Raw genomic sequence first — 137,898 nt, forward strand, 5'->3', positions numbered from 1 at the left:
CACAGGCATACCCTGTTCAAGAAAGGATTGTCCAGATAGATCTCATTTAATCATTTCCCTACCACTGTGGTGGCCTCGGGCATTGGTGCACCTCAGTCCCTCCTGTTCTCTGCCTGTGGCCCATAACAGTCCAGTCTCCAGTGGGCTGTAATACTTGGTCTAATTTCAGTTGTTGGGTTTAGTGTGCAGGTGCTGAGTGATATTAGTGGCCTGTGATATATAGGTCAGACTAGATGAGCTTGTGATTTCTTCTGGCTTTAAACTTCACGACTCTAGGACTGTATTCCTTCAGCTTTCAGGAAAGAACAAAAATAGGGCTTGCCTACCTGGTGTGGTAGTGCATATCAGTGGGGCGTGAACTCTAATGTGCACCAAAGTGTCGCATACTCATGGCCTGCGTAGACCCTGCTGCGGTGCACTAAAAGTTCCCTCGTGCACGTTAACTTAGTCCTGGCTGATGATGTTGGTTAGCATTAGAATTCACACCCCACTGATGTGCACCACTGCACTGTGCAGACAGCAGTTTGTTAAAAATGCTAACTCACGGATAAATACTATGGACTAGATTGTCTCCAAGACCACCGCAAATTCTCTGCTCAGCCATACCAGGGTTACTCAGATTACAGCTCCATCTGCAGGGTGGGAAGCAGGGGCTGCTTCTCTAATATTTCACCCTGTGAGCAAGGAGGCAGAGAGGAGTAGCAGCCTTGGCTCTGCTCACTCACTGCCAGCTTGAGTAGCTGGCTGGGTGCACGGGGGGAGTTAGCTGGAGTCTGAAAAAGGATGAAGTAAATTACTCTCCACCTTCAAGAGCAATGGGAGAACTGGGGAATACGTTTGCCTCTCTGAGATCAAAGGACTCAAACTAGCCCTATATAATCCTCAGGTCAGATCATGTATTGGTCAGAAAGAAATGTTACATCATGACAATTTTTGCAAGTGTTAAACTATACTCGACAAATCACTGACAGTTTCCAAGGCGTGTCTCTTGTCTCTTTTTATGGTCTCCATTATTGCTTCACTTTACAAGGAATCAATTAAAAACATCAACAACAACAAAAGCCCTGTTCTGCTGGGTTTTAACAGAGATAATGTGCCGTAGTAAAAGTGCATTTTATTTTCTGTATGATTCTCCTCCAAGTCTCCAGGCTTGTAAGCGTCCATTGCGCCTGTAAAAAGTTACAAATCGCTCTGCGGCAGTGAGATCTCCTACAACACCCACAAGGGGCACTGGAGGCGTGGGGGTAGGTGCGGTAGGGGAGAGACATCATCAGAAGCAGAGGCTGATGCTCTCTAAATGGGGGGGAGGCAGTTCTGCTTCACAGTTGAGCCTCAAGCAATGGGATCTTCTGACTGGGCCCTGCCACGCCCTAGTTCATCATCGTTCGTGTTTAATGTGTGAGTCACTGCGTTCCACGGTCACCCCGTTTCCATTTCGGGTCACCTCTTTTCTGTTCCAGTCCTTTTCCATGTAAAATTCAGCTAATACAGGGCAGTGTTCTGAAGCCACTCCTCCCCAGGACCAGTTATCAGGGATCCATATATTTGTAAGGCCTTCTCTCACAACAGCCCAGTGACCTGTATGAAGAACAATTGCAGAGACAAAGATTAGTACGGAAAGGGGCCAGAGGAAAGAAGTTTAATCCATATAAGACCAAGGGCCCAATTCTGCAAACATTTATGCACATGAGGAATCTCACTCCGACTGATATCAATGGGACTGATGATGAGATAATACTATCCACGGGTGAGTCAAGATGCCAGCCTAGAAGGGGTCATATAAAGAATGTGTTTTCAAACATTGTTCCCGCTGGTAGAGAAATTTTACCTGTGAAGACCTTTTTCAAGCTTCGACTGATCCAGATGTTATCCAGCGACTTAGATCCCTGAGGATTCTTTGTGCTGATGTTTGTAAATGTATTTGCAGGGACTAGGTGATGGAACTTTTCTTTTCTCAAAAGATCGAGGTCACTGCTGTCTGGGGCTTGGTTAAAATCGCCTAAGATGATCAAATCTTTTTCTCCTAGAAAAATTAAAAGGACAAGAAAAGAATGGAGGAAAAAAATCAGTGATTAAATATGGGATGTGGGAAAAGAAATACAACCACTGAGTAGCGATACTGAATTTACTTTGCATAGGGCTGTTTGTTTTTTGAACATGACATGATATGGTTAAAAATCTTCTATTGTGAACAAACACATTAGCTTACCTATCTTACTAATAGCCACTCAGATTACTACAATTGTAACCAAAAAAAGAATCTGGAAATCCAATATACATTGCACAATTTATGCTGCTTGTTTCCTTTTTGAATTTCCCTCATCACAACTATGTCTGGGGAACTATCCATTTGTATACGACAGACTGACCCTACCACCAAGTGGTGGTAAGTCTGGTCTTCTATATCTTAGGAATCTTAGGCGTTGTAAAAGGTGGGAGGGTTTTGTTTGCTTGTTTGCTTGTTTTGTTTTAAACAAGATCTACATTTTGGGCCAAATATGCTCTGCTGCTGTCCTTTTACAGTTTTGCTACTAAGACATTCTTGTGAAAATACTAAGAAGGGTGTGTCTTCCTCAAGGATGGATTAGTGCCAGAAAAACACAAGAATGCAGGACACTCATTCTAAAATTGAAGATTTAGGAAATTTAAAAAAACCATCAGGTCTAGCAGCCTGTGAACCTGACGGCAGAAGCAGCAGTCATGGCCCCTTGCAATTCACAATCCAGGACTCTATACATCTATAGAAGAAATGAAACTTGTATTTATTTGCCTATGTGATTAAATTGATTTTGTGGAACTTTGAGATGCCTCAGAGTTTGTCTAAGGTTGAGACTTTGAAAGGAACTAAGGATGTTACGCACTCAACTTCTTTAGGCTTCTTTAAAAATCTCACCTTAAATATATGTGGAAAATTGTCTAGATTCCAAATATTTTATTTTTAAACCTCATCCCCATTCCTGAAATATTCTGCTGCTTTGACACCAGTGTAGCTCCAAGGCTACCAATGAAGATATCCTTGATGTATGCTAGTGTAAGAAGAGAACCAGTCTTTAGATATTTGTGTCTCTTTCACCCCTTGATAAAAGACTCTTCTGGTACCTAACTCAGACCACTCCCAGGGTTGTGGTGATGACCTCAATGATGCTGGTATCCAACCAAAGAAGTCATTGCATTATGACCTGATAAATTACTATGAATAAACTGCTAAAAAAGGACACAGATGTGCTAAAATAGCCTAAAATTTGGACCTCAGAAAATCTGATGGAGAATATCGTATGGATTATAAGTATCTGGGTGTTTGTTAAAATTTACCACTCTTTGAGAATGAGTTTATTTCAAATATCTGCTGTTGATGTACCATCCTACAGTTACTGTCACAGACCAGATCAGCTAGGTCCAGATACTGGCCTGCTCCCTGACTAACTTCACAGCTAGGCAACCAGTGAGCCCATTGTACTGCCTTGGGATTGACAGAGTGTCCACAGCCCCGACTGGCTGCTGGTTTAGCAACCTTGCTTATAAGCCTGGTTCCCACAGCAGATCAGCAGCTGCTCAATGTGCACCATGTCTGCAGCTGTGCTTGACCTTGTTCCAGCCCCTGCTGCCCTCTAGCTTACTGCTCTGATTGATCCTCTGGTTCTGGATTCGGCTTCAGTCTCTCTGGTACTGGTCCTTGGCTTGCCTCTGGCTTACAAACTGTGGTTTACCCTCAGGCTCTGGCATTTGGCTTCTGTCCCTCCAGTACTCACCCTTGGCTTGTTTCCTGGACTGTGCCCACCCTAGATCCAGCTCTAACCAGTAGGCTGAACTCTCCCCTAGGTCGGAAGGTCCTGGTCTAACTGGTTACAATTATGTTCTGTTGCTGTAGAGGCAGTCAGCCAGCAGAGGGAGCTTAAGTTAAACAACAAACACTGTTCATCTCTTCCCTGCTATCTTTTTACTTACTGGACCAACTTCTGTTGGTGAGACAAGAATTTGACAAGCTCTCTCACCAACAGATGTTGGTCCAGTATAAGATACTGCCTCCCCGACCTTGTCTCTCTAATATCCTGGGACTGACACAGCTACAACTACACTGCATTCATCTTTTTGCTTATGCTTTAGAAGGGGAAAAAATACCCCACTGCAAAACCGAGCTGCCCCATAAGAAGCAAAGGGTGGCAGGACCAACCTTTACCTGATTAAAAATAATGAAACAGAGAAACCACCATTATTTTCAGTCTTCTAAGAGTATGTACAAACCACATGATATTTAGTAATTACTCTGCAGAGTGTTTGTGACAGTGGCTCCCCCTTTTAAAAGAAACAATCATGCTATTTTCAGCTCCATTAGAATTACGAGGAAAATCAATGCCTGCCTGACGGATAAGGTCAGAATCACTCTGGAAGTAATTGGTTTATTTGCGTGCTTCTAACGCATTACTACAAATAGAAAACACCGTTTTAACAGCTTATAAACAAATTCTTGAAGGCGTCCTTTTAAAAGGTATTATTCCCACCTTGCAGCCTATATCCAATCTGGTCGGGTACCACTTTTCATGCACTAAGTTGCACAGGATGGTATCCATCAGTCCTGAGTTTTGCATGTTCATCTCACAACCAACTAAGATCCCAGTCTTGGTAAGAGCAGGGAAATGAATCAGATCACATTGGGTCATGATGTTACAATGTTGCAGTGAAGTGGGTGGCAGAGCACGGTAATTACCTCTAATCGCTGGACCATCCTTCCCCTTTTAGAAAGGAAGAACCGAGCCACCAAAAGCATCTCTCTCCAGCCCCATATTAGGTCTACAATTGCTCTTGGACAAGGATATCAAAAATTGCTGAAATAGCTAAAAGAATCCACGTGGAGATGCAGCCTTTGGCCAAAGTCACTGGCCAAGAAAACTAATGCAATCACAACATCCCTGCTGGAAACTAGACTGAAAAGGAGCACAAGGATCCCAGAGGCACCTTGCTGCAACTTTCCTAACCACTCTCTTCAAGAAAAGAAGTTTTGAGACTAAGCTGTAATTTGCAAGATTGCTAATGTCAAGTGATGGCTTCCTGAGCAAAAGCAGCTGAGAGAACCTAGTACATTTTTTTCTACCCAAAAGGAGGTATTAGTAATCTTCATAAAAAATTGACTCCAAACAGCCCCTCACTGGCCCAGTTTTCACCATTTGTGAGTAACAAAGGTCTCTCTCACAAGTCAGAGCTTTGCGCTTCCAGAATCTCAGCTGGCAAGATCAGGTGGCACTCAGCTTTGAGATGATGGCATGCTTGTCCAGTCTTGTGGGTTCTCATGTTACCATAGCCAGAATCATTCAGATCAAAGTGATCTTAATTAAATAGATGGAAAAATCTTCAGAGTGAGAAAGATTCCACTATGTTCTATTTCCAAACAGAGACAAAGCATATTCACTAAGTCAGAGGTGGGCAAACTACGGCCCGCAGGCCATATCCGGCCCGTGAGTCCGTCCTTGCCTGGCCCTTGAGCTCCTGGCCGTGGAAGCTAGCCCCCAGCCCCTCCCCCGCAGCCTAAGCTCGCCCTGCAGACAGCGCAGCTGGCTCCATCTGGGCAGCGGGGCTGCAAGGTCCTGCTGCTCTGAGCGGCATGGTAAGGGGGCAGGGGCAGCCGGGGGGGTGTTGGATAAGGGGTAGGGAGTTGCGGGGGGGGGGGCAGTCAGGAGACAGGGATCGGGGGCGGATGGATGGGGCACAGGTTCGAGGGGGAGCGGTCAGGGGTCGGGGAACAGGGGGCATTGGATAGGGCCTGGGAGTCCCAGGAGGGCCTATCAGGGGGCGGAGGTGTGGCTACGTGTCGGGAGGGCAGTCAGGGGACAGGGAGCAGGGGGGTTGGATAGCGGGTGGGGTCCCGGGGAGGGGGCGGATTGGGGCAGGAGGTCCTGGGAGCGGTCAGTCAAGGAGTGGGGGTGGTTGGATGGGTCGGGGGTTCTGAGGGAAGCAGTCAGGGGGCGGGAAGAAGGAGGGGGCGATAGGGGGCGGGGGCCAGGCTGTTTGGGGGGCACAGCCTTCCCTACCCGACCCTCCATACAGTTTCGCACCCCGATGTAGCCCTTGGGCCAAAAAGCGTGCCCACCCCTGCTCTAAGTTGTACACTACTCGGAACAGTTTCTCTGATCTATACTTGGTTGACTTTATGGCAGTGGAGAACAATACTTTCTTAGCCTACCCAACAGCCACCGTACTGAAATGCAAAAAACCTCTGTATGTTGCAGATTCGGGGCAAGACGACGCTTACCAATGCTCTACTCCCCTCCTCAATCTCTTTATTTGATCATCTGTATACCAAAGTGATTAGTGAAGGCATGTCTAGATCCCTTGGAACGATAGTCAAAGAAAGGTAAATCACCATCTCCTACTAGGTAATGAGCAGTGTTGAACACTGTTTTCTCTCAGAGAATTGTGAAGCCCTCATTTCCTTCCAGCAGTCTCACAGGGCCTGATCCAAAGTCCACGTAACTCAATTGTAAGCTTACCATTGACCTCAATGGGCTTTGGATCAGTCCCATAGCAATGAAATGGAATTTCCATCATGTGCTGCGGTAAGACCTGACCTACTCTTGAAGGAAGTGATGGCCTAATCATGAGAAGGGCATGACACAGAGCAGGGAACCTATGAGAAGGTTCCAGAAAGAAGGACCCTCCCAGAACCTCAAAGATCTGTCTAAACTGGGCACTCAATACATGGACAGCCTGTGGGGGCTTGGCCAGCCAGGGGGAGGAGGAGTTATTGGGCCTGGAGCCTGACTGACATATTAGGACAATCAGCTGCTGGCCCAGGATGGCTTGAATATGGGTGGGACCACACAGACTTGTGCATTGAACCCAGACAGGCACAATGTTTGAGAGGAAAAAAAGGGAGTTGGCTGCATGGGGTCAGCTCCTAGCAGCTGTAGGAGAGACAGCCTCTCAATCGCTTCCGGAGGGAAGAGCATTAAGAATCCAGGGCTCACTGGCCTCAGACCACAGGGCCACTGATGAGGGAGGAACAAGGAGACTCTATTGCTCTTGAGGACCCAGGGTGCTCCATGAGGGAGCTATGCTTAATAACTAGTTTCCTCCAATGTACAGGTGCCACTTCCCATGTGTGCAAGACAATAAACCTGCCATTTGTTCACAAAAGGAGTCTGAAAGCAGAAAAGTTTTCCTTAAAGTTCCACTTTACTTCATTTTAACTCATAAACTAAGTGACACACTTGAGTATCCTGGTGAAATTCTGTCTTTACTATCCACATATTATGGCCTAATTAAGGAAGAAAATTGAGCACATGCATAACTTTAAGTACGAATCATCTCATTGACTTCAGTGGGACTGAACACATCTTCGTTTGGAGAAGATACATGGTAGTCTTCACACAAGACGAAGAGTCTGAATTCCTGCTTTAGGTGAAAAACTGAACACAACCCAACAGTACCATGCCTCTGTAAAGTTCCAAACCACAAGGACCATTGGTCTGACACAGCATGGCCATTTTTATATTAAAGCCTGGTTAAAATAAATGAAAACAGAACTAAAATGAAACTCTAAAGAAGTAAACCTAAATTCAGACCCAGAGTAAGTGGGTGCAACTCTATTGGCTTCTATAAACCTGCATCTCCTTATGCCAGGTCTGAATTTGGCCCATATGGGTTACATAAACGATCCATTTTTTAAAAGAATCCTTTCAAATTTCAAGTTATGTGAACAAATACTTAACACAGTACGACTTAAAAACAGCCTTGACTGACATCTTGCAGCTCAAAGGAAAACAAGAGAGTGTGCATAAAAACTGCCCACACCTCTCCTGGAATAGGAGATTGGTATAGATTCTGAACTTTTCAAGCGGCTGACCTTGACAAACTGGGCCAAACTGAAAATCATCACATACCTAACTTTGACAGGTTTCAGAGTAGCAGCTGTGTTAGTCTGTATTCGCAAAAAGAAAAGGAGTACTTGTGGCACCTTAGAGACTAACCAATTTATTTGAGCATAAGCTTTCGTGAGCTTCAGCTCACTTCATCGGATGCATCCGATGAAGTGAGCTGTAGCTCACGGAAGGTTATGCTCAAATAAATTGGTTAGTCTCTAAGGTGCCACAAGTATTCCATACCTAACTTTGTAACTGTTTGGTCTTTGTTAAACAGCAAACAACATGCTCACTTTTCCTATCCCTATGAAGAGCCCTAATATCAAAAATGATAAGTACTGGAAAATCACTGCTTAGCCTCATAAGAAACTGTTTGAGCCCAACCTACAAGTACCTGGACAGGAAGCAGGCAGGTTGTCAGAAGTGGGACAGAGTCAAGCTTCCCTTTATTAAATTACATATTCAGTGCCAAAGTCTACTCTGATTTACATGCTGTCAGTTGAATTACTCTGAATTTACAACAATTTATAACGAAGTAGGATTTGGCTTTCTTCTTCTTTTTAAATGTGCATCAAATGATTTCAAAGATGCACTGTTTTTTTTCCAAATTAGTTACAAAAATACTCTGAAGTTAATGCATACAAACAATTTCTGCATGAAAAATCACTAGTCCTGATTCTGATCTCACATAAGCCCCATTTCAGCAAAGCACATAAGCATGTGTTTAACTTTAAGCATGTGAGTATTCCATTGACATCAGTAGTGCTTTGCTGAACTGGGATTTTACACTGGTGTACAATCAGGAGTAATTCTATATAAATCAGTGGCAAACCAGTGCAAAGTGAATCAGGCCCCATGTTAATTGTTCAGGATCAACAATGTGCCCAGCACAGTAAGATAGACCTGGTACCAAGGAGCTTATGCCTTAAAAGTCAGACAAAAAACAGAGAAAAACACACTGAGAAACTCCTGGGATGGAAATAGCTTAGAACTTTTAAACTGAAATAGGGATGGTGAGAATATAAAGTTGTTGTGGGTGTTTGTGGACCTTAGTTTTAGATTAGTTATATTAAACAAGCTGACCTATGCCCATATCTTTGGAGAAAAATAATGTCATAGTCATACCTTTCAGTGTTTCTTGCAGAGTCTGTGCAAAGGTTGCTAATTTGTGGCTATCATGATTCTTCTCTGTATTCTCTCCTGCTGAGGGTGCCAGGGCCAGATGAAGGTTAACCAGTGTTAGATCATTCATTCCAACCTAAAAAGGAGCAAAAAACATAATAAAGACAGGTTCAGGATAGTTCACAAAGGCATAAGCTTTTCATGCTGTCACTCACACCTAGAGCACACGTATTTAGCATTTGGGACTGGTCACCAGGATGAGGGTGTGATTTATTTTTTTGTTTTCTTTGAAAAGTCCAGGGCAGACATTCTGCAGCTCTAGCTGCAATATAGTTCTATCCTTTCAGGCCTGGGGAAGCAAGCAGCTTTTCATAAGCAATAAGCTCCTTTACTTTGTGTACCAACACAACACACGTTACTACTGAAAATACACATAACGCCAACTTTGTTCAGTTATTACACATATTAATTATCCCATATTGTGACCAGTACTAAAATGTCACAGAGACCAAACAGGGAACACAACTCCTTCATGAAAACCGTTCACTGGTCTCTTTGCCCAGCGCACACATACTTAGCAGCTGGTACTTAGATCACCATCTGGTGTGTGTAAAAAGCAAGCAGCAGTATCCCTAACTTTGACCTTTTTTGTACATACTAGAAATCAATTCAAATATTATCAAAGGCATCATAGTCACAAACCATGATCCCTCTGTAGCCCAGTTTATTTTATGCGAAGGCAGGTGCATCAAGTTGACACTTGGTCTCCTATGTTCACACACATACAGGCACACAGGAAAGTACCCCATTTCAGACAGACAACGTTTCTAGAGTTTGTTGACATGCCTAAAGGGGCTGTCCCAGTGAAAGAGCTTAGAAACTTTGTGAGGTCTCACTGGTGGAACTGAGTTTACATTTCTCAACCAAGGGAAAGATTTGAGCCTGTCCCGCCCCCTGAAGGCATCGGGGAGCTCAGCCGGCAGATCTCAAGGCTACTGGAGCCCCTGTGCTTCCGCATTGCTTCCCATCCTCCTCCCAGAGTTTATGGCATAATTGTACTGGTCCTGTGGTCATTTCTATTGGACCTGCCCCACGCTCAAAGGGGTTCATTTGGTGAAGGTGGAACAAGATTAGCATGGATTTATATCAACAGTTCCCATGGAGTTTAAAGGGGACAATGACACATATAGAGGCCCCCCCCCCATACCTTCCCTTCCTACCATGCATAGCCTGTGGAGTGGGAGTGGAGGTGCTCCCCCTGGGTTGATAAAGAAGTGGAGCATAGCAGAGAGTCAGCATGCCCTATTCTACACCATCGTCCATGCTGCTGAGATCTGCTGATTGTTATTTATCCCCTGTCCATGAGAGCAGAAGGGCCTTCACTCTCACTTCTTCAGTACAGAGGGATAAAGCCTGCTAATGCCTTATCGCAGTCAGAGTATAGCCAAGCTGCTTTGCTTATGATATAACAGGTCAATGTATTGGCCTCCATTAAAGGCCAGGCAACTTTTAGTCATTAGAAAGGAAATGTTGCTCCTTTAGATTTTCTATCTAAAACGTTTTTACAGAAGCATAATTAAAAAGGCAAACTCAACACGATGCCACCACCTTGAAATGTGCAAGGTAAGGGGGAGGGTAGGCGTGTTTCCCATTGCCATTAGTGTGGGCGCTCTCCTGGGAGGACGCATCCTTCAGCTCGATGCCAGCCGTCGTGTCCCAGAGGAAGCCAGAATATTCGACACCCTACAATTAAAAAGGGAAAAAGCTGGTAACAAAAGCTGAAACGTGACACAGTTCCCATCATCATTCCACAACTCATACAAAGGGCTACACTCAGCCCAACGCAGCCTGGAGCATATCACTCCCACCAGCGTCTGGGGTCCAAGGTCAGTAGTATCATCAACGGTGGCGTAAGCTGTTCAGAAAACATGAGACACATGGCAATGTGGGGCAACTTGTGCTGATTTAGCATCCAGTGGAGGCACAGAATGAGTTTAATTTACCACACATGCCAGGCGAGGAGGAGGAGGAGGAAGAGCAAAGCTACAAACAGTAGAATGTGAGAGTAAAACAGCTCCTCTACCCATTCACTTGAATTTATGCCCACAACACCCTAAAAAGAATGCTCCATGGCCAAATTTAGCCCAGATGTGGCAAGGCACTTCAGCCACAACTTCCACTGACCTCAACGAAAACTGCTTGCACCAAGGGCTCAATTTACACAGCTTTGCACTACTTACAGCCACTTATATCTGTCTTCTGGACAACTGAGGCCTATGTAACTTACAGCACTGCTAAATTTAGTCAACAGTCTCTGAATTTAATAAACCTCCTCAACTATTCCACTGGTAAAATGGCTGCATGCGGTATGGGCTGGTGCAGTGTAAGATGCATCCTTTCAAAGGGTATAGTATGGGCTGCTCTGAGATCGGTTCTCTCTGTATCCTAGGAAATCACTCTGATCTAGATATAATATCTCCAGGAGCTCTTGCTGGGGTCACTACTGTCTGTCTGTCTTTCTCGCTCTTGCTCTCTCACACACACATACCCTTCTGCCTCTACTTGACCTTTTTTAAACACCTCCCTCCAAATGAATCATAGCTAAAACCAGTAGTAGAAATGGCTTTCCATTCCCTGCTGCAATAAAAAAGCAGCATCCACTGTGCTGTATTTCCATAGGCTTTGTAAGATGACATTAGGATGAACTCAAATTCTTTGCTAGCTCAGTTAAAGACTGCATAAAACTTTAAAACAGTACCACAACTATTTCATCTGGCACAAAACTATTGTTCCATATTAACAAGTAATATGAGGATGGAAAAAACAGCTCTCCCCTGTTCTCTCCATTCCCTGGCTCCAGACTACCTCATTACACTCACAGCCAGAAATCAACATTTGGAGGGGCTGAGAAACCAAATGCAAGGGACGGTGCCTCTGTCAAATGAAAGGGTTGTGTGGGAGCATGGGTCTCCCCATCCACCATCTTGTATTATTAATCACTGTAAAATGTCTTGGGATGCAGTTTGTGCTAAAGATACCACACAACGTATGGCTAGGCTATGGTATTGTATTGTGTGTGCTGACTGCTCAAATCTGACTATGCTCCTGAGCCACTAAATAAGCTAAGACGTAGGCTGTATGTCTTGGCATAGCTAGTGGCTCAGCAGCATAGTCAGATTTGCTTCTTGATAAAGCACATCACAGCAGAAGTCAGCGGATACAGTTTTTACTCCTAGTTTGGGCACAGACTTCCCCTGTGATTTGTGCAGGTCATTTAACTTCTCTGTACCTGTGAAACAGGCTTCTTCATGGTTATTCATCAGTCACTCAGTTAAAACTTCAGTATGAGTTTGACACAAGTAAAAGCAGAGACAAGATTTCTGGACTGGGCCCAGGAATACAGAAAGACAGTGAATATGTAATTTTTTGGAAGTGTAACGGGGGGAACTTTACACCACTTCTATATTTCGTATTCAATTGGTCTAATTTTTAAGATGTTACAATAGACCCCAATGCCGCAAAGGGGATCAGCATCCCATCATAGGGATGGGAGTCCCATCAAAGCTAATGGGATTCTGTGCAGGAGCAAGGACCCTGCTTGTAGGTCCCTTAGCAGGATGGAGGCTCTCGAGTATAATTCTTAGAAATCGTAAATGATCTAACTAATCCACTCTGAGCTAGATTTTAATGGTTCATAACACCAGTAAAAGTCAGAGACCTCCTTGACTCAATCACCAACTGCACTTTATCCTACACATTATTAATTATAATTATTATAATTAGTGCCAGGAGTTCAGGGTTCTATTGTGCTAGATCCACAGACACATAGTCAGAGGCTGGGGAGAAAGAGTAATTATTCCTTCCCCCGCCGCCCCATTTTACAGAAAGGGAGCTGAGGCACATAGAGTAAGTCGCCTTCACCTGGCTAAGGTCACAAAGGAAGTCTCACAAAACTGGGAAATGAACCCAGTTGTCCTGAGTCACAGCAGAGTGTATTAACAAGACCATGCTTTCTCTCAGGTGCATCTAAATGGTGTTCTTAAAACAAGCAAACGAATGCTTGCATAACTCTGGTTTCCTATACCCCAGCCATCAAATGCTGTGGTGAATCTAGTAACAGAGAGTAGAAATGGCATTTTCCAACCAAGGATTAAAAATGCCTTGAAATAGATTAGCTCATTGTGCACCCAATGAGGTACTGTCACATATTCACATTAAAACTTAAACAGTAAGGCTGTCAATTTATTGCAATTTATTAATTAATCGCAGTTTGAATTGTGGTGTTAAACAATAGATTACGAATTGAAATTTATTAAATATTTTTGGATGTTCTTCTACATTTTCAAATATATTGATTTCAGTTACAACACAAAACAAAGTGTACACTGCTCACTTTATATTATTTTGATTACAAATATTTCACTGTAAAAATGATAAACAAAAGAAATAGTATTTTTAATTCACCTCAGACAAGCACTGAAGTGCAATCTCTTTATTGTGAAAGTGCAATTTACAAATCTAGATTTTTTTTGGTTACATAACTGCACTCAAAAACAAAACAATGTAAAACTTTACAGCCTACAAGTCCACTCAGTCCTACTTCTTCTTCAGCCAATCTCTAAGACAAACAAGTTTGTTTACACTTACAGGAGATAATGCTGCCCGCCTCTTATTTATGTCAACTCAAAATGAGAACAGGCATTCACATGGTACTTTTATAGCCGGCATTGCAAGTTATTTACGTGCCAGATATGCTTAACAGACATATGCCCCTTCATGCTTCAGCCACCATTCCAGAGGACATGCTTCTATACTGATGATACTCGTTAAAAAAATAATGCGTTAATTAAATTCGTAACTGAACTCCTTGGAGGAGAATTGTATGTCTCCTGCTCTGTTTTACCTGCATTCTGCCATATATTTCATGTTATAGCAGTCTCGGATGATGACCCAGCGCACGTTCGTTTTAAGAACACTTTCGCTGCAGATTTGACAAAACACAAAGAAGGTACCGATGTGAGATTTCTAAGGATAGCTACAGCACTCGACCCCAGTCTGAGAGGGATGAAGTGCGGAGCATGCTTTCAGAAGTCTTAGAAGAGCACACTACGAAGTGGAAACTACAGACCCCGAACCACCAAAAAAGAAAATCAACTTTCTGCTGGTGGCATCTGACTCAGATGATGAAAATGAACATGCGTCGGTCCGCACTATTTGAATCGTTATTGAGCAGAACCCATCATCAGCACGGTCAAGTCCTCTGGAATGGTGGTTGAAGCATGAAGGGACATTGTATCTTGTGACATTGGCTACAACAGTGCCATGCAGAGGCCTGGTCTCACTTTCAGGTGACATTGTAAACAAGAAGCAGGCAGCATTATCGCCTGAAAATGTAAACAAACTTGCTTGTCTGAGCAATTGGCTGAACAAGAAGTAGGACTGAGTGGACTTGTAGGCTCTAAAGTTTAACATTGTTTTATTTTTGAATGCAGGGTTTTTTTGTACATAATTCTACATTTGTAAGTTCAACTTTCATCCTAGAGATTTCACTACAGTACTTGTATGAGGTGATTTGAAAAATACAATTTCTTTTGTTTTTACAGTGCAAATATTTGTAATAAAAAATAAATGTAAAGTGAGCACTTTACAGTTTGTATTCTACGTTGTAACTGAAATCAATATATTTGAAAATACAGAAAACATCCAAATATATTTAAATAAATAGTATTCTATTATTAACAGTGTGATTAATCACGCTTAATTTTGAAATTGCTTGACAGCCCTACTAAAAAGTATTCAAATCATCAATGTGTTTCCAGTGATTGCTAGAATACATTTCTTATGATGCTTGTGTGGCTTTTCGATTAGTCCCAGTAGCTGTACCTAATTTGTAAAGGAAATGCTTTTTTTCCTTTAGCTTCCACTTCAAAACCATGACAGCACCCAACAACTGTCACAACAAGCCATGAACAAACTTGAATAGTAACATGATTCATATGTGCAGGAGAAAAATGAAGCTGTGGGTTCTTTTTTCAGTACTGTGATGAGGTATTTAATGGGACACAACCGTTACCATCTGTTTCATAAAAACAATACCCAGAATAGACTGAAAATAATCCCCTTGCACAACCACAAACAATTCATTTCCTTCCATGGGGACATGTCTCATCTTCATGACATGAGGTGTGCAGAATACCCAACTATACAATTATAAGTGCCATGCAAATTACCATATTTAATAACAACAGACCAAATCCTGGCATGATGAAGAGTACTTTACTCCTCAGGTAGTCTCACTGGAATAAATAAGACAGCTACTCGAAGAGTAAGGCACTACTTATCCTCTGGAAGGCTGGCAGAATCTAGCTCAGTGTAAATATATTTTGTATATTGTCAACAGCGGTGGGTGCCAATAAATAATTGTTATTACATTACAGGATAAATACTTTGCTGCAATATACACTCTTAATATAGGAAGTGCTGCAGTAAAAGTAACACTGCAGTACTGTGTTTATTTTTTAATAGTGCCCACAGTGTACTTTAAATATATGCAAGATACAGTTGATGGGACATAGAAGGTAAGCTACTTTTCCAGATGACAAAAGAGCACTGAAGAGAGTCCCTGTGAGATCTTAATTTGCAAACTAAGAAAACTGGAAACATTACCAACTTCCAGCCAACATTTTATCATGGAACAAGGTTAGCTGACTAGCAGACTAGTACTTGGGAAGTACGTCAGTGTGTCAGCATGCAGAATGCAGGACTATTTTCTTATCCTATTGTGTGGCCTTTGCCACACACTCTTCTTTTTTAAATATATACTTTTTCCTTGCTTCCTGGCTACACAGAAAGAAAAAAATCACTCTTTGAAAAATCAGTAACAAAAGTAAAATCAAATACCACAAGAAGAGTCAGCTCAAAATAGAAGAGAATTGCAAACCTTGCCTCCCACCCCCGCCAAAAAAAAACTGCTGAATGCTTTGGCCCAAATTAAAAATATGTCCTTGGCTAGAGCAAAAGAAAATGAAGTAAAAGGTCAAGCTTTGGGGATTAATGTACCTTATGTAGCTTGCCTGAAGGTTTCTCGGAAACAACACCCTTCCAGCATCCTCTAGGGCCCTTCCATTTGCGGATATTTGGCAGAGTCGGCTGGTTCAACTCCATACAAAACTGCAAAGGAAAAGAAAAAGCTTTGTAGAGAGTTTTTTTTCCCTCATACAAGAGTAAAGCAGTATTAATAATAGACATAGTGGAGATGACAGATTATAACCTCTACTGAAATATTAAACACACACCACCTATGGATGTGAGGCCAGCTCCTCAGCTGGTGTAAAACTACCTTGACTTAAATGGAGTGATGTCAATTTATACCAACTCTGGATCTGGCCCCTGGATTTTGATACAGCAACAGCTTGAACAAGACGTGGAAAGGAAGGCTTGTTAACATAGAGAGAACAAGCGCACGTCACTAGTACATAAACTCTGAAACGTTAACCTCGGTGACAGTTTGCATAAAAGGAACACCGAGCCAAATTCTGCACTAACTTGCACCAAGGATGAATTTGCACCAAGGATGAATTTATCTAAATGATTTTTTCAATAATTTAAATCATAAAACAAAAACACTGTTGGCGATAAGAGTTCTTATTATAAATCTAAACAAGGAATTCATCTATCTTTATGCTGCAAGGGTCTGGAACAGCAGGTCAGAATCTGACAATATCAATTAAAAAATAAAATATCCATTATTCAAAAGAGCACTTGCATTCAACTAGTACAAAGATTTTGGTTCCACTAAATTGATCTGACAATGCTACGATTTAAGTGTGCTCAGATGAAGTGGATGGAGCAAAAGATCACCCAGTTCTTCCTCGAAAGGACCAATACATTTGGGACGTAATCAGAGGGATTTGAAAACTTGCTCTGAATCAGCTGATCTTGACTGGTGCTCCTTTTCCAGCAGAGGAGGCACACAAACTCTGAAATTCTCTCAGCTTGCTTGCTTTAGGTCATCTTTGTGCTCATGTGAGAAGGGGATTTCTCAATTCATACTGTCCTGCCCACAAAATCCAATATCAAAGTACATTAGGCTTCACTTTTTACAATATGAATATACAGATAAGTGCTTGGTCTACATGAAAAAGCCCCTCATCCCTTATCCATTCTCTAATTTAAATTAGATCTGTGATAAATACATTTTGAGAGAGTCCTTTAGATGGGCAAGAAACATTAATACACAACTCTTGATCAAAAGGATGCCTTGGGCTCATAAAAATAAATTCCTCATAAAAACAAATTCCTTATAAAAAGAGCAATAGGACAGAATTTGTTTTTCTTCTATAGCACCTTTCAGAATCCAGATTTCCCAAAGTTATAGTAAACCAGGATTATTAAATTTGGAAGGGAAGTCAAGGGGGTCAGCAGTGGAATACTCCATCCACCACACTATACTAGGATGTGTTTTATTTTCTGAACCCATGGATGCATATTGAGCATAACCTTGAATGTACTCAGTAATAGTGATTGTGCAACTACCCTTGACAGCTTGCTCCTTTGCAAGTTTTCCTAATATTTAACCTAAGCTGTCATTATTGCAGATGCAAATATTCAATTTTTGTTCCTGTTGACCAACAAGAATAACCGATCCGTATAAAGAGCTAAAAGTGACAACATGGTAATTATGTTTATTAATACAGCACCGTTATTCACACTTTGGTGACTCATACACAGGCCTCAGAACCTGTCTCACAGGATGCCAGGGTTAACTTCCATTCTTATCAGAAACAGACAGAGAGGGACTTTGGTTTATCTTCTCCAAAGAACCGCATCTCTAATGCCGTACAACCTGCCTAAAACGGCACTGCAGTATCAGCACGGGGAACGAGTCTGAGCCCACGGCTTGTTTGAGGTGAAGAAAGACCTTCGGTCTCAGAAAAGGGTGTGCTACTCACCAAGCCATATGGAAACCACAAATGACCAAGAAAAAAAAGCTTGGGGTTTTTATAAAGTAGTGTGCAGATTATGTTATCTGTTGTTAGCACGTGCTTCCACTTTGGAAGGATCCTTAAATTTCAGACACAAAATCATAATGCAGGTTGAAAAGGAAAAAAAAATATTTCAAGAGACTTCTGCTGGAAGCCCATTAACATAGCACAACACACTTCCAGGTAGTATTTAGTGTGAACTTTAAAAAGGTGCTCGAAGCAATTAACTGTCCAGTTTGCTAAATTCCCATAGAGGCTTTGGAACCAAAAGGGCACTACAGTAAATGTAAACAGCAACATACTTTACTAAAGCAATGCTGACCTTGCTTCCACTTTAAAAAAAAAAAAAAGGTAGGGAATAAATATTTTTTTTAAAGATGCCTTTGCATATGCATTTTTCTATAGATTTTTTTAAATTTGCTTGATGGATAATAGTTTTAATAGTTTTATTTTTTGCGGGGAGGAAAGCAGGGCAGTGAGGGGGAAACAGGTGGCTAATCTCTAGAGATGTGTTTTCTGAAGTGTAGAGATAATTGTAAAATGGTAGCAAATCAATACATTTAGAAGGAGGGGCACAGGAAATACAAATTAAACCTATATCATCAAGTGCCAGTGATTCCAGATATTTTAAGAAGACCACATTAGCAGAGGCAGAGCTGATTTTATTTCTGCGGGGTTGAGAGATATGGGGAGAGACACTTGAAGTCCATGAAGTCCGAGGGCTGTGAAGCCTTGTTGTGGTTCTGGTATCTGAAAAGGAGAGCTTGACCAATCAATTAAATGTTTTACCATGTTAGGCAAGGACACAGGATGTGCTATGCATGAACAAACCATCAAATTCGATATCCTGCCTCCTGCAGCAGCCAGTACTGTGCTGTGTGCTTCAGAGGAAGGTAAACAAGAGAGACCTAAAATATGCTTTGTTAATTGTGCAATTCTGTCTATGGAAAATAATTCTCTTCCTGATGCTTCTGGCAATCAGCTTCCACCCTGAAACACGAGATTTTTATTTCAGATAGGCTTAAAGATTTAGAAGATACAACAAAAAGGAAGGATGAACATAGTTTCATAAAGCCACCCAGAGATAACTCTCTCCTAATTCAGTCTCTAATTTATCCTTCCCCAGGTTTCTTCCTCCATTTCCCCTTCCCTGCCTCTCCTTCTGTTGCTACATTTCCTGTTGCCCCTGGAGCCACTATCAAGCTAAACTTAATAGCGACTCCAGCTTAAACTTTGTGTTCAAATCCTATTCACTTCTCAACTGTTCCCATTCAGGAGTGGAGTTTAAATCTGCTCCCAACAAGAATATCTAATCAGAGCAAGACATTTGTAGTTCTCATCTGAGCTATATTGGAATCCAAGAAAAAAGAATGATGTGAAGGATACAGGTAGGGCTAGTGTGCCACAACTGAGCCTGTGATCTAGACAATTGGGAGGAGAGAAGGTGGTTTAAGGTTCTCCCTTTCTTGAAATATTTTTTTTCACACCTTCAGTTACGAGTGTCCTGATTTGACATTGATTCTCCAGGGGAATAGAACATGAGGTTGCTAGAAAACTTTTGTGATGAGGAAAAAAGAGGTAGGGTTTTCTTTTGCTTTTTTGTCCAACTGGTCAGCTAGATAAATGGCCAAACACTATGGGCCTCAGTGATTCTCCATTGCCCTACACCTTGTGCAGTCATTTACACTAGTGCAAAGTAAGTATAAAGTGGATGTAAAATGCAACCAAATCAGAATTCTCCATTCCCGTATGCAGACTGACAGCATTTTACATTCATTTTGCCTAGGCACAAGACACTGTACAAGATGCGGGCACAGGAGCAGCATACCTTTGAATGTCATCTTGCTTATTCTATAACCAAACCGTACACCTGCTGGATGAAAGGAATGGGCCTCGTGGCTAAACTACTGATGGGGACTCAACACATCTGGATTAAATTTCTCTCTACATATTGAAACCTGGGCAAGTTACTTTCTCCCTATGCATATCAATTTCCGCTCCGTAAAACGGGATTAATATCACAGTGTTTGGGTGGATAAATACATGAGTGTTTGGGAGGTACTCACATATGGCATTGATGGGAACCATACAAACATGGATATAATTAGGAATCATTTGCTGAAGTATTGTGTTTTATAAATGGCTATTCAATTAGTCCTTTTCAGGAAGACTTTATTAATGATCATTTAATGGTTTTTAACTAATATTTAAATATTGATATTGCATAAAGGAAGATAAAACTTGGAGACATTCTTTGGGCCTAACTAACAACTAATTATTAGCTATTTACAAAAGAGAGCGGAAAACCACATGAAATCAGTTTCTAATCACAGACACATGAATAGGTATGTTTTGGAAAAAAGCTTTCTACCTTTCATTCTTGATTTAGTTGTATAATGAGATTAAAGTGAAATACCAACAGCCTTGTGGGCTACAGGAGCTGAGTTATACAAGTTCAGAGAAAAATGCAAGAATGAAAGAAAGTTTAAAGAACAAATATGATGAAAGCGAGATCACCACCAAAAACAAAACAAAACAAAACCTTATGTGAACTTTGACTCTGCCTCATTTTGCCTTTCTACCTGCTTTGCCATGTCAGTTTGACCCTCCTATTCTCTGCTCTTTAGTTTGAATTGGGTCTGTAGCTTTGGATAGGCTTCTTATGTCTGCTTCTTTCTTTCTTTCTCCTAATACTAAATAACTAATAATACTTAGCCCTTAAATAGCTCTTTTCATCTTCAAAGTACTTCATAAACATTAACTAATTCATGCACCAAAGAACCCTTTCACAGACTGTGGAACTGAGACAGAGCAGTTCCGCACTAGACATTCAGCTGGGCCTCTAACCAGTCTTGTATTGTGAATTTCCAGACTTCACCCACTCCACACACCCATCCTCACTTTGCACCTGTGAATACCTGCGAGCGCACTTTAACAACTATAACAACTGTGACCACATAAGTGTTAAGAATTTGCATCTGCAAAACCCACTTGTCTTGGATGCAAATTGTAATATTAGCAGGTACACAGCTATTTGAATTGTTCAAGTGAGCATGCATGTGTTTGGGGAGAAGTGGAAGCCAGGGCCTAAAATTAGGTCCCGAGGCGCAGCTCCACAAAGGTACATAAGCGCCTCACCCCCAGACCTAGACGCACTATGAGTCACACAATTCCCACTTGGATGTTGCCTAACCCTGTAGGTCCCTAAACTCACTTGGGACCTAGGTATTTACAGTAACAGTTCTCCAGGTGCCTAAGTTTTTGCCTCTGGGCATGTGTACTGCTACCTCCCCCTAGGTGTCCAGAAGCATATCTCCTGCCTAAGCCCCAAGGTGATCCATGAACCAGGGGAAAATAGGTATTCGGCTGCCTTTCTTGCCCGCAGGGCCCACCCAGTAGGTGAGCTCAGAGGCAGCCTACCAGATTGGGTCTCATTCAAAACCTGGCAGGAGGAGGAGGTGATGGCACCCACCTTAAAACTTTTAGTCCAGTGGCTAGAGTGCTCACCTGGGATGTGGGAGACCCAGGTTCAATTCCGCACTCTTCCTAGTGGGGAGCAAGGATTAGAATAGGGGTCTCCCACCTCTCAGGAGAGTGCCACAAACACTGAACTATGAGATATTCTTACATGGGGCTCCCTCAGTCTCTACCTGCTGAAGCTGCTCTACTGTGGATAAATAATGAAAGAATCATTGGAGTTGGGGGACTGGACCCTGAGACTCCCATCTTCCAGGTGGGTGCCTTCACCACTGGGCTGCAGTGTCAGTCTTACTCTCTTTCTCTCTGCCTCAGTGACTCTCATCATCTACCCAGGGTGGAACAGCTTCAACAGCAGAGATTGAGGGAGCCCTCAGCAGAACATCCCATAGTTTGGTGGCTTGAGTACTCTCCTGAGAGATAAGAAACCCTCTGTTCAAATCCTTTCTCCCTGCCGGCCAGAGGAGGGAAAAATCGAACATGGCTCTTTCCCATCCCAAGTGAGTGCTCTAACGTTATATGGTCATCACTGCCTCCTCCTCTGGCCATTTGGTGTGGTGTGAGGCAGATGCCTACCTCATTCTCACAAAAAATGACCTATGCACCTCAGCCACTGGACTCCAGGTGCGGGGTTCCCATCTGTGGATCGCTAACAGAGAAAGGCGATTATCTCTGTGAGAAGGGTGGGGCTTAAGACACAACCCTCTCGTTGGCATCTCCAACTGGCTAGCTTAGGCAGCTCCCCACCTAGTGTGCCGGCTTTTGTGGATCACATTCTTAGGCATCTCTCTCTCCCCATTCGTTGTATGTATTCGTTGAGTCTAAGGAACTAACTTAGGCTCTGTGGATCGCAGTGTTGTTCCGGAGAGTTTCTAGGTGCTGAGCACTGGTTAAAATGAACCAGATCAGAATGTGAAGCACTCTTGCAGCTGCTGCAATACTCATTTAGGGTGCTTGCATGAATTCTAAAATCACTGTGTTCACTGATGAAGCAACATATAGTACACCTTTGTTATTTTACTGTACAATCCTTATTTACTGTACAGTAGCCTATTTCCACTTATGAACTGAGCGTTCTTGACCCTGATCAACTTTAAAGATCTGAGGGTTTTTAAATCCCAAATTATTTGCTTTTCTTCCTTCAGTTGATGTTTTGGAAAACTGAATAGTGAGTTTTAATTGGTATGGGAACACAGAGCAAAAACTCACCACAATTACTCCACAGAAGCCTCCTTTGTAATATCTGACAGGAAATTACACATTTTATCTTTGAAGATTTGATTAAAAAGAGATTACAGTCTACAAAAATAGTCTGGTGTCCATCCTTTAAACATGGGAGTCTTGGGATAGCAGTTCAGACCTTTCATTTGTGTTTTCCTAGCTTCATTCTAAACAAAATTATTATTTATGTAAAGAAGATCTTCTTATAGATCTTCAAAAAAAAGACAGAGAAGTGCAATGTCTTTGGTGCAGGGCAGTGATATGCAGCAATGAAGAGAAAACATAATACAATCATGCCCTGTAAGCATTATGTGCCAGTGCCAAAGGAACTACAGAACTATCAACCATCTGTGGTGAAAATGGACTGAATAGTATTTCTCAACCAGTTTGTGATTTGGTGCAAAATTCTCCTCTCCTGTGTGCATGCTGGAGATCTACACCGCTGTTCTGCTCCCTGATGGGAGAGCCACATATATATACACAGGGAGAATATATATGAATTTTGCTCTAAATTAGTTTGATGCTGCACCCACTGAAGTCCATGGTGAAGCTCCCATTGATTTAAATTATGCAGGATCAGGTCCAATATGAGAAGCATATTGGGGGGGAGGGATAGCTCAGTGGTTTGAGCATTGGCCTGCTAAACCCAGGGTTGTGAGTTCAATCCTTGAGGGGGCCATTTAGGGATCTGGGGCAAAAATTGGGGATTGGTCCTGCTTTGAGCAGGGGGTTGGACTAGATGACCTCCTGAGGTCCCTTCCAACCCTGATATTCTATGATTCTATGAGGAAAGAGGTCTGAACAAATTCCTTTAGAATTCAAGGGTTGGGCAGTAATCAGCTACAAAAGGACAACAATGCAAGATTACTGCCAGAGTGAAGTCACCCATCTACCACGGCTGTAGGGGAGTTGCAGTGAAATCTTCCTCTCCCGAACAGAAAATCACAGAGAATTCTGGAGTTTTAATAGGAGGAGTGGGAGAAAAGGAAAGGCATGGTTCCCGTACATATTTATATGCTCTTATTTATAGTATTGCCAACCCCAAGCATTCAAAAAACATGAATCACTCCCCTGTTCCCCTCCAAATCATGAGAAAAATGTGTTGTTTTATGTGCTGCCTTCTGCTTTGGGGGCCTTTAGGACTCACATTTTCATGCTTTCTTCCACAACCATGAGGGCTAGAAGCTTACTTTTCTTTTCTTTTTTAAATAAAAGCTGACATACCTATGTAATTACATGACTCCAGAAGCTGGAACTATAAGAAAAACCACCTAATAAAACTCATGATAAAAATGACTTCACTGTTCATAATTTCATGTTTCCAATAAATGCAGACAGTTTTGTTTGCTCATAGAGGCTCTGAAGGTTAGTTACTAAATATTGCAAGTCATTTTTGAAGTACTTTCAAATAAATCAATGTTTTGATCTAATTTATGCATAAAAGAATCAGTATAATCATAAATAACAAGATTACTTAAATATCTAGTTACAGCAGAAAAAAAGGAAAGTCCTCATGATCATAATGCGATCTTTTAATCACAGAGTTCTTATAAAGAAATGAATCCTTGAATTCAGTCACCTTTTCCATATAGTTATAAAACGGTCCACTCATTTAGTTGGCTGTAGCAAGAACATGATGACCTCAAAATTAAATAGTTTGTAGTTTCTGGAGAGGGAAGAAAAGTTTTAATCTGCTACCATTTTAGCCTTCAGAGAAACTATAGTACAATATCTCTCTTTGTATTTCTTTGTGCATATTCTTCCAGAGAATACATGAATGCTTGGGGGATCCGATTAGCAATATTGTTAGAGCAATAAAACCACAGCAGAATATTCAGAAAACTTATTACAAATGTGCCAACCTGGACATAGCTTCAAATATAAAGAAGAAATTCAAACCTGCTACAAAGCAAACTACTGTATGTTTAGCAAAGGTATATATACACTCCATTTCCCACTATTATTCTGAAACTGCTCAATGAAACCACGTAGTATGCAATAGATGTTAAAGGGAACTTAAAGTTCAGGGATATTCCTTTGAGGCTTGTTTCTACAATGTAATGAGCAACTGAAGTCAATGGGAGTGGAAGACACTCAACCTCTCACGCGTGTGCACTTATAGCTTGTTCTTGCTGCCACTGAAATGAATTGCAAAACTCCCATTGACTTCAATGGAGCGGAATCAAGACCTTAATGCTAGATTCTGATACTCTTACTCACCTCCAGTAGTACTTTAATCATTGAGGAATCAATAGGACTACTCAAGGTCAACCACATTATCAGAATCTGGCCCCTAATTTGCAAGCCAAATGGAGTAATTCCCTCTGAAGTACAAGATGAAAAAAGAACTAGTTTCCAGTTCAATGGTGAGGGGAAAAATAATATAGCTATACCGATTTGCCATGATCTGGTCTCCCCTGAATCTATTTACCTTCCCACTGCCATGAGCACTTCACTGAGCAAGCCGAAAGGAAAAAGAAGCTGTAAAAAGAAACTTATCTGAAGAAGGATTTTTTAAAATTGTACTGATGTGTTTCTAGGGCTGGGATAAATTTATACTGCCACATAAAATGTTACAGTAACCAAGACACAAGAAAAAAGCTTAAAGGGAAGAGGGAAACCATTTTGATCTGATTTTAGCAAATTTCAGGAAAGTTGCTCTAAAAAGGAAAAATATACAAATCAACAGTTTTCTCCCACATCACAAATGTTTACCCTTTTCTGCATTCCTCCACAGATTTCTCAATTTACAATACATTGTGTTACACTTCATAATGTCATGGAAACAGATTTCATCACATTTCATTATTTCTTTTGGGGTGCTTATTATCAGGAGAATATATTCTAATCTATTACCTTCAAAAGACTTCACTACACATGAAGAAAACCAGTTTCCTCACAAATTTCATATTATTATCCCCTCCTTTCTGATTATATATATTTTTCACATCTTTAATTCTCAGGCAGAGAATCCTGATTTGACAATGATTCTTTGCTGGCACAGAAGACAGTTGCTAGTATATTTTTATGAGGAGGAAAAGAAAAGGGCAGGGTTATTTGTCTTCTCCCTCTGTTGCCTTCCCCAACACTGATTACATTTAAAGAACTGACCTTCTGTACTTTAATCGCACAAAATACTGTTTGAACAGTCCTAATGGTCACTGGCTCCCCATACAGAGTGAATACATTACTAATCCATTTAGACAGCTAAATACTGATTTAGCTTGATATTATGGGGCTCCTGCTGCTATGTAAATTAAAAAAAAAAACTGACTAAATAACAATCTAAAACTAGGCATAGAGCTGTTGGCCTTCGCCTCTTTTCCCACTATCTTTTCCAATAAGGTCAGCCAAAAAGGACAGAATAAGGGCTCCATATACTATTTCTACCACCTCTGAAGAAAAACTATATGGTCAACAGCAAGTATGTGTTTACTGTTTCTTGTTCTTCCTTGACCTGGAATTTTGTGGGCTTATTTTACCTGTGGCACGCTTGGCTCAAATCCAGACTACAGTCACAATAGGCTTGGTCATGCATTTAGCACAAACACCAGAGAAAGGTGTGGCATGGAGATGCACCACCCGATGGGGAGCACCCATACGCACAGTGCCTCTCGGACCATCCCATCTGTGCTGCGGGAGAGGGGAAATTTGCAACAGCTTTTTAAAGGAAGCAATTATAATAGAATGTTAGGGGACTGTCAGTCACTTTATCTGAACTGCCCATACTAGCTTATCTGCCTACTTCTCTGCAATGGAGCACAGAGATGCCTACACAAGATGCACAGCATTGCTTCCCCCTGTTGCTAACTACATATCAGCTGTTCTAACTGGGGGTGAAAGAGATAACCACTCCCACTGAGAAGCCCTGAAAGACATGAGGCAGCATAAGGACCTCTGCCAGGAGCAGCAGCTCTGAACTCTGGGCTGGCCAGGCCCCATAAAGTCTTCTGATAGAAGCAGGCCCCCTATGGTTCCCAGGTAGCTTTAAATCACCCTGCACCCTGAAGAGTGCTGGAGAGGGAAGGGAAAAGATATGGCAGTGGGAGAAATGGTGGAGGAAGGAGAGAAGAGTGAGAGGTTGCGCTGTGATCCTGTCAGCTTTCCGAAGTGGTGCTGGTGATTCAAAAGCAAGCATTCTCACTTCCGTATGAGTACTGGACCAATGATTCACGGAACTATGGGCCCGCAAAGGTGCCAATTCTGAATGCAAGAGTAAGGCTGCTGTGAATCTGTGCCCTGGTCAAATTACCAAGAACATAAGAGTGGTCATACTGGGTCAGACGGGGGACAGTGCCTGCAGTTGAGGGCAGCACACGGAGCCCTCTGCGCCCTCCTTTCCCAGGGACCACAGGGATGTGATGACAGCCACTTCTGGGAGCGGCGCAGGGACAGGGCAGGCACGGAGCCTGCCTTAGCTCCGCTGTGTCATGGGGCTGGCAATCCCGCAGGCCAGACAGGCCGTATCCGGCATGCAGGCCGTAGTTTGCCCTCCCCAGAACTAAATCCACCCACACAATCAAAACACTCCACTCTACCGAATTACTTAATCCACTGCACATGCTTCACCCTCTGGGAAGAGGATGAGAGGGAAAAACAACACATGTAGGGGTAATACTGAGGAGCTGCCTATTCTCTCCTTGCCCGTTCCTTCTCCTTCAGCAAAAACAAAACAAACCTATACATAAGTTGAATTTGGGCAGGGTGAACCTTTGACAATTGCCTCTGGCAACAAGTTTTATCCAAAGCAAACTCTCTCTCAGTGCAAAGGCTGGCAAGACCGCCGAAGTATGGCGCCATTCAGAAATGCCTTCACCACTCTCCAGCACTTTGGATTTACACTTCTCTTCTGCACTGACTCAGAGCTGTTGCATTTTACTTATATAAGAAGTAATATATTTACGTATGAAACTCAGGAAATTGTCTGCAACTTTGTCACAGGCCATTTTTGATAATGTAGATCATAATTTCTCATGTTCTTGTCCCCAGGCCTAAACTGACAATGAGAAAGTAAGATGTGAAAGATACTTAAAGGTCAGATTATGATTTCTTTACTCACACTGAATAGCATCTTACTCCATGAGAGAAAATGATTCAAGTATAAATTTAATATGTGCGTAGAAGCTTTGGGTCTTTTAAAGAACACTGTTACATAGTCTCATCTGGAATTGTTACTTAAAGTTTTTAAAGTTATATATGTGTAAGAATTTTTGCTAAATTTTAGCATTATTCTAAAAGATCGATTCTCCCCTTGATGTGTGGGGAATACACTCTCCGGGGTCAGCTTGACTCCTGTGGGAGAAAAAATCAGGTCCTCGACACAAAATAGCAGCACACTTTATCTAGCAAACATTTCTTCAATACTTTTTAACTGTGGTATAAAGGGCAATGGGTATTAATGTGCTAGTATAAATAAATAATACATCTCAATTATATAGTGCCCTCCAGCTAATGATCTAAAAGCATTTCAGCAACACTGAGTGATTATGCCTCTGGTGAAATAGGCTCATTAAATATTATTCTCCCTACATTACAGAATGGGAAGCAGCCAGAGAGGTAAAATGATCTGTTAAAGGTTACATTGTAAGTCAGAGTCAGAGTCAGAATTAAGCTCCCAAGTCTTTTAGCACCTCCTCCTGTTTTCAAACCACTAGAGCATGCTGCCTCCCTGTATCACTATAGAGAGCACAAATACTCAGATGTTAAAACAGATTAACAAAAAAAAAAAGAAAAAAAAAAAAAAGAAAAAAAGTTTTAAGCACAGTCAATATTTACAACTACTTAACTAACCCGGGGCTCATCCCTTGATTTGTGTTAATTGAAATACTATTATTTATCAGTTATAGAGTTGGGGGACAAACACATCAGTCCTGTGGCCCTTATTAGTCAGGACTCCCATTAACAGTTCATAAAAATATGCACAGGAGGATGCTGTACTGGCCTAAATTCAGTCCTAGTCTAAGCAGGGGCGCCTCCTGCTGGAGTCAATAAAGCTTACGTCCATGAGGGAAAAAATTGTTTTTAAAACACTGGACTGGACTCAGGAGACCTGGATTCAATTCCTGACCCAGCCAGACTTCTAGGGTGACCTTTTGCAAGTCATTTAATCTCTGTGCATCTCCATTCCTCATCTATAAAATTAGGATAATAATTCTTCCCTACCCCATGGGATGCTGTAAGGATAAATTCATTAATAATTGTGAGGTGACCAGATACTATCATGATGAGGGCAGTAGATAGATTATACCAGGTTCTGTTTGTCCCAACATATATACGCACACAGCACATAAACACGCATACACAGACTCCTACACATTGGAGTGTAAGCAGAGTCAGGATGAGCTCTACCCTGACTTCTGGTGGTGAATTGTGGCAAGTTGTGGAAAAGAACTTCAGGGGCTGATCTTGTTTGCATAGGCACACCCACCCCGCCTAGCATGAGCCCACAGCCGCCCAAATGGTCACTTCGGCTGCTGCGGTATCCCCAGTTTCTCTATTATTGGGGCAGGAAGAATAAAGTGTTGTTACCCTGATTATGTGAATCAAGGACAGTGGAACTGTTTTATGACGGAGGAACTCACCATCAACTAAGCAACACTCGCTAGACAAGGGACATGGGTTCCAAAACCCAGTGAATTGAGGGGGGGGGGGGGGAGACAGGCACTTGTACCAGGTGGTGTGGGCCTGAAACACCAATTGCACCTCCTCCTCTCTCCACTATAGAATATAAGAGCTAATTTTGAGTCCATTAGGACTCTAATTACAGGCTGCTGAGCTGAATTCACTTTTGGCCAATAATACACCAGCACTGAGGCTCCCCTACTACAAGCTGAAATCACTAAAGAGCTGAAATTACTAAGAGCTGAAATCACTGAGTGCTGTGTTAAGTAGTGGGGGGGCCTGAAGATATATTGCAGAGCAGAGCAGTTCACAGGACGGCTGGTGGAGCAGAGCGGCTTGTGGTGAAGGCTGCAGCAGAACCCCATGGAGAGGCAGGGCAGTCGGCCTTGGACCACGTAAAGTGCCGCTTAACACGCCCCCATTTCCACCCAGGCTGGGAGGTAAAACTCTGCAGATAAACTTTTGAACTCTGGGCCTGCCCTGACCAGGGACAGAAACTTTTGGGTTGTTGGACTTTCGGGACTTTGGGTGATTTTTGGGTTGCTGGACTCAAGAACCAAAGGGAAAGGACATGGCTGAATTTGCTGGGGTGGGTCTTTGCTCATGGTTTGGTTTATGAACCCTAGTTGTGGTGTTTTCCCAATTTAATGCTGATGTTGTTTACCTCATGTTATTAAAGATTTTCTGCTACACCAAGACTCTGTGCTTGCGAGAGGGGAAGTAGTGCCTCTTTGAGGCGCCCAGGGGTGTGTGTAAGATTTTCCCAGGTCACTGGGTGGGGGCTCGAGCTGGTTTTGCATTGCGTTGTTGAGAGGGAACCCTATGTACCAAATCCGGCCCTTGCTGGATTGTAAGCCCTTGGGTTACAGGAGTATTCATGTACACAAGAACTGACATGCCTGTATTTAAACATGCAAATAGGAAACATGAGCTGTATTTCAAACCTGAACAACTCTTTTCTGCTTAACAGTCCATTCACACACACACACAAATCTGCTTTACTCTGAAAGGGATTTAGAAAGCACAGTGATTACAATGTGTTTAATCATGATCTGTCTCAATCTACTCAAAAGTAGACTAGCCCCCCCCCCCGCTGACATTCTAATAACTCAACAGAGGTTGTCAAAGTAAGTGCAGATAATGTCAGCACAAAATACTGTATTGAATCAAGAACACTGAAAATAGTTTTTTGTTAAACATCTCTGCCTATCAATACATTTTGCAGACCACAGAAACAGCAGCGACAGCGCTTCACAACTCAGTATTTTAAAAATATGTTAGAAGCGCCTGAAATCCCCTCCAAACAGCAATAATAATTGTACAGCTAGAAAGGGGAATGCAACAGAGTTGCCTCTTTTCTCCCATCCTTTGGATCTCTCCCTGGAACACCCGGCAATGCTAATAATGCAGCACTCAATACCTAAAGGCATCTCTACCAAGCAAACAGAATTTAATGTCAGTTGCTATGCAGTTGACATTTGTCTTATAGTAAATAAACCAGCCTGCTCAACACCACACCCACTGTATTTCACTGATGCCTCTGTGGTTCTATATCAGGTTTCTGCATCAACAGGAATGGTCACACCTACGGGGCAGGTCCAAAATATTGATCCCAACATCTACTGTTTCACATCACAATAAAAATAGAGGTGCACAAAGGTGACCCGAAATAGTCTTCTTACTGCTGAGTAGGGTGAAAATAGGTAAAAATGAACATCTATCCTATGAATTGCTTGCATTTTGGGATTGTCATCAATGCAGATAAATGCTACATGTTTTAAAACAAGATAATTATGTTCTTTTTATGGGAATGGAAACGGCCCTATCACATTCATATGATCTGGGGGGGCGAGCGGGGAGGGAAGAGACCTACCAGATTAATATCTCTATCATTTCACTTTCAATGCACATCCCAGCACAAAATGTCAGATTAAAAAGGATGCTGACATTTAGAGAACAACAGACACATACCTACTTAACCCAGCTATCAAGTCCATTGGATATTAAGTCTAGTAAGAACTTCACTGTACATTAACCCAGTTCTCACTCCAGCCTGGGTCAGCCCCTCAAGAACATCACTCATTCCAGGCCAGACAATTCATTTCTAACTCATCCATACATTCCAGTTGACTGTAACACTTTCAAAAGATTACCGAACAAAAAATACTATCTTAAGAAGTAAAACTCTTAATAGTTGACAAGAAACTGGCAACCCTGACATATCTGCAGTGTAAATATCAGAGTCCTTTATCACACAATCCAGTGTATCAGCAGATAGGCAAGCATACTAATACACAAATAGGGAAGGAATGGCCTACAGTAAGTATGGTATTCTACAGTACAGGATTACAAAATCTCAATGAAAAATGGGATCAAGGCCCACAACATCATTAACATCTCAGACCCAACTGGGAAAACATTTGGCAAAATATCAGGAATAAGGAACTGGTAATAATCTTATGATTTTACCAAAATAAAAGGATCAAAATTGATATTACTGGACTCCAGAGAGGCTGTTTAAGATTTTTTTAAAAAAACAGAACACATAGCAATTACCAGCAATGACGACAACCACATGCCAATGTCATCTAATTTAAATCCTGATCCGAAGTCCACTGAAATTAATGGGAGTTCTATTGACTTCAGTTGACTGACAGTTTAGATCAGTCCCATAACGTACACATGCCCTAAACTATGTTCTTATTGGGGGAAAATAAATTAAAAAACTATGCAAGGGCTTCTGTATGGCCTTGGAACTACCATACAATCCACATAACTGTGTCTGCTGCAGGATTTGAATGTTCCAGTCAACCGCATAAAGTGGATGTGCATTGCAGTGAGTGTGGCAAAACATGTCTTACTGGGAAAATGGAGTTCTGAACCATCTTTAACACACAGAGTACACCAGCATTTCACTGTTAACACACAGAGGGCCAGAGTGTCAGCTGATGTGCAGAGCTGAGCTAATTTATACCAACTGAGGATCTGGCCCAGATTTTTTTTTATTTTTTTTTTTACAAGTGGCATCTTTGTTTTTGGAGGGGTAGGTTAGTCTTTTCACCATCATGAGAACGTGTGTGTTAAGTTTGTTTGCTTTATGTAGCGATAGAAAAGTTCCACAGAGATTTCTTCCTGCACGTTCTGTTGGCTTCAAAGCACCAATGAGCAGAGCACAATAATTTTGGCATATTTGCTGTGCATAGCTAAACACTCATGGACATATGAACATAAAAACAGGAGCTGAGCTGGAATGTCACCTGGCTGGCTGTGCAGTTCTATTTTCTGACTACCTAAACAGACTTCTTCTTAAACTACAAGGAGTAGATTTCCCTTGAGGGGATATTTTTTCTCCCTATATTTATTTAATGTGAACTGGCCAAGAGTTTCTCATCTTTAATTAGGGACTCTATACAATTACTTTTGTAATGTTTAAAATTTAGATAAGGTAAATAGTACACACCCCCACACCACGCCTATGTGGTGGTGATATCCATGGGATACACTGCAGAGCTATGTGATACATTGGATTTATAACATACCTTTAAACAACTCTGCCAGCTAACCAATCTCCTCCAGGGTTGCATCTGAAGTTCAAATCCTCTGAGAATCTTTGCATATTATGAGCAATGCAGCCATCACAAATTCATGCTGCTAAATCCTTTCTACCACACCCAATCATCGCATGCTTTCCCTATATGTCACTGCCTAGGACAAAAGATAGCCGTGCTTTTCAAACAAAGGACTGTGAGTTCTACACTTTAAACTGCCAAATAAGCCGCACTGTTGTGACAGATGAGGTAAGCTGAGGCCGAGTAAGGGAAAAACAGACAGATTTGGAGGTTTACAATATGACAAAATGCTTCTTATAGCTACAACTTACTAAGGATCCAGTAAAGCACTTAAGCACATGCTTAACTTTAAGCATGTGAATTCTACTTAAGTCAATGAGACTACTTACATGCTTAAAGTTAGAATGAGCTGAAGTGTTCTGATGGACTGGAGCCAAAAGGAAAACAAATGGGCTTACCTTAGGAGTCTTTCTCTGTCTGGATTTGAGTTGTAATACGGGCTCACTGGGGGAAATTCTTGGTTAAGGACTCACTCTTCTTACATGACCCAATCCTGTTCCATTGAAAAGGACAAGAATTCTTCTACTGACTTCAGTGGGAGCAGGCTACGGCCCATATTCCTCCTAGAGTCCTATTTTACAACTCTCACATTCAGTAGCACTTACTTGTGTCAACACTCTGTTCCGCGAGGGAACCCTTTGCACCCCAATGTTCATCCTTATAATATGATTGTGTGGTATCCAATGCAAAGTTTGTCACGTTGGGTGTCTTCAGAAGGCTCATGATGTACTGAGCATTGTTGTTGTAGTAATGTTATAGGTTGTAATTTCACGTATATAGTTATGAGGCTGAAAATGTGTCCTCATGGCTTTAAGCAAGCCCAGGCAAAACTCTCCAGAAGCAGAGGGACAGTTCACACCTCATCAGGACATGTATGGGACAAACCCATTCCAGCCTCACAGGAACAAAGGACACTGGCCTAGGCAACAACAAAGGATCTGTTGGACTCTCGAGTGAGTCATCTCCCCCCTTCCTTTGGTCAGTTTGGGACTGAGATGAGGTAATGCTCACCTGATTCTGATGGAGGAGGGCAAAGCCAAGAGGGAAGAAAGGACATGATAAAAGGGAGATATGTTTGCCATGCTCTTCCTCTCTCTTCCACCTACATCTACAGACATCACCACCAAGTGACTGAAGCGCTGATCAAAGGGGAAAGCCTGGCTGAAGGGCAACCAGCCAGCCTGTGGTGAGAAGCATCTAAGTTTGTACGGCCGTTGAAAGTGTTAAGGTCAGCTTTGAATGTGTTTTGCTTTATTTCATTTGATGAAACCCAACTTTTATGCTCTGACTTATAATCACTTAAAATCTATCTTTGTAGTTAATAAATCTGTTTGTTTATTCTACCTGAAGCAGTACGTTTGGTTTGAAGTGTGTCAGAGACTCCCCTTGGGATAACGTGCCTGGTACATATCAATTTCCTTGTTAAATTGACGAACGAATATAAGCTTGCAGCGTCCAGCGGGCATGGACACTGCAAGACAGAGGTTCCTAGGATTGTGTCTGGGACTGGAGATATTGGCTAGTGTCATTCGGCTGCACAATCCAAGGAGCAGCTTACATGCCAGAGGCTGTGCGTGAACAGCCCAGGAGTGGGGGTTCTCACAGCAGAGCAGGGTAAGGCTGGCTCCCAGAGTCAAGGATTGGAGTGACCTAGTAGATCACCGGTCCAGATAACACCAGAGGGGAACATCACACAGTTCCACTGAAGTCAAGTGAAATAACTGCTACCTAGCATGAGTAAGGGTTGCAATACTTAGCCTAGAGCAATTTGTTCTAGCTAAATCCAGACAATTTCACCTCCTGGCCGGGTTCCCAAGTAATCCTTAAAATTCGGGCAGTCCCTTGTGGCAGATTTTTTTGGCTTCAGGGCAAATTTGGCCAGAAGGTTAGATTTTTCTAAAATTAAACTTCTACAAAACCTCAGAACAATGTAATGTTTCATTATTATTATTTAATTCTAATGATAACAAATTTGTTTGTTTTTTAACAAAAAACAAATATTTCTTTACACTGTATGAAGCCCCATATGTTGCAGCATTGTTCTAGTCTGTGAGTACTTGAAAGTAAAACTGACCAATCTATTTATTGTCCAAGCTGGGAAAAATGCAAAAAGTAAACAAACATAAGTAGTTAAAGATGAGATTTCAAAAAACAAAACAACCAACTTTTGCTTTAGAAAAATCAAAGTATAAAGGTAAATAATTTAAATATACAGTTAGATCTTTATCTTGCTCTTTTTCTTGTGTTTAAGGTGTGTGTGTCAAAAACTGACATACTGAATCAGGCTATCACAGGCTGTTTTCATTCTACTACCATCAAGGAGGTGCTATGTTCATAGCCTGAGAAACTGCTAACTCTTACCCCAGCTCTGTGAGTCAAGGCAGTGCTGCCAGTCCCTCACTTTCATGAGCATCTCCCCAAAATCCAGATAATCTTTTAAAAAAGACACAAAAACCTGTTAATAGTTATTGCCTAATCATTATTTTCCCATATCTAGGCCCTGATTCTGCAAAGATCTATGCACATGTTTAACATTACACACTTCCATGGGACTTTGCCTTCAATGGGACTACTCCACAGTGTGCAAACTTAAGCATGTACACAGATCTCTGTAGGATGGAGGGGGAGCTCTTTCTTCTCCTCCTCCACAGATGTTCACATAAAACCTTCGTAAGTATATTATATCTCACCCTTCTAAGGAAACTTTTAAACATCAACACAGGATTCTGTATCAAGAAATGAAAAATTAGGCTACTGAAGTTAAAGAAAATATAATATTAATGAATACCCAGTAAGATGATGTGACAAAGGCCAGAAAACGTATTAAAGGAAAAAACACCTTTGTTCTTAAGATCTCAGCTAGTTTAAAAAAACCCATCCAAGAAATCTAGATTAAAGAAATCTAAGGTATATGGATTAGTAAAAGATATTTAGTATTTTGTTTTCTTTCTACAACACTATAAGATTAAATAGCAATTTAAAAGACAACATGAGTTGCATATGCCACAGATGAACTCTAAGTAGATAGCACAGAGATCACTGTTCTAGTCCCATGTGCTTAAAAAAAAAATAAAATTAAAAAGAGAAGGATGGGGAGTGCAGAATGTTCTGTATGTATATAATACAACACTGTTATTTTCCAGGGGGGATAAATTGGCCTTTTTAATTCTTTAAGCCTGGCATAGTATCAAAGCAGATATAAAATAGTCACAGAGCTCAATTTAGAAACATCATTTTTCTTATGTTAAGCTTTTATGAAGAGCTTCCTGCAAAGCTACAAACAATGGTCTGTCCGGCAGCCAGACCACACTGAGATCACCCTTTCTTGCAAGGCCTTGTTTAAGGAGGCATTTTGCCAAAAGGTAAACAGAGGTCTGCCAAATACATGTGGAATTAAAAGTCCACTGACCCTCAAAGAGGAACCCTATTAGATCCACCACCAGAAACAAAACCACCACCACAACAACAAATGCTTGTTATATATATATATATATATATATATATATATATATATATATATATATATATATAATGGGTGGGTGAGTGTATAAAAAGAAAGAAGGATCAGATATTTGATGCCCTTAACCAAAAATCTTGCTCTTAGTCTACTGAAGCCAATGAAACAACTCCCACTGACTTAAAGAGGTGTGGATAAGTCCCTTTGTGAAACTCACCCAAAAACAAAGCACAAGACACAAACACAACTTGTGCTGGCCCTCTGCACACAATACCAAGGGTTGTTCTTGTTGTTCAGGACTGAGGTAGTTCTCTACACATGTTCATTCTATATCTCCTAGTATTTCTAGAATATTGATCATACAAAATGAATGCAGGGCAGGCTATAGCAGCTGCAAATGGAGTGGACAACAAATAGGATGTCTGGTTCTCCATGGAATAGATAAGTATTTTTGAAAGATCTGAAGCTGGAGTGATTATAAATACATGATTTTTATGATTTACATGAAAAGCCTGGCTCTGGTGCGTAGGGCTCCTTAAATCTGCTTACTCAGATCTCAATGGCCTGTTTGCGATACATTCTTGGCCTTGTTTCAATAGGAAATGTATGCTAAACATTTTCCTTCATTGCAACCAGTACAGCTTCATTGTTGGGATCACTAGTGTAGACTGGATGCCAGCAACTGCCATTGTCTTAAACACCATGTTGTGTTGACTTGTTCTGAGTATTCAAATTGCTGGATCTCTCTCTACATCAGTGCTCCTACCACTGCATAAAGCCACTTTTCCCCTGGCCACGCCCCTCAGGTTCCAAAGGGAGACAGCACAGAATTAGGGCCTTCCTGACCTCTTTGGACATTCCTCACTCTTCTTGCAAACCATGTACTTCACCTAGCTACTAGGAAAGTTGCTTTGGAAATGCTCCTACAAACAGATTAGAGAGAGATTTCTTTTCAAATCCTGCTATAAAGTACAAAAGCCTCCAGGGAATAAAATCAGTCCAGAACAAATGTTGTCCCTCTGTCACGATGTATTGTGAAGCTGAAAAGAAGTCCTACTTGTTTATGTTTTATGCTATTTGATTTCACATGAAGTTTGGAAACCCTGCTGACATTAAAAGATTTGAGCTTGAATACATTTTACTGTTGTTGTATAAAAGGTTAAAAAAATACCTTTCCCAAAGCATCTCTATCGACCAGCTCCTGCACTGCCAAGAGCTTGATGCTGTAAGAGAGAAACACACAAAATGAATAATTTAATGGCAAACATTTCCAAAGCACCAGTTATACTAGGATTGAAATCTTGCCCCTATTTTTTTTCTTTCAGAAGGTTTAAAATGCCTGTTGCGTGACGCAGCATGCAGGAGTCTACAATAAATTAAGGACAGGCACTGTTACGTGCTTTGCTTGATCTGATCTAGCTGTCCTACATAGACTTTTTGGTTCCTAAATTAGTAAGCATATTCAAATTCGCCCTATAAGAGTAGTCCACTGATCATCCCATTTGCACAGTTTAAAACACTGAAAGATCTTTTGAAAACAAACACTGAAGAAGCATTTAACAGAACGGTCGTTTTTCTGTCCAAATGCTTACATCTCTGCAGTTGCTCTTTAACCAGTTTTGTTCTTAGATATCAACAATTTACCAGTTTTCCATGGTATCCATCACTGGATATTTGGGACACTCTACAAAAGTTACAATATTTAAAACAGAACTGGGCTCAAGACATTAAGGGGGGTGGGGGGGAAACAAATTACACACACACAAGCCTAAAGAAAACTGCCTGGAAAGAAGTATATGATTTACCCCTTTTCTATTCAAAGCCTTATTCCCTCACCATTACAAAAATCTCTTCTTGGCCCACAAAGGGCTAAATCTTGCTCACCCTATGCCAATGACTTCAATGGGACTATATGTAAAACGATTTGGACTCATCCACAATGACTAGTAACTTAGCTCAACATCAGTCTAGCAGGAAATGGAGCTGGAACAGTGTGTTAAAATCCAGGTCTCTCTGTATTTTCCCACTCCAACCCCCTGCCCTGGGTCGGAATCCCCTCCCGCACCCAAGCTCCCTCCCGTACCCCACCCCCGGCCCCACCCCAGAGCCCACACCCCAGCCAGAGCTCACACCCCAGACCCCTGCCCCAACCGGAGCTCCCTCCTGCACTCCAAACCCCTCAGTCCCAGCCCACACCCCCTCTAGCACTCCAACCCCCTGTTCAAGCCCTGAGTCCCTCCTGCACCCCAAACCCCTCATTCCCGGCCCCACCCAAGCCTGCACCCCCAGCCAAAGCCAACACCCCCTCCAGCACCCCAACCCTCTGCCCCAGCCTGGAGCCCCCTGCTGCACCCTGAAACCCTCATTTCTGGCCCCACCCCAGAGCCTGCACCTCCAGCCAGAGCCCTCACCTTCTCCCACACCCCAACCCCCGTCCCAGCCTGGTGAAAATAAGCAAGTGAGTGGGGGTGGGGAAGAGCGAGAGACAGAGGGAGGGGGAATGGAGTGGATGGGGGCAGGGTCGGGGCCAGGCAAGGGTGTTTGGTTTTGTGCAATTAGAAAGCTGGCAACCCTAACGTAGGGACATTATCCTACCTGTAGCGAAGTAGAAATCTTGGCCACTCTAGGGCCTGTCTACACTAGAGATTTTTCGGAAAAAAAATCGTACGCATAGTACCCTTAGTTCAGCTGCATTTCTAATCAAACTGGTAGGAACTCGGGTGCAGCTAAGGCTCTGTGGTTTCCCGTGTCTTTCCAAGTGAAAAAATGAGCATAATAGTGAGGAATCAGGTATCGTTTCCCCCTCCTTTTTTTGCAAGCTTCAAGTCCAAAAACCCATTTTATACCAAACTCACTTCCGAAGGAACCCTAAGTACTGTTTTATACACATTACTTATAAAGCGCGCTGGCCATTTCACATTTTGGACTCGATTCAAACCTGTTTGGGTAGCAGGTGCAAACTTTGCACCCACTGTACCAGCAAGGTCATTGGAGAAGTCAAAAGCACTGTTTGCCCTTTTTCCTGCTCATGGGGCTTCACCAGTAGACATCGGGTATAACGTACAGTCAAGGCTCCATGGACTGAAGGCTAGCCAGAGTACGGAATAAATCAGTAGCTTCAGCCATGCCACCTAGCAGAAATGTGTGTCTCCTGGCAGAACAAAAATATTCTCCACCACCAGCGTTCTGCATTATGCTGATATTGCCACTCCGATTACCATGCTTCCTTTCCAGTCTTACAGCCAGCCACTGACCAGGTTGTCCATGTGACCCTGAGGAAGCTCCACTTTTCCCCAGTATACCCATGTATTTGCATCGCAGCAGGGAATGTTGCTCACAGTCACTGCTGAAATGACTCTGATTCTGGACAGCCACAACAGTGTATTTAAGGCGTAAAAACTGATTTACTTCTGAGACCATGCTAGGAACTGATGCACAAAGCTGCCAGAGGAAGCCATTTGCAGTGTACAACAAGAAGTTTTATTGTCCTACAAACCCCTGGAACTATGCTGCATATTCTTGACTGGCATCTTATTTATTAACTATGTATAATTATATATATATATATATATATATATATATATATATACACACACACACACAGATATAAAGCACTCCTATAACAGAAGCTCGAATGACACAAGGTTAAATCAAGCCCTTTTTACTAGATTTCCATTCCTTCCACTAAGAACTGTCATGTTCTAAACCAGGGGTGAGCAAACTTTTTGGCCCAAGTGCAACATCAGGGTGTGAAACTGTATGGAGGGCCAGGTAGGGAAGGCTGTGCCTCCCCAAGCAGCCTGGCCCTCACCCCTATCCGCCCCCTCCCACTTCCCGCCCCCTGACTGCCCCCCCCTCAGAACCTCTGACCCATCCAACCCTCCCCCCCGCTCCTTGTCCCCTGACTGTCCCCTCCCAGGACCCTCCACCCCTAACCACCACCTCAGGACCCCACTCCCTATCTAATCCCCCTCCCGCTCCCTGACTGCCCCCCCCACCTTTGCCCTATCCAACCGCCCCCTGTTCCCCTTCCCCTGACTGCCCCCCCCCCGGGTCCCCAACCCCTATCCAACCACCCCCCTGCTCCCTGTCCCCTGACTGCCCCCCAGAACCCCCTTCCCCTTATCCAACCCCCTGGTCCCGGCCCCCTTACCATGCCGCTCAGAGCAGCATGTTTGGGAGCTGCGCTGCCAGGCCGGAGCCAGAGATGCTGCCGCGCTGCCCTGCATGAGCGTTTCCCGTGTGGTGGCGTGGTTGCAGGGGAGGGGGAACAGCAGGGGAGGGGCCGGGGACTAGCCTCTCCAGCCAGGAGCTTGGGAGCCAGATGTGGCTCGCGGGCTGTAGTTTGCCCACCTCTGTTCTAAACCCTAAATATAACTGTGCCCTCACTTTCATGTATTTCAAGCTTTCATACCTCTCCAAATTTCATAATGACCAGGTACATTGAAGTATAAAACAGTTCCAGGCAATGCTTTTTAGGTCTGCCAGGTCTATTGCTATCAGTACAGACAGGGCTAGCATCCTGATAAAGACAGTTCACACATTAACATGCTTCTATCAAAGGAGTACATGAGAGAAAATGTATAGCTCTAATGCACTGCTGCTGTAAGAGTAGGAGGAATCTGGATATCTGCTATGATTTACTGAGTATTCTGTACAATAATATTCTAGTAGAACAGACAGAGGTACTTAAGGAAAATACAATGCTGAAATTAGAGAACCTTTCAATCTACTTATCAGAAAGCTCGTAGTTGAGCAAATAAGCACTGAGCAAAGAATGCATTTCAAGAAAAAATACTTTTAAACCAGTGCAGTCCCACTGCCTCTTGTTTTTCTTATTTTTTGTCCCTAATTCTATTTATTTATTTATTTAATTTTTAAATTGTGCTTGTGAATTGCAAGGTTGTGAAAGAAGTTGGTACTGACATCCCGGCTCTTTATTTATTCACAGAACAAGTACAACACGGGCAATGGCAGGACAACACTCCCCACCCAGCACCATGAATACATCTTAATACTGGAGAAGCCACCTCTCTGGACAGGCAGTGTGAACTCCGTATCCACTGAACTCTTGGCCTCTCAGAGGTGACTGTCATCCAGGGCAATAATTAGATAGTGATTTTTCTCCAGTGATGTGTACATTCATCACTGGGTGATGGATTGAGACCCATCAACTTGCATCTAGGCCTCTAGGCAGTTGTCATAGTACAGTAATAACTGTGTCACAATATATCTGTTCTGGATTTGAACTCCATGCTTAGTGGCTAGTTAAAGGTTCCCTATCCAGTTACTCACCCTGCACCACTGAGCGACCAAACACTAACATTCTAAGCTTGCACAGGAAGAACATGAGACAGTTCATATGGAGAAATGCCTGTACATAAGTTCATTAGAAGTTCAGTGTGATCAGGAAGACAAACAAAGTGGTTCAGTAAAAAGATCAGACTCAGATCCATGCTGCAGATAATGCAAACAGGGATTTGCCTTTCCCTGGCTTATACTGCAGCACAAGATACTTAATATGTAAATTACTTTCATTATTTCTCTAGCGGCTTGTAACCTTCATAAAGCATTTAATTTCTGATCAGTGGCAACACGAATACTTAAGATGGCTGCTGATTCTACCTATTTACAGGTTCGTTTGTAAAAATGCTATTTGTAGAGTTCAGTGGATAATTTGACCTTCCATGGCTAGAAGTGAGAGATGATGAGCCTAACTATCATTACAACTGCCACTCTCATTACTGGTCCCTCTGTTATTGCTAACTCTCCTACAGCGCTATTCTCGTTCCTTGCTATACTAAAGCCCATTAGAATTCCTCCCACCTGCCATGTGTTCTTATTTAAAACGGAATGTACTCAGTTAGACCAAAAAAGTGTTTACATGACGAGAGGGATCAGTTTCCTTCATCCAACTGATTTACAGGGCTGCAGTCGTTCTATTCAGCAGCCCAGGACCAACACGAAGCATCTTTATTATAGAATTAAATAGACCACAGTTTTCTAGTCTTTTCCACAGCACCTCACTGTTTTCCGCTAAGGCTATGTCTACACTGCAATAAAAGACCCGCACTACGGCTGCGGCTCACCCAGGTCAGCTGACTCGAGCTCGGATTATGGGGCTAAAAATTGAAGTGTTGATGTAAGCTCTGAGACCCCAAGGTGGGGTGGGTCTCAGAACCCAGACTCCAACCCAGGCTTGAACATCTACACTGCAATTTTTGGCCCCACAGCCCAAGCTAGAGTCAAATGACCTAGGCTCTGAGACTCAGTGCTGAGGGTTTTTTATTGTAGTGTAGATGTACCCTAATATTGTCTCACTGGGTGGGCTACAATCCATTAGCTGGGAAGTTCTTTAATAAGCCATTTCCTTCTATTCCTTCCAAGTTAAAAAAAGGAATCCAGAACAACATTTACCTCTGGCTCTTTGTCCACCTTCAGCTTGGAAATGTGGTGTCTCACTGGGAGCTCAGTGCTTTTGAAAATCAGGTCACTTATTCAGGCACCTACATGTGGACTTAGGAGCCCAATTTTAGGCACTTAATTCAAAAATTCTTGGCCTAAAGCACCAATCCTGCAAACACTTAAGTGCCTTCACAACTCTACTCATCTAAAGTTATTCACGTGGTTATGTACTTGCAGGACTGGGGCCTAGTTCAGGAAAGGGAACATAGCTCCTTGGTAAGTAGGAGTAGAGCTGGGAGGTATGACTGTAGATACATAGTTCTGGGAAATGAGGTTTGAGGCACACTGTCAAGGCAGCATGAAGAAGCTTGTGTTTCTGCTACCTGTGCCATAGCTATTTGCACCACCCTAGTTCTGTGAATACACAGAGCATGATCAATCCCCAGGGATGTCAATCCAGCCATCACTGAACATATCACACTTTTTATTCCTCTAAAGCAGCGAACCTCAGTGTAACCTTGGAACAGTGTAACTTATTGGACAGCCAATAATGACTACTTCTTACTACTGCACTGATTGCAGAGCAAGTCTGGTAAAGAGCAATGATTCTGTCCAATCATTTCTGCTTTCTACACCAGGCTATTTATTGGTCCCAGTTTGCTATCCAGCAGCTAGATAAACTGATCTCAATTCACTCTGCAGTGCTATAAATCCTGGTTCAGGGATTAAGCTTCTCTGCAAGTGTTATACTTTCCACTAGTCAGCACACAAGCCTGACTAAAGTTAACAGACAGAAATGCCACTTGATTTCTCTTCTCTCTGGCACATTTTGCAGTATACAGCTATACTCAGTCACCCTCACCTAAACAGCATGGGCATAATATAAAGCCATTCATCCACAAATAAGCTACATTAAGTAGTAGTAAAGCATCCACCTTGAACCCACAAACTTCTCCCCCTCACACACAAAACCCCGACAAACTACTCTTGAGGTAAGGCCCTGTAACTGTGTTTCAGCCCAGGGTCTGTTATGGGATATATGGGAGTGGAGTGCAGCAACTGTACACACTGACGTGACACACCAAGGACTGAACCAGAAATAAAAAGTCCTACAATTTGAGTTAAAGAGCAACAGTTTTGTAGCTGGGGGCTGTATCAACTCATATGGACCATAGCACAGAGGGGGATCTGGAACGCACATTCCCCTGTGGGTTCTACAAGCACAGAGGAAGCGACAAACATTTTTTCTTTTCTCTTTTTTCCATTTCACTTATTACACGGCTCTTTGGTATCCTGTGCTGCCCTCCCAGTTCCCTACCTTCCCAACTCTTTACTTCTGGACTACAGCCAACAGAGTCACAGACTGTATCTCTCTCTCTCCTGCTCCCTCCATGACTCTTATACTACAACAAACAAGGAGATTTAATTTTGTGGGGGTCAGGGACATTATATTGTGGGCCTGATTCACATTGGATTAACTTCACCGATTTCAATGGAGTTGCAGCGCCATTAACTGGAATAGCACAGGGATGAATCGTGTAGAAAATACACATGTGCACGCATGAACATAAAGAGGGAGAGATCAAGACTAAGAAGAGCAAACTTCTTCCCGACATTCCAAAAGTGAGTGAGAAATGCTCACAAAAATGTCTCAAAACATTACTGGGAATCTAAAGCTAGCCACTAATGGGCTGGAACACTTCAAGAGACTTTGGAAATAGGGATCTCCCATTAAGCCCATTTGGAACTGCGCATTCCTGAGTACTTTCCAAGGCAGGCAATATTCAAGCTCCTCAGCAAATTGGTTTATTGACATGCGTGCACATAACTCACTTCCTAAAGCAAACAATGGAGGACTCCAGGTCCAGCGACTGGTAAGAGAATGCTCATCAGCCAAGCTACTACGGAGTCAGAGGAAGAACAGAGAGGTGAGGGTCCAGTGAAGAATCAGAGGATCAGGGGTTAAAATAGGAAAGGGCACAGCTCCCCTTTCTCTGCTTAAAGCAGGTGAGCTCCCGCTCCTCTCCATGACTTGGGAGAGCATTGCCCCCTATAGGTACCTCTCCTCTCTGCCCAAAGGAAGACTCATCAGGCAGGGGAGAGTGAAGTGGGAGAAGCAGATGCCTGGCTGGGGAGTTTCTACAGGTTCTGGCCTTTTCTGCCAGGGACTGGAGCAGCAGCAGCACTTGAGAGGGAAGCACCTTATATTATTTTCCTCTAAGGCAGGGCTGTCTGTCGGCCAGCTCTCCCATCCCTCCAGAGGAAGAAGATCAGACATCACCTAACTCAACTTCCCTTTACATAATATCTTCCTTTCCAAAAGGTCTTTTATATCTTCTAAAATATAGGAAGTTGCACTGGGAATTTCTAGTATTTCTCTGGAAAGCTCTGATGTTAAAATGAATGAAAACAATACAGATTCTCCATCCTGGTCAAAATTGGGGCTCTAGGGATGTGCAGTCAGAGCCAACTGCACATGCTGCAGACATTTTTGTTTCCTAAGCCCTGGGCCTTCTTGGGGACATTTCTTCTCATGGGCTCATTCTCTTTCTCTTTCCTATGTCTGTTCACTACACACTGATGCAAAGCCATGGTACTGACACCTGTGATGATACTTACCAAAACTGATTAGCCTCCTCTCTCATCTAACTCTACTTTAATCATTAGAGAAGGCCTCCCAAGACCATCAGCAAATTTGCAGGTTTAAGGGATTTTTGCTGTGTAGGAGCAAACTTTTGTTCCTCTTTGATGCAGGTGGCATAAAAGTATAATATTGCAGATCAGCAAATGAAAATGCTGATACCTATTCCCTTCTCTAACCAACATACATAAAAGGTCACCTTTCATGTCTTTGTTTTCAGTTCACAGTTTACAAATACCAATCCAAAAATGCCACTAAGTCTATTCATATTAAATTCTTGGGGGAATTATGCGCCACTGCGCAATGCAGAATTTTGCAGAATTCCCTGTTTCCCACGCAGAATTTCTGGCAGCCACTAGGGGCCGCTGGACTCTGCAGAGCCCATTTCGCAGTGAGTGGAGAGCCCAGCCTGGTGGGGCTGGAGGCTGCAAGCTCTTTGATCCTCATTCTCCCAGGGATGGGAGAGGGCCTGGGAGATGCAGCTCTGGCAAAGGGCAAGGACAGTAAAGAAGTTGGGGGAAGTAAAGGCTCCTGAGGGGCTGATGTCTGGCTCGGGGGCTGCCCTGTGGCTCAGCTCTGTGGGAAGGGAGGGCTGGTGTCTGGGGGCTGCCCCACAGTGGGGCTCTCGTGGGATGGGAGTGCAGGAGTCTGGGCTCTGGGGGCCCCACATAGCCCACTCCAGCACCCCACAACTGGAACTGGGTTGTTGTAGGAGTTTCTTTAACTCTCTGCTCCAGGGGGAATATTTTTTGCTATTGTTTGTATTATTGACATACTTGTTGACAGGTATTTTGAAATAAATGACCAAAATAATTGAAACTGGAGTGATTATATTGTGTTATTTTGATAAATAAAATATGCAGAATTTTAAAATATTGTGCCAAATTTTTTGATTTTTGGTGCAGAATTTTTGGTTTTTTGGCGCAGAATTCCCCCAGGAGTAATATTACACCCTTATAAAAACAAAAAGGTGTCTTATTTGTCCCTACTATAGTACATATTGGCTTCCTATTACATTTAACTAGCGACATTAACCCCTACTTAAAACTAGCTTACAGTATTCAGAATAGTTCTGTAATTAGGGAAAACATGCTGTGTATTATTTGTGGTATTAATATTTTTAACTTTCAGGGCACATCAGTTTTCTCAGGGTTTTGTCAGATAGGATGGGCTAGGAAGGGTGTTGTGTGTGTATGTATGTGTGCGTTTGATTTTTATTTAGTCATTTACATTGGGTTTGGGCAAATCATTTAACTGACACTGCGTGATCAAAATCTGATCATGGGAAGAGAAAAGGCCAAGATTTAAACAAAAGATTAGAAGCTCATAAAATGAAAGGTGACTGAGTGTTTCCAAATATAGAACTATATTATACTGCAGGTTGGCCTTTCACATTTGGCTCCCTTTCTTGGATCTTCTGAATCACTTCCCACCTGAACTGTATTTAGTAGCTCCAGAAACTGCACCTTTTCCAATCCACAATCCTGCCTCACTGCACCAACGGAAAGACTAACTAAACCCTTAATTAAACAATACTAAGGATGTTTTGGAAAGGGCACATAAATGTGATCAATGTTTTACCACCATTCCTCCATTTGTAATGATTATTATCAATACAATTAATATTAAGGCAGTTGGGAATTAACTGGAGAATTATTTCTGTGCTCTTGCAAAATGGCTTTAAACTTCGGAAATAATCAAATGTAATTTCAGGTTATTTGCCTCCCTGACTCCCAAGAATGCCTGAGCCATATGCAAATACCTCTTTCAATGTTAAAATGCGCATCCTTCTCTCACCTACTCTCAAATTTTTAAGGCAATATTACTTGGACTCCATTGTCCTATTTGCACATTTTAATTCCTCAAAGAGAGATAGGCACATGAATTTAAAATCCTACAGAGGATACTTTGTCCTCACCCACAACTGTTTCACATTTGGGGACAATATATACCCCTTCAAGTCAGCGGCACTGCTATGGGTACCCGCATGGCACCACAGTATGCCAACATTTTTATGGCTGACTTTGAACAATGCTTCCTTAGCTCTCGTCCCCTAATGCCCCTACTCTACTTGCGTTACATTGATGACACCTTCATCATCTGGACCCATGGAAAAGAAGCCCTTGAGGAATTCCAAAATGATTTCAACAATTTGCATCCCACCATCAACCTCAGCCTAGACCAATCCACATAAGCAGTCCATTTCCTGGACACTACAATGCTAATAAGCGATGGTCACATAAACACCACCCTATACCGGAAACCTACTGACCCCTATATTACCTACATGCCTCCAGCTTCCATCCAGGACACACCACACGATCCGTTGTCTACAGCCACGCTCTACGATACAACTGCATTTGCTCCAATCCCTCAGACAGAGACAAACACCTACAAGATCTCTATCAAGCATTCTTACAACTACAATATCCACCTGCTGAAGTGAAAAAAACAGATTGACAAAGCTAGAAGAGTACCCAGAAGTCACCTACTACAGGACAGGCCCAAGAAAGAAAATAACAGAACGCCACTAGCTGTCACTTTCAGCCCCCAACTAAAACCTCTCCAGTGCATCAAAGATCTACAACCTATCCTGAAAAATGATTCCTCACTCTCACAGATCTTGGGAGACAGACCAGTCCTCGCTTACAGACAGCCCCCCAACCTGAAGCAAATACTCTCCAGCAAACACACACCACACAACAAAAACGTGAACCCAGGAACCTATCCTTGCAACAAAGCCCGATGCCAACTCTGTCCAAATATTTATTCAAGTGACACCATCATAGGACCTAATCACATTAGCCACGCCATCAGGGGCTCGTTCACCTGCACATCTACCAATGTGATATATGCCATCATGTGCCAGCAATGCCCCTCTGCCATGTACATTGGCCAAACCAGACAGTCTCTACGCAAAAGAATAAATGGAGGCAAATCTGACATCAGGAAACATAACATTCAAAAACCGGTAGGAGAACACTTCAACCTCTCTGGCCACTCAATAACAGACTTAAAGGTGGCAATTTTGCAACAGAAAAGCTTCAGAACCAAACTCCAACGAGAAACTGCTGAGCTTGAATTAATATGCAAACTAGATACTATTAACTTGGGTTTGAATAGAGACTGGGAGTGGCTGGGTCATTACACATATTGAATCTATTTCCCCATGTTAAGTATCCTCACACCTTCTCGTCAACTGTCTAAAACGGCCATCTTGATTATCACTACAAAAGTTTTTTTCTCCTGCTGATAATAGCTCATCTTAATTAATTAGCCTCTTACTCCACCTTTTCATGTTCTCTGTATGTATATATCTTCTTACTATATGTTCCAGTCTATGCATCCGATGAAGTGGGCTGTAGCCCATGAAAGCTTATGCTCAAATAAAATTGTTAGTCTCTAAAGTGCCACAAGTACTCCTGTTCTTTTTACTGGACTTCAGCACACTTGTTCAAATAGAGCTCCACAGAGCAATCATGTGTTCTGGTGGTGTGACACATTATTTGGCAATGTCTGAAACTAGTAAATATTGGTGCAGTGTTATAGAAATAGGATAGAGTCATTGGTTACTGGCTGAATCAGCATACAGAACTTCTAAGTCTTTTATAAAATTGAACACTCTTCTCTTTGGTTGTGACAAAAAGACTGACCCTCAGACGGTGGGTCCTAATTTTAAGAGACTAATAGTTTGACATGACAGTTGTGTTTCACAGAAGAATCTTATTCATAAGACTTAGGACTGGTCTACACTTAAAAATTAAGTGGACCTAGCTATTTCGCTCTAGGCTGTGAAAAATTTCATGCCCTGAGCACCATAGGTAGTCAACCTAAACCCAGTGTAGATGCAGCTAAGTAGATGGAAGAATCCTTCCAAGGACCTAGCTACTTCTCGGAAAGTGGATTTACTACATTGAAAGAAAAACCCCTCCTGTCAACGTAAGAAGCATCCACACTATGGTGCTACAAACTGCAGTGACATAGGTGTGCTGCTGGCAATGTAGACATGGCCTAAGTGGCAAAACTTAGAAGCACTGAAATGGGGGAAAAGTGACTCTCTATTGTATATGAAGGAAAACACAAATGAGAGTTATTAGATAGCATGCAAATGAGAGGTGCTGCAAAATTACAACTGAGGCATTGTTGGGAGAGCAGGGATGGGGGGAGGAATGGTGGAGAAATCCAGGACTGTGTTTTGGTAAAGAGAATGTTTCTAGAATATATTTTTTTATTTTTACGTATAGTTTGTATTAATGGTTTTAAACTTCAATAAAGACTTCAGTAAACTTCAATAAAAGGATAAAAAAAAGTGAATTGTAAGAGGAGTTGGGCCAAGATCCTCAAAGACAATTGGCTGGTTAAGTCCCACTGAAATCACCTATTGGGCAGTAGGTGCCTAAATACCTTTGAGGATCTGGGCCTTACAGACTAAAAAATGACAGGTTTCAGAGTAACAGCCGTGTTAGTCTGTATTCGCAAAAAGAAAAGGAGTACTTGTGGTACCTTAGAGACTAACCAATTTATTTGAGCATAAGCTTTCGTGAGCTACAGCTAAAAAATGAAATCTGTAAGTTTACAGTATGTACATTTTAAGGACTTTTCTCCCCCTCCTCACAAAAATCAAAAGCAGTTTACTGGATTATTACATTTAAGGTTAATTCTGCAGAGTCATTTTTGAACCACTTTAGTCACCTTTAACGAAACACCAATAAGACATCAGAGTTAGCGTTCATTGCAGCATGTGGGAAATTGGCTGCATGACTCACTACCTCTAATGTGTGTAAGATAATTGTCGCAGTTCACTAATGATTTTGTCCAGCAGGTACTTACAGCAAAAAAAGAATAGAAGCAGGGATCAAAATACTTCTCATTCCTCATTAGCTAGATTGCTCCTGTTTTCAGAATAATCACCAAACACAAACAGTCTGAGTCACACTAGCCAGGTCCCATCTTTTTTTTTTTTTTTACACCTCACAGATCACGTGAGTTTATCAAGGCACATAAATGTTGATCAGGTTTATGCAGCTTAAAACTACCTCACACACAGAGCAGAGCAGTTTCAGTTAAATGAAGGAAGGTGTGCAGAATACAACACACACACACACTTTCCATGGACTGCATAAACCATCTTGACACTTATCCATCTTGATCAACTGTGAGGACCTGCCATGCATGTATAAAAACATAAAGATGAGACTTTGTCAGCCTGGCTGAAGCCTTGTCCTCGCCAGAAAAGGGTCTGCCAGAATAAATATACTAGCAAACCCACCCAGTACAAGTGCAGCTTGTATCAGCAAAAGAGTGCTTTTTGCTGGTATACTGAATTTCTCAGTGAAATAAGCTCTATCAGCAAAAGCACTTTTTTGCCAGTATAACTGCACCTACGCTAGAGCCACTACAGATATGTCATTTAAAAACAAACAAACAAAAAAATCACACTTCTAACCAACATTACTATACTGACAAAGATTTCTCGTGTAGACTTGGCCTAAGAATACAGATGTTCCACATTTACAAAATAATCAGTTTTGTACATTAATCAGTACATATCACATAATGGACAAGAATGTTAACAGGGTTAACTGCCAAATATAAATCATCAGATGTCAGGCTGAACTTTTTTTTATGGCTATACCATATGAGAAAGTACACTGTAAATAACTAGACAAAAGGACCCACAACGAAAGTTGACGATAAAGTCAATGGGAGTTTTGCCTGGGTCTTTTGACTGCAGTATTAGGTCCATTAAAAATAGAACACAGCAATCAAAAAGTTAACACCAACATCAACCAATTCTCCCCTCAGGACATGCTGGCTACTGCTACTGAGAGTCCATTTACAGGAATTTCTGAGAAGCAACAGGAGTAAACTGCCATGTGGTTATGGGAAGTTTAGGGACTTCTTTCCAACAGTTAATTTCAAAAGTCCCATATCAGCTTCACATGTGAAGTCGCATGAGTCACAGTTGAGTATTTAGCTTGTTGGGCATTCTCAATGCCATGTACAGCATCAGGACCATAAAGCAAATCAGAGAGTTTTTCAATCAGGATCCAGCTGCTTTTACTATAATGATGACTTTGAAGTGTAACGTGGCTCCATGAAACTGGAACCTCAGGTTTGCCAGAAGCCACAACCTCATACAGACATTGCTCACTGTACCAGAATAATGTCAAAAGGGTTTGATTTAAACGTTCTGGGGATGCATCATGTATCTGTAATTCTAATCCAGGGGAGAATTTAATCCTTCCCCAATTCTGTGAGCAGAGCAAACTGGCTGAATCTGCACTATCTGAGCCAAGTGCTAACCCGGAGGCAGGCTCTGCTCAGTACGATGACAGAATTTTCTAGCAACGCTGTACTGAGTGGGAGATAGGAGCAACTAGAAAATAAAGAGTCTGCAAGCAATATAAATATATACTAAGGCAGGCTCTGGCTGATTTTAATGCATGGTGCAAGAACCAACAATTTGCTAATGCTTTCCACCCTAACGGATATAAAAACAAAACACATGGTGAAGAGGTGAGCTTTGGCGAAGAACAGAATCCTCTATGAAATACACTCTGGACATCAACATGTAGGCCCATTAACCTTTTGCAGCACTCAGACACTACAATGATGGATTCTATGGAACATAGGAATAGCCATACCTGAGCAGACCATTACCCTGTCTGACAGTGGTGTGTGCTGGATCCTTCAGAGGATAGTGCAAGGTCTCTCAGTGGAAAATACCCAAAGCTTCTGTGTGTAAGTGGGGGATTTATCCCATTGTAGCCGGGGAATTTCTCTGTGTACACATTACCCTGGCTGAGCCTAGTGACGAAAGAATATGAATCCCTGCCCCGATTCACTTCACCCTGGTACTTGCCCACCTTGACTTTCCTTCCCAGCCCTGTGTGAACAGGGCTCGCATCACACAGGAAGGATTGAGCCCCGAGGTTCCCGGGTGTTTACCTCAATCTCTCCGTGCACAATGGTGGGGATGCCCCTACTCCAGAATACTCTAACTTGCTTGTTACCCTTTTAACCTGTGATCACTGCAATTCACATTTATTTACAACTAAAACCGTTTTGTGTGGGAACAAACAACACTTCACAGAGCTAGCACTGGGATGAAATGGTTTGGGTAAATTTCAATGCAACAGTCTCCACAGTGCAATAAACTTTACAGTTACAACAAATTTGTGAGTCTGGTGTGTTTTTCCTGGACCTGGATGTGCTGCTATGAGGCTGCTGGTGTGGCATTGCCCCAGGATGGATCTTGGCACATCTTTCATGCCACATCCCCTTCTGAGGCTGGCACAATGCCCTCTTGACAGACCATGGGAAAGGGGCTTGTCTCTTCCTTTCTCCCTAGACCAGCGCACACAACTCTGGTGGGAGAATTGGAAACACCTCCCCACAACTGTTGCCCTGATACTTCTCTGGCTCCGGATGCTGCTCTGGCTCCGAGCAACTGCTTGGGCTGCTGCAGTCTCCCTTGGGCTGCAGCTCTGGTTCCACAGCTCTGCTCTGGGCTGCTGCACTCTCCCCAGCGCTGCCCTGGCAGCCCTAGCTCACACAGAGGATGGGGCCCTGGGCTCTGGGTGCTCAGTGCCCTCATTGGAGAGGTGGCACTGAGCTGTCCTCTCCCTGGTGGCACTTGGGGCCTGTCAGTCCCAGGATCCTAACTCCTCTTCGGCCCTTCCCCTTTCTTCTGGTATTGGGAGAGGGCCAAGTGAACCCCTCCCCCGCCCACACCACTAAGTTTCAATAAGGGGCCAACAGCCCCCTTACATATGGTTTGCTCCTTATCTAATATAACTGGATTTTACCACTACCTACAGAAACGTCTAATCCTTCATTTGAATTCCACTGAGCTCTGAAGCCACCAGGGTACCTTGGAACACGTTAATTATGCATCACGTCAAAAAGTTTCTCTCTAGACAGGCATAACTGAGTTGTTATTTTGCTTTTTCTAGGTTTTATTTAGAAAATATAATAGCCCAGTTATTTCACAATGGCTTATTACATTTGTCTTGTGTTCCTCTGTGGGAGGCAGTATGGCCTAGTGGACTGGCACTCCAGAAATCTCGGTTCTGTTCCCACCTTGGCCACTAGCCTGCTGGGTGACCTTATGCAAATCACTTTACCTCCCTGGCCTTATTGATCCCATCTACAAATTGTGCTCACCACCTCCTTTGTAAAGCGCTTTGAGATCTACTGATGAAAAGCCCAATAATAATGATACTGAAGCTTTTGGTCAATTATTGCAGAAAAGCAGGGTGTGGTTTTTGTAAGGAAAAAGCCACCTGGCTGCCTCAAGCTGAGAACATTACAGATCAGTGACGTTTTGAATGATTCATATTGGCTGATCAAAACTGAAGTGACTCTACACAGATGTTTAAATAACCTATCATCATAGTGAAGCCTCCCAGGACTGGTCACTGAGGGGCAGATGAGAGTAGAATCTGGCACTGAACCTGGTTTGAGGACTAATCTAAGTGCCCTGCTGTCAGGGTGTCAGTCATGACTCACTCTTTTTATATATTAAAAAAAACCAAGTGCTGCATTTGTCACAGTAAAAAAAAAAAAAAAAAAGCTTCGTGGTGACAGTCTCCAAACTCTGAGATCAGATTCATACCATATATCGAACACAACACAACATTGTCCAGAGCAGGAAGCAACATATAAGGCAAGAAGCAGGATGGTCTAGTGCACTAAGCACAACACTGGAAGTCAGGAACACCTCAGCTCTAATCCTAGCTCAGCCCCTGACACGGCGAGTAGCCTGGAAATTAAGGGCCAGGTTTTCAGAAGAGGTGAGAACCTGTTTACTTCAAATGGATTTGTAGGTGCCCAGCCCCTCTGAAAAATCACGCTGGTAGTGCCTGATTATCAGAATTAAGTGCACCAATTACAAAAAATGTGTTCCTAACATGCATACACTACCATGACTGCATACAAATCAGGTAACTGCCCTGCAAATGACCAGTTATGCAGCTAACCAGCCATTTTAAATTCAATTTGCCTATTTAAATATACGTTTGTGATTATTACATGTGCAAATTAGTTGAATGATATTCCATGTCTAATTTTGAAAGTCCAGATCGTAACCTCACTGTCTCACGGTTCCCACACTTGTGGCATAACCGCACTTACAGAACACTAACCTCACAAAAGGGTTGTGAGAATTAATTAGGCAATGCATGAATCAGATATTAGAGAAGAGGATGTAACAGGTCTTTTCCTAAACCATTTTCCTGCCACTGCAGGACAGTTCTTTTCAGTACATTTCCTACTGTTTTGTGCAGTCTAATATCACCACCTAGGTCTTCATCTGTAGATCTCCAAGTGCTTTAAAAGGAGGCAAGTATTGTCCCCATTTTACACATAGGGAAACTAGGACAAAGAAATTTGAAGTTTCTTGTCCAAGATCACATCACTGGAAAAGCTTGGAATAGAACCCTAGTCTCTTGATTATCAATCCAGAGCCCTATGCCCCACTGCCTTTTAATGTCTCTTTTACACAGTGTTGAAACACTATGAAAGTATAAACATTATATAAGTGCTAATTAGTTTACCATTATTGACCCTTGGTTCAGCCTTAAGAAAAATCTTAGCCTCTTATTTATTACTTTGTTTATCAGTTACTCTTCATTGTTTGGATTTTAAGACCCTGATTTTTAAAACTGCCTCTTTCCTAGCAGTTCCAATTTGTTCTCAAAAATAACTCGGATATACAAATGAGGGCATGCAGATGACTCACTACCTGAAAAATCAGATAGTTAGATGTATCTTCATCTCTGCCCACAAATGGGCACAATTCTTTAAAAGTGCAAAACCGTAAACAAAAAAACTATTTAAAAAGGAGGCCAGGTTAAGGCTCCTTTAAAAATCAAGCCACTGATGTGTACCACCTTGGAAAAGAATTCTAGTAAAGCCAGGGCAGTTATTTATTTCATTTTAGGGGTTCATTTGCTGGAGATATGGCATAGGCATAAACAGAACTACTTTAGAAAAGCAGCAAGAATGTCAATCTTTTCCTTTTAGTCAAAACTGTTCCAGTAATGCATGCTTTAGGTATGTTCATATCTTTAAAGTTGCTCAAAACAAATAATCAGATTGAAATCCCCCAAAAGAGCCATGAGAATGTGAGACTTTTGTCAACTATGCAATCTTCTTCCCCCTTTGCCCTGCTGTCTATATTTTACAAGTCTCTAAGCTGCTTTGACTTTGGAGTGGATTCAGTCCGCCACGAACTCTGTGCACAGTGAACTTTCTGAACTCAAGTAACCCTCTAAAGGCAAAGATCCAAGCAGACATCTCAGGGGTTACTAGGATTCATGTTTAAGGAAGAGGAACATGGTTTCTATCTAACCAAAATAAAAATTGCTGAGGGCAGATGTCTCTCGACATTTTTGGAAGAAGTTTGCAGATATTATGTGGTTAGGATTGCATTGCTACAGGATTTATTAGGGGAGTTTCCTAATCTCCTTGGGTCAAGCAAAAAGAATTTTCAAAAATAATTCAGTGCTAACACTGGGTCAGCTGACCTGGTGTCAGTAGTAGGAGCCCTAAAGTAGCAAGGCTCTCACCTCCAGGCTTGTTTTTACAGGTGTGTCAATTAAAAACCTGCTTTTCCATCCGGATTAATTGACAGTAGTATTTATGTTATTTATTTACATTTAAAGGCTAAAGATGCCTATCCAAGGCCCTAGACATGCTAACCCTTGAATTATACAATGAACAAAATCCCAAAAGCACTAAAATAATCAATCCAACAGGAACTCAGCCAGCCATCGACCTACAGAAACATCTTTCAACCCTTTCGTCATTGTGGGAAGCACACATACACAGCCCTTTCCATTAACCCTGTGGAACAGATGGTCTTTTGCAGTGTGTCCAACAGGTCACCAACTCTGGGCTATTTCAGACCAAGATGGAGAGCAAGTTCCAGAGTCTGAGGACCCACCCAAAGAGAACCCTGCCTGCTGTCCTGCCTCTCTTTTATAAATGAGGGGGATCCAGCTCGGGCACCCCTGCTGACCATAGCTGTATGGCACAAGGAGAGTAAAATGCTGGGGGCTAGCACAGTCTTGTCTACACTAGGGACAGTGTTTATGTTTAAAAACAAAAGTAGTTGATTTATGGGACAACGAGATTTTGCAGGTGAAAAAACACATCCTGAGGGAAAAGAGTTATGGGGTCTGGTTTTAGAAGGGTGCCTGCCCCCAGTCTGGGTCAGTAGCTGCCTGTACACGATGACAATATAGCCCATAGGCTCGTTACTTGGAACGGTGCCCCGAATCTCAGACATTCTACATGGATCTGGCTCTGCATGTGGGGGAAGGCTGGCTGGAATGCTTCATGAAGAATATGGTGGTAACATTAATGTACAACAGACCAGGAGCTGGCCTCTGTGGTGCTAACCCAGCCTGCTGTCAGCTTCGCCAGCTCAGGTGACCATCACTTTATTTGAGGCAGATTTTCTGCTGGGGTTTATAAAAACCAGAACCAACTGTAAAACCAACAGCCCCAGGACCTGAAAACAGGGACATTCCCAGTGTCTCAGAACACATAATTACATTATCTACTTATGTAAAACTGAGGGCAAGACTGCGACTTTACATCACATTCTGAGCAAGGTCCATGTGTAGCTTCACTATCCCAGGAGCAGCCCAAGGCAGGAACTGTGACTCTCTAAAGGGTAGAAGGATGTAATATGCTACTGGCTAACCCAGAAGGGACAGAGCCAAGTCTCTGCCTATTCCCCTCTCTTCTGCTCATAATGCAGAGGGCAGTGATGAAGCTAAGTTGCACAGGTAACTTAGGTTGCACCGTCGTGGAACATAAGCAAGTCATAGTATTGCCTTGATACTGTGTTGTTCATTCACAGGAATGATGCATAGGGAGGCATGAAAATGGCATAGATGAGACAGTTACATTTGGGGTTGGAGGGAAGGGCTGTGTAAGAAAGACTGGGATCAGAGTCAATTTTTATCTTTTGGAACAAGAGGGGCAAGATTAGTAGCAACATATTTTATAGGCCTTAACAACAAAAAATGCTAAGGACAGCCCTGCCTGAAAGAGAAAGATGAATATCTTTGGTAGGGGCCTTCTGAAATTTTCTGATCTATTATTTCAAGCAGTGGGGAAAACAGCAAGAAGTTAATGTGACACAACTGGAAAAAGACGACAAATTAGTCTTTATTTGTCAGTGGTGAGGATGAAATGTTACCAGCCATGAAGGACAGGTACAATGATACATAGTGCTTTGGAGAAGTAAGATGTGCAGTCAGTCCAGATGCTGCCTCCAAGTGCTAGATAGCAAGCGCCTCTCATGCTGCCCACTCTCAAACAGTGAATTGCTACAAAAACATCCGCCCTTCCATCAGTTAACGGCTTGCAGAGTTCATGGAAGAATAGAAGACACACAGAAAAATCATTTCTCCATTACACAAGTATCTCTGAACTCTGACTAGACAGAGAGAAGAGCCAGGTTATTTGATGTAAGAGACATTGATTTTTCCTGTTTATAAAAAGAAAAGAAAAAATGTCATCCTTTTAAGATGCCATTAACCAGGGATACACACTGTGCTGAAGGAAGCTTCACTCATAAAACATTTACCCTGTTACATAAAGGAGAAGGAAAACTGGTGTTATAACAGGCTGTTTCTTACTATGAGTAAGTGGGGGATGATAAGTTTGTGCACGCACACGCACGCAATGTGGTTTGCAAGCCTGGCCATAGTAACAGTGGCGGGTAAACACACGCTTCACTGGTGTCAAAACCTCAACCTGAATCACCACAGGAAATGCTGATGCAAAGATTTAAGCAGCAGGGATGACACGTTACCAAAAGCAAATAACATCAGAAGACTGCCATCTCTGCCTTGATGAAATCTCTCACATGGCATTCAAATCATATGATCCCTAGCCAGAAAAGCTAGATTTTTTTTTTTTTTTCCCCAGAAAAACCAACCTTCTGAGCTGCTCCTTCAGGAAGGGAAATGCCCAGACTGTCTATAAAACACATACAGGGAAAGAGAGGTGGGTCAACTTGATGCCAGAATTTACTGTACGCCCTTGAGGATATATCAGTGTCGTCCCAAAGCCCATTAGAGTCAATGGAAATGAAAGGGGGCTGTTGACCCCTTACTGAAACTTAATGTTTTTTTGGGTTGGCCCTCTCCCAATACCAGAAGAAAGAGGAAGGGCCATATAGGAATCAGGATCCTGGAACTGACAGGTCCCCAGGGCCACCGGGGAGAGGCCAGTGCTCTAAATCAGCCAGGGCGGGTAGGGCAACAAGGGAGTCCAGGGCCCAAACTCCATGTGAGCTGTGGCTACCAGAGCAGAACTGGGGAGAGTGCAGCAGCCCAGAGCAGCTCAGAGCCAGAGGTGCATTGAAGCGATAGCGGTGGGGTGAACTCTCCCACTCTTGCAGCTGGGTCGTATGCGCTGGGCTAGGGAGAGAGGAAGAGATAGGCCCCTTTCCCAAAGTCTATTGAGAGAGCATAAAGTAACAGCTGTGAACAAAAGCATTATTCACACCCTACATACCACTGTAATAATCTTTGTACCAAATATGCCTTATGAAGTATCATCTGGAAACTAATAACTTGCTGGTCAATAGTATCATGGTGAAATGCAAGTAGCAACCTTTTATGTAAAGTTATGAATTCTCCCTGTCTGATGTTGTTAGCACATGTTCAAAACCACACAGCCCTGCCTAAGGAAAAGTTGATAAGTAGGTCTATCCTAAACAAAGGAATGTGTGTTTACTTCAATTTGCATATAAGCAGTAAATAGGGTCCTTGAGACAGCAAGAGGGGAAAATGGCAGGCAACAAGGCAGATCTGCATTTCAGCATACACGGGGAGAAGAAAGAGCAAGGAGCCACCTTCACCACCAAACTCCTCGCCACCTTCTTTAATGTTTGAATAAACTTTGCTTTGAGGGGTAATCCTCAGAAGGATCCACTTCAAAGGGTGACTGGACTATGAAAGTGATGGGCAAAACCACCCCAAGGCATCTCTTCCCTAACACTCTCTCTTTTTCACCTAAGAAGACAAAGGAACCAGCCCTTTGACTTTGTGGGGGAATCCTGACCTGAGAATTTGCTAAGCAACGTTGCTGGGAACATATGGTAAGGATTTTACCTCAAACCAACTCTAGTTTTGATAAAATACTTTCCAGTAGCTAAAATGTTATCTTTATTTCTCTTGTACCCATTTCTGAGTTTAATACCTGATGCCTGTACTCACTTAAAATCTCTCTCTTTGTAGTTAAATAAACTTGTTTTATTTTTTTAATCAACACTAATCCAGCGCTGTGTTTAAACTGAACTTTTTACAGGTGCAAAGGATCTTAATATCGCAACTGCCCAGGAGAGAGCTGGACAATGCAGAACACATGTTTTGGGAAAAATTCAGGATTGGGAGTATGTTGAGGACACTCTGCAAGTGGTAACCAAGGCTGGTGGAACCTATGGTGTGACTGGAGTGTTGCTGACAGGCTGCTGGGCCAGGGCTTCAACTATACTCAAAACACTCAGGGTGTGACCTAAGTGCTGGCAGGCTGTTTGTGAGCAGCCCAGATTGGAAGCTACAACAGCAAAACATTATGAAGCACCCATGGTTATGGAGCAGGTGGTAACACAACCTCTCACTGGTCTGGATTGCACCCCAGAATGTGATACCAGCCCCAGAGTGGGACATTGCTAGTCAAGAGGGTATTAAGTGCCAACCCCAGAGGGGGACGTGGCCTGAGAAGAGGGCCAGAAACAAAGAAATGTGTTCTGTGACTTCGAGTCCAAACCCACCCTGGGGCAGTGCTACACCAGCAGCCTCACAGCAGCACATCCAGCTCCAGGAAAACGACACTGGACCCATAAATTTGTTGTAACTGTAAAAGTTTATTGCACTATGGAGACTGCTGCACCAAACCTCATCCAAACCATTTCCTGCCGGTGCTTATGCTATGAAGTGTTGTTTGATCCTCAAAGAAACGGGTTTTGGTGCAAACAACTATATATGTGTTTAAGTGAATTGCAGTGATCACAGGTTAAAAGAGTCCTCCCTGCGTGATGGGAGTTCTATTCACACAGGTCCAGAAGGAAAGTCAAGGTGGGCAGGTACCAGGGTGACGTGAATCGGGGCGGGGACTCAGATCCTTTCGTCACTCAGTTCAACCGTGATGCTGTGTATACAGAGAAATTCCCCTTCTACAGTGGGACAAATCCCCCGCTTACAGAGAGGCTTTCACTGACTTCAGTGGAAGTTGGACTGGGCCCTCTGCCAGAATCCAGAAATGAGGTGTAAGATCTAATATAATTCTGGGGCCCTAAATAAGCATCTGTCTGATGCTTATTTATATAATATAATTCTGGGGCCCTAAATAAGCATCTGTTCAAGCATCTTCCCTTTTTGAAGGAAGAATAAGGTTTTCCTCCTTCCTAGAGCAGGTTGGTGGGTCTTATACTGCTGAAGGCTGACAGTGGGTGTAACTGATAGTTAATAGTCATAGTGGTTACAGAGTATATTAGCTGACAACTTCCAGCAGCTCAGCTCATGCTCTCCCAAAACTATTGGTTGTGGATATTTGGTGTGTTGGGAGGAGGTAATTTGGTAAAGGTGATGATGGAAAGTTGTGTTTGTTGGTTAGCTAATTCACTGTATTACACTAGTCCCATGAACTGCTGCTTTCGTTTCTACACAAAACAAAAATAAAATGAGTTCCTTTCCCTAAAAGTTATATTCAGGGCTGTGGGGAGAGAAAACAATGTCTCAGTGAACTGAAACCACTGTAGCTTAAACTTTAAAACAGCCAGCCATACAACAAATTTAAGAGCTCTCAAGTCTAAAATTACTCCTGTGTGCCAAGCTTAGAGATGTCTGGATATAAGAATGGACATTAAAGCATAAGGAGTTCAGTAGTGCCTGGCACACAGAAGATCACTGTGCAAATGCAAATAATCATAGCCCAAGTTTGACTTGTTCTGGAATCAGAAGCTAATTGCATTCTCTGGATTCTTAACCTTATTTTGGTCAGAGGCTCCAATACAACTGAATCTGAGAAACACAGTTCTCATCCCTCAGTTCCTTTGTGGGGATAAGAAGGTTTGTTTTTGCATTTCACACAAAAAATCAAAGTTCTCCAAAGGATTTCAAAACTATTAAAATCAAGGCGAGTTCACATTGCAGGAGGGTGCAACAGGAATATGAAGTATTATATTGTTATAGGAGCATTCTGTACACTGCAGGCTCTAACACAGGGGTCTCAAACTCAAATGACCACAAGGGCCATATGAGGACTAGTACATTGACCCGAGGGCTGCACCACTGACCCCGCCCCCACTACCCTGGCCCCGCCCCCACTCCACCCCTTCCGTGGGGCCCCGCCCCTGCCCTGCCTCTTCCCACCCCTTCCCTGCCCCCATTCCAACCCCTTCCCTAAAATCCCCACCCCAACTCATCCCCACCAGGGGGGTGCAGGAGGGGTGCAGGGTGCGGTAGGGGGCTCAGAGCAAGGGGTCAGGGTGCAGAAGAGGTTTGGGGGGCGGGTCCGGCCCAGTGCGCACCGGGGGCAGCTTCGGGGGAGGTACCTGGAGGAGCGGCCAGGACAACACACAGACCCCTGTGGCCCCCCTCCCCCAGGTCCCGGCTGCTTCCCGGAGCAGTGCGGGGACAGGGCAGGCAGGCAGGTAGGGAGCCTGCCCTACCCACAGTGTGTGCCGGACCAGAGCTGCTCTAGGTAAATGCTGTGGGGGGGGGGGGGAAGGACAGGGGTGCCGCAGGGAGCTGGCGGGCCGCAGAAAATAACCCCGCAGGCCGCGTGTTTGAGACCCCTGCTCTAACAGCAGTGCAAAACTAAGTCTCATGCAGCTTTGTATATGCTCTGTATCCACCATAACAAGTGGATGAATCACCCCTTAAGCCAACTCCTTAACATTACATGTCAAACAAAAACGTGCGGAGAGTTAATCAAGCAGTGCCCTTTAGTTTCTCTATAGCGTCCATCCAGACACTGTGACAAGAGGCCCTCAATAGTGCCATATGGCATCTCCCCACTATGCTCCACAGAACAGGTGATAGCGCCATAGCGACAACTGGCAATGAAAGCGACAAAAGTAGCTAAGGACACCCCAAAGGGCAGAAGATGACAGCAGGAACAGAATTTCACTGTTTGTACTAAAGCCCTGGTTTATACTGAAGTCTATTTTATCTAGTTCAGTACTGGATGTTCACACCCCTACCACCTATATTATATTGCTAGTGGAAAGCTACATGAGCAAAACTCTTGTAAATCTCATAAACAGCATCTATGCCCCTGCAGCTGTAGAAATTATAACCCTGGACATTATCCTATTACAACTGCATTCTGATCTTTCAGTTCTCTCTACTATTTCATGGCAACTCTGGGGATGAACTAATCACTGTTCTTGCAAAGCATTCCAGATAGTTTGAAGATGCACAATTCATACGAGTTTTATTAGTGTGACTGCTTCCTAAAATCTTGCCATTAAAAAAAAAAAAACAGGATAAGGTTGTGACGACTTAACACACAGAAGCATGCAATGGAGTACTAAAATACCATCAAATATTTATGCCATAACAAGAAATGACATTTAAAAAGTGGATAGAGTAGATTCCCCTTTGAAATGTACATTTAAACTTAGGGTGCGAGGGATAAGAAGACAACCAGAAATATATGGGAAAGCGGGAAAAGGAGGAGGTGATTGGACATAGTGCAAAAAGAGGGTGGAGGTAAAGTAAAGAGGACAAGAGTACATTTTACCAAGATTGATGGAGTAGGTTCTTTTCTCAAAACCTGTTATATGAAGTAATGTATTAACTAATTAAGAATGTAATGCCATCTCAGGGTTTGGGTGACAATGAAAAGGGGTGATGGTGGGGGAGAGAGATTACTTGATCTTAGTTCTGGTGGCTTATGACGTTGCGAGAAACCTTTCATGGGACTGCAGCCGAATCACCTACACTTAGAAGTATGTTATTTTTGAGTGAGCTCTCCTATCTGCTGTGGCCAAGTCTTTAGCATCCTTGCTGTCAGATTTGCAAATGAACAGCAGTCTTGAAGCAACAGCAGTGATGCTATTCTGCACGAGAACTGCATAAAACTGCTTCATTAATTAGGAGCTAGTCATTTCTGTCAAGTCCTCCTCTGTTAACCTAGACACAGGGGCCAGATCCTCTGCTGATGTAAATCAGCCTAGCTCCACTGAAATCAACAGAGCTACCCCAATTTACATCAGCTGAGGATCTGGCCTAAGATCTAGCACTATTCTAGATATACACAAACTCTTTCTAAATCTTGCTACTTTTGGATGATGTTATCCCAAAGACAGCTATCATGTAACTCAGGGATGTCCTATGGAGAAACACAATAGCAACAGGAATGGGCCCAAAAAAGTCAATAGAAATTCTGCCATTAACTTCGACGGGTGCAAGATCGGGACTTTCATAAATCTAAATAAAAACTTTCAGGACTCAAAGTTATATACCCTCTACAAGGTTTAAAGCACAATAATCTCTCACCTCAACTCATGTAGGACTCTCCCTCCCTTGCACCTGCATAAAAACATCTGAAGAACTGAACTCAGGAAGCAAATGCTTTGGACATGCACCATCCTAACTCACCTGAAACAGACCCATGTCTTGCCTTAATATGGCTTTGAAGCTGAGCAGAGAATGGAAAATCCGTTTCATAAATTATTTCAAGATTTTGAAATTTGGCTTCGCTCTGAATTGGAACAAAATTCCAAAATTCTAGAATTCTCCATAAAAGACAATTTTAAAAACACTGTTTCAGGTGGATTGAAATATTTCAACTTTTTCAAAACAAACTATTTAAAATGGATTGACAGGGATGTTTCAACATTTCTGGAATTTTTCCCACCAGTTTTTCTCCAAAATCAAGTTTTGGTGAAACTGACTAAATTTTACAACTCATTTCAATTTTTGACAGCACTGCATTCTCTGATAGCAAACAGTTCCCTCAAATATTTTCCCACCAGCTCTACTGGTCACCCGTAATGCACAAAGTAAAAAGCATGGATGAAAGAGGTAACAAGAAGGGTGTGCAAATAAGTAGATTAAAACATTTGAAAAATTGTACTAGCTTTAGTATGGGGATAAGGAAGAGAGGCAAGGCCAACTGCTGAAGTGAACAAAAAGGCTCAGCACAGATTTCCAGCTTCCCTCTAGCTCTTTAGGCTGTTTTTCCCCATGTAAATTATGACAGATTACATCGCTGACTGAATCACTGGCAGGACGTGCTGAGGATGACAGAGGCAAAGGGATAGGGGATGATGCCCTAGAGGACAAAACCAAACTCCAGTGACTTCTGCAAGGCAGGGCTTTGGGAGTGAGTCATCCCAGTTAGAAATGCCATTTCCCCTCAGACCAACCTCAGCAGCCAACACCAGAATCATCTAGCAGCACTGAGAAAACATACCAAGGCTTTGTGTGAAATATCTGATAAGAACTGAAGGAGTGTTGAGTGCAATGGATGCAAAACATGAGGAAAGCGGAAACCATGACTGATAAACTGGCCAAGAGGAGAGCTGGCACGACAGGAAAGCAGCTGCGGATGGTGGCAGGCATTTTTCAGACAGTGGACACAAACCTAGCATCTTAGATCAGAGTAATGAAAGTAAATATATTGTTAACACCCCATCTGCAGCTCCTCAAGAACGACAAGTTCAAAAAAATCTAGAGCCATGAATTCAGCCATTCCCTCAAGCCCTACAGCTGCAAAGCCCAAGCGTTAGTGCCTAACTTTCTTGTACCATCACAACTGTCCCCAGAACTGCTCTACCATGTCAGTCTGGGGGTCGGGGCAGTGAGGAAAAAGAATTCATCCAGAGCTGGTGTGGGTGGGTGTGTATTTATGCAAGGAATAGGGGAAAAGCAGATGAAAATTTTGTTTTAAAACAGAAGGAGAAATTTATGATGTGATCCAGCTGAGCCCATGGTAAGGAGGAAAGACTGAGATACCCTAGAAACCTCAAGCTATGCTCCTTCCAAAGGTCTCATTCGCCACAAAGAAGCCCATACTGCACATCATGGGACGTGAGCAGCAGACATCACATTACCATTTCAACCAGCACTTGGTGAAAGTCCCCAGCAGATGGTGGAAGCTGGGGCTGCAGGTTAGGCAGGATGGTGTGAACCAAACTGTCCTGGAGAAGAGCTCTACTGGAAATGATCTAGGAGTAATGCTGTGGATACTCAGAGGAGCAGATGGTAATGATCTCTGTACCTTCTGTGAAGAGTAATTCCAGCTGCTGTAAGATTACATATAAGATCAGACTCACTGAGCTAAAAACAGAGGCCAACATTTTCAAAATGATTTGACGCTCTTGACTTGAGACACATTAAGGGGGCCTGATTTTCAAAATGTCACTTTTGAAAATGCTGGCTAGAGGCTCAGGAAAGGGAAACTGAAGCTGCAGCACATCTTGAAGTCAGGACATTTTTAGAAAGGTTTACATTAAAAAAAAAATATAGGACCATATTGTGCCTGTGCTACACGTACACACGTTTGCGCACACACCGCCCTCTCTCTGGACTTCAGGGGAAGCTGCACGTGCCCACACAAGAACAAAATTTGACCCATACACTGGAATGTTTACATTCATACAGATAATAACCACGGTCTCTTATGTTGGAGAAGTTACCACCACTTGACAGTAATTTGAAATGTTTCACACCAGCAGGCAATAGTTTTCCTCAACTCTGGTTTCTAGGTCAGACTCTCTATACTTCTACCAGCAGAGAGGGGTCACAATTTACACACCTATTTAAAACCACATGCCCTTTCCTGGGAGAGAAAGGACCAGGGAAAAGCAGCCTTAATTTGCTGACAAGGAGCTGCAAAGGCTGCCCAAGAGATGCTCTGAATCTGGGTGCCCTCCATGTATTGTTCATGGGCCCCTGAGCAGCAAGGGTTACAGGCACTAGGGAAGATTGAGGCTGGACTGACATACCTTTGCTGAAACATTTCTCACTGTTCTGATCTCATCAAAGACTTATTCAGCCTTCTTCTGAGAACTCACTAGTGGCTTGAGTGATGGACTTGGTGCATGCTATGTAATACTCTAAGAGAACTGAGAAGTAATAATTTTAGGAAGTGACCTAGCCAGTGAGGTAAAATTATTGCATATCACAGAGGTGGGCAAACTATGGCCCGTGGGACCGTCCTGCCTGGCCCCTGAGCTCCTGGCCGGGGAGGCTAGTCCCCGGTCTCTCCCCCGCTGTTCCCCCCTCCCCAGCAGCCACGCCGCCATGCAGGCAGCACAGCTTGTGCCCGCCCACCTCCCAGGCTTTCCAATAAACCTATCCTGCTGCTCTGAGTGGCATGGTAAGGGGGCGGGGGGAGAGGGGGTTGGATAAGGGGCAGGAGCTCCTGGGGGGGGGCAGACAGGGGCGGTTGGATGGGGCAGAGGTTCAGCGGGGGCAGTCAGGAGACAGGGAGCAGGGGGGGTTGGATGGGGGGGGACAGGGAGCAGGGGGGGTTGCATAGGTGGTGGGGCCCCAAGGGGGCAGTTAGGAACGGGGGTCCCGGGACGGGGCAGTCAGGGGACAAGGAATGGGGTTGGGGTTGGATGGGTCAGGCGGGCCTGTCGGGGGCGAGGGTATGGACAGGGGTCGGGGCAGTCAGGGGACAGGGAGCAGCAGGGGTTGGATAGAGCGTGGGGTCCCGGGAAGGGGCGGTCAGGGGACAAGGAGCAGGGGAGAGGGGTTTGGATGGGTAGGGGGGCAGTCAGAAGGCGGGAAGTAGGATAGGCCCTCCATACCATTTCGCAACCCCGATGTGGCCTTCGGGCCAAAAAGTTTGCCAACCCCTGGTATATCAGGTTATAAGCTTTTCCTGAATGAATGCACTGAGCTAGCATAATAGGGGGCTCTGAAAAAAACAAGCAGTAAAACAACACAATAGGAATTGATAAGCAACCTCTCAGCAAGTCCTGGAATTGCTCCCAGTATAACAGCATACTGCCAGGCCACAGGTCAAAGTGACACAGCTGTTCAGCCAATGCTGGGAAGTAACACATCGAAGGGCTATAAACAGTTAAAAAGCCCCACTTCGGAGGGGATGGGAGGTGGGAGAGGTGTCTGGAGCTGTGCAGGGGGACAGGCTGACATAGAGAGATGCCCTAAGGAGGGAGTATAAAAGAGTTGGGCCTTCCCCAGAGCCGGGGAATAGTGAGCTTTAGGGAGAAGCAGGTATGCATATAGACTGGTTTATTGTTTTAAGATCTGTTTTTTCTTAAATGCTTTGGTTTTAAATACACGATTTTCTACTTTAAGAAGGTTACCTGGTCATTGGTTACCACGGTCATTATTCCCAGGCACTGAAAATTGATTACCTCAGCAGGTCTAATCTCAGTTGACCACAGGGGACTGAAGCCCAGGACCCACTCTGAAACAGGGAGAATTGTGTGATTCCACCCCAAGAGAGAGGTGACTGCTTGAGGCCTGAGAGGCTACATTTGAAGAGACCAGGAGGGGTCAGAGGTACAGTTAGCCCAGTAACTGTGACAACTCAATCCACCTCCCATTGCAGTCAAAGACTCCCACTGAATTCCATGGGGGGCTTAGAGATAGACTCACGCTGTGAAGTTTATACCTGGATTTTCCCAAAGTTCAGAGGAGTTCATATCAACCACTTCTGTGAGTCAATTTCCTTTTGATTTATGCAGTACAAGTGTGAGTGTGTATATTATGCAGCCACTCAATGTTCAACTTTGTTTTTTTAATTGTTGTGGCTATTCTTAGGCTATGCAGACGAATAAATTTAAGATCCATTGTTGTGTTTGTATCAGGTCAATCCAAAAACAACTTCAGTTTAAACAACAAAAAGAAAAGAAAATAGAATTTGAATCTCCCTTTGACAAAAAGAAATGTAAGTGAGTCAGGCCACAATGGGGCCTAATATTTTGTTTCAAAAGAAAATTGTAATACTCTGTGTTTTAAAGGTGGCTATTGCTTGTGTACTGTAACTTCCATATACACATACATGATTTTCATAAAGATTTTTACTACCAGCTGCACACTGAGAAAACTATCTAAATACATATTTACACTGTGAACTGACGATTCTGTTTAGTCCTTGAACTCTTATTTGGTTAAGTAAACTTCCCCTTCTCTAAAGGTTCTTTGGACTGAAGCAGCCAAAAATAAAATAATTTTGTGTTGCCGATGGCAGAGGGATACCTTTGAAACATATTGAAAATAGGATAGAGTTGTCTTTCAGTACAACAGACAAATCTTTCACCTTCCTGTTTATGGTTCTAATCCCACCACAGGATTCCAACCAACAGGTGTTCCACCTTAGGCCTGCCCACAGCATCAAATCAGCCCACACAATTCAAAGTCTCAGTTCTTGCTCTCAACAAACCACAGCGTGAACTAGCTTTTTTTTTTTTTTTTTTTTTTTTGGGGGGGGGGGGAAGGAGAAGCACAGAGATTTTTAAAAACATTATTTGTACTATTTGATAGTACTAGTATATCAGTTTGGATTGATTATGATACTGATACCGTGTACAGAGGTATGGGATAAGTACACTATTAACCACTGGAATAGCAATAAATAAATAAATAACTCATTTAGCCAAAATCATCCTACAGTCACTGTTAAAACCATGGGGTAAGCCTGAAAGACTTTTCTGTAGATGTCTTGGGCTGGCAAATATAAAGATTTTAAAGGTTACTTAGATGCTATTTCATCATCTTTCTGTGTTTCCAAAGTGCACATTTTCACACGTATGTTGTAGCCTTAAGACAATGTTACCGCAGAAAAAATATGCAGAAGCTTTTGTGTTCAAAATACTAAGAGTTTTAAGCCAAACGGTGTGTGCCAAAAGGCTCTCTGTGAAGGCTCTCTGTCTTGCATGAATTCACACACTTTCATTTCACTCAAGGAGAAGATGAAAATAAAGTACAATTATTTTATAGGTTTCAGAGTAGCAGCCGTGTTAGTCTGTATTCGCAAAAAGAAAAGGAGTACTTGTGGCACCTTAGAGACTAACCAATTTATTTGAGCATAAGCTTTCGAGAGCTACAGCTCACTTCATCAGATGCTCTGTACTGTACTGATATCCATTCTGCGGAATTTATTAACAGCAAACCTCAGTATTGTACAGCTGATCTTTCAGTACTGGTACAAACACCCTTTAATTCAGTGGTGTTACAATAGAGATGCATTTGGCCCTATTTGTTTTTAAATAAAGGAAACCAGACAAGTTGTTCTAAGTCAGCAGTTACTGCATATACCACAGCAAGCCACTTCAAGTTCAGCAGAAACTCATTAATCCCTACGTAAACCAACTCTTGCAGAGGTCATTGACCGGCAATTACTGTGGGTAATGCTGGAACAGACCCAACAAGTTGGGGAGAGAGATTGCCTCTGTGTATTCTGCAACCACAGTCATGTGATGTATAGACAAGCAAGAAGGAAAAGGAAAAGGAAACTGTAAACACCTCAGAGTCAGCAGCATCGCAATAAAAATATTAAAACAATAATCAACTAAATTTATGATTGAATACACCTAAGGCTTGGGGTTTTTCTGGTAACTATGGGAGGGATTAGTATTATTTTTGTGTAAGTCTGCAATTAGGTAGCAAAGAATCAAGGGATTTATAAAAGCACAAACTTGCTACCACCTACCACGTCACACAGCAAAACCCCGATTTATCAACTAGCGATTCATTAACCCATTAAATTAACGTGTAGACTCTTTGGATTGTATTTCATTTTATATTTTACAATGGGAAATCCATTTTGTTAGATGATTTTTTTGTCTACTGTTCATTTCCACCTAGTTAAATTAAAACTAGGGCTGTCAATTAATTGCAGTTAACTCATGCAATCAGCTAAAAAAAATTAATGGAGATTAAAAAAATGAATCACGATTAATAGCATTTATAACAATAGAATACCAATTTAAATTTATTAAATATTTTGGATGTTTTTCTAAATTTTCAATAGTGATTTCAATTACAACATATAATACAAAGTGAACAGTGCTCACTTTATGTTATTATTTTTTATTACAAATATATGATAAACAAAAGAAATAGTATTTTTCAATCACCTCATACAAACACTGAAGTGCAATCTCTTTATCGTGAAACTGTAATTTACAAATGCAGATTTTTTTTTTGGTTACATAACTGCACTCAAAAACAAAACAGTGTAAATCAAGTCCACTCAGTCCTACTTCTTATTCTGCTAAGTGCTAAGACAAACAAGTTTGTTTACATTAACGGGAGATACTGCTGCCTGCTTATCACCTGAAAGTGAGAACAGGCATTCACATGGCACTTTTGTAGCTGGCATTGCAAGGTATTTACATGGCAGATATGCTAAACATTCATATGCCCCTTCATGCTTCAGCCACCATTCCAGAGGACATGCTTCCATGCTGATGATGCTCTTTAAAAAAATAATGTGTCAATTAAATTTGTGTCTGTACTCCTTAGGAGAGAACTGTATGTCTCCTGCTCTGTTTTACCCACATTCTGCGTATATTTTATGTTATAGCAGTCTCGGATGATGACCCAGAACGTTCTCTTTAAAAACGCTTTCACAGCAGATTTCACAAAACGCAAAGAAGGTACCGATGTGAGATTTCTAAAAATAGCTACAGCACTAGACCCAAGGTTTAAGAATCTGAAGTGCCATCCAAAATCTCAGAGGGATGAGGTGTGGAGCATGCCTTTAGAAGTCTTAAAAGAGCAACACTAAAAGAGCGGAAACTACAGAACCCAAACCTCCAAAAAATAATAATAATAATAATAATAATCAACCCTCTGCTGGTGGCATCTGACTCAGATGATGAAAATTAACATGCGTCCATCTGCACTGCTTTGGATCATTATCAAGCAGAACCCATCATCAGCATAGAAGCATGTCCTCTGGAATGATGGTTGAAGCATAAAGATCTTGCAACGCCAGCTACAGCAGTGCCATGCAAACTCCTGTTCTCTTTCAGGTGATGTTGTGAACAAGAAGTAGATAGCAGTATCTCCTGCAAATTGTAACCAACTTTGTTTGTCTGAGTGATTGGCTGACCAAGAAGCAGGACTGAGTGGACATGTAGGCTCTAAAGTTTTACATTGTTTTATTTTTGAATGCATTTTTTGTACATAGTTATACATTTGTAAGTTCAACTTTCATGATAAAGAGATTTCATTACAGTACTTGTATGAGGTGAATTGAAAAATAAAATTATTTTGTTTTCCTACAGTGCAAATATTTGTAATAAAAATAAATGTAAATTGAGCACTGTCCATTTTGTATTCTGTGTTGTAATTGAAATTAATATATTTGAAAATGTAGTAAACATCCAAAAATATTTAAAATAAATGGTATTCTATTGTTAACAGCATGATTAATCGAGATTAATTTTTTAATCGTGCGATTAATCAAAATTAATTGTTTAATCATTTGACAGCCCTAATGAAAACAAATCAAACAAATCAAAGCCAATATTCAGCTGAGAGTTGGTAGTGCCTGAAGAATAGAGCATTTCCTTTACCTAATTCCCTTCACAAAAAACTCCAACCACAACCTGTTCATGGAAGGTTATGTTAGACAAACATAGTGGCTGGATTTGAAAAGGATCTGAATAACTTTATCTGACTGACAACCAAGATGTGTGCACAAGGAAAAGAAGATCTCATGGCCTGTCATTCCCATCTCTATTCCTTCTCCCCATCTTTATACTCATGGGCCTAAACCACTGTCTGCTCCCACTGGCAGCTTTTTCTTAAAGAGCTTCCCTTAGAAACAGCAGGAAGAAAATGTCATTGAACTTCTTTTCAAGTGATGGAATCACTGCCCAAAATAGAGACGTGGCAGAATGCACAGCAATGGAATCACCGTCACACACAGAGTAAGGACAGGCAACCGATACAGTTTGACCATGAAAAAGTAGGGGTTTTAAACTGCAAAAAATACTAGAAATTTCCAGAGGAAAAATCTCCAAATAGTAGATCAAATCAGATGGGAATACTGGGATTATTGCACTTGAGATTGATATTTGATCTTAAATGAGAAATTGCTGCATTTCTAATGTTCGTTAACTATAATATGCCATTAATATTGTTTTCAGTATAAGGCAGTATGTTTACAAATGGTAATTGTTAGTTCTGGGTTGGTTTTTTTTTGAGAATATAATTAAGACTTTCTGGGCCGTTCAGATCTATGAATCACCACAGAGGCACACTGAAGATGCAAACATTTTCTAAGCAACACTCTTTTTTTACTACAGGGTCTCACTGCCTTCAATGGAACTACTCACATGCATAAAGTTAAGCACATGCAGAAGTGTCAGCAGGATTAGAGCCCAGATTTGGAATCCCATGGACTGAGAACAACAATCTAACACTGGACCTTGGCTGGGGCTTTAAAACAAACAAAAAAGCATAACCCGAAACCTCCTAGCTTTAAGAATATAAATGTGATCCTTGAAAGCTAACTTTTTGTTGTTGCTGATTGTACAAATATTTTAAACTGCTTAATTAGAAAATAAACAACTTTAAAGTTAAATGGACAGTGTATATGCTACAGAATAAAACAAAACATTAAAGCAGATTCTAAACAGAAATCATATTTTCCACCACAACTAAGTGTTCTATTTACAGTCATCATGCTGCTAACTCCGTGCCCAAAGTGTTCTCAGGACGTTACATGGTGTTCCATAACTCACTGTTCATCTCCAAAGCCTGAGACTGAAGCGAAGGCAGGGAAAGTCAAGAATTAACTTGAGTAACGTGATGGCTCTGATCCTGAAAACACCATCATACATGCTTAATTTTACTCATATGAGTAACTCAACGAGTTCTATGGGTCACCCTGCATGCCTAAAGTTGGCAATAGCTAACCCTTTGATATACATAAATCTTCAAATGAAGAACCTACTACGAGTCCTACCTTTGCCAACCTCATAACACACTACAAAATTAATCTCAAAGACTACACATTATCATAGTGTTGGGGAATTATTGTAGTGTATTGTTTCAAGAGTACTATCTCCCCTGGGTGAGCTAACACAGGCACTGCAATGGAAAACTTTGATAGGATAAAAACAGTGCAATTAAAAATGTATTTCATTCTTGTCATAGATCTTTCCAATTCACTCTGACCATCTGGCCAAATCTTGCGGTCCTCATTCAGGCAGGAAGGACTAGTCCCACTGACTTCAAGAGGAATTATGACTAAGTAAGGATTGGAGGATTTGGGCCATAATGACAAAGACATACTAATAGCAAGTGGGATCTAAATCCAAAGAAGGAGAGAAGGGGGAAGCTACGTATGTAAAAATATTCTCTTAAATATCCCATTTTTTTTCTTGACCAAAGATTAGATGGTAACTTCAAACCAGAGTGGAACTCAGCTGGAAAAAGGATATTCTGCTCTATCTCAGACTAACTGATTTTATACATAGTCTCATATAACTCTAGGTATTTAACTCCCATGTCATTAGCCCCTGGACTTTTCTTATAACAAGCTCCCTCCCCCCTCTGCCTGGGCAGAAGGCTTCTTTTGCTTTTGGAAGACTTCTAATTGCTCGTTAAACCAAAGGTGTAAACATATCATTCCTTTAGCTGTCCTATTATCTTCAAAAGCTGCAAAAAGTGCCCTGAAGCACTGGGAATTCTTCTTACAGGAAACCATCTGCACATATAGACCCGGTATACTCTTTGATATAGTCTTGTGGCCCTAAGGTTCACGAGAGGCAAAGATTAAAGCCTCTTGGAATCTGTTCACGTTCCAGGGGCATGCCTTGTGAAACATCAGGGAGTAATTTGCTGATCAAAGAGTGTAGTTTTACAGCCGGTCAGTTATAAATTTGCTACATGTCCATTGCTGGAATCTGCTAGGCTTTGCAGAAATCACTCATCTCTAGTTTAGCAAGATGCATACAGTATATAAAGCCAGTGAATCCAATGAAATGAAAAAATGCATCTATTAATAAACTGGAGAGAGTGAAACTGACTAGATTCTATGTTGTCAAATGCACATGTACGGAAGTTAGAAAACATAAAGAAGTATTTTTCTCTCTAATCTTTTTCAGCTCTAGTCATTTTAGGTGCCACTTTAACAACAGTACAGTAAGCAAAAAAACAAAACAGAAGTGTTATTTTTACATTGTTGATTTCCCTCTAACCAACACTATTTCTCTAGTTATGCTATCCTCTTAAATCAGAGGTGGGCAAACTACGGCCCGCGGGCCACTTCCGCCCCGCGGGACCGCCCTGCCCTGCCCTGAGCTCCCCAGCGGGGAGGCTAGCCCCCCGTCCCCCCCCCCCTGCAGCTACACCGCAGCGCGGGCAGTGCTCTGGCCCGCTGCTCCTCACGGGCAGCACATCTGGCTCCTGCATGGTAAGGGGGTGGGGAGCGGGAGGGTTGGATAAGAGGAAGGGGGTCCCAAGGGGCAGTCAGGGGACAGAGAGCAGGGGGTGGTTGGATGGGGTGGAGGTTCAGGGTGGGGGGGAGTCAGGGAACAGGGAGCAGGGGGAGTTGGATAGGGGGTGGGGTCCCGCGGGGCGGTTAGGGGCGAGGGTGTGGATAGGGGTCGTGGCAGTCAGGGGACAGGGAGCAAGGGGGGAGGGTTGGATAAGGGGGGGGGTCCCAGGGGACGGTTAGGGGCCGGGGTCCTGGGAAGGGGTGGTCAGAGGACATGGAGCTTTGGATGGGTTCGGAGTTCTGAGGGAGGCGGGAAGTGGTGGATAGGGGGCAGGGGCCAGGCTGTTTGGGGAGGCACAGCCTTCCCTACCCGGCCCTCCATACAGTTGTGCAACCCCGATGTGGCCCTTGGGTCAAAAACCCCGATGTGGCCCACCCCGTCTTAAATGCTGGTGCACAGGCAAAGATGTTTTGGCTTGATAATAGCCTACAGGCGCTAAAGGAAAAATAGCAAAACAGTTGAGAATAAAAGTAAACAAGAAGCCCAGTTTATTCTCTTCTGCAGTACAACCAATAGAAGGGGATCCTAGGAAAGGAAATTTCTGTGAGGTTCTTCCCTCCCACTCTCATCCCCAATAATTCCAAGGTGCAGGGCTTGTGGGTTTGCCCTGCCCTCAAATGGAGAAAGTTGTGGGGCCTGGCCCAAACCTGGTAGATACCCAAGGATGCAGAGGAAGTTAGGGCCACCTGGGCAGAGGATGGTTCTAGTCCTCAGTTTCCCCTCCATCTCAGGCTTCCTGGTACTATGGCTCAGGGTGTGTTATCAAGGTCCCCACTGCCTGTTGCTGCCCACAGGACTCCCAGGGAAACCTCTACAAGACTGCAGTGGTGGATAATACTCACTTCCATGATCCCACCCCCAGCCCATCCATTCCATTCCCATTGCCATTTAGTCTCCTTCCCTCTGCAAGGATCTGTGGAGCATCTGTGGGGTCAGGATGAGCCAAATAATGTCATGGAGGCAACTGATCCCTCTTCCAGTCAATAAGTCAGTGATTTCCACATGGAGGGTACCCTCCACATCGGTATCTTGGGAGCATGATCAGGGCCTAAGTTATTATTTCACTACATCCACTCTTTATGGGCCCAGTCCTGCAAGGGGCTGACTGCCCCCAACACACAGTAAAGCCAATGGGAGTTGAGGACATTCATGCCCTCAGAGAAGCCACCCAGATCTTTGCAGCATTGAGCTCTATAGTCTTCATATAATTCTGCAGCCAAGAATAATGTGCCAGATCCTCAGCTAGTGCAAGTCAGCACAGCTCCTTAAGAAGACACAGTCCAAGACTCTGGCCAATAACTTCTTGCTGCATTCCCACTAAGATGATATCCAGTGTGCATATACATCAACTCTGCAAACTTCTATTTGCCCGGGATGAGTAAAATGACGTTTGTTATTTTCCCCCCATCATATTAAAGAATGCTCCTTTTTACCCAGGAGTCTTTGTGCCTCAGCTGTTAAATTTCTGTGGCAATCTTGCAAAGCTAATTCACATGCACAGTTCATGAAAAATAATTCACTTATAAATTGCATATAGAAGAGTTACAGTAAAAACAACGCTTTTCTTTCTTAAATTGGTCTTGAAGCTGTGGAAGGCAGGACTTAATAAAATGGGATCCCTCTTGTAATATTTTAGCCTTTCACACCTTACACTTTATTAGTTTGGTCAAATTATTTGGGCCATGCTTCTTTCCTGCTCTTTTATTGCAATGCAGTTATTCTTGGCTGTGCTCCACCATATCATTAGCATGACTGAAAGAAAATAGAAAGATAAAGACAGGCCTTGTTACTTGGCAGGGTCACCAGCTGTTCTAGCAACAAAACAAAAATAACAAAACACAAGCACATGGTGTTTGATGAGACTTTGAAACACTCTTGTTTGTTGACCAGTTAGTGCCTGTTATTACTACTATCAGAAAACATACAAAGGACTTAAGAAAAAGTTATTTGAACCCTTCAGGCGCATGCCCCTCTCGTCTTTCCATCTTTTTTGGAGGGTGAGGGGGAATGGAAAGGGAATGCAAACTGTCAGGCTTTTCCTTCAACCTCCTCCCCCAGCTCTCCCTGCAAAAGAATTCAAAGAAGAGTAATAAAACAATTGTCTCTCATGTAATTACACTGCCGCCCATACCTGTTAGACAAGATGCATCTGAGAAAAAAAAACAACTGAGAAAACAAAACAACCCTTCCTCCTTCTCCCCTCTGCCCCCCAAAAAATTGTTGACAGCTTTTCATGTACAGTAAAGCCACATTACAAGTTGTTCCACCAGGAAGACAGATTAAGTGTCTGGGAGAACTGCATGTTTGTTTTCTAAAAAAGAAACAAGTGACAAACTTTGGTGCTTCTGAAGTCTTGAAAGCAAAATCTGGATGGTCTAACTGAAGAGATTCCTTAGTTGTACATGTTTCTGTGAGTATACAACTTGAGTTAATGTTGGCTATATATTTTATATGACTAATAGGAGCGGACAGTTCCAAAAGACTGATTAAAGTGAGGGATCAAAGCGGACGATCAAACATAGTAATCTGAGTTCCAAGTAGACTTCTTCCATCCGAATCAGATGCATATGCTCGGTGGGATTTGAGCCTCAGTCTTGGCACTTTTTTCCTGTTTTGAGAGTACAAGATTTGGCTTTCAAACCTTGTGTCATCTTAAATTTGCTTAATGACAAAGTATAGCAAAAAAAAAGGCCCTTTCAGGGTCACTAGTACTACTCAGTATTTTGAAGTACAAATGTTCACTTGGAACATTTAGTTTAAAAGATGCTGTTTCCTAAACCAAAAAGATTACGAGTGAACCCTCTAGTGAGTGGTTCAATGAGAGGATGCAGTATCAATATATTCTCTGTATCAACACAAATTATACACGCACGTACTTAAATCACACTTCTTGATGTCACTGCAAATTGCACACTCTTTGCACATAATAAAGGGGCTGAAAATGTGGTATGCACTAAGGAGCAAATCTTAAGCCCAGTGCATGCCCGAGTAGCAGAGCCAGGTTCTGGGCAGATTGTGGGGTGGAAAATGGAAGGAATTCTCTCCCCTCCTAATCCAGGTCATGAAGCAACCCTGATGCAGCTCTCCAGCTGTTCTGCAAAGACTACTGCAGCCCAATGGCTGAAGTAGGCTCTATATGGTCCATTTTGAGGCACCTCCCTTCCAAAAGAGAGGATGGGAGGAGCCATGAAGTGATGTCCTTCTACAGTCCCTCACCTTCGCCAGCCTAACCATGCTCATCTTGAACCCACTCCTGGCATGTTCACAGATAGGGGGCCCCTGTGAAGCTAAGCTGTGTATCACACAGGGACGTGTGTGGCCCTCTGGAGACTGACCTGATCCTCTAATGATATGTGCACACTTCTGAAGAAGGGTATGGATTTGGTACTAATGTGGGCATGTACTAGCACAGGAGTACCCAACATACAGCCTGGGGGGCAAAATACAGCCTACAAAGCTTAAGGAAGGATTGTGTTTTTAAAGCACAGCCAGGCAGCGGGGGGTCATGCTGCATTGCAAGTCCCAGGACACATATTGGCTGATCCAGAATTGAAGTCAAGGGAACAACACATCTGTAAGTAAAGCAAGTCAAGATCTGGTCCACAAGTCAAGATCTGGCCCACAAACAATCAGCAGCATACAATAAATATTGAGTTATCAAATGCATCACTGAAATACAAGATTCACCACAGTATCATGATTTTGCAGTAAACCTCAGGACCACGGACCACCTAGAATTTACTGTCACTGGAGTACAGCCAGTGGGGGCTAACAAGAAGGACCCTTCCATTGCAGAGGCTCCAGAGCAACGCTGCATTCTCATGGACAGTATACTGACTTTATGTATACTTTTTTGTAGTACTTCGGAACCGTTCAGCACACCCTGCAATGCCACTAAACCACACGAACGCAACGTCTACGCTAAACTGAAGCTATGCTATTTAACCATTATTGTCAAAACCAGGGCCATACCAGTGGGGATAACATTTTTTTTCCTTATAATAACCATACAGAATACCCTCTCGACTCACTCCCATAAGCAGGACTTTACATATAGCACATTTAAAAGAAAAAACAAATAATGGCTTAAACACCGACTGCTGTTAGCACATTTTCCAATTACAGAGTAGAGAGGGTTAACTTGCCTAACTTACATGGGAAAAGCTCTCAACAAGTGAAAAAATAAAAAAAACTTTCCTGACTCACACCTAGCATTTCGTTCAACGTTTTATGAAACTGTGGCATTATCTCCCCACCAACATGTTCATTAACTATCTTATTACCTCTCAAAACCAAATTCTGTTACTTTAAATCTTTTAGAGGGGATACTAGCTGCTCTAGAGCAGCGGTTCTCAACCTTTTTTCCTTTGCGGACCCCTAAAAAATGTCAAATGGAGGTGCAGACCCCATTAGAAATCTATTGTCTCTCTATATAGTTGAATTCTGTTCAGTCAATTTTCAGACTTTCGCGAACCCCTTTGATATGGTCCACAGGCTGAGAACCATTGCTCTAGAGTGCCCGCATTTACACTGGGGGACTAAGCGCAGCTAGGGGATGGAGATCTGCATTTTGATACAAAGGTTTCAGAGTAACAGCCGTGTTAGTCTGTATTCGCAAAAAGAAAAGGAGTACCCCAGTCTCCTGCTGGTAATAGCTTATCTAAAGTGATCACTCTCCTTACAATGTGTATGATAATCAAGGTGGGCCATTTCCAGCACAAATCCAGGGTTTAACAAGAATGCCTGAGGAACAGTGGGGGGGAAGGAGGCAGGAATAAACAAGGGGAAATAGGTTACTTTCTATAATGACTCAACCACTCCCAGTCTCTATTCAAGCCTAAGTTAATTGTATCCAATTTGCAAATTAATTCCAATTCAGCAGTCTCTCGTTGGAGTCTGTTTCTGAAGTTTTTCTGTTGTAATATCGCAACTTTCATGTCTGTAATCGCGTGACCAGAGAGATTGAAGTGTTCTCCGACTGGTTTATGAACGTTATAATTCTTGACATCTGATTTGTGTCCATTTATTCTTTTACGTAGAGACTGTTCAGTTTGACCAATGTACTTGGCAAAGGGGCATTGCTGGCACATGATGGCATATATCACATTGATAGATGTGCAGGTGAACGAGCCTGTTGCCAATTGTGCCCACATATTTATTCAGGGGACACCATCACAGGGCCTAATAACATCAGCCACACTATCAGAGGCTCGTTCATCTGCACATCTACCAATGTGATATATGCCATCATGTTCCAGCAATGCCCCTTTGCCGTGTACATTGGCCAAACTGGACAGTGGGGTGGGGGGAGAGAAAACCTTTTGTAGTGATAAACACCCATTTTTTCATGGTCTGTGTGTATAAAAACATCCTCACTGTATTCTCCACTTTATGCATCCGATGAAGTGAGCTGTAGCTCACGAAAGCTTATGCTCAAATAAATTGGTTAGTCTCTAAGGTGCCACAAGTACTCCTTATTTTGATACAAAGAACTCTAACCATCTTTAAATAAATCCTAGATTTGTGAACTAGGTCTGCAGAAACGTTGCAGGTTTGGTTAACTTCACTATACATTCGATACTTTAATCCAATTACACTACATGTTCTCCAGCACATCAGCCATGTTTATCTCTTCCAAATTGCTGAAATTTCTCTAGTCCTAGGAATGAAAATATATGCTTCTCATTCTCTGCATGCAATGCTAACAATGGACCCCTTTCATATATGTAACAAAGTGTTTGCGGGGGGGCGGGCGGGCGGTGTTACTGTGCTTCCTTGTTTTTGTATCACAGTAATGGATTTGGTACAGCTGATACTAGAGCAATCAAAGTGCATTCCTTTTGCTGCTATTCTTAAAGAACCTTAGCACCTCTGGACCTGAGTTAGATATTTTTTTCTCATTCTTAAAGAGATTACTCTCTAGTTTAATGTGGAGTTTGACCCTTTCTTGCTCTTTCTATAACCAAAGGGTGTATAGTACTCTCTCTCTCTGTATTACCATTCTTCATACATAGATTATGCAGGGCCTGAATGGTATCTATATTAACAAGGGGGGACCCTCACCTTCTGTCCTCACCTGTTAGGGCAACTGGATGTCCTATACGCTTAGTAAGCAGATACGGACAGTAATTTGGCCAGGGTTGATAGTTACTGAAAGAAGCTGTTAACAGAACTGTGTGATGGCTTGTGTAAAACCATCTGGCGGTCTCAAAGCTACTCCCTGTGGGCTGGTCATCAGAAAAACAGCACCACAGCCAAAGGCAGCCTTTGGAAAGTAGACATGATTCTCCACTGCCCTGCACTTTGTGCAGACCTTTACCCCTATGCAAAGGGAGTGTAATCCTGATTTGGCAGTGTTTTATACTGACTTTGCACAGCACAGATGTAGAGGACTGTACATGGTGCCAAGCCGTGTAGGACCAGGCCCTCAATAAGCATGAGCAGTTCTGTGGGTGCACAGAGTACTCCAGACCCTTAGACAATATACTGTAACAAGGAAGTGTGTACAAGATGTTCATTTATCTTAATATAGCTGTGCACAGAATACATTAGCAACCTGTCATTCACAGCATGCATGCATTCCTGCAAGCTAAGTGATAAGGCTAAATAGACTGCAAATCCACTGGACAACAGGTGGAATCAATGCTTGGAAATGTAAGTGACAAATGTGATCTGCTTGCTGTACATTCTGAGCTACTTAAACATTCACCTTTGTGCCTCGCTGATGCCACTGAACTCAACAAGTGCTGATAAGCCCTCTGTGTTGTATTCATGACTGAGCAAGAAAGAGTTGAATTTCCACAGCTGATTATTATCGGAAATTAATCTAACTCGGCAAGGATTAGTCTGCTGCGGACTTTATCACTTTCCAACAACAAGTACATGACTGGAGACCGGAATTTAAACCTTTCCACTAATACATACAGCAGGGCCTGTTGCGGAGCTCAATGAAGTCAATTTTACAGCAGTGTAACTCCACTGACTTCAATAGCACTAGTATGAATGAGAGGAGATTCTTTCCCACTTGCTTCCCAAGTGCTGAATGAGCCTATTGCTAGCATTTTTTCCCACTTTTTGTTAACCCAAGTTTACTTCAGTTTCTAGGGAAGTGTAGGCTTAGCTATACGCTCTAGTCTTTCTCACTTCCTTCCAGACTCTGATTATCCACATATGTGCTTCTGATTAGAAACCATTCAGACCATACTCTGTGACAGTAACTGTGTACATGGTTTTGAGTTCATGTTCAATGTAAATGCCTAAAACTGGTCTACAAAATGGAAAACTAAAAATTACATTAGCAATAGGCTTAATCAACACTTTGGGGAACACGTTTTCAAAGATAGTCATCTAAATCATATTCATAATGTGAGTACATATTTTGGGGTATTTGTACAACTATACGTGCAAAATATACAAGTATGCATATAATTCTCTGTTCTGCATGCATAATTACATGTGCACATTTTGCAAATGCAACTTAATTGCCTGTTTTTAAAAATTTGAGCCTTGATTTTCAGAGTTTGCTAAGCACTCACAATTCCTTCTGAATTCACCACTGGCTCTTTGAGCTAGCTCAATGCACAGAAGTTGAGGGCACTCAAAGCACCACAAGATCAGGTCCTATGTAAATCAAATTACTTTCCCTTCAGTACTGGAATTTCATCATCCCGAGATTAGTGAGAATTACTTAGTTGCATGTGTTTGTTTCCTCAGCCATTTGTGTTCTTTCTGGCCTTCCTTTTGTCCTATTTATTGCGGTTTTCTGATATCCCTTACTTTTCCACTCAATTTCTGGCTGCTTTTGACTTACAAGTGAAAAAAAAAATCACTCTCCAGTGGAGTTGGAAATGATTGACTGCCACACTCAGCTGGTAATGGTGATGATTTTTTTTCATATAACCAGCAAATGAATTAATATCACTTATGCTCTCCTCCGACTAAAAATACTGGCTAGAAATTTGTAACAGGAGACTGACCATGGTCAGAGGAAAGCACAGGAAATATGAAATAGCATAGAGGTCAAGGAATACTGACCCCAGTCCAAAAGTGTTCAGCTGAAATGGGCAGCAGGACATCCGAACACTCAGCGGTTTATACCATTTCATGCCCATATAGCTTTCTTGCTATCAAACGATGGCATGCCTGCAGGAAATAAGTTTCCTGTGTCAAAACACTTGGCTCACCAATGATACGTTGCAATGCAGGAACATTGCAGCACAGCCTTGTCACAGAAATGTGCATACTGTTACTCCAGCACACTTCTCCTGCCTGATGCCATAGCTTTATATTTTCTTCTAAACAAAACAAGAAGCACAACACAGTGTAATAAAACATACTGCATTTCTAGCTAGCCTGACCTCTGCAGTCACATAAACAATTACCATTATTCAACTTGACAGTACAGTTTTGGAAAAAAAAATAGTGCTAGCAATACTGCAATAGATAATGGCTTGTCAGCACCCCCCCCCCCCCCCCATATCTCATTTTCAGAGGTTTGAGGGTCATCCAAACAAATCTGTTTCAGGTTAAAACTTGCAAGGGAGCAAAGTTTGGTTTCACAACATTGGACAACAAAATCCGATCAGCTGTTTTTTTAATTGTGGAAGGAGAGCTAGGGAGAAAAGTTGTTCTCAGAGTTCTTTTGCGGTTGTATGATGGGAAAATAGCTCTAAAATAGAGAGTTTAGTAAGCAATTATTTATCATAGAAATGTATATAGATCCCCATCATCCAAGCACATGTTTGTGTTACCTTAATGAAACAGTTACAAAATATGGCACAACCTCTTACTCTTAAAGAACTATTTCATGACATTACTAAAGGTCAGTCCAATCTCTGACCAGACAAACAGGTCTTGAACTGTGCCCTTAAGCTCACTAAAACCATGGTTTGGCAGACTGCCTGAGACAGGAGGTTCCAGATGTATTACTCTCCCCTCCGAAGGCTGCTACCAGTCACAGGGCATTCAGCAGCAGACAGACAAAAAGGGATGTAAGCCGATTGCAACCACCTTCACCATGACAGTGTCCCAGAACATTTACACCATGAATTGCAGCTGTGAGTAAATGCCTACTGCACAGCACAGAGCAATGATGTGTGTCCATAATGACTTGCTACTTGGTACCAGATGAGCTGCAGCATTCTACACTGGCTAAAGAGCCAAGCACTTCTGAATTGCCTAGGTAGTTACATTAAAAATATAATCTGTTATATATTCACACAAAACTTTCTAAAGAAATTTAGATGCCTGGGCTTGTATTGCCATGACAGAGAGAAACAGACAGTATTGCCCATTTGATCTTTCCCGAATACACGTTCCCAAATTATGCACTAACCCACTAGGTCCAAAGCATTGAGGGACCACCACCAGTTAAGGACGAACCAAGAAAAATGGGGGTAATACATACAACGTTGTGAAGTAGTAAGGAGGATCAAAGTACACAGCTTTTTGGAAACATAAGGCATCAAATGCCAACTACCGCCGTGTCATTTGAGCAGCTTACCTGTTCTCCAGCAGCGTCATGCACACAACCTCTCGCACGCCAGGGTTGTTGGCTTTTTCAACAGAGCAGCTTTGGAGATTCCAGGTAGCCACCCTCAGCACAGGCTTGCCGTCTCTCACCCCGCCAAACATCTCCACCGAGGGGCGAGTGGATATGATCTGGGTCGGGCCCCCAGCTGGGAAATCCAAGTCCTCGCTCTGGAGGCTCAGAGAGGTGGGGCTGGGGTGAGGATTGACGGTGAAGCTGAGCCCCCCGTTGGTATTGGTGGAAGGGGGCCGTGACCTCTCGGTGAAAATCTGGTGCCTGATTTTGTCCAGGAAGGAGGAGTTGATGCAGTCCATCTTCACCAGGTCCTCGATGCTTCGGAAGGGCCCGTGCTCCTTGCGGTAGTCCACGATGCCGTGGGCTATCTTCTCCGTGACGCCTCGGATGCTCATGAGCTGGGCCGGCGTGGCCGTGTTGATGTTGAGCCTGGCGGCGGCCAGGTGCTGCTGCGGCTCGGAGTTGGGGTCCTTCCTCAGGGAGCTGGGCGAGTGCTGCGCCGAGCTGCCCTTGCTGCTCACGCAGATCTCGAACTTGACCTGCTCCAGCCGGGCGGCCCCGACCCCGCTCACCAGCGCCAGGTCCTCCACTTTCTTGAAGCCCCCGATGTACTCCCGGTACTCCACGATGCTCTGGGCCACGGTGCGGGTGATGCCGGGCAGGGTCATCAGCTCCTCCTCCGTGGCGCTGTTGATGTTCAGCCGCTCCTGGTTGACCAGGATGTGGCTGAAGTTGCACGCCGCGCTGAACTTGCGGCTGTGGCAGAGGTCCGAGGGGTCCCGGGGGATGGAGCGGTGGCAGCCCAGGTTGCCCCCCATGGCCGGCGGCGCGATTCGGTCCTACCCGGCGGCGCGGGAGGCGGGGGCGCGACTCTCCTGCCGGCGGCGCGAGCGGGGCGAGCTGCGGGCTCAAGGCAGCGCGGGGCGCCCCTCCGGCTGCGAGGCTGGGCGCGGACTTGTGCCCCTGCCCCGGCGAGTGGGAGCTCTCCCGGCCCAGCCCGGCATCGCCCAGGGGGCGGGGCCTGCAAACGCTCGGCTCCGGGCTAGCGAACTTGGCAGCGGGGCGCGGGTTCAAAGCAGAGGGGAAGTTAAAAATATCCCCGCCCCCTCCCCGCCACCCACACGGCACCCTGCCCCCGGCCGACCGGCCAGCCAGCCACTCTCCCCGCCCGCCAGGCTGCAGCGGGGCCCCGGCCTGGAGAGAGAGAGAGAGCGAGAGCGAGCCGGGCAGCGCGGCGGCTGCAGAAAGGGGGGCGCCGCGTCCGTAGCCAGCAGCCGAGCCCTGCGGGTGCCCCCCCGCCCCTCGCGCGCTTCCTTCCTTCCTCTCCGCGGAGTTTCTTTCCCGCCCGGGGCTGCTTGTTGACTGCGCAGAGCGAGGCAGGGGAAGGAGCCTTCTCCTCTCCTGCCGCCGCCGCCGCCGGGACTGATCCAGCCCCGCATGCAACTCGCCGCGTCCCAACTCTCCCTCCCAGCCCCGGTCACCGCGCAGCAAAGGCCGGGCTCTCCCCGCCGCTGCCTTCAGGCTCGGACGCCCACCGGCCCCTTGCACCGCCGCCGCCCCTTGGCTTTCCTCCGGGGTTCGCGCCAGCGCTCCCCTCCTTCCGCAGGGGAGGAGGCGCCGGCGGCCTTGGCCTCCTCCTGGGCTGATCACATGGGCTCCCTCCCTCGCCCGCCTCCCGTGCAGAGCCCAGCCGGCGGCCGCAGCAGCCTGGAGCGCGGAGCGACAGGTAGCTGAGCGGGGGGGGTGGCTGGTGAGCGCGTCCCTTCCTTGCTTGGCGCAGCCCTTTGGCTACTGCGGTCTCCAGGTGGTGTCAGCACGGTGGGGGGATCGCTCTCTGTCACGGCTCTGACCCCTCACCCCCGAGGTCCTTTTCCAGGGCTCTTGCCCGGGTGGCGGGCGCTCGGTCAGAAACCGTGGTGCAGGGGGCAAAGAGAGGGAAGAGAGTCATGACCACACGCAAAGCTTATTGGATAAAGGCGCTGCCTTTTCCGAGTGCTGCCCAGACATGAACGAACGGATCTGCCTGCAAACCCCTGCTAGCCCGCGGCCGGTGCTTCGGGCCCGGAAAGTTGCATCTAATCTACCAGGGCTTTTTGGTGGTCGCAGCATTTGGACGGCAGCCCTCCAGGGTGCCCTTATTAAAAAGGACTTGTCTCCTGGCTCAGATCCCCGCTTAGACATGGTAGATGGCTGATCCCAGCATGGCTCGTTGGAAATCAGCACATTTTCCAGTGGCTTGGTAAACCTTTAACCTGGGGTGGTATGTCCATTCTTTGCAACATAGGAGAGCCACAGTGGCACCTTATATGTGCAACTTTCCATCTTCAGCCAAGCAGAATCCCAGATCTCATTGTGCTGCATGCTGTGCCAACCCCAAAAAAGATTGTCTCTGCCCCAAAGAGTTTACAGTCTGTGGCATCACAAGTGGGTGTAAAACTAATTGGAAGGAACAGGGGCAGAAAAATGAAGAAAAGAGCAACATATGTTTATGGATGCCAGGTATGTGCACAGCTAGATTAAAATGACATAATACAAATAAATATTTAATATAAACATCAGAAGTGACTACTGGCCTTTTAGGACACACCTAATAAAATAAATAAATGTACACAGCCATAATAGTAGTTTGTTCTTGCATCACCAATGGTAGATTAATGTAAAGAATTTTAGTACACCAAAATAGAAAGCATTTTGATCAGCTTCAACCTCTCACCAAAGGTGCAGGGAAAGGAGATTTAACATTTGAGGGAAGAGCTGGCTGCACTGGGCCCTTGGGTTTCACCTATGCACCAGTGCTTTTACATTTGCAATGAGTACTGTATTGTGTATTTTACATGACCTTATACATTTGTTTCCTGTTTGAATTTACAAGAAATGTAGCAAATTAGTAGCTTGGTTTTTCAGTGCAAGAAGTGCTTATTCAAGTGATTAAATGATTCCATAAATATAGTGAATTCCAAACCGGGAGAACAGCTTCCAATGCATCAAAAGTCACACTGGGCCTAATTCTGCAAAGCACAGATTAGAACAATTTAAAAGAGTGTTCTCTGCACTGCAGTAATACTGGGATAAGAGCCCCAGGAGCTATTACCTTAGTGTAGAAAATTCTCATTTTTATAATGGTAGATTTCTACAATAGATTGAATAAGTGCTAAACAAACCGATTAAATAAGTAACTAAGTACTGAAATCAATGCAAGTTGTGCCTATGCATCTGTGGGCAGAATTGGGCCCACTGTATTTAAAAATAAAAGACTGTTGATTGGAGCAACTCCAAGAGGAAAACAACCCTTGTCACCAACATGAAATTGTTTCTGTTCTATCAGTAACTAGGGAAGATGTTAAGCAGCAATTATTAAACGTTTTAAATATGAAAGAGCAGATACTACTCCTTTTGGTGCAAGTTAAAAGAATTGGCTGCAGAGAACTCTGAACCAATAGTGTTGATTTTTAACTAATCTTGGAGAAATGCGGAAGTTCCAGAGGATTAGAAGAAAGCTAATATTGTACCAACATTTCAATGACTCAGGAAACTATAAATTGGCTAGCCTGACAATAATCCTGAGCCCAATCATGGAAAGACTGATCTGGGACACAATTGGTCAATAATGAAAAGACAGTGGAATTCAACTTGGGTCTCCTACAGCCTGAGTAAGTGCTCTAATCACTGGGCTAAAAGTTATAAGGGGACTACCACCTTCTCATTTATCTTGAGAAAGGCACCTAAGCCAGGTCAGCCCTAACTCCAGAAAAGGGTTCACAGCTGTGAATCCCAGTTGGAGACAGGCACTTAAGTTTCCCTTCTGAATCTAACCTGAAAAGGTTAAATGTTGATTTGATCACAGTCCTGTGGGAATGTGTTAATTCTATCAAACCTTTTGATGGAAATCATATTTCCTGGCAGCATGCCCCAGGTGCTCACCTGGAGGGCTGCTGGGCTCCCTGGGATTTCCAGCTCTCCAGAAGCCCACCAGGCTCCCCAGAGAGCTGGCTTCCTGAGATTCCCCCACTTCCATCCTGACAGGCAGCCCAGGGAGGAGGACTGCCTGTTCCATGGTTAAGCAGCTCTCCAGGCTACCTGGGAGTCAGGCAGCTGTCATCCCAGGCTCCTTTGGTGGCTAGGTCAGCAGCTCCCTGGACTGCCGGCTTGGTGGGTGGATGGGTGGGCTCCCTGGCTCCCCAGCTGGCAAGCAAGACAGCCAGGAAACCAGCCCATCAGGCTGGCAACTGGCTGGGCAGATGGGGAACCAACTTCCCTGGCTGCCCAGTCAGTTCAGAAGTTTTCAAAAATTTAATTCCCATAGAAAATTTTGCATTTCTGATTTTGTTCTGATTCAGAATATTTTTTCCCCCCCAGAAATGTGAAATTTTCCACAGGAAGGAAATTTCAGTTCCCAGGCAGTTCTAGTAATTAACCGTCGGAACAACTCACCTAGGAATCAGAGTAGCAGCCGTACTGAATGCATCCGATGAAGTGAGCTGTAGCTCACGAAAGCTTATGCTCAGATAAATTTGTTAGTCTCTAAGGTGCCACAATTACTCCTTTTCTTTTCACCTAGGAATGTGATAGATACTCAATCACTTGAAGTCTTTTAATCGAGACTGGATATCTTAAAATGGTATGCTATAGCTCAAATGGAAGTTATGGGCTTGATGCAGAAATTGTTCAATGTGGTTCTTTGGCCTCACTTAAACGCAGGAAGTGAGACTAGATGATCATAATGATCCCTTCTAGTCTTAAATTCTATGAATCTATGTTCCAAGGTCCTGATCTTTGGAATATATCTTACATGTGACATAGCCTCAACCAAACAGTCCTTTGCATGATGATGGGATAAAAGGAGCCATAATTTTTGCTCAACAGAAGGTCTTGTTGTATCCTTCAGTTTTCAGTGCCATCTATTCAAATCCCCACCTGAGGGCCAACTGACCATGTGAGAGCAGCAAAGTTACACTGGCTGTGAGCAGTACTGGTTTGGCACCAGTGACTGTCCATACACCACTTTCTTCAAATAACCATTGACTATAGGCAGGTGTCACTGGGCTGATGAAGAAGACGACTTATACAAACCCGTCCTTCCCAATAGGTGTCCCTTTTATGGGGCGCCTCAAGAAACCTAAAATTGGGATGGGGATAATTAATTATTTTGCTGCTGCATTCCTCTATGTCAGACTATCGTAGTCTCCTTTTGAGTCCCATTATTCCTTTGGACCAGGGACATGAAATCTTGGCTCCACTGCCAAGCAAAAATCCTATTGACTTCAGCGGAGGCAGGATTCACTCCAGCTACACATGGAATGGCATTGGAAGGGTGTTTTGCTCCAGAGACCTGTTATATAACAAAAAGAAGGAAACTGAGGGAGGAGGGTGTATTGATTAACTGAAACATTTGTATTTCTATAGAAAAGGGACATTAAAAGAAGTGTTTCTGATGAATAAACCCAACATCACCTCCAGCAGCACTTGAACCACTAGAAAAATTTGGCAACTGACAAACAAGGTTTTCATTAAGACAACTAAAAGAATCTCCCTGTCACCATAGGCTATGTTAGTTAGGCTGTCCGGGCTGGGGCAAAGGGGTTGGGGTAGCATTGATTGGGTGGTCAAGTCAAGTGTCACTTGACATAATGAACTCAGGCTGTGTGAAATATAAGCAGAAGTAGCTCTTCTCTGCACCTTGGGCAGGACTTCCCAATATGCAATGACCACAGTAGACACTTGTCAGTCTTCGCCTCTGGTAGGATTATCCTCAGTCTGAGAGATCATATAGCAAGTGCTGAACTTGTCTCACAACAAGACAAGCACAAGTTCTGAACTTGCCTCATGACAAGCCAAACTACTTGGAACTCAGCACCAATAGCTGGAATAGAGCTCACATCCGCCAAAAGCACAAGCCCCACCCTCCAACATGAAAGGAAGAAGACTGTTAGCATGGAAATATAGGGTTTATGGCAACCAGTTGAGTAGTGCTGATTACAGTCAGAAGGAGCAGGTGGTTCCCTATACCTTAGTTGGTCTGCTACAATATTATAATTACTTTAGGTTACTCTCTGGATGGTGTAGAACGTTAAGGCGAGCAGACATTCTTAGCAGTTTCCTCCCTCCCGTCCCAAATACTTAAACATAGTGACCTCTTTCTTGTTGCCATAAGATACTGTCACACTTGAGGGGCAATCCAGACTGTGTCGCCACCTCCCCTGAAATGTTGGGTGTCTGAAATGCCCTGCTGTGGTAGCTCCCAGCCTGGGACCCTCACTGCCAGCCTACAAGCATGCAGGTCAAACCCCAGTGTCTGTGCGCTAGACTGCCCTGGTTCAGCAGCTCTGACCCCAACAGCCTGTCTACAGCCCCATTCTGGCTTCCATCAGCCTTGGTTACAACCAGCAAGGTGACCCCAACACAGTCCTGAATTTTCTCAAAACCGTGTGCCCATAAGTGTCCAGCCCTCACCAGGACGACCCAGAGTAACAATGAGGTCCGTTACTCCTTTAGAGAGACAAAAACACATTACAGCTTACTAACTTTATGGGGTAAATACTCCCTTACCTTCAAATACAGTACTGAGTTGGTTTACAGTAAAAATAAAACATATTTATTAAGATATACATAGGAGTAGGTGAGTTCAAGTATAAGGAATGAAGATAAAATAAAAACAAAACAAAATACATGTTCTAGTGGCTAAGACTTAACAAGATGTAGTCTTTGTTCAGGGTAGATTTCTTACCAATCTTTCTTCTTTCCATCCATGGATGACTTTCAAGTCAGGACCTGCCACAGAAGCACAAAAGCTTGGTTTCCCTTGTCTTTCTAGGTGAAAGATCTTTGCCTAAGCAGATTTCTCACTTATACTCAGTTTCCAGAGACTTCAATCCCCACCCACCCTTGGTTGAAGGATCCATCTTTCTCAGCTTCCAAGAGCTCTGTTCCCTTTTGTCTGTCTAGTGATGCATGCCAAAGATGGCTTCTGTCTTTCCTTAGCTTCCAAAGGTCAATGACGTCATTTCAAGAGGCAGGATGATCTCATGATGTTTTTCCCCTTCCTGTGGGCTTCCCATCCTCCTGTGTGTAAATGGGGTTTCCATTGTTTTGAATCCACCATGCTTTATTTACACAGAAGACAGGTAAATAGAAGTAATATTCCCTCCTGTCTGGGAGAGACCTCATTCTCTCTGTGTTTGGACACAGAATATAAAGCCTAATGTCAGAGAGTATCCATAATTCCTTTATAATGTTAATATATATTTCACAGTATTAGTCACCAGTGTATCACAGGTTTTCATAAAACACTTCACTCAAACTTTTATAATTCAGTAATACTTTCTACTATCAGTTGATTCAGTCGCTTATCACTTGAGGTTCAGACCCCATCTTTGTACACCAGTACGTTCTTTGAAAGGTAAAACCGAGACCAAGCTTCTCTCTCCTGCTGGATGTAGACATCATGCTATCTCCTCTCCCACTTGTTATCTAATATGTAAATGGACCTTTGTTTTCTCTGCTTTAGGACTGGGCTGGTCAGAGAAGCAAACACATTTCTTGTCTAGGGCAGACCTGTTTACCATCTCCTCCTGACATGACTGATTTAAACACACTTAAGTCATAATTCCAGCATATATCCATAACTCTTAATATATACTGTATACATACAGCATGCAAGATTATTAATTATTAGTGAGTTATTAGATTTCAAACAGTATATTACATGTCACCTTTTAAATAGATATCATCACTCCAGTGTGTGAAGAGTAGAGAGTACGTCAGGCCTGACACAGTTGCTGATACAAAGTAGTGATCCACAAATGGGCCTCTGTGTCATCGATACTACCCAAAGCTCTGTCAGTGAGGGACTTTGTCACTTCCCCATTGAGAAAATAGTCTCTCAAACATTCCTTATCATTAACGTATATTTCACCCTTCAGACGTCTTTGGCTGAAATTCCTCTGTGGCAGATAGAGTTTTAAAGCACAAGCAATTCAGACTGTTAATTTACAGTGAACCATGGACTTTATAGGTTTCAGAGTAACAGCCGTGTTAGTCTGTATTCGCAAAAAGAAAAGGAGTACATCGGATGCAACATGAAGTGAGCTGTAGCTCACGAAAGCTTATGCTCAAATAAATTGGTTAGTCGCTAAGGTGCCACAAGTACTCCTTTTCATGGACTTTATAGACACTGCAAGGAATTTCATACTGTTATCATTCCCAGACATTATTATTTCAGAAATCAATATAATTCATTAATGTTTAATGCTAAAAACGATAAGTAGACTTCACAGAGGTCTGCCTTCAGTTCATTTGGTTATTTCATTGGGGAAAAAATTATTACTCCAGCTACAGTTTTGCATTTTTTATTGAAATATCATTGATTACTTACTACTGTACTAGCTACTGGTTTACCCTGTAGGTTTAAATGTTGAATTTTAAAAAAATCATCTTTTGTTTTTTCTTCAGTTAGGATTACCAGTAGATAACCACCACTTTAGCATTTAGTACTTTATATGTTCCAATGGCTTTATCAACATAAATTAATCCATGGATTCAGCTTTATAACTAGGGGTTAGAAAAGTTCCTCGGTTACCGTTGAATACTATGTATTGTTTGCTACTTTTACTAAAATTCCAGGACCCAGTCTGATTCAAATGAATAGTCTCAATGAAGACAATGGAAATATTCACGAGTAAAAGCTGCAGAACTGCACCCTTAATTTGTCTGCTATTCTTATATGTAAGGAAACATCAGGTCTCTATGTGGGAATTGATATATCATTTATTACTTCGGTGTGTCAATTTTCCCATCTCTAAAATGAGGAGAATGATACTGACCTCCTTTGTGGAGTGCTTTGAGATCTACTGATGAAAAGCGCTATATAAGAACTAGATATTATTATTTGTTTTGCAATTGGTTTATTTCCATCTCTGACTCTTCATTGTTGTTTCTGCTATTTGGAAAAAAATGTGTTCATTAGAAACCAAAATTTCCCCTAACCTAGGATTACTAGAACAATTCTGTAGGAGTCAGATCTTCAGCTGTCAGATCCTCAATTGTCATAGATCCACTGAGGAACTGCCTTTAGTCTCTGGAATAAAGGAGGTCTCACTTAGAAACAGAACACTATTTTACACAAGGTACCATGCTTTAATAGCAACCTTCCCCATGTTCCAACCCGCAGCCTTGAAAGCCTGGATCTCTTACATGTAAAGTCTTGAGCTACCAATAAAAATAGCTTGGTGAACTCACACACCCATGGACTTTGAACTTGTTTGAGAAACTTCCCTTGGAGCCCTGTCAAGAGAAACAATATGTAGGAGATTTGGTTGCGTGCTTATTACTGGAAACACCCTCATTAAGGACCAGGTCCTATTTACATTAAAACCAGTGGAACGATTCCCTATGATTCAAAATTGAGCTATGTTCGCTTACCTAAGCTGACTGACTGGCTCAGTTTAATCATTTGTTTGTATAGTTCTCCTATCTTTTTCTCTCAGGTATCGGCTCTTGTTTAAATTAAAGCATGAATATGAAGGCCATGTCACACTGAAAATGTTCTTCCAAATTCCAGGGAGCTCCAACATGACTATCTCTGCCTCATCAGATATACCCTCATGTAAGCCACATAAAACATAAATACAACAGTCTCACTGAGAGGTGGGGGTAATTTTTCTCCACTCCTCTTTTCACTGATTCCATCTCATTTTCGCCATCCTTGGCATCATGTCTTCATTCTGCTCCTTATGCTTGAACAACCTGCCATCTCCATCTCCATTTTTAACTAGTCCTCCTTCAAACACTTGTCCTTCACATTCCCCCTTAAAACTCTCTCTCTCTCACTTCCCCTCCCTTTGTTGATCTCTTCCTCAATGCTCTCTCCTAGTCTACTTGGACTTGAACTGTCCCCCGGTCTTTTGTTTACATGGGTGTTACATGACAAGATCTTCTGGAGGAGAGATGTTGTTTTCTGGGGTACTGTTATCCAGCACCTAAGGCACAAAGACTTTTAATCAAGAGAAGTGGGATTTATTCCCTGAGTTGCTGGGTACCCTCAGACAAGTCTCTACTTCTCCATGCCTCAGTCTCCCACTCTGTACAATGCTCACCCACCTTTGTAAGGTTCAGATCTACAGATGAAAACCGTGAGGTAAAATTAAGTATTATTTCTAATTATTTGTTTTCTAAAGCAAAATCTACATTTATGGTGCTATATAAATAATAGTTCATAATAATTACAGAGATACAAAAGTACTGGTTGCCTCACTAAGTACTTCTACCATTTAGACTCTAGTATTTCAGGAACTATTTGATGTAGTCAGGTCAAGCTTCGTATTTAAAGACATTTGAACAAGTCCCACAGATGTCAGGAAAAGTACTTTTTAGGAATCTGATCGTTCTCTCGTTCAAGTCAATGAGAGGTTTGCCAAAATAAAGCCATAAAGATGTACCGATGTCCTTCAAAAAGATACCCTCCGTATTTGACAATAATAAAAGAACACCTGACCTACCTCTGTTAAAGCATGATGCCATTAATTGTAATGATACCACGATGATGATGATACAGTTATGTAATGATATAATTACTATCTAGATCGTGATGCTAAGTTACTGAGTGCTTGGTGTTGTACAAGATACAAGACAGATACAGCCCTGAGGAGCTTACAGTCTTAAATCCATAGTCCTCAGTCCTTATTCATGTTGAGTAATACTTAGTCACAAGAGACTAACTGATGTCAAAGTGCTATGACTATGGATAAGACTTGCAGAATGTAGCCTGAAGTAAGGAGTTCACAATTCAAATAAGGATCCTAATTACATAAGATGTCACATTTTTTAATAATTACTGCATGTAACATTGCGTATGAGGTCACATTCAGAACTCCAAAAGTCTGCTTATAAAATATATACCCATGTATCATCTATTCTGGAGAAGTCTTTCCAAGACCAGAAGAGCCATGAAGAAAAATAAAAATCAGTCACCACTGCCTTACATGAGCTTTTGTGACATGGCAGCAGTACAATGTCCCCCTGAGACAGGGCATTAAATGTTTATTCCCACCCTGCAAATTTATTATTTTTTATTAAGATTTGTGCTAAAACAAATAGTAAATAGATAATATTTGGGCACAAATTGTTACAAATCTCTGGCCTTCTAGAACTTCGTGTTTGTCATTTTTCTGCCCACCATTGACACAAACTTCTCAGCAGCAGCAAGGACAAAACCCAGATACTTTGGCTTCATCCCACCACTTACGCTAATAGAGAATGTTTATAGGTTAGTAATAGATGGCCAATGACACAAAGATCCTCAGTGCAGATTCTATCCAGCAAAGAGCAGTGGCTCTCATACGCACTAGCCAGTTTGTCACGCTATTATCTCTGTACATGATTCACCTAGACTGAATTTCAGCCCTGCAGCAAATGCCTGAATTTATACAGTGATAGGGGGAATTAAGGTACTGAACAGTGACTATAATATGATTCGTAAGACCTGATGCTGCAAAGCGATGAGCACCCTTAACTCACATCCCTAGCTTACTTCAAGAGGAATTGAAGGCCCTGAGCACCTCACCAGAGTGGGGCCGTACACAAGACACACAAAGATAGGGCACTCAGAGAGGAAGGCATACATACATGATCACAACAAAAACAAATTGGCAGGGGAGGGGAGCTTGTGGTTAATAAGACACCAAAACCCAGTATCAGGTACCCAGTTGTCAAAGCTGAGCAGATAGTCGTAATTACGTGGATACAGTCTTTATCCTAAATAGGGAACTTCAGAGTGGGAATGATATTTACCATATTATAGGCATCAGACTCATGCAACCCAGACACTTTGTTGTAGGCTCTTATTCAGAGTTCACATACATCTCCGCAAAGATCTGTCAAAGTTGATCAAAGTGTGGAATTTTTTCAGCCTGTAGAAAGATGCTCTGTCAGTCACAGTGATTTCTGAATGGCGTTGGTTGCAGGGGAGGGAGTGCTGCCAGCCATTGTTTCAAGCACCAGCTGCAGATGCAGGACAGTGCGGGTTAGGGAGGCAGCACTACTGCTCCTTTTATGTAAAGGGGCAGCACGTGGCCCCCAGCTGCTATGTACGGCAGAAATTCCCTGTGGTGGCTTATATCGTTAACAGCAGGCAACAGGGCTTCACATAGGCACAGGGGTCCATCTGCACAGAGCTCATTTCAGGATGGCAAGTGACGGAATATGAGTGGGTTTATCATTTCTTTTTTTCCTGTTAGCATTTTTTGATGAAAGTTGTTGACTGAGGTATATACTTGTAATTGACATTGTTGGCCCAATCCTGCATCCTTGTATACCCCAAAATGCTGACTGAAATCAATAGGAAACTCAGATGCACACGGAATTCAAAATCAGACCGTGTGTGTCCTTATGACTTGTTCTAAGCATTACACACCAGGGACCAGATTCAGCCACCCTTACTTTCACTGAGTAGTAGCCTACTGTGCAAGTGGTTCCTCTGAAGATAATAGAATTACTTACAGAGTAATGTACTACTTAACATGAGGAAGAGTGGCAGAATCTGGCCTGAAGTGGCTATGTTTGAGATACAAAGCAGCACATGCCAGTAGATGAGATTGTGGGCAGGAACCCCCAGCTGAGCTTTCCTTAGTCTGCCTTAGTGCCACATATGGAGCAAACTGTGGTTTTTAAAGGCGAATTCTGCTAAAAGACAAAACTTCTCCATTGTCTTTGAGTTTGGGGGCAGAGATTGGGGGTATGAGAGAATTCTCTTGTGAGTGTAATCTTTTATCCTCACTGGTTTGGATAGGGTGGCACAAATTTTCAAGTTCTGATGTAAATGAAAGCATATTGTAAATTTCTTAGGGAGTCTTGTTGTTGCCTGTGTTTGCAGTGTTATTGTAGCCATGTCAGTCCCAGGATATTAGAGAGACAAGATGGGTGAAGTCATATATTTTATTGGACCAACTTCTGTTGGTGAGAGAGACAAACTTCTGGGTGACACAGAGCTTTCTCCTGTAATTTTTCTGTTGAAGTCTATACCAGAGGGTAGGTTCTGCCCTCAAGTTGAACATCCCTGTAGAACTGTCTTGCCAAATTGCTAATGGTTCACAGAGGAATCAATGTAAATATTTTTGGGATTGACTTTCCAAGGTGTTGAAAGTTTCCTGGGTGGTGGTGGTGAGTACTCCACTCCCTTTGATTTCAGTGATAATTGGGGTTTCTCAGCATGTAGGGAGAGGAAACAGCTGGCATCTTTCAGAATCAGGCTTCATGTTTACAAGTGAAGTACTAAGGGTGTTTGAAAAGAGTGAGACAAATATTTATATCAACTAGATCCGGCTGAAAGAAGGGAAAAGTTTCAAAGAAATTTTTTAACTTTCTTTTGCAGGGTGTGAAAGGGAGCCCTCTTCTGTTTTTCCAGAAAGGTTCCATGACATTTTTATTGACACTTCTGAATCAAATTGTTTATTGGGATCACATAAAATTTTTTTCCTTATCAGAGCCAGCATTTTTAGTAAACCAAAATGTTCCACAACAATTTCAAACATAATTTTAATTTAAAAAATTGATAAAAATGTTGCAGAAAATGAAAGATTTCAACAGTGTCACCCTATTTTTGTGAAAAGTTCCATTTTGGGTGAATAAAAGGCATTTTTCAGTTGAGAAATATTTTGTGCAAAATTTTTGAACCACATCTAATATCAAAACACTTGCTCCAAACTTTTGCCAATCCGGAAAATCATTTTTTAATGAACATTTTTGACTAAGTGGTTGAATTGTCATTTAACTCAATATGTTTTTCAAAACATAAAAATCAAGGAACTCAGACAGTTTAAAACACAAAACAAAACCAAATCAGGCTATGGATGGCATCCCACACTTAACTATGTAGTGTCATAGCACATGGTGAGATGCTCCTCGGGGTTAGCATACCTTACATCAGGATAAATCTATAATAGGTAGAGCAGGTAGCAACAGCTATTGTTAAGATGGTTGACATTTTGCATTAGAAGACCTTGTTTTCAGTTGCTTATAACTTTGTCAAAATTAAACCATTTGGGCTGAAATCTCCCATTCTGGTTGTCTACCTCAGACTGATTTTTTGTGTGTAAAGTTTCAGCAAAAACAGTTCAGCCATTTCCAAGAATGATATTGGGGGGAAATACATTATTTTGCCCCTGTTAAAAATTCTTACAACTGTTTCATTAAGGAGCTATAGTGGCTCCATGCACTGGAACACAGACTTGAGATTTGAGAGGCGAGGTGTCACCCTGGTGTCAGCAATGAGCCTTTTGCTGCCTCCAGGAAAATTCACCCAAATTTGGCCAAATGATAAGTCTCTGGATAATCTGTTTGCACATGCTTCATAGGTGCTGACTCTGTGGATACTCTGGGGCTCAAGCACCCACCAAAAAAATATAGAGGGTGCTCAGCGCCCCCACGGCTGGATTAATCTTTTGAGCCCTAGTACCCAGACCATGGGCCCTGGTGTCCAGCCCGTGGCCCTGCCCCTGAGGCCCCACCTGCTGCTCTGCCCTGAGGCCCCGCCTCTGCTCAACCTCTTCCCCCAAGGTCCTGCCCACTGCTCCATACACCAAGGCCCTGTCCCCCACTAAGCCTCTTCCCCTGACGCCCTGCCCACCGCTTACACAGGAGGTAGAGAGGAGCACCCACCAGCAAAAACAAAAGTCAGCACCTGTGACATGCTCAGTAGAGGCTTGTTAGAGTTTGGCAGCTAAATTTTCCTCTGAACACCTTACCTCACTGGTTCCCACCATAGTTCTTTGATAGGAGACTTTCACCTATTAGAGATCTGTGACACTTTCAATACTGTAGGCACTCTGGACTGTACCTTTCCCTCGCTGAAAGATTTCTTTACATGGTTTGAGGGTCTCTACAGCCACAAGCCTTCCCATCCTGCCTGGAGAGCTCTAATTTTCCAACTTCTATCACCTCAACTGTTGTTTATGGAGCAATCTCCTCCTAAGATTAAAATTGCCTTTTCTGAGCCTACCCCATGGCCTTCCCATAGAGCTAAGCTCTTAGCAATGAGAGAGATGGTCAGCACAGAGAACTTTTAGTGGGCGGAATGCTTGCTTGAAGAGGGCTCTATTCCACTGTGTAAATACTGGGCTCTGACCAAGTGCGAAGGGGGGCAGTTTCCATCTTTAAGCTGCTATGCACCATTTTCAGCAATCTGCAAGTTAAAGCATCTAATGGTTACTGGGAATCTCTAACCTTGGTCATCCAAAGTTCCCAAATTTGGAAGAAACCTCTGTTCATTTTCTGAGGAGCAGGAAGATACTCCTCAACCACAAGAGATGAAACTTGAGGAGCAGAAGTGGGTACTGAAGTAGTCCAATGGAAAGCTTCCTTCATCTAACCCAGCAGAGGATATGGGAAACCTGGAGTTAGAAAAAAGTCTGATAAATAGGACTTATTAGCAGAAGCCCCAAACAGAGGCAGTTTTCTCCTTTATCGAGTGGTCAGTAAGGTCTGCCCAGACAGCAGGATATTTTATGATCAGTGTGCAAGCAAACCACATGCTACAGCTGACAAGGGAAGCAAATAAAGCCTTGCCAAAAACCTATGGACCTCTTCAAACTGGAGACCTTGGATCTTACTGAGCAAAAAGAGGACATATCTAAAATGATGGTTACCCAAAAAGCCAGGCAAAAAGGATTCTCTCAAGCAAGCCCAAGTTCTAGACCCCAAAATGGTTCTCTTCAGTGACAAGACCTTCCGCAGCCCATGGCAGGACTCTTCTCCAATTCCAGAGCGTTAGAACTTTTAAACCTAGGTTTGCAAGATACAAGGTTTATGCCATCTCAAACCTGTTGAAATAGCCACTTTCCAGTCACTCAGATTACTCCCAATATATCAGTTGCTGGCAACCACTGGACAGCTTCTACACTGCAAGAAACCTGGAGAAAGACTGAAAGACCCTCCCCACTGTCCATCTGAGAGGCTAAAATTGTACTTCAATTCAAACCCAGTGTAATGAGTTGCCCCTTCACCTATGAAACTTAGAGGGAGATATCTCCTGGGCACTAGAGGAGGAAATCTGTGAAGCTCTCCAGTCTCTAGCCCTAGATAGTAAATAATAATCAAAGCTCACATGATGTGTTCAGTGCTGGAAAGGACACAAAATTTGGCCTGTCCCAAAGAGCTTTCAATCTAAGAAAAGTAATGGAGAAAACCAGATACACCAAGAAGCCCAGAGGATGAAGGAGCAAGTTTAAGTTAATTTCTATTTTAATTCATGTTCATTTCATGGACGAGGATATTCTGGAATTTGGAGAAGGTGGTGACTTGGTAAACAAGGATGGGAAAGGAATTCAGTGACTAGGGGGCAATACCAATGGTAGAAGATGAATAGAGTGGTAGAGGTATAACAGGGGTTGGGTATACTCATTTCTACAGCCCCTGGGTCCATAGGGGGTCACAACCCCATTTTACATCTAAAGTTGCTGAACTAGTTTTAATTACTCTGCTATTTTGTGTGGACATAAATGTCACTGTATTTAAAGGGGAAATGCAGGCAAAACTGGATCCAAGTAAAGCTCAGTCTCCCTATGCTCTCAAATTATAAAAGGTTTCTCCAGTTCTCGAATGGATACATGCAGTAGTAGTAGTGATGGTATTCAATCTGTGTGTTACCTCAAGGGGTTTTCACTACAGCAATGAAATAACATGTTCAACTGCTTAGGGTGCAGGGGGTAAGAATGCTCACTTAGTTAGACAATATCTTGATTGGAGCAGAGTGTCAGCGGCTTCTGAAGTCTGCTTAGTAAAAATTAGGGTTGTGGGTTGGTAAATGCAAAAAAAAAAAAAACCCACCAAATCAACCACCCAAAAAACCACACATCCCTTCTGAGGTTAAAGAGTCTGGAGTTTGCAGCAGATGCTATGGGTCTACGTCTGGATCTCTCAGAGTCGGGGTCCTGCACCTCAACTACAAAACTCATCCCTCCTCTAATGCAGATCACAGAGTGTTAGCAATAGGACAGACAAGAGAAAACTTTTGGAAAGCTGTTTGTTTGTGAGAAATGCCTTCTAGGAACTGGATTTATCCTAATCAGTAAAGGGATATATTTTCCTCTTTTTTCTAATTTGCCAGGTAATATCCATAAATTGGAGCTTCTTTAGAAACACCATATAGAAACATTAATCTACTTGAATTGTTTTTGAAATAGGCATGTGCTACATCTGAGTTATCATTTGTAATGCTTTTTCTGATCTATGAAGTCTTAGCCACCTGGTTCTTAGACTAATATATTAATAAGATTTAATTCTACAGTGTAAGCCTTTCATCTGAGAAGACTTAAGTGCCAGAGAAGTTTATCATTATCCTTTTTGTTTTTCACTCCACCAAGGTGACATTCAATATCTTACTCTTTAAACAAAGCCTCAGCAAGGTATTTAATTCTTTATTGATATATCAATGTTTATTGTATTCCAGAGATTCATTTTAGAGGAGGTGAAATGCAGAGCAATAGCAATGGAATAGAACACAGTCACAGATAATGGTCTCCTGCTGTTTGATGAATGACAAAGTACAAATGAGTAATGATGAGTCATTTAAAAAAAAAGGAATGCATACCTGAAAGATGGCATCCCATAACCACATAACTAGGAGAGCATCCAAGTGAGTTCCGACAGTTCCAGCTAGGTTCACCTATTATGCTGTTCACATACAAGGATGCTGGGTGATGCAGGGGGCAGTGGGGAAATATGATCAAAACTATGGGAACTTTGGCCTAGTTTTGAGGTGGAAAAATTGGAGATCATTTTTGCAGAACATGAGGGTACCCTTCCTACCCCAAGCTCCCAAAAGAATAAAAGAAATCAGGATCAGACCCATACTGTGCACGTGTTTTGCGTTAAATAATTGTAACACAAGCTGGAGACCCCAATCTAAATGTAGGTCTTCCCCCAGCAAAGCACTTAAAGCACAAGCTTAATTTTTGATGCATGTGCAAAATTCCATTGACCTCGCTGACGTCAATGGTACTATTCACATGCTTAAGTGCTTTACTGGAACAGATCCTCTGTCTTAGATCTGGAAGTTTCTATTTCCCAGGTCTTTAAGAGGCTGGATGCGGCAAAGGAATCTACTGAGTCTCCAGTAGGAAGATGCAAGCCTTACACCAGCACCTCATGCCAAGCAATTTATGCAATGGTTAAACAAAGGGACCATTTGCAGTCTTCTAGAATGGATGGATGGAAGGTCTAATGCTACAGCTACAACAGATAAGAAGCTAGGGACATAAAGTAAAGAAATGGCATTGATGACAGAGCATGCAAAACTCTAATCTCCTCCCAGCATAGAGTGAGACAGGAAAGTCCTGGAGAACTGGTGAGACAAAACCCATTCTGCTAAAATATTAGGGGAAGAGGAGGTATAAGGCCACATCGACTCCAATTTCGTATTTGTTTGTTACACTGCTGTACTATTCTTAATTATAGAAGTATTTGAAATAACTCAGCTAGCTTTGAAGTTAGGAGGTAATAAAAGGGAGAGGTATAATTCATACTTCCTTTGCTATGTTTGTTCATCAGGAAATATTTTCTGGTTGCAAGGCTGGTTTAATATGACAACAGGTTTGACAGGCTTACATTGTGATACTATCTTCACAGCAAAAGGGATAGAAACGCCACTTAAAGAGATGAAAGGTAGGATTCTGAAAAAAAAAACCAAACAAATTCTAGAAAAAAACCCCTAAAAACAAGGAATTCATGAGACCTAATTCTCCTTTTATTTAAACCAGTGAAAATCCCACCAAAGACAAGGAGTTAGATTACTAAAAAACTAGTTTAAAGTGGGAAAATGTGTTATGCTGGCAATTTGCCAGTATCAGTTTTCTGTTGGGATGGAACTAGTGATGTGCATACAAGGAAAAAGTGCTAATCCAAGAAGGCAGTTACTTTCCCCTTTCCGTCTCCACACCTAATCATTCTCTGCTTCCATATTTCCTGTTAAGAGGCCCACCTCCCCCTCACATACCCTCGCGGGATGGTGGAGGTCAGTCTTCCCCCATCCCTTACTCCTATCACCAGAGGAAATCATAAAATTTATCATGAAACCACAAAGAACGAACAAACCGGTACGGAAAAAATACATTACTACAGCGTTCTCTTCTGGCAGCCATTTAAAACCCAATTAGATGTTAAGGCTATAAATTCTGTATTTCTTAGAAGGAACCTGACCCTAATATGTTTAAAGTAGTTTGCAGTTAATGACAAGTCTTTAAAATGGCAATGGTGGCATGAAACACACACTTACTTAAAGGGGTCACTCGCTTAAAATGACTCAAAATCCATGGCAAATAATTTATTCCTTTAACCATGCTTGCCTATTCTTTCCTGGGATATGTGGCAGTGTTAGATGATTTGTCCATAGTTATAAATAAACCTGATTTGTTTACCATTTATTTTAAGTACTTCCAAGAAATGGAAGGAAGAAACACCCTGGGGATACTGGAACTGCCTGTCTGCCTACTGTAACATGCTGTGTATTTTATTCTAATTCAATTGTTTTCTTTACTCAAAGAAGGGCTGATAAAAAAGTGTGACTTCATATTTCCTATGCGAGACAGAAAATGTTCCCCTGGTAACAAAAAAATTGAATACCTGAAAATAGGTCACCCCTGGGCATTACTAATCATTGTCTGGTTACATCATCTAGATATCATATTGTGTTCATTCACTTAGTACATTAAACCGCTATCTTCATGGAATACTAAAAAACCTATTTTTTAAAAGAAATTACTGTGTATTCAGAGTTCTGATAGCTTGTTCTGCTCATCATAACGGCTTCCTATGACATTTTGTTATACACTCTGGTAAGCATGGTGAAGCATGTCAAGGCACTTAAATTTTAAATCTGATTTTCACATGTTCTGTAATTTCGGGGGCGGAGAGCGGGAAGAAAACTCTTGTTTAAATTGCAGTTCTTTTCTGAAGAATAACTATGTAAAAAGAGCCCCTTCTTCAACAACTCCCAACATGCATTCCGTCAGATCTGCCAACTTTAGTGACTAAAGTGAACTTTCACTGCTTTTTGCTCCTGTCAGCCCTGCAGAGCCAACACTTACGAGTGAGAGAGCTGGATTTCATTCCTTCTTATGTATCAGCAACAGAATTATTTGTTACTTTCAAATAACTTTATAACATTTCATCTCTTCTCTGAGCATCCTTCTCTAGTCTATACCTGGACTTGCATCAGTGAGCTCCTGAGAGAGAGAGAGAATGTCCTCTTAGCTGGGGGGTTGGTATGATACAGGGCATTCAAGTGTATGAGAGGGGGAAAGGACAGGGGGCAAGTACGGAAGGGGATCTCAGAGGACAATTGACCCCTCACAATTATGAAACATTCCCAAGATCCTCAAGAGCAAGAGAATTCTCCAAAAAAATCAAAAACTGTCACAATGTGCTCATATAACAGAGCGATGGGCATCACTTATGAGCCTAACTATACCAACACTTCATTTGACTATGCAATATCCAGAGTGAGAACACACTTGACACTCACACTTCCCTTTCTAGAAAGAATCCATGTTCCATAGAAAATTTCTGCCTTTCTTGATCTCTGTCACATTAGATAGCTTCATATCCTGTAGGCTGGCTCACATATTCAAATTTTGTCTGGCTCAGACTGATGCTCCTGTGACCTCAATTAAAAAATTAGATTTACTCCATTTTATTTAAGACAATAAAAATTGATGAACAAGACATGACCAGTTATCGAAGCTTAAAAAGTCTAATTCCATGTCTGCAAATACCCAAGTCTTTGTCAAAGCAAATGTTCTTAAACTTACACAAGTTCTAAGATCTTTGCTACAGAAATAGAAACTTGCAGATGGAAATGGAGATACTAGCATTATATCACGCTTGTAGATAATCCTAGAAGTTGAATGCACAAAATAGCTATATATTTAATTTGGACTTTCTCAAAGAGATCAGTTTCCCTTTGTTTGAGGCTTGAAACAAACGCCATTTGCATTTGATTATGTGATCTCTTGGTGGATAATCTGAGGCTTTTTGGCAGGCATTCAGCTCTTTGATCTGAAAATTACCTGCTATCTTCATGGATTCACTGATGCAAGATGTATAATTAGAATACCATCTGCCACAGAGGAGGTGTAGGTCTCTTTGTTTGTGTTTATACCCATTGTGATATCCTAGACTTCTGGGAAGGCTGGTAGCATATACTATCAGGCCCTGATTCAGCAAAAGTACTTAAGAAGTGCCTATCTTTAAGAAAGCAAGTATTCCTATTAACTTCAGTGGGGTTGTTCATGTGTGTGACTTTAGACCGGTGCTTAAGTACCCTGCTGAATTTAAAGCCTTCAGACTCAACTGTAACCCTACAATCCTGCCCCCAAGTAAGAAGAAACAGGAGCTCTGCTATCCCATGGGGCAGCAAACCACATGCTTCTCAGAGGGTCAGTTTGGTTCCCGCTTCCCTCTTGCTCCGGGGGCAAGGGGGAGGGGAAAGAAAAAGAAACAATCAGTTCCCCCTCTCTGTTGGCTCCAGTGCACTGTCAGGATGGGGAGACAGAGTCATTGCAGTGCCACCTCCCTGCTCTTATCTACCCTCCTTACAGCTGGGGACATATCCATCCAGGGGCAACTGCTCTAAGCCCCAGAACAGGCGAGTCAGATGGCTCCTTGGCTGCCTTACTCTTCTGTGCAGACACATAGCAGGGCTCACAGGTAGAGCTGAGCAAATCATGCTGGAAAAGTCAATACAAAAGTACATTCTACAAATTTTAAACATTGCAGTAAGTCTTACTAGCATCATTTGTTCAGTTTGTCCACACTAGCAAGCGTGGTTAGTGTAAAACTGGATCAGTGTGTCTGCATATAGAACTCCCTCCAGTACCTGTGCATTGTTATATGTAGCCCATAGATGAAGGTGCAAGACATGGCACCAGGTGCATACACTGCAGTGTAATTCTGTATTACACACCCCAGTGCTGCATTACAGACACCCCACCCCCACACTACATATATGCATACATTTTTTTCCCATTGGAGTGTCTGATAGAATCAAGTTGACTAAAAATGAGTGGGTTTGGAAGTCCATTCTGGAATTCCTGTTATATAAGGAAAATCCACAAAGAAAGAACAGATAGAATGTCTCCTTTAGAGTAAGAAAGACACAATGACTTGCCCTGTAATATTCAGACTTCTTCACATTTAAAGGTGAAGTACACATCTCACTTCATTTGCATAGCTACAGATATCACAGGCCTGCTGTCTCCAGGTCTGCTTCATTAAAAATGTGTGTGGCTATTTAAAATGTTAAGACTGCAGTCTTAGTCAACTGGAGAATTTAAAAATGGCCATGTTGAGTCAGACCAATGGTCCATCTAGCCCAGAATCCTGTCTTCTGGCAGATGCCAGCTGCTTCAGAAGGAGTGAACAGAATAGGGCAATTTATTGAGTAATCAATCCCCTGTTCTCCAGTCCCAGCTTCTGGCAGTCAGAGGTTTAGGGACAGCCCGATCATGGGGTTGCATCCCTGACCATCCTGGCTAATAGCCACTGATAGACCCATCCTCCAAGAACTTATCTAATTCTTTTTTTAACCCAGTTAGACGTTTAGACTTCACAACAACCCCTGGCAATGAGTTCCACAGGTTGATTGTGCATTGTGTGAAGAAGTACTTCCTTATGTTTGTTTTAAACTTGTTGCCTATAAATTTCATTGGGTGACCCCTAGTTCTTTTGTTACCTAAGGGATTAAAAACAGTTCCTTATTCTCCACACCATTTATGATTTTATAGACTGCTATCATAGCCCTCCTCAGTCATTTTTCCCCCAAGTTGAACAGTCTCAATCTTTTTACTCTCTCTTCATATGGAAGCTGGTCCATCCCTACTCCTAATCATTTTGGTTGCCTGTCTCTGTACTTTTTCCAATTATATTTTGGAGACAGGGCAATCAGACCTGCATGAAGTAGTCAAGGTGTGGACATACCATGAATTTATATAGTGGCATTATGATATTTTTAGTCTTATTATCTATCCCTTTCTTAGTGGTTCCTAACATTGTTCAGTGTTTTCACTGCTGCTGCACATTGAGTGGATGTTTTCAGAGAACTATCTACAATGAGTCCAAGATCTTTCTTGAGTGGAAACCGTTAATTTAGGCCCCCGTCATTTTGCATGTATAGTTGGGATTATGTTTTCTAATGTGTATTGCTTCCATTTGTCAACACTGAATTTCATCTGGAGAGCTGGCTGTATTTTAAAGAATCCTTATTGAGGTTACAGGGACAAACCATCCTGATGTGTAGAAAGAACAATAAATATAGCAGGCGACCAGCTTGGCTTAACAGTGAAATCCTTGCTGATCTTAAATACAAAAAAGAAGCTTACAAGAAGTGGAAGATTGGATAAATGACCAAGGATGAGTATAAAAATATTGCTCGGGCATGCAGGAGTGAAATCAGGAAGGCCAAATGACACCTGGAGTTGCAGCTAGCAAGAGATGTTAAGAGTAACAAGAAGGGTTTCTTCAGGTATGTTAGCAACAAGAAGAAAGTCAAGGATAGTGTGGGCCCCTTACTGAATGAGGGAGGCAACCTAGTGACAGAGGATGTGGAAAAAGCTAATGTACTCAATGCTTTTTTTGCCTCTGTCTTCACGAACAAGGTCAGCTCCCAGACTACTGTACTGGGCAGCACAGCATGGGGAGGAGGTGACCCAGCCCTCTGTGGAGAAAGAAGTGGTTCGGGACTATTTAGAAAAGCTGGACGTGCACAAGTCCATGGGGCTGGATGCGTTGCATCCGAGAGTGCTAAAGGAGTTGGCGGATGTGATTGCAGAGCCATTGGCCATTATCTTTGAAAACTCATGGCGATCGGGGGAAGTCCCGGATGACTGGAAAAAGGCTAATGTAGTGCCCATCTTTAAAAAAGGGAAGAAGGAGGATCCTGGGAACTACAGGCCAGTCAGCCTCACCTCAGTCCCTGTAAAAATCATGGAGCAGGTCCTCAAGGAATCAATTCTGAAGCACTTAGAGGAGGAAAGTGATCAGGAACAGTCAGCATGGATTCACTAAGGGCAAGTCATGCCTGAGTAATCTAATTGCCTTCTATGACGAGATAACTGGTTCTGTGGATGAAGGGAAAGCAGTGGACGTGTTGTTCCTTGACTTTAGCAAAGCTTTTGACACGGTCTCCCACAGTATTCTTGCCAGCAAGTTAAAGAAGCATGGACTATGGATGAATGGACTATAAGGTGGATAGAAAGCTGGCTAGATTGTCGGGCTCAATGGGTAGTGATCAATGGCTCCATGTCTAGTTGGCAGCCGGTATCAAGTGGAGTGCCCCAAGGGTCGGTCCTGGGGCCGGTTTTGTTCAATATCTTCATAAATGATATGGAGGATGGTGTGGATTGCACCCTCAGCAAGTTTGCAGATGACACTAAACTGGGAGGAGAGGTAGATACGCTGGAGGGTAGGGATAGGATACAGAGGGACCTAGACAAATTGGAGGATTGGGCCAAAAGAAATCTGATGAGGTTCAACAAGGACAAGTGCAGAGTCCTGCACTTAGGACGGAAGAATCCCATGCACCGCTACAGACTAGGGACCGAATGGCTCGGCAGCAGTTCTGCAGAAAAGGACCTAGGGGTTACAGTGGACGAGAAGCTGGATATGAGTCAACAGTGTGCCCTTGTTGCCAAGAAGGCCAATGGCATTTTGGGATGTATAAGTAGGGGCATTGCCAGCAGATCGAGGGACGTGATCGTTCCCCTCTATTCGACATTGGTGAGGCCTCATCTGGAGTACTGTGTCCAGTTTTGGGCCCCACACTACAAGAAGGATGTGGAAAAATTGGAAAGAGTCCAGCGGAGGGCAACAAAAATGATTAGGGGACTGGAACACATGACTTATGAGGAGAGGCTGAGGGAACTGGGGATGTTTAGTCTACGGAAGAGAAGAATGAGGGGGGATTTGATAGCTGCTTTCAACTACCTGAAAGGAGGTTCCAAAGAGGATGGCTCTAGACTGTTCTCAGTAGTAGCAGATGACAGAACAAGGAGAAATGGTCTCAAGTTGCAGTGGGGAAGGTTTAGGTTGGATATTAGGAAAAACTTTTTCACTAGGAGGGTGGTGAAACACTGGAATGCGTTACCTAGGGAGGTAGTGGAATCTCCTTCCTTAGAAGTTTTTAAAGTCAGGCTTGACAAAGCCCTGGCTGGGATGATTTAATTGGGGATCGGTCCTGCTTTGAGCAGGGGGTTGGACTAGATGACCTCCTGAGGTCTCTTCCAACCCTGATATTCTATGATTCTATGATTTTCTTACCCAATAATCCAGTTTTGAGAGATCCCTTTGTAATTCTTCACAGTCAGTTTTGGACTTAACTATCTTGAGTAATTTTGTATTGTCTGCAAACTTTGCTACCTCATTGTTTACACCTTTTTCCAGATCATTTATGAATATGTTGAACAGCACTTGTCCCAGTACGGATCCTTAGGGGCCCCTGCTGTTTAATTCTCTCCATTGTGAAAACTGATGATTTATTCCTACCCTTTGTTTCCTATCTTTTAGCCAGTTACTGATCCATGAGAGGACCTTCCCTCTTATCCTATGACTGCCTATTTTCTTAAGATCTTCTGGTGAGGGATCTTGTCAAAGGCCTTCTGAAGTCCAAGAACACTATATCCACTGGATCACTCTTGTCCACACAGTTGTTGACACACTCAAAGAACTCATAGTTTGGTGAGGCATGATTTCCCTTTATAAAAGTCGTGTTGATTCTTCCTCAACAAATCACGTTCATTTAGGTGTCTGATAATTCTGAGAGGAATTACCTCCCTTTGTAGACAGAAGGAATTACCTTCAATCTACAAAGCTGTTCCTAATCAGGCATTTGCAAGTTTGCTGACCCCTGAAAGGTGTATACTGTAATATTCTGGCTCACGTGGAGAGAGCTCAAAGAAGAGCCATCTGAGACAATCATTTTCCATCCTCACTTATGAATAGATAATTCCAAAGATAGATGCCTGATAAACAGGCCATTTGTGATCTCTGCCAAGAATTACAAGGGGATTTAAAAAGTCAGTCCAGGAGGAGTCGTGTCCTGGATGTAGTGGTTAAGACAGTGGCAGTCCTCAACTTCAGATATTTTTCAGACCACTGCAGGAGACATTAGAAGCATTAGCCAATCAGTCATCCAGCCAATTTGTTATACATTAAGAGTGTGACTCTGAAAAAAAAGCCAATCAATATATTTAATTTCTCATAACCAGCTAACAATTAATTACTTCTATAACGGCTCTGTTTCCAACAGTCTTAGGAGCTCTCAGTTTCACACCATCCTCTCCAGATGTCTGCGCAGGATGTAGACATATTCATTACCCAAATATTCAGATGGAATGCATTGCTAAATGCCAGCTCTTGGATGTGGTAGCCAAAGCAGGACAATTATTTCATGAGGCATGTGTATGCAAACAATTATCCCTAGACCAGCCAGGCAAGTCAGAAAGAATCCCTGGCAGACGGTCGGTTAATTCACATACCTACTGATGAACTTTGTGTGCAAGACCTCAAGTGAATGTGCAGTAACTGCATTTCATTGGCTACGGGTAATAGTGATTACCCTTTGAAGTTTTGGCTAACGGCCATTCCAAAACCTCTGTTCTCTGCTTTGGATGCTTTCCTGCAATAATTAGGAAACCCATTGTTTAAGGCAATGATTCTTGTCCCAAAATAAACTCACCAGGATATTCGGTATCTTTGCTGAGAACATGGGTGCCACTCTGCACCAAAAGATGGATGCAGTTCAACCATTAAAGCCATCCCCCAGAAAGACAAAACAAGCCACTGCCAGATTTGTGTCCTTTCACATTCCCCTCCTTAGTTCTGCTGCAGAGAATTGCCACTTTCTCAAGGAAACCCAAAGCTTTATCAGCTGTGTAGCATGGCAGTACACTTAGGACTCATCTTTGCTAAGTCAAGAGACCCTAATACAGTGGTTCTCAACAGTGGTCCACAGAAGCAGTGCAGGCCAAGGGATGTGCTGGCCGCCCTTCCCGCAGCCCCCATTGGCCTGGAGCGGCAAACCGCGGCCAGTGGGAGCTGCGATCGGCCGAACCTGCGGGCACGGCAGGTAAACAAACCAGCCCGGTGCACCAGGGGCTTTCCCTGAACAAGTGGTGGACCACAGTTGAGAACCACTTCTCTAATACAACATGCTTTTCTCTAACCTGGTTACAAGACATTTAAAATTGGTAGTGTGGTGGGGGCCCACCTGTGTCTCCTTAACTGGGTTAAAGCCTTCAACAGTTCAAGGGTTCCATTGAGTTATGGGGGCACAGCTCTCATTCACATTACAGACTTTAAGTGGGTCCCTGATGTGCTTACAGCTGGGTGGGCATTAGCACAGTAAGAATTTACTTCATTCTCACTGTGGCTGCCTTGGCACATTTGGTGGTTGGGGCACATGTCTCCCAGTGTCAATCTGCTGCTTCATTTGGCTTTAGAGATGGGTCTATCTCACTGACCAACTCAAGAGTAGGTTTTGGAAGGGGGGGGAATTCTCTCCCCGTCTCACTCCACCTCTAGACTCACTCAGGGTGACAGAGTGCTCTAACAGACCTTGTAGCATCCAACACTGGGGTTGTGTGGATGTGCTAACTTTGAATGTGGCTTCAAATATTAACAAAAGTAGCTCTAGCTAAACTATCTTCTAAACACAGTGTGCCCAGTCAGCGTGCACAGGGCAAAGCTATGTCTGAATCAGGGTTTCATCTAATGCCATTATTAAACATGATCCTAACAGTATTTGTCCTCATCTACAACAGATGCTAGAAACTGGTTTAGTTGGAACTGTGTTACAGAGTTTAAATAGGATTCCTTAACCTGGTTTGTGGTCCATTGTGGAAGGGTCCTAAATTCTTTTAGCTGCCCCTAGGGGACCTAAACTCAGGACATGAATAGAAGCATTTCTACACGAACGGAGCAAAATCCTGGGGTTAGCATCCCCAGAACCTCACTCTTCCAGCCTAATGGTGGCCATATAGCTTGCTCTGCACTGACATGCCATTGCATGTGAATGAAGAAAACAGATGCTGTACAAGGAGCTGGAGCAGCAGAAACAGAAAATCATCCCCCCAAAGGGGAAAAAAGAGGTTTGGGTTCACCAGTACTGATGGAGTTTAGGGAACTGCAAATGTCACTCCTCAGTCTCTTTGACTCTATAGATTTTTGTCTTGCGTATCAGTCATGATCGCTCAATGAAGTGAGCAGAGCGTACAAAGTTGTGAGAGTAAGGAAGATTCGTAGAGGAACTTCCCTATTTGATCACACTCAAGAATTCGCAAATACATTTCAGACCAGAGTCACCTGCAGCATGGTGGCAGATCAAAGCATTGTGGTGCACTGAAATCTGACTCATCTTGACTCCCATAAACACTCAAAATTCAGAATGTTGAAGGGAGGAGGTAGGGGGATGAGAAAGAGAGTGATCAGTGAGCACTGAAAAGACTGAGACTACCCCAACAGCCAAGGAATAGGTTGGACATTGGCTTAGCAAAGCAGGTTTCCATGCTGGTCACCTACTCTAATATTGTTGTTGCTGAATAGAAACAAACATTTGAGAGATTTATGCCTCTGTCTTGTCCATACAAAATGCAGCACAATGGAGAGAGTCAAGATAATATGCTTGAAAACAGAAGACAATGCAGCCATGTTCCTTGGAGTTCCCTCCCAGGAGCGTGCCTGGAACATAACAGAGGCCCTTGAGACACTCTGAGGACTAGCACTCAGCAAACACTCACAGTTTGGCACACTGCAGCATGTGCTTTTTCCAGCTGGCACAGTTATCTTATTGGTACACCTTCCCTGATGCAAATAATCTGTTCTCAGTATTATGTATTACCTTATGGGAAACCTTGGTCCCTAGTTAAAGTGTGTTTACCCTCTAACACCTTGTGCGGAATGAATAGCCAGCAGGAGCTAGAACTGAATAAGTCTTGCCTCAGAAATGGCAATGAGGTATATTGTTAAGTGAATGAGGTAGGGGTGCATGTGCCATTGCCCCCTGTTGGATAGAATAAGATTGCCTCTACTGCTCAACTGTATGTGTTGGGTCCTATACTGTCAAATGCTAATGGAGAGTTGTTGTGATGGTTTTGAAGCCTTAAAGGTCTACTTAGCTGGCAGATTTCCTATCATGCTAGGTGACTAAAATTGAGATCCTATATGAAGGGGAGGTCAGATTTTAATGCTACAGGGCTGTAGCTCAAGTAGTAGCAGCTTCTGCTTTTGAAGCAGGAGGAACCGTTTTCTCTCTCATCTGTCACCATGAAGTTCTGAATGATCTTTGTGTGCAGCACAATGACAACCATTAAGTCCTAGGTGGCCAGCTTCCGATGTATTATTCTTTCCAGATTTACAGGGAGGGAAGCAGTAAATTACACCTGTCTGTTCTTTTTAATGAGCCATTGGAATAAACTCCCCCATTTACCCTCAGCTTTGCTGTTGATTTGACCTACATGGCTTTTATCCATTCAATAAAGTCAGTTCCTGGTTCTCTTTCCAGTTCTGCAAACGCACATTCTCTCCAACAGCAGCATGTAACACTTGCAGTACATACAATAGTACCGTATAGCAGCATATTCCTGTAGAGATGGGAGAACTTGTTTGACTTACAGTAGAACCTCAAAGTTATGAACACCTCGGGAATGGAGGTTGTTCGTAAACCTGAAGTGTTCATAACTCTGAACAAAACATTGTGGTTGTTCTTTCAAAAGTTTTCAGCTGAACATTGACTTAATACAGCTTTGAAACTTTACTATGCAGAAGAAAAATGTTACCTTTGACTATCTTAATTTAAATGAAACAAGCACAGAAACATTTTCCTTACCTTGTCAATTTTAAAAAACAAACAAACTTTTCCTTTTTTTTTTTTCAGTAGTTTATGTTTGACATGGTACTGTACTGTGTTTGCTGCCTTTTTTTTTTTTGGTCTCCGCTGCTGCCTGATTGCTTACTTCTGCTTCCAGGTGAGGTGTGTGGTTGACCAGTCAGTTTGAAACTCTGGTGTTCGTAACTCAGAGGTTTTGCTGTAGTTTCAAATCCACGCAGACATTCTGTGTTTGAAAGTTCAGCTCAGACTCATACATTTCTGTCTTTTGGTTCTGCTTGGGAGAGATGGAAAAAAAGAAGCAGGCACGGTCCAGAGTGGGGAAAAGAAAATCCAGTGAAAAATAGTGCAGAGCTAATAAAAATACCTTATAAAAATGATTGTGAAGTTAGGAGCTGAGAAGGGGACAAAAAATTCTAATGAAAAAATAAATGTATACCCTGGGCAGGGCAACCACTTGTATCCGTTTTTAGGGGAGAGAAAAATAGTCTTTAATGTGTAGCACAACATGCCCTACAGTAAGAGGCTTGTTTTGTTCTCTATTGAAGAGCTATTGTACAAAACCATAGATGTAAATTAAAAGGAAAAAAAAGTCTGAATTCAAACTGTCTTTGGGAACGGTCCAAAAATAATCCCAGAGGTTTGCAAAAACCTTGAACTCCCTTAGCTTCACACATGTCCACATGCAGTACGATACAGATGTAATATTTCCAGTAGAGACCACACTATAGCCCAGTTAGCATTTGCCCTTTAATTGGTATCCCTAAAAAGACTTAGAAGTGTTACCTGAATCCTATGACATTCTGCTCCCATGAAACATTCCAGTTTGTGGGGGGCACTATTACTGCCTACTTTGTGATAATATGTAGCACTTTTAATTCGTACTGTAGATCACAAAGCTCATCGAAATAAATATTGTTTTACCGCTGGGAAACTGAGGCACAGATAAAATGGTTTTCCCAAGATCACACAGCAAGTCAATGGCGGAACTGGAAATAATAATCCAGGTCTCTTGACTCCCTGGCAGAACTGGAAATAATAATCCAGATCTCTTGACTCCCTGTCTAGTGTTTTTAATCTTGAATGAAGCTGGCTCCAGGGAAGCAACCAGCCCAAATTCCTCTCATTGGGGGCCCACCCATATATTTTCTTCTACATCATTGTAAATATGAATCTTTGCTTAGTGGAGAAAGGATATGTTCCATTTTACGCTATACTGATCATACACAAATTTCATGTACATTATCTGCAAGTATGGTTATTTTGCCATCACAGAACCCTAAACTCATACTCACATTTGGATATAATCCCTGTTATGATTACATAAAAGATTAACTAGATATTATATAATCTAGGAAGTTAGGCTGCTGGATAGCTTTGACTCTTTCAGTATTACTGCTTCCCACTACGTGGGATCCAAGTCACCACAAAAAGGAAAGTATTATGAGCTCAATTATGCAACTATGATGTCAGTCTGATCTAGCAGCTGCATTTGATACTTTGAGCTGGATGATTTAAGTAATATTTTCAGCGGAGTTCTTTCTCCCCTCCCCCCAAATGAAACAGAACCAATGCAACATACATGATGCTGCAACAAATAAGAGTAACACAGGCAGAAATACTGTCATGTAACACACTGCATTCCTCCCTGTTTTATTCTGAAGAAAGAACAAACTCCCAATCTTTCACGATGTCCAAAGCAGCGGAGAATAAAACCAGGTTTTATTTTGTTCAAAAACATTGAAGGGGAAAAAAAAATCTAATTTTCTTCCCTTATGTTTGTAGTTAGCAAATCTGGCAGTGGCCAGTGAGCATTCGAGAAGAGCCCTTGACATCCTATATCTAAATAACTCCCCAGTGAGAGGAAGAAAATGGCAAAAGGGACAGATTTGAGTTTTGGGATTAGAAGTAAAAATCAAGGTCCTGACCAAGGCTGTTCAATAGTTTCATTCAGAACCCTGAACTCAGAGCAGCTTCAGGGCCTATTGCTATTCTGAAGCCTCAGCCTAGGTTCAGGAAAGCTTCCCAGATTCAGACTGATGCTTTTTGCACATTCCTACCTCAAATAATTATCCTGCCAGTACACCCTTTTCTACACAGCCCCCAGGGGCTGACTGACCTTGGCATATGTCTTTGGAGCAACCTTTTTGCTCCATTCTGGGTTTGGATGCTCCCCCTACCACAGAATCTTAAGGCACTCATGGGTTCTTACTCCATCTCTAGCATGGATTTTCTCTGCAGCTTTGGCCAAGTTACTGCAGTGTGTGGGTACAGGTCACTTGCCAAGATCATCTGGGTATCTCCCACTTAATCATTTCCATGCCATTGTGGGAGGCTTGAGCACTGGCGCATCTCGGTCTCTCCTGTTCTTTGCCTGTGGCACATAATATTTTAGGCTCCTGGGGGCTGTAATACTTTGGTCTTCTTTTGGTTGTTGGGTTCAGTGTGCTGGGTGGTGTTGGTGGCCTGTGATATACAAGAGGTCTGTGATTAGTGGTCCCTTCTGGCCTTAAACTCTGATTTCACCTCCCTGCCTTCGTTTCGCTAGCTGCAAAATGGGACTAACACCACTTGTTTACGTACCTCTGTGGGCTACTGTGAGAGTTACAGCACTATGAAAATTCAGTCTATTTGAAAAAAAAAAAATCTCCATCTTTTCAGGTTCATAGAAGGTACAGTATTGGATAGTACACTGCTGGCTTGAGTTAGATATATGTTGTATACACGTGATTCTGCTCCTACTGTAGAAACACACTACTGTTGAATGTCAAAATAAATTGTAAAACATATTAGAGCAGTGTTTCCCAAACTTGGGATGTCACTTGTTCAGGGAAAGGCCCTGGCAGGCTGGGCCGGTTTATTTACCTGCCGCGTCTGCAGGTTCGGCCGATGGCGGCTCCCACTGGCCACGGTTCACTGCTGCAGGCCAATGGGGGCTGCAGGAAGCAGCATGGGTCGAGGGACATACCAGCTGCCGCTTCCCGCAGCCCCCATTGGCCTGGAGCAGCGAACCGCTGCCAGTGGGAGCCACAATCGGCCGAACCTGCGGATGCAGCAGATAAACAAACCAGCCCGGCCCGCCAGGGGCGTTCCCTGAACAAGCAGCATCCTAAGTTTGGGAAACACTGTATTAGAGTATTAAAAAGAAAAGGAATGCATGAAAATGATCAAAGCACATTATTGAAAGCTCTCCCTAGAATAACTCCAATAAAGTTCAGGGATAAGCTTGGACCATTGAATACACCTTAGTTCTGACCTCTACCACTATTTCCAGTTTAAACCCACAGAAATGGTCGCTTGTATGTACTGTGATATACACAATGGGACAATAAGATTATATTGTCCAGCTCTTTATTCATGCCCTAAGCAGAGATTGGAACGCAGGCCTCTGGTAGTGACAGGCTAGTGTGCTAACTTATTGCACCACTTACTCCTCATCCACCCCCATTTGATATCAGAGAATATGCCCCCTGCATAGTTTAGATTTGAACCGGGTTCCTACTTCATACCCCGATGGGACTTGTGTTCCCAGAACATGCATGAGTTTCTTTTCAATGCCATATGATGATGTTGGTATTCACCCCTTCTCTGATAATTGTCATCAGTGCTACAGCTAATATTTTCTGGTCTTGCTGGGAATCAAACACTCCCTGAGCCAAAGTATAACAGCTTAGGGAAACTGGAAATTCAGCTCTGAAAATTTCTTTCTCTGGCTTAAGTTCCATTCTGACTTGCCAGTGGAGGAAAATTCCTTTGATTCTTGACACTTCTCAAGACAACTCCATCTCTATTTCTAGCCTCATTTTGAAACAGTAGAAGATAATGGGTTTTGTGAATGTCTTTCATCTTGATGCACACTTTGAGATAAAGGGATGCTTCTTGTTAAATTGAATTATTATATGGTGCAATCCTCATTTGTATAATATACTACTATTCTTCAAGTTCTATGCAGCTTACTTGGCTAGCCTCTGAAATGTGCTCCAAATACAAAAATTCTTTGAGATGGGTAGGTTCATTTTTGGATATACAGTGATTTAAAACCAATCCTCGGAGCCAACAGTTGCACAGACACCGTAAGAATTATAGTTGCCCAACTTTCCTTCATTTACTTAATTACTTCTAGTGGCAGTGGTATTAAACGGCATAAATCATTCAGGACATCCAGGAGCTGGATAATGGAACTGTGTTTGCCATCCTCAGCTAAGGCTTATGCAGGAGGGATAGCTCAGTGGTTTGAGCATTGGCCTGCTAAACCCAGCGTTGTGAGTTCAATCTTTGAGGGGGCCATTTGGGATCTGGGGCAAAAATTGGGGATTGGTCCTGCTTTGAGCAGGGGGTTGGACTAGATGACCTCCTGAGGACCCTTCCAACTCTCATATTCTAATGCTTGGTATTGATAAGGGAACCTGTGTTACAGAACTTAATATACAAATTACAGTAGATCTGCCCCTGCGATGTGGAAGTATTTGAGTTAATCTGCTGTGGTATTTAATTTTCCCCAACGTACACAGCACACCGCTGAAAATAAATGGGTGGGTGTTCTGCGTGTATGGGCATATCCTTGTTTCTTTCTGAATGTTGCCCTTTGTCTAAGCAGGCATGCTGTCCTGCCTTCTGTTCTACTCTGTACCAACGGGACCATTAATTTTAACAAAAAGAAAAGATGGACTTGTGGCACCTTAGAGACTAAAAAATTTATTTGAGCATAAGCTTTCGTGAGCTACATCCGAGGAAGTGAGCTGTAGCTCATGAAAGCTTATGCTCAAATAAATTTGTTAGTCTCTAAGGTGCCACAAGTACTCCTCTTCTTTTTGCGAATACAGACTAACACGGCTGCTACTCTGAAACCTTAATTTTAACAGTTTGCTTTGATTCTGGGTAGATTTAAGGGTTTTTCCTCTTGGAGTTGAGTAATTTTCCCTTGCTACTGATTGCAGGCTGGCTCCTAATTGTTTGAGAATGAGGTTGGCGTGAGTATTATAGGCAGTAGGTATTGCTGGGTTTCTGTATTAATATTTCACTAATAAGTCTCTTCTCTTAAATGCTGATTTATTTAAATTCTGAAATCACAGGGCTATGACTTTTGGCACAGCCATTACCAAGGGGTGAGATGTATATGATGCACTCCCCCAAGAATAGCCATGGCAGGCATTGTGACTCAGATGTGTCCAAGTCATAATTGCCCCAGTTCCTTCTTGCTCTTGGAGTAGCAATTTGCTGCTCTCCTACACCAATGGCAAGATGCAACACCTCCCACAGTGGTGGTTGGCCAGAGTCACTGAACCAATGTGTGTGATGGGCGGGGGAAGAGAAGAGGAGCTGGGCTCCCTCCATTTTCTGCCCGGGTTTTTTCTGCAGGGAGTGCATTTCTACATGGGAATGCAGCACCTGCTTACTTCTATGAATCTAGACCCAAAGTGCAGGTGGCCTGCACCAGGGCATAAGGGGACTTCAGATTCTCTTACATTGGCATGTGGTCCAAGTCACAATCTAGCTCATAATGATACAGTGGCTTAAGGACAATCTCATGCATAGCCCCACTACTACAAATGATATTCTGTGTTCCTGGGCAGAAAGAAGTTCACTCCCCACCTTGTAATAACTCACTTCAGATAACGAAACGCTGGCATATCTTCCTTCGAGTCTGGTCTGCCACATCCAGCATTTCAGCCAGCCCATGAGTGCTATATCTTGTATTCGAGTCTCTATTCCACCTGAAGGCCATGAACGTCACCAGACCTAAGAAATACAACGTGGAGGAAATTTTTTCCATACTGAATCAGGAATCACTGCTGTGTATAGTAGGACGGTAGAATGATATGGAGACTCTACTTAGTGTAAAATTAAATTTTAAAACACTTATGTAGGGGAAGTGATTGGCTTGTGAAACAAGCCCATCTATTTGACCTGTATTGGGGGCGGGGCCCCACCTCCAAATGACTACAGCCTCCCCATCAGGATGAGAAAGAAGGGGCCACAAATGGACAGAGTGAAGCATGCCAGTCTATTTGATTACTAGGATTGGTGGGCAGAGTCTACCAAGTCATAGAAGGCCCAACCCCTCAGGCGAGGGACAGGCCACAGAACCCAGACACCAACTGAGCATGGGGGGGAAAGGGGAGAAAAAATGAATGGAGGTGGTAGTACAGGTCATAGGGCCAAAAGGAGGGAACCAGAAAGGGGTACGAGCAGAGAGCCCCAGACAATGCCCTCTCCTCCAAAAAGGGGATCTCTGCCTGGATGTGTGCATGCACAAGGCTGCAGAAAGAGGTACACTTTTGCAGAGACTCCTACCCCATCCAGCTTCCTCCTCCTGGACAGATGGAGGGCTGTCTTGGCGAATGCCAGGAGGAGATTGATGAGTTGATGAAGGAGACTGACCATCTATCCACAGAACAACCAGAGCCTTCTCAGCAGCAGCACAATCTTCCTAAGAGACCCCTTCCTGCCAATGTGCTTCAACTCTGCCCAGGAGAGTCTACCTCTAATGTCCATTCAGTCTTTGGACTTTCGGATCAGAATGCCAACCTGAGTGCCAGTTTGGATGCAGTTTTTGTGGCTTGCACGCCTATCTGCGAAGAGCTAGACTGAGGTAAGCAATTCATTTAACAAAAAATGCTTAAAAAACTGTCAGACTGTACATGCTTTTGGGCACTACTGACTTGGCTTTGAACTAGAAGCTAAAGGGTGAAGGACTAACAATTCTCTGAGCCCATTCTTCTGCGGGGTCTGAAGTTCAGGAGAATAAAGCCATACACTCTATTTAAAGTTTTCCATTAATCCCCATTTAAGTATTTCTTCTGAGGTAATTCAGCATGATCTATAAACGTGGGTTATTGATTTTGTTAATATTTTATTATCTCTATTAGTCATTCATATTTTTAGAAACTGAGGCTGTGAAAAAATTTAGGTCACTTTTTCTTCAGTCTGCTTTGGGGCAAAGGATCTTTTCCTCGGCATTGTGTTTCATTAAAGCCTTCTATGGCTGACAAATGAAATTAGAGTGAAACTTAAATTGAGGCCTACATGGTATAGAATTTTGAAATATGGCTGTACCTGTATGCATGACAGAAAACTATAACACTCTCATTAGCCAAGTTCAAAAATTTTCCATTACAAATCTCCTCTTAGCAGCAAATGCCCTAAATATCCTTTTTTTCCACCACCCATTTATTTCCTCTGGAGTCATCCTTTTCCCAGATGAGAACAGTGACAGTTACCTTTTAATTTGGTTTTTAAAAATGTGCTATTGTGCTCATATTTAAAGGCACACTAGCTTTTTGAATACGATTATTCCTAAGTTAATATTTCAGCTTCCTCAGTCAAGTTGCAGGGCAAGGAAAGTGAGTGTCTTTTGAAAGACTGGATGGTATTGGCAGTAATGAGGCAACACAGTGTCGTTGGAATTACATAGGAGAATGGTACTATAGCGTACTATAAGGATTACATAGTGATAATGGCAGAACAACAGGAATACAAACAATGCTACTAGGCCATTTGGGGGGAAAAGTGAACAGAAAGGTGCCATTAAAATTATGCATCTGAGGCGGTCCTATGATTGCCTGAGTTTCCACTATGGACTTTGCTTTGTGAAAGGTTAGTGAAACTCTCTAGATGAGTTCAAAGCCACACCAATCTCAGCTGGTTGGCAAAATTCTGAAGCTCTTATGGATGCAAAACTTCCAGGGAGCCTGCAAGGTCTTTGACGCAAGGCCTGTCTCTTACCATGTGTTTGTCCAATACCTACTACAGTGGAGCCTCCAGGTGCTTCCCCAGTATTACAATCAAAATCAATCAATAAGGACTGAGTAAAAAACTGGATAAGGCCCTCAGTGTTTGGGCTATCCCATGGTTTTATACAAATAATGCGGTTTTAATGGCACAGAAAGTGTGGATGACCCAAGGCTCAGCAAATAGTCCTTGCTATACAAAGACATGAAATGTGCTATGCTATGCACGCAGCTCAATTGAATATACCAAGCACCAAAAACCTTCACATCAAAGAAGCTGGGACACACATGGTGAACAGGCAGGAAGTTCAGGTTTCTGGGTGACACAGTCCTTAGCTCACTTTGTTAGAAAGAAGGAAGAAGAGTACAAAGGTGCAAGATAATATCATCAGGATTAACTTTGAGTGTTTATTTACTGGCTTTTGCCAGGGTTTTCCACCGTGCTAGTGCTGGTTAAACATAGATTATTGGTTTTAACACTTTAAAAATCATTTAATGGATGGTTACAAAATGCAGCTCTAACCTTTTGCACCAGCTTTACATTGCTGTAACTCCATTGACACATCCTGATTTAGGGCCTGATCCAGAAGCCCACTGAAGTCAATGGGAGACTTTCCACTGACATCAGTGGGTTTTGAACCAAGCCGTTGATATGGTATAAGTGAGATCAGAATATTAATAATTAAAATAAAGCCTAAACAGTGAAAGAAACAGGAGTAAAAAGGAAATAACTCCCCAGCCCCTATCCTCCCTCCCCCTCAAAAAGTCACTCCAAAAATCATTCTAAGATGAAGACCTTGTATATAGCAAATTTCAACCTTGAGTAAATATGTACAGTCATATAAAATCCCCATTAGGGTAAATTGGTAATAGAACTCCTGATGCACTCAGCTACACTAATGTGAATCAAGAACTGGGGGACTGGATGGCTCAGGAGACATATGTAGTGTGACAAAATTCCTCCTCTGCCTTGGTGGGTCCTGCGCTTATTGGTGGATTTTCTCGCCTCAGAGGTTCACGGCAGCCCTCAATTGGCCATTTTTGTGGCTCAAATCTTCCGTTCACTCATTAGCCTCATCACTGGCCAGCATGGGGAAAGGAAGAAGAACAATCCCCGCAGTCTCTGCTGATCCACCTAGTGGATCGCGGAATAGGCCAGACACCTTCCCCTCTGGTGGAACCCACAGTCCAGTTCAACTCCTCCAGTATCAAGTAGGGAGTTTGAGGGATGGGGGGAACCCAGGCCTGCCCTCTACTCTGGGTTCCAGCCCAGGGCCCTGTGGATTGCAGCTGTCTACAGTGGCTCCTGTAACAGCCGCGTGACAGCTACAGCTCCCTGGGCTGCTTCCCCATGGCCTCCTCCCAACACCGTCTTTATTCTCACCACAGGACCTCTCTCCTGATGTCTGATAATGCTTGTACTACTCAGTCTTCCAGTAGTACGCCTTCTCACTCTCAGCTTCTTGCGCCTCTTGCTCCCAGCTCCTCGCACACACCACAAACTGAAGTGAGCTCCTTTTTAAATCCAGGTGCCCTGATTAGCCTGCCTTAATTGATTCTAGCAGCTTCTTGATTGGCTGCATGTGTTCTAAAGGAGGGCTTTAAACTAGGTTCACCGGGGGACGGAGACCAAAGCCCTGAGGTAAGTGGGAAAGCGGGATTCCGGGAGGAAGCACAGGCAGGAATGTCTGTGAGGGGAGGGCTCCTGCCTCATACTGGGAATGAGGGGCGATCAACAGGTTATCTCAAGTGCTTATATACAAATGCACAAAGCCTTGGAAACAAGCAGGGAGAACTGGAGGTCCTGGTGATGTCAAGGAACTATGACGTGATTGGAGTAACAGAGACTTGGTGGGATAACTCACATGACTGGAGTACAGTCATGGATGGTTATAAACTGTTTAGGAAGGACAGGCAGGGCAGAAAAGGTGGGGGAGTAGCACTGTATGTAAGGGAGCAGTATGACTGCTCAGAGCTCCGGTACGAAACTGTGGAAAAACCTGAGTGTCTCTGGATTAAGTTTAGAAGTGTGTGCAACAAGAGTGATGTAGTGGTGGGAGTCTGCTATAGACCACCGGACCAGGGGGATGAGGTGGATGAGGCTTTCTTCCGGCAACTCACGGAAGCTACTAGATCGCATGCCCTGATTCTCATGGGTGACTTTAATTTTCCTGATATCTGCTGGGAGAGCAATACAGCGGTGCATAGACAATCCAGGAAGTTTTTGGAAAGCGTAGGGGACAATTTCCTGGTGCAAGTGCTAGGGGAGCCAACTAGGGGGGGCGCTTTTCTTGACCTGCTGCTCACAAACCAGGTAGAATTAGTGGGGGAAGCAAAAGTGGATGGGAATCTGGGAGGCAGTGACCATGAGTTGGTTGAGTTCAGGATCCTGACGCAGGGAAGGAAGGTAAGCAGCAGGATACGGACCCTGGACTTCAGGAAAGCAGACTTCGACTCCCTCAGGGAACAGATGGCCAGGATCCCCTGGGGGACTAACATGAAGGGGAAGGGAGTCCAGGAGAGCTGGCTGTATTTCAAGGAATCCCTGTTGAGGTTACAGGGACAAACCATCCCGATGAGTCGAAAGAATAGTAAATATGGCAGGCGACCAGCTTGGCTTAATGGTGAAATCCTAGCGGATCTTAAACATAAAAAAGAAGCTTACAAGAAGTGGAAGGTTGGACATATGACCAGGGAAGAGTATAAAAATATTGCTCGGGCATGTAGGAAAGATATCAGGAGGGCCAAATCGCACCTGGAGCTGCAGCTAGCAAGAGATGTCAAGAGTAACAAGAAGGGTTTCTTCAGGTATGTTGGCAACAAGAAGAAAGCCAAGGAAAGTGTGGGCCCCTTACTGAATGAGGGAGGCAACCTAGTGACAGAGGATGTGGAAAAAGCTAATGTACTCAATGCTTTTTTTGCCTCTGTTTTCACTAACAAGGTCAGCTCCCAGACTGCTGCGCTGGGCATCACAAAATGGGGAAGAGATGGCCAGCCCTCTGTAGAGATAGAGGTGGTTAGGGACTATTTAGAAAAGCTGGACGTGCACAAGTCCATGGGGCCGGACGAATTGCATCCGAGAGTGCTGAAGGAATTGGCGGCTGTGATTGCAGAGCCCTTGGCCATTATCTTTGAAAACTCGTGGCGAACGGGGGAAGTCCCGGATGACTGGAAAAAGGCTAATGTAGTGCCCATCTTTAAAAAAGGGAAGAAGGAGGATCCTGGGAACTACAGGCCAGTCAGCCTCACCTCAGTCCCTGGAAAAATCATGGAGCAGGTCCTCAAAGAATCAATCCTGAAGCACTTAGAGGAGAGGAAAGTGATCAGGAACAGTCAGCATGGATTCACCAAGGGAAGGTCATGCCTGACTAATCTAATCGCCTTTTATGATGAGATTACTGGTTCTGTGGATGAAGGGAAAGCAGTGGATGTATTGTTTCTTGACTTTAGCAAAGCTTTTGACACGGTCTCCCACAGCATTCTTGTCAGCAAGTTAAGGAAGTATGGGCTGGATGAATGCACTATAAGGTGGGTAGAAAGCTGGCTAGATTGTCGGGCTCAACGGGTAGTGATCAATGGCTCCATGTCTAGTTGGCAGCCGGTGTCAAGTGGAGTGCCCCAGGGGTCGGTCCTGGGGCCGGTTTTGTTCAATATCTTCATAAATGATCTGGAGGATGGTGTGGATTGCACTCTCAGCAAATTTGCGGATGATACTAAACTGGGAGGAGTGGTAGATACGCTGGAGGGGAGGGATAGGATACAGAAGGACCTAGACAAATTGGAGGATTGGGCCAAAAGAAATCTGATGAGGTTCAATAAGGATAAGTGCAGGGTCCTGCACTTAGGACGGAAGAACCCAATGCACCGCTACAGACTAGGGACCGAATGGCTAGGCAGCAGTTCTGCGGAAAAGGACCTAGGGGTGACAGTGGACGAGAAGCTGGATATGAGTCAGCAGTGTGCCCTTGTTGCCAAGAAGGCCAATGGCATTTTGGGATGTATAAGTAGGGGCATAGCGAGCAGATCGAGGGACGTGATCGTTCCCCTCTATTCGACACTGGTGAGGCCTCATCTGGAGTACTGTGTCCAGTTTTGGGCCCCACACTACAAGAAGGATGTGGATAAATTGGAAAGAGTCCAGCGAAGGGCAACAAAAATGATTAGGGGTCTAGAGCACATGACTTATGAGGAGAGGCTGAGGGAGCTGGGATTGTTTAGTCTGCAGAAGAGAAGAATGAGGGGGGATTTGATAGCTGCTTTCAACTACCTGAAAGGGGGTTCCAAAGAGGATGGCTCTAGACTGTTCTCAATGGTAGCAGATGACAGAACGAGGAGTAATGGTCTCAAGTTGCAATGGGGGAGGTTTAGATTGGATATTAGGAAAAACTTTTTCACTAAGAGGGTGGTGAAACACTGGAATGCGTTACCTAGGGAGGTGGTAGAATCTCCTTCCTTACAGGTTTTTAAGGTCAGGCTTGACAAAGCCCTGGCTGGGATGATTTAACTGGGACTTGGTCCTGCTTTGAGCAGGGGGTTGGACTAGATGACCTTCTGGGGTCCCTTCCAACCCTGATATTCTATGATTCTATGATTCTAATCAGCCTGTCTGCCTTAACTGTTTCCAGAAAGTTCCTGATTGTTCTGGAACCTTCCCTGTTCCCTTACCCAGGGAAAAGGAACCTACTTAACCTGCGGCTAGTATATCTGCCTTTTATCACTCTCCTGTAGCCATCTGGCCCGACCCTGTCACAGTAGCTAAGTCAGATACCTGAAATGTGTTATAGGTTTCAGTTTAGTTCCTACTGGACAGGCAGCCACACCTCAGAACCCACCATCAATCTAATATTTAGCAGTGATCCCTCCAGGTCAGGATTAAAACACTTTGACTGGGCAAAGTAGGGAAACTTGCACCGCCATCATCTGCACTGCAGTATCGCCAACTGCAAGCATTCAAAAATCATGAGTTAAGCCCCTCAAATATTGAGATTTTATAATAATAAAATAAACACATCTCTATAAAATAATAAACATTGGGTTCTTTTTATTTGCCTACTAATTTCTGGGCCTTTAGGGCACACTCCGGTCACATTTTATAGTTTTTCACCACAGATGTGAGGGCTAGAAACTTACTTACAAATGTAAACCTGAGATTCAAATGCAATTTCTTGATTCCAGAAGCTAGGGCTTTAAGAAAGAATGCTCAGTAAAACTGTCAGAGTTGGCAACACTGGCACTGTACCTGTTTGGTGAATAACCAAAAAACTTCCATTTTCAAGAGTGGTTTACAGGTAATTTTGTTTGCAGCAAGTATTCTGTTCACTACCTGTACACTGCAGCTCTGGTAGGTCACAGCCATCCAGAAAATTGCATCTAATTTTGTGGGGGCCACTATGTTTCATGGCCTTGCCATTTATAGGTCTGGTGTACAGTAACTGGGAGACTGAAATCTATTATTTTCCCACTAGCCTATTACTGTTCACAGCTGTTAAAAGTGGGCATACGCTGGCTTCCAAAATTAGAAAGCATACATTTTCTATGTAGCTTTCATTAACACCCCTAATTTTCCAGGACATCCTTTATATGCCTTCTCTTGCACCGTTACATTCCAGGGCTGCCAGCCTGTCTCCTCCTCCCATGAGCACCCAGTTCACTTTAAAAAAAAAAATCTAATCAGACATCCAAGAATCCTGCAATGTGAAGTCTTCCCTTTGGATCACTTCACATTTAAGTCTAAACTGATGGAAGTGAAAGAACATTTGGGCCATGATTAGTTATTCCTATTAAGTGATTCTGTCACATTTCATTGAAGTTCTTGAACCCATGGAAATGGCCAAAAAGACTGAATGGGGTCAGAGGTTTCAATACAGGAAGCTCAAAATCACCAGGTAATAAATCTTTGCTTCCATAACCAGATCTGGCAAAAGTCTCCCTCTGTTCTAAAATCCTCCAGGCTTAATACAGTCGGAAAAAGAGCCTGAGCTATGAAGCTTGGAGCGATACCTTATTGAGTTCCTTATGCTAAACCTTTAGCCTTCACCCTCAGTGTGCCGTGCGAAAGGGAACAAGATCACAGCAGAGGATGTGGCTGAGCAGGATGCTCCCCTTGTTCTGTATAAGCATTTTCCTCCTGCATAAAATACCCTTGCAGAGTTCTAGGAGTCCTTATTGTAGCCCTTAAGTGGTGTACCATTCTCATTGCTGTTAATAAGAGGTACACACTTACCAGAAGAAGGGAGATTCCCCTGGAAAGATTGTTGGCTGAACTGTTGAGTCTGATTCATGGACAATTAAAGTGTCTAAACTTTTAGATTTTTTGCAATTTTCAGTATAAAGAAATACTGGATGAGATATTTTAATGCTTTCTTCCTATCAAAGGATCCGAGTAGTATATATTACATTTCACCTTCCTCAAGTTTTTCCTATAATCTAGGTCAAAGATCTAGTTTCATGTCATCCAGGCCATTGACATCAGAGTTTGGTTGTTCAAATACAAAGGATCAATACTTTCCTTGAATTATTGCAGCCTCTGTCCTTGAAAGCACAGGATCTTTCACGGGACATGAATCTAGCATCAATGTTTCCCCAGGTTCTGTTTTTCTGTCATAGTTTTGCGGCAGGCTTAAAATCAATTCCTGGATCTGAAGGCAAAATGAGGAGCCTTTGCCACCCCAGCTCCAAGTGCTTCAGAAAGAAACAATTCTCAGGCCGTGTCTACCTTGGAAAGCTTTTCCAGTTATTCTGGTGTAATTATACTACTGTAGCTAAACAGACACCATTATAGTGGTGTAACTGGCCATGTCAACACTATTATTTGGCTTTAAAAGTGGCTTTTTCCATTTTAACTTAAACCCCTTCCAAAGAAACATAAATTAAACAGGAAAAAGCCACTCTTATACCAGAATAAATGCATCTACAGGGGAGCTATACCAGTATAATTCTAGTGCTTTAAATTTACACCTTGTTAAAGCCCTTCTCAGATTGCAGGATGATTGTCAAAACGTTGCAGCTGAGTTGCGGACAAGCCATGAAAAATTATGGAAAAATAATAATGGACCTTATTATTTGAGGTAATAAAGTCCATTATTACTTTTCTGCAATTTTCTGCTGTCGGCTGCCCGGGGCTGACAGCAGATGCTCCCATTCTCATCCCTGCACCCGGCAGGGCTCCCACTGTCAAAACTGTGGTGAAAGCCTAACATTGCGGAATCTGCAATTTCTGCAATATCACAAGTTAAGTGGGGCCTTACCCCCTGCCTTATGTTGGTATAATTCCTCCATATAGATAAGCTCAAAGAAATGTTAAACAACATGTATTAGATAACCATAAGGCTCTATTGTATATTAATAGATTACATACATGGGCAAGTTCTGGATAATGTAGGACAAGGGACACAAGCATATAAATAAGTGCATACTTTGCGTCAAATTCTCTGCTCATGTAAATTAGCAGAACACTATAAAAGTAAATAGAGCTACAGCCCTTTACACCAGAGATTTGGCCCAAAATGTATGCTGCAAAAAGCATTAACATTCATCCATCTACTAGCTACAAACAGCCAAAAAAAACCCCAAACAACCGTGTGTGTATGGCTTGGTTAAGTTGCCCATATATGTGCCTACAGGCTCCAGTGCTATGTTCCCTTTATATTCGTCCATGGCTCATGCTCATGCAATGGCCCATCTGTAACTTTCTGGAGTGTTGAAATACAGGTGCCCCAACAAAGGTGACCGCAAGAGCTGCAGAGTGAACATGTGTTCCTATTTTATTTTTATGGCATGACCTAAGTGTACACCCACCCCAAAGTGTGATCTTTTGGCTGTGCCTTCACTTCAGTTAGAAAGGAAGCCAAAGGTTGGAACAATGTTGTTTGTCCATGGATCAAATGCCGCAGTTCTTACTTGGGCCTGATCCTGAGAGGCCTCTGCAGACAGTGCTCTAATTAAAGTCAATGTGTGTGCTGGGCATGGAGGGCATCCAAGCAATATGTGGCTATTTCTATTTATTCCTTCTGGTTTTAATTTTTCCTGCATTTGGTTTTTAATTCTTCCAGGATTTTGTTAGAGATTGGTAGGTTTTTTAATCCAAGATAGTTCTAACATTGCCAGGTCAACTAGTACAATAGCAAAGCAAATATTTTATTGTCCACACAGGTTTAGATGAAAATTGGTAGATAACAGTGGGGCAACTTATCTTCAGAGGAAACCTCACTTCAACCACAGCATAGTGCATTTTCAAGAGATCCTTTTAGACAGGCAGGCAACCAAAAATATGTTTTATCCCTACATTTTAAGTAGCAAAGGGAACTAGCCAAGATGGTTTGTTGTGAGATCCTCAGAGCTGGGACCATCCTAAGCATTTGGAAAGCCCCTAGCACAGGGGTGGCCAACCTGTGGCTCCGGAGCCCTGTGTGGCTCTTCAGAAGTTAATATGCGGCTCCGTGTATAGGTACTGACTGTGGGGCTGGAGCTTTCCAATGTGCTAGGGGGTGCCCACGGCTCAACCCCTGGCTCTGCCACAGGCCCTGCCCCCACTCCACCCCTTCCCGCCCCCTCCCCTAAGCCTGCTATGCCCTCACTCCTCCCCCTCCCCCACAGAGCCTCCTGCATGCCATGAAACAGCTGATCGGGAGGTGCGGGGACGTGCTGATCGGCAGGGCTGCTGGTGGGCAGAATGCACTGGGAGTGGTGGGTGGGGAGCTGATTGGGGGGGGCTGATGATGTATTACTGTGGCTCTTTGGCAATGTACATTGGTAAATTCTGGCTCCTTCTCCCATTCAGGTTGGCCACCCCTGCCCTAGCACATAGCAGATGACACCATAAATAATAATCATGTCTGAGATTCCCTGGTAAGTTTAAGGATCGAATCTGCTGTGATGAACTGCTGCTGTTATTGGGTCAAAACATACCCGCCCTTACTCAAGCACTGAAGCCAATGGGTAATTTGGTCAAGGCCTGCAAGCCACATATTGCTTGGATGCCCCCCATGCCCAGCACACACATTGACTTTAATTAGAGCACTGTCTGCAGAGGCCTCACAGGATCAGGCCCAAGTAAGAACTGCAGCATTTGATCCATGGACGTTATATTTTCCAAGGAACTTTTTCCAAGAGGATAAAATTGGAACTCCCCTGGGGCAAAGAACCAAAATGCTCAGAATCATTTCAATGAAAGGCAAAGGCAGCGAGGCGAGACACATGGAAATCCACTTTGCCCTCATTAAAAGTCAATGGGAGCTGTGTGGGGCATTCCTTGTGACATGGATTGTCTTGTTGTTCTGGGTTTGTACTGCGCCTAGCACGATGGGGTCCTGCTCCATGACTAGGGATCCTTAGTGCTACAGTAATGCTATTACTACTACTAATAATAATATCCAAATACAGAATTAGGACCACTGTTTTTATTAGACATCATGATGCAGCACCTAAAGCACTAGACTGGGAGTCAGAAGACCCATATTCTATTCCCAAGCTGGCTACTGACCTACTGTGTACCTAAGCAAAGTCACTTCACTTCTCTCTGCCTCAATTACTCTCTCTCTAAAATAGGGATAAAAATAATACTCTCCTTTGTAAAGTGCTTTGAGCTGTGGTATATGAAAGCTAAGTATTATAAGTTTATGAAACAATAGAAACATAAATTAGAAGAAATTATTAAGAAACAAATTACTGTCCCTCAAAAGAATTATTAAATTATAGTAATGCCACAGGTTATTACTTGTTTATATTTCAACCCTCATTTTAAAAGGTTTTCTTCCTCTCACACTTTCTCTCTAAGCTAGTCAGTGTGTATCACTAATTCTTAGCAGCTCCCAGCACAAAGGACCTGCACTGTCATAAAATAAACTGCAGTTCACAGATGATCATATTTCACTAACTGAGTGGCCTTTACAAGGGGAAAAAAAAACAAACAAACCCCTTTTCATTGGGTTTAAATGGATAGCACATGGGAGGGACAGAGAGAGGTGTGTTCTATTTAAGCTACCAGTTCTCAGAGGCCTGGTCTACACTACGAGTTTAGGTCGAATTTAGCAGCGTTATCTCGATTTAACCCTGCACCCATCCACACAATGAAGCCCTTTTTTCGACTTAAAGGGCTCCTAAAATCGATTTCTTTACTTCACTGCCGCTGCGGGGATTAGCGCTGAAATCGGCCTTGCCAGGTCAAATTTGGGGTACTGTGGACGCCATTCAACGGTATTGAACTCCGGGAGCTATCCCAGAGTGCTCCATTGTGACCACTTTGGACAGCACTCTCAACTCAGATGCACCGGCCAGGTAGACAGGAAAAGGCCCGCGAACTTTTGAATCTCATTTCCTGTTTGCCCAGCATGGCAAGCTCACCTGCACAGATCACCATACAGAGCTCATCATCACAGGAGACCATGCAGTCCCAGAATCACCGAAGAGCTCCAGCGTAGACCGAACAGGAGGTACAGGATCTGATTCCTGTTTGGGGAGACGAATCCATGCTGGCAGAACTCCATTCAAAAAGGCCAAATGCCAAAATATTTGAATAAATCTCCAGTGGCATGAAGGACAGAGGCCATAACAGGGACCCGCAGCAGTTCCACGTGAAAATTAAGGAGCTCAGGCAAGCCTACCAAAAAACCAGAGAGGCAAACGGCCGCTCCGGTTCAGAGCCCCAGACATGCCGCTTCTATGATGAGCTGCATGCCATTCTAGGGGGTGCAGCCACCACTACCTCAACCCTGTGCTTTGACTGTATCCAAGGAGTGGAAGGCAACATGGAAGTGGGTTTTGGGGGCGAGGAAGATGATGATGAGGAGGAGGTTGTAGATAGCTCACAGTAAGGAAGTGGAGAAACCGGTTTCCCCAACAGCTAGGATCTGTTTATCACCCTGGACCTGGACCCAGTACCCCCCGAACCCACCCAAGGCAGGCTCCCAGACCTCTGGTGAGTGTACCTTTGTAAATATTATACATGGTTTAAAAGCAAGCGTGTTTAATGATTAATTTTCCCTGGCATTCGCAGCCAGTACAGCTACTGGAAAAGTCTGTTAACGTGTCTGGGGATGGAGCGGAAATCCTCCAGGGACATCTCCATAAAGCTCTCCTGGATGTACTCCCAAAGCCTTTGCAAAAGGTTTCTGGGGAAGGCAGCCTTATTCCGTCCTCCATGGTAGGACACTTTACCACGCCAGGCCAGTAGCACGTAGTCGGGAATCATTGCAGAACAAAGCATTGCAGCGTATGGTCCCGGTGTTTGCTGGCATTCAAACAACATCTGTTCTTCATCTCTCTGTGTTACCCTCAGGAGAGTGATATCATTCATGGTCACCTGGTTGAAATAGGGTGGTTTTAGTAAGCAGACATTCAGAGGTGCCCGTTTCTGCTGGTCTGTTTGCCTGTGGCTGAACAGAAATCTTCCCCTCTGTTAGCCACGCGGTGGGGGGAGGGGTGAGCCATCATCCCAGAGAATTGGGTATGTGTGTGTGTGTGGGGGGGTATTAGTTGGGTTTCTGCTGCATGTGAATCCAGAAACCGCAGCCCCTCCTTTTAAATGGCCAACCCATTTTTAATGGCCAACCCAACAGCTACTTTGTATGGGAAATGAGGGCGCTGCTGTTTGAAACCATTCCCACATGTTAAGAAGGTTAAAGAAGTCAAAAGACTGTGGCTTACCATGGCTGCCTGCAAGCCGAATTCTGCTGCCCGGCCCTGCGTGAGTCATCTCTCACACCAAACTGGCAGACCCTCAATAAGAGGCGAAATGCGACCTTGTAATGAAAGCACATGTGCTATGTAATGTTAACAGCAAGGTTTACCATGAAAGAGTGTACCCATTGTTCTATAAAATGTGTCTTTTTAACTACCACTCTCCCTTTTTTTCCCTCCACCAGCTGGATATGTTTCTCCTTCCCAGAGGCTAGCAAAGATTAGAAGGTGAAAAAAATGCACTCGTGACTAAATGTTCTCTGACCTCATGCTGTCCTCCCACACTGACAGCACAGCAAAATACGTGGAGACAGACAATCTCAGAGTGCAGGAAAACACAATATGACCACGAGGAGAGGTGGCGGGCTGAAGATGGTAGGTGGCGTCAGCTTGCTGAAAGAGGGCAGGAGTCAATGCTCAGGCTGCTGGAGGATCAAACTTATATGCTCCAGCGTATGGCTGAGCTGCAGGAAATGAAGCAGGAGCACAGACCTTTGCTACAGCCCCTGTGTAGCCAACCGCCTTCCTTCCCAAGTTCCATAGCCTCCTCACCCAGACGCCCAAGAACGCGGTGGGGGGGCCTCCAGCCACCCAGCCACTCCACCCCAGAGGATTGCCTAAGCAACAGAAGGCTGGCATTCAATAAGTTTTAAAGTGCTGTGTGGCCTTGTCCTTCCCTCCTCCACCACCCTTCCCGGGCTACCTTGAAAGTTATTCCCCTATTTGTGTGATGAATAAATAAAGAATACATGAATGTGAAGCAACAATGACTTTATTGCCTCTGCAAGCGGTGATCGAAGGGCGGAGGGAAGGGTGCTTAGCTTACAGGAAAGTAGAGTGAAACTGGGGTCGGGGGGGTTTCCATCAAGGAGAAACAAACAGAACTTTCACACCGTAGCCTGGCCATTCCTGAAACTGGTTTTCAAAGCTTCTCTGATTCGCACCACGCCCTCCGGTGCTCTTCTAACTGCCTGGTGTCTGGCTGCACGTAATCAGCAGCCAGGCAATTTGCCTCAACCTCCCACCCCACCATAAATGTTTCCCCCTTGCTCTCACAGATATTGTGGAGCGCACAGCAAGCAGTAATAACAATGGGAATATTGGTTTTGCTGAGGTCTAACCGAGTCAGTAAACTGCGCCAGCATGCTTTTAAATGCCCAAATGCACATTCTACCACCATTCTGCACTTGCTCAGCCTGTAGTTGAACAGCTCCTGGCTACTGTCCAGGCTGCCTGTGTACGGCTTCATGAGCCATGGCTTTAAGGGGTAGGCTGGGTCCCCAAGGATAACTATAGGCATTTCAACATCCCCAATGGTTATTTTCTGGTCTGGAAAGTAAGTCCCTTGCTGCAGATGTTGAAACAGACCAGAGTTCCTGAAGATGCGAGCGTCATGTACCTTTCTCGGCCATCCCAGGTTGATGTTGGTGAAACGTCCCTTGTGATCCACCAGCGCTTGCAGCACCATTGAGAAGTACCCCTTTCTGTTTATGTACTCACTGGTTTGGTGCTCCAGTGCCAAGATAGGGATATGGGTTCTGTCTATGGCCCCACCACAGTTAGGGAATCCCATTGCAGCAAAGCCATCCACTATGACCTGCACATTTTCCAGAGTCACTACCCTTGATTGCAGCAGCTCAGTGATAGCGTTGGCTACTTGCATCACAGCAGCCCCCACAATAGATTTGCCCACTCCAAATTGATTCCCGACTGACCGGTAGCTGTCTGACGTTGCAAGCTTCCAGAGGGCTATCGCCACTCGCTTCTCAACTGTGAGGGCTACTCTCATCTTGGCATTCTTGCGCTTCAGGACAAGGGAAAGCATGTCACAAAGTTCCATAAAAGTGCCCTTACACATGCGAAAGTTTCGCAGCCACTGGGAATCGTCCCAGACCTGCAACGCTATGCGGTCCCACCACTCTGTGCTTGTCTCCCGGGCCCAGAATCGGTGTTCTACGCCATGAACCTGCCCAATTGACACCATGATGTGCACATTGCAGGGGCCCGTACTTTGTGAGAAGTCTATGTCCATGTCCTCATCGCTCTCCTCACCGTGCTGCAGTCGCCTCCTCCTCACCTGGTTTCGCTTTTCTTGCAGGTTATGGTTCTGCATATCCTGCTGGATAACGCGCGCGGTGTTTATAGTGCTCATAATTGCTGCGGTGATCTGAGCGGGCTCCATGTTCCCAGTGCTATGGCGTCTGCACTGAAAAAAGGCGCAAAACGATTGTCTGCCGTTGCTCTGACGGAGGGAGGGGCGACTGACAACATGGCTTACAGGGCTGGCTTACAGGGAATTAAAATCAACAAAGGGGGTGGCTTTGCATCAAGGAGAAACAGAATGGCCCCCTCAAGGATAGAACTCAAAACCCTGGGTTTAGCAGGCCGTTGATTTCACGGGGGGAGGGAGGAAGGGAGGAGAAAATGAATACAAAACAAATCTGGTCTATTTCTTGTTTCGATCCACTTCATCTATCTTTATACATCTTGCTGGCAGCAGACGGTGCAGTATGACTGCTGGCCATCGTCGTCTCCTGGCTGCTCATTAGAAGACGGTGCAGTAGGACTGCCGGCAGGACTGAATCGCCATGAGACAAAACTTAAAAGGGAAATGACCTGGCTGAGTCACTCCCATGTTTGCTCAGGCGCCCCTGACCGACCTCACCGAGGTCGGCTAAAAGAGCACCCTGGAGTATGGCGACGATGGCTACCAGTCATACTGCACTGTCTGCTGCCAAAAGGCAATGAACTGCTGCCGTGTAGCAATGCAGTACCACGTCTGCCAGCACCCAGGAGACATACGATGACAGTGAGCTGAGCGGGCTCCATGCTTGCCGTGGAATGGCATCTGCATGGGTAACCCAGGAAAAAAGGCGCGAAACGATTGTCTGCCCTTGCTTTCACGGAGGGAGGGAGGGAATGGGGTGCCTGAAGATATGTACCCAGAACCACCCGCAACAATGTTTTTGCCCCATCAGGTATTGGGATTTCTACCCAGAATTCAAATGGGCAGCGGAGACTACCCACAGTGCAACACTCCGGAAGTTGACTGTTGCCTCGGTACTGTGGACGCACTCCGCCAACTAAACACACTTAGAGCATTTGTGTGGGGACACACACAATCGACTGTATAAAAACACTTTCTACAAAACCGACTTCTATAAATTCGACCTAATTTTGTAGTGTAGACATAGCCAGAGCAACAAAAAGACCAAGAAAGAGGAGGATGAACAACTTCAGCTAAATAATCCTTGTAGCATAATACATTCACTCTTTAAAGCGCTCCTATTGCATAGAAAGTGATGATATGAGCAGCTAGATGGACAGCACATTCTTCAGCTGAAAGAGTGAACTCCGGGGAGTTTTAGAGTTAGAGAAATGCCCGTGTTCATGACTTGTTCCTTCTTTAGCATACACTGCACAAACATCCAGTCTGCTCTTCCTTGCCTTATCTCCTACTATGCTACAGGTCGAATCTGACTTGATTCATAGTGCACCGTTAAGAGGATCTGCAACGGGTGACCCTAATTAGCTAGGTATTACAGAGCACTGAATATGGAACAGTCAATAATGTATTCTAAGCATAGCATCCTTGGGGATGTGGGTTTACAGCTAATAATATCACCTCCTACTAATCTCAGCTATTTAGAGGAGGTTTTAGCAATGAGGAATCCTCCATGGAAAGAGACTTTCAGCTTCTGGGTTCATCAGTGCATTCAGCAGCAGCAGGTAAAAATAACAAGAGGGTGTGAGAGCTGTAATTAGTGCTGTTAACTTTAGCTACAATGAGTCAGTCTGTCAAAATGAGCAATGGCTGGCTAGTTAACCGCAACACCCCCTTTCATAAAAGTTAAACCACAACTGGATACAATAATAAAATACAATGCTTCTGATGGTTTTTAAGCCTCACACACAATTTTCATAGATGACTGGGAGCGTAGTCTAGTTGATTAGTCATGGGACTGAGAGGCAGGATGGCGGGTTCTAGGCCTGCCTCTGCCATTGACATGCTTTGTGGAAGTCACCTTATGTGCCTTTTTAGATGCCAAAGTCCCTAGGTTCTCAGAGGTATTTAGGCTCTTAACTCCCATTAATTTCAGGGAGAGTTAGGTGCCTCTGAAAATCCCACTCGGGCCCAGATCCTCAAAGGTATTTAGGTGCTTAATTCCCACTGAAAGTAACTCCACTGGGAGTTA

The 137,898-nt window shown here is 43.2% G+C and overlaps 1 protein-coding gene across 1 annotated transcript; it reads right to left on the reverse strand.

Annotated features, from left to right (window-relative positions):
* Window positions 1-982: 982 nt before the first annotated feature.
* Window positions 983-86,346, reverse strand: EEPD1 (endonuclease/exonuclease/phosphatase family domain containing 1). The gene is made up of 7 exons (XM_007065886.4): window positions 84,392-86,346; window positions 37,536-37,587; window positions 16,035-16,145; window positions 10,584-10,718; window positions 8,979-9,111; window positions 1,829-2,023; window positions 983-1,578 (listed from the first exon to the last, which is right to left on the reverse strand). Exons 1-7 carry the CDS (start codon window positions 85,249-85,251, stop codon window positions 1,379-1,381), a joined length of 1,686 nt encoding a protein of 561 aa, XP_007065948.2. The 5' UTR covers window positions 85,252-86,346; the 3' UTR covers window positions 983-1,378.
* Window positions 86,347-137,898: the final 51,552 nt, after the last annotated feature.

Source organism: Chelonia mydas, chromosome 2 (assembly GCF_015237465.2).
Source record: "Chelonia mydas isolate rCheMyd1 chromosome 2, rCheMyd1.pri.v2, whole genome shotgun sequence".
NCBI classification, from domain to species: domain Eukaryota; kingdom Metazoa; phylum Chordata; order Testudines; family Cheloniidae; genus Chelonia; species Chelonia mydas.

What these genes read in the sequence shown, in the direction of transcription:
- EEPD1 (XM_007065886.4), bottom strand. Translation starts at nt 85,251, where the DNA reads ATGGGGGGCAACCTGGGCTGCCACCGCTCCATCCCCCGGGACCCCTCG. An exon ending in ATAGAGATGCTTTGGGAAAG is followed by an intron (nt 16,146 to 37,535) that starts GTATTTTTTTAA and finishes TTTCCTTTGCAG; the next exon opens with TTTTGTATGGAGTTGAACCA. An exon ending in CTTGAAAAAGGTCTTCACAG is followed by an intron (nt 1,579 to 1,828) that starts GTAAAATTTCTC and finishes TTCTTCATACAG; the next exon opens with GTCACTGGGCTGTTGTGAGA.